Source organism: Martes martes (genome assembly GCF_963455335.1).
Source record: "Martes martes genome assembly, chromosome: 6".
Classification (NCBI taxonomy): domain Eukaryota; kingdom Metazoa; phylum Chordata; class Mammalia; order Carnivora; family Mustelidae; genus Martes; species Martes martes.
In genome coordinates, this window is record NC_137893.1 from 40324680 (window position 1) to 40468858 (window position 144179).

General features: G+C 41.0%; 1 long non-coding RNA gene across 1 annotated transcript; it reads left to right on the top strand.

Moving 5' to 3' along the window:
• Positions 1-52026: 52026 nt before the first annotated feature.
• LOC308344078 lies at positions 52027-108108 on the top strand. The gene is made up of 3 exons (XR_013966955.1): positions 52027-52700; positions 65189-65301; positions 107232-108108. It is a non-coding gene; the product is annotated as an uncharacterized lncRNA (long non-coding RNA).
• The last annotated feature ends 36071 nt before the right edge of the window (positions 108109-144179 follow it).

Genomic DNA, 144179 nt, shown 5'->3' on the forward strand with positions numbered 1-144179 from the left:
AGATTGCACACTTGTGCAGCTAGTTATCAGGGTTGCGTGGGTGTGACGAGAGGGGTCTCCCCTTAGCTTAGCTTCAGGTCTTAGCAACAGAATCGAAATAACGCAGGTTACTCATTACGAGTTGAAGATTTTTTCCCCCGTCACATTGATGCTTCTGATACAATTTTATACGTTGGCTGATTATGTGTGCGTACTTTGTGGCTGCCAAGATGCAGCTGGAAAGTGTGTGGGGGTTGTCTGCTTCCTCTGAGGCTCCTACAGGTGGTCAGGTGGGGGCGGCCGAGATAAAGGTACAGCACCCACTTCCGGCAGCTCGTCTTAGGACTGCTCTAACCCACTGCCTGAACCCCAGCCACACTTCAACCCCGTTCTCTCCTTGGGACTTCATCTCTCACCGCTTCTCATTTGCCTGCTGAAGGTTTATGACTAAGGTTGTGGTTAAAAATTCCCTTTTTAGGTATGAAAAATCTTTCAAATTACTTAGTGTTGCAATTTCTTTTCTCTTTTTTTTCTTTTCTTTCGCTGTGGACTTTCTGGATTTTGTAAATGAGTCCTAAAAAAAAAAAAAAAAACTCAATATCAAATAAGGGAGAGAGGGTCAGTGGATAATGTATTCCCTCATTAGAGCAAAAATAAAATCAGTTTATGGTCTTGGCAGATTGAGTAGGTTAAAATGCATTTCATGATGGAAGTACTGGCAGGTATTTATGGTCAATATGGAAAAGTCCATTTCGGAATACTGTCATAGAATCATTAGACTTGGAAGTGGTTCATTTACCTACATGCCTCTAATTTCTGCATGGCACTTTCCTTGGAGCTGGGAGAGATACGAGCTGCCCTTGAGGGGTGTATAGTCTCACTGGAAGGGAACAGACATTTATTAATATGCCCAATGAGGTGATAGGAGCTTTACATAACCTTATTCAATCTTTGAGAAAACCTTCTAAATGAAATTATACTATAGCTTTTTCAGAGATAGGAACTGACCATCAGAGACGTTCTTCACTGACTTAGGGGGACCCATAACAAAGGGTCAGGCCTCTGGCACCAAACTCCAGTGCTCTCTCCAGAGTAGGGTCTGTCTCTCACACTTGGTAATTTAGAGAACAACTTGATTTAGAGACATCCAGTAAGTATTGTAGAATCTAGAGGCAAGAGTGAGGGGGTATAGCTGGAGTGACTGGGGAAGATCCACTGGCTGGATGGGAGTTAGACCCGAGCCTTGACAGTAGGTAGAATTTTTTATAGGACAGCCAGGAGGAGAAGGGGTCACTCACACAGTGTAAGATGGATGAGGGTAGGTGTGATACCGAAGGGAGAACGGGCACATGCTATGGAGGACAGTCTAGCTGGGAGCTGTCAAAATTTGACAGTAAATGAGCACTTTCTGTGCTAGGCACTCTTCCATGTTCTTCACGTCTTTTAGCTAATTCTATCTTCACACCAAACCTCTGAGGGGGCTATTATTATCAGCTCTGTTTTTGGATGAGAGACTGAGGCACATAGCCATTAAGTGGTGGCACTGGAGTTCAAAACCCAGCCATCCGTCCCTAGATCCTGAGCTCTCGGCAACTCTGCTGTGTTTGCCCCTCATCACACAAGTGGCAGGTGGTTTTATGGAGTGATTTGCTGGGGACAGTGACGGGAAGATCAAAATGGTAGCAACAGGTTGGCCTATTTGGAAAGAGGAGACACTGGGAAAGAAGAGAGAAGCAGTTCCTCTGAGATGAACAGGGTCTTGTTAGAGCAAGTGGGTAGCAAGAGACAGAGGTGAGATTTAAAAACATCAACAGGCTTTGGATGACTGGAATTGAAGAAGAGGAAGACTCTAAGATTTGGAGCCTCTTTTGTCCAGGGAATAGCAAAAGGGGAAGAAATGAAGATTTGTGAATGGGCTGAATACACCCTAGGGGCCCCACATGCTAGAAAAATGATTCGATGGAGAGTTGAAAATAAGGGAGAGAAGTCCAAGGAAAAGGCTAGGGAGTTATCTACAGGGAGAGAGAACTAATGCGTGGGGGATAGGTGATTTCTCAAAGAGAGAGAGCCCCAGGGCCTTGAAAAATGCTCTCAGTTAAATGGAGAGGAGGAGGAGCAGGGAAAGAGGAAGGAAACAGAAGCCGCTACCCAGAGGACAGCGGATAATTAAAAGAGAAAATCAAAAGCTGCTGGAGAGTGTCAGATGCTGCAGAGAAGTGAAGAGGAACAAAGAATGAAAAGGGGGCCTCAAATCTGACAAAGGGGAAGACCTTTAGTACCCTGTACAGTAGACTTGGTGGGATGGGCAGGTGAAGTCCAGTTGGACTAACGACTTTGGTGTTGCTGAGTTCTTCCTCGGAGGAACCTTTCTTTCTTTCTTTCCTTCTTTCTTTTAAAAAAAGATTTTATTTATTTATTTGACAGAGGTCACAAGTAGGCAGAGAGGCAGGCAGAGAGACAGGGGAAGCAGGCTCCGTGCTGAGCAGAGAGCCTGATGTGGGGCTCGATCCCAGGACCCTGAGATCATGACCTGAGCTAAAGGCAGAGGCTTAACCCACTGAGCCCCTCAGGTGTCCCGGAGGACCCTTTCTAAGCACTGAATTTACAGGTAGTTCAGGGCCAAGCAGAGTGGGAGCTTCGTAAAAATACCACTTGGTTGCCCGATGCTGCATTTTATTAGACTAATCTGTGTGATCCAATACACTTTGTCTTTAGTGCATTCGCTCACGAGGCTCTGTTTCTGGCTGTGGAGGCATTCAATCAGCCACCACCTACTGAAGACACGTTTTTGGGGCCAAGTTGTTGAACCCTTGAAGCAGAGCAGGTGGAACAGACGACCATCAGCTTGGAATCATGCTTTAGAAGTTCACATGGCCCCCCCACCACATGCCACACCTGTCGGGGTGGTGGGCTTCACCATCGCTACGGCTCTTGTGAACACACGGAGGGTTACAAGGAATCCAAACACTATTCTAGCACTGTCATATACACACAGGCTTCTCTTCGCTTTAGAGCTCCTTTGTCATGTAAAGTCCAACTGATCCAAAATTAACCTAATTTTTTTTTCCCTGAATCCTCAGAAATCCTCAAAGTACCAAAATGTGTCATAGATCTTCCAATGTCTGCTCACCGTTCGGTGAGAATCCAGGATTTCCTTACGTCAGCCCCACGGCTGTGAATTGTCAAGCATTTTATCCGCCACTGTGGTCCTCGAGGTTATTTACATTTAAGCTGCCAGGTTTGGAAATGCACCTCGCTTGAACACTGGTTTGAAAACTTTAGAGAGGAGAGAAGAAATTTGCATTGACCAATCATCGTATGTTCTATTTTAGCTTTTGGCTAGAAGCCTATTTGGTTCTTTAGTCTTCTAGCCAGTTTTTCTCGGTAAGTCTAACTCAGTGCAGTCTGATTTTAAAAAATATGTCTCTGTCAGGAAAACTCAGAAGACATGGTTCCTAGCTGGTGGTGAGCTCTTTCCTCTCCCCCTAGTATAGAGTACTGGTAAGGGAAACTTAAAATAGTGTCAGCGCAGGAAAGTCAGACCCCCACTTCCCACCCCCTTGGGCCCCTGGCTTCTCTTTCTTACTACCTGTCTTTTCTCATCTTTAGATGCATCTTGACTCAGAAGTATGAGAGGGGAGAAAAATGAAAGTCAGTAACTTTGTTTTTTATCTATAGCTTTGGCAAACGATAAAGTGTCTTTGGCTGAGCTCTTGTCAGTTTCTAAAGTTGTCTGGGGTTTCATTTACTCACCACTTCTCTTTGTCTTCGCTTGTAAATACAATCTGGACTTCATTGTTCTTCACAAGAGAACCGGCTTGATCATTTATGTAACATAGTTAGAAATCTCTTCTGATTACCAGAGGGTTTTCTCGTAACCTACTTGGGATCATAGTATAAGAGTTTGAATGTATTAATATCATCCAAACACGTTTAACACAATTTAATCTTTTATTATTTGAGTTCCTAAAGTTTTATCCTTTTGAACATTGACTTTCAATGTTTAAAATTGTACTTCTCTGTTTTGTTAGAATCATGGACTGATGATTTTATAAAACACAATAAAAATGCATTATTAGAAAAATGAAATTAAAAAGACATAAAAACATTTATCTAATTAGTTTTGAAAATTATTACAGTCAGCGGATATAAAATCACTCTGGCAAAATGCAAGAAAAGTCTGTACATAGCTACTCCTAGTTTCTGTGCTGGGACTGGGGCTGGTATACAGATCCCACTGAGTTGCTCTGCCTGGAGAAAAGGTAAACCATTCAGGAGGCTGAAGATGAGTCTCTGCTAACTTCAGCTAACTTCTGCTAACTGTCACCTTGTATTCTTGCATATATGATTATTACTCATCAAAGCCAAATACAGAAAAAAATCTTGTTTATTTAAACTTTTTTGCTTTTATAAATATCACAGGGCAATACATGATTGTTATAATATTTCAAACAACATAAAGGTGAATATTGAAAAGTTCATTGTCTTTTTCCCCATTTCTCAGATAGTTTCTTTTCTCTAATATACAGAGGAATATGTGTGTGTGTGTGTGTGTGTGTATAGTGTTTTCCCTTCTATAAAAATGGAATCATAAGCAGTTCTCTGCAACTTATTTTTTTGCTTTATATTTTGTCATTTTTCCTTGTCAACAAATAAAAATCTAATACCTCCTTTTTAAAAGATTTATTTATTTTAGGAGGGCAGAGACAGAGGCAGAGAGAATCTCAAGCAGACTCCCCACTGAGGGCAGAGCCTGACATGGGGCTGGATCTCATGACCCTGAGATTATGACCTGAGCTGAAACCAAGAGTCAGACACTTAACTCACTTCGCCACCCAGTTTCCCCTAATACCCCTTTCTGATATCAATCTAGTGCCTCCTGCAGTTACAGTTGGACCATGGTTTATTCAGTTATTCCCCACCATTCTAGGCATTCAAGAGCATTCTGGGTTTTTATCCTTCCTTTCATCACTGCAGTTAAAACTCATGTACATGTATTCTAATGTATCTACTTTGATATTTGAAGGATAGATTCCTAAAAGCTGAGTCAAAGATAATGCCAGGTGACAGTCTTAAAAAGTTGCCTCACTGTGGATTCCCACCAGCAAAATATAAAGTGCCTGGTTCCCTCACTGCAGCTAGCTGGGTATTGGGAATCTTTGAAAATTTTCCCACTCTGATGGATGAAAAGTGATCCCCAGTTGTTTTAGTTTTAATATCCTTGATGACCAGAGAGATTGCACCTCTTTTCATATGTTTAAGGATTTACTGGATCTTTCTATTTGATTTTGAGGGAACAAACCTCAGTAGATTTAATTTGTTTAGGTCTTCTAAGTACCAGTTTTTCCACCTGTAGTGTACTCAGTGATCGGGGCTTCTGTTTGTCTTACTGGGATGGAGAAGAGAAGAAGGCGACAAGGTTGTAGTGTTGCGTTTTGTTTTTTTAAGACGGCTTAGTTCTCATTTTCTTTCTCTTACATTTTTTTTCTTCGAGATCAACTTACAGGAAATCCGTCTCTATTTGTGTGTAATGTAAAAAGAGCCCAGGGTGGGGCATCTTTATGGCTTGACATGCTGTATATCATTATTCAAGACTGCCCAAGAAATGTGTGTTCACATACGTACACTTTTCTTTTTGTTGAAGTAAATTCACATTACATGAAACTAATCCTCTTAAAGTATATAGTTTAGTGTGCAGTCATCACCTCTATCTAGTTGCAAAACATTTCCATCACTCTAAAGGAAACCCGATATCTATTAAACAGTGACTCTCCATTCCCCTCATTCCTTGCCCTGAAAACCACTAATCTGCTTTTTGCTCCTATGGATGTACCTTTTCTGAATAGTTCATATAAGTGGAATCATATATGGCTTTTTGTGTCTGGCTTCTCACTTAGCACCAGGTTTTTAGGCTCATCCACACTGGAGCATGGACTAGAACTTCAGTCCTTCATATGACTGGATAATATTCCGTTGTGCGCCACAAATAAACCACAATTTGTTTACCCATTCATCAGTTGATAGACATGTGGGTAGTTTCCACCTTTTGGCTATTGTGAATAATCACACATGTAAATTTAGACTTCAAGTTAGTCATACAGAGGGAGGTATGCAGGACAAGGAGCTCTTCTAGAGCATTCCTCTCTTTTGGTGACTCGTCATTTACAGGATCTTTAGAAGACTGGGTCAGTTCTGGGGTGAGATTGGGAATTTGTATTCATTTAGCTTTAAGAGCCGGATTAAATCAAAACACAAGGACCCCCTCCCCCACTCACATGCTCTGGATTTTAAAAGGAACTTACTTTCTATTCAAGGGCATGGTTGCTTATTTTTCCCCCTTGAGGCTCTGCATCCCTCTGTCCTTAGTGGGTGCAGTGACTAGGAAGCAATATTCATAGCTCTTCCTTCTATGGTGGTTACCTCTGTCTCCAGCATCTGGCTTAGAGCTGTGGAATGTGACCAGAGGGAGGAATATTGTGCCCATGTTTTACTTGGCATAAGTGGGTTCAGTTCCCAGATCAGCAATCTTGATTGAGTTATGTACCTCCCAGCTTGCTCCCCTGTAAAATCAGGTTTCACTGATACTTACATCCCAGGGTTGTAGAGAGTGAAGCAGGATAATACCTGAAGAGCATGTTACATTGCTACATGGTAGTGTTGGATAAGTGTTCATTTCCCCCTCGCAGGGATTCTTTGTCCTTTTCTGTCCAGTGCCTTCAACATTACCTACTCCACAGTGGTGTGGAAAGAACAACATGAGGTAATAGGTATAGCAAGATCCCTAGTACCCTGCCTGCCGTGTAAGTCAGTACTCAGTATACATAGACAGAAAGGGATCTTACCTTGCAATTAATATTTCTCATTTAGAAAATGCCAGCTAGTTGATTACTAGTTGATTACTATGCTCTAAGTGGTAAAGATTTCACCTGAACATATTGAGTTGTTCTGAAGCTTGGCGTTCATTACCATAAACATAGCAGGCTAATTAAAAGACAATCATGTTCAGGATAGATAGACTGTAGCTAAGATTCTGATGTGTGAGTTAGGAATTTGGCGTCATATTAGCACAAATATATTAAAGAAAGTTATGTTTATATCACAGTGTTGCATCCCAAAGAAAATATGTGGACCGTGTAAAAATCTCTCTTTTGGAATCTAACCCAAGATTTTAAGGCAAATGAGAAGTGACTTTAGAAAATAAAATCGCTGAAGAAGAAACTCCTTCACCATCCCACTCACAACTGTGTTAACAAGCACACTCAGTGAGGAGAAAGTAGATCACCCCAATATGCCTGATGCAAGGAAATGGTTCAAAAGCTTTCTTGACATGGGTGTCAGTGTAACTGCAGGAGGAAGAGTTCATGTTTTATCAGAAATGAAGCATACCTTTAGTTAGCCTTCTGTTTCTCTGACCAAATCTATCCTGACTGTAATAGCAAATCTCTTGTGTAAGATTTGCACATAAATATTTGAAAACACATGTTAGACTCAGCTACAATTTTGGAAACCTTTAAGAACAATTAAGACACTTATATATTTAAATTCACAGGTCTAACATGCAGAATCTGCTTGCAAAGCCACATTGGTCTCCCAGGCATTTCCAGGAGTCCTTGGTGGGTGTTTGGGAAGGGGTAAGCAAAGCAGGATCTCACTGGGAAGTAGATCAGGAGACCCTGGGGGGGCTAGCTTTTGGAGCCTTCTAGAGAGAGAGGCTTGGATTGTGGATGTATTCATTATGCCTCTCTACCTCCATCCCAGTTCAAATCACAGCCACTTCCAGGATATGCCAACTGAATCAATATCATGCCTGTAGAAAACAATCAAATGTGTCCTTTGTCAGTCCTTATTATAGTCTTTATTACAAGGTCCCTCAAGTTTTAGAGTTGGGATGCTAAAAAAATTGCATTTATAATTCAAAAAGCTGGAACTCATTAAGTAAGGTTATTCTTTTACAACTTCTTCTCTTTTTCTTTTGAAAAGTTCAAACCCAGAGGGAAAATGACAAAATAATATGAGGAACATTTCCGTACCCTATTTGCACTTGCCAGTGATTAACATTTGTTGTTTTATTCCTTATGTATAGTTTTATGTATGTGTGTTGGGGACAGGGGTTCACTTTTTCAGAACCATTTGAGAGTCAGTTGTGGACCTCATGACATTATGCCCTAAATACTTCAACATCATCTCTGAAATTAAGAACATTTTCCAAGAGGTGTCTGGGTGGCTCAGTCAGTTAAGCATCTGACTCTTGGTTTTGGCTCCAGTCGTGAGCCTTGGGTCATGGGATCGAGCCCTGTGTCAAGTCTCTGTGCTCAGAACACAGGCTGCTTGTCCCTCTCACCCCTCTTTTCTCTTCCCCCTGTCCGTGCTCAGTCTCTCTCTCAAATAAAGAAATAAAATCTTTAAAAACAAAGAACATTTTCCAATATAACCCCAATCCTATTACAAAGTAATTGTTAATTGAAAACTTCAGAAAGAGGGCAAAGGCAAAAAGGACAGAGATTGAACAGTGCTGGGATTAAACTTGAAGTGTAAGGAGGAGAAATATAGGGAGAGAATTAGAAATCCTATTTGTTTGTTAAAGGATAAATTTTGTATATACTAGTGAACCACCCAAATGCTGTGGATTTTCCCCAAATATTTATTTAATTCAAGTAGTTTCTCCTGGTGCTCAGAAGTCATTGAGTGCTTTGGCCAGGGTTATAAGCCTCTCAGCCTATAAATGCATTTTTTTTTTTATTGCCATCAGTCTAAAACCTGAGAGGTCACACCTACCTAGAGTTGTGATTATGAGCAAATTTTTAGAGAATTTACTGGTGTCATTGCACTGAGAACGTGGGACCTTCAGTGATTAAGTTCAGAAATGTTTACTAATGGGTAGTGTCAGGAGTGCTTTCCTGACATTTCATTTAGGTTTGAGTAAAAGTGAAATATTAGCACCCATTTTGAGGAATAATTTTACTGGCCCAGCCAAATGTTAAGCTTGATGTCATCACTGACTTTTTGTAGATTTAGGCCTCAGCAGTCAGCTCCAGGAAAAAATGCTGCTCTTACAAACCTGAACAGCAGGGACTGTGTCAAGGGGATAGTATACATAAGCATCAGTGATTTGTATATTTTGAAACAAAGATATATATTTTCTTGATACCATTAACTCATAGAACATTAAATAAATTAAAAGCTTTCTTTGGACTGTTTCCCTGAAAACATCCATCTTTGGCAGGATTTAATATTTTACAAGAATTATGTCTGGGAATTTATTTTCCAAATTTTAAAAAAGCTCTTTTCACTAAGTTTTGGGATGGGAACCATATTAAGCCGTCTCTCTGAGTAAGCAGATCATGCATCATCATGTCAAGAATGAGAAAAAGTGTGTTTCCTTTAACGGCAGTATATGTCACAGAGATTGTTTGACCCATGATCTTTTTTTATGAAAAGGTCCATTTTCAGTAAACTCTTGTGTTTACCAAGCACATTGAATGTGATATCGGGCCTCTGACTGATCAGGCTGGAAGGAAATGCATTCCGGAGAGTGTGAAACGGTGTATTTTATCTTTCATTTCCTTTTTCCTTTTACTCCTTTAGTATTCAGTGGCCATGGAGATTTCTAATTTTAAATTCTTATTTACATATCAAATTTACAAACTATGACTTTTAGAATAATTTTTGTGCTGTGTTCTGTGAGCAAATTACAACAGCATTTAATGTAAAATGCATGTGTAGTTTCTTGTGTATCAAAGCCATGCTTTTCCTTTGCCTAGCTAAACCATCTCCTGTTTCCAATTTGTTAGAAAGTTCTGTGTGAAACGTGAACTCTGGTTTACACGGTTACTGAGAATGAATGCATGTCCCTTGGGATAATAGCCCTTGAGCTATCTTTGCCGCAGTCTTATGTTGAGTATTTGAATCTTTCTCCTCTAATGCCAAGGACTCACTTTTCACATGTAAATTGAAGATGTCACTACTTGAACTTGGCCACCAGTGCGTGTCTGTAATGTTGATTGGCATCATAATGGTTTTTGGCCACTCTGTGAAATTTTTGTTTTCTTTTGTTTTGTTTTGTTTTGAAGATTTTATTTATTTATTTGACAGACAGAGAGCATAAGTAGGCAGAGAGGCAGGTAGAGAGAGAGGGAGGGAGAAGCAGGCTCCCCGCGGAGCAGAGAGCCTGATGCGGGGCTTGATCCCAGGACCCTGAGATCATGACCTGAGCCGAAGGCAGAGACTTTAACCCACTGAGCCACCCAGGCGCCCTGAAAATTTTGTTTTCAAGAGACAAATTTTATCAGGCCAAACTCAAGATGGAAGATTAGATTTGTTCATCATTCATTCGTTTAGTCAGTGAACGTTCATTAAGTGCCTGTTTTGTGTCAGTGCCGTTCCAAAAGGAACAGGATAAAATTGCTACCCTGGAAGCATGTGTCGGGTGCCGTGAACAGGTACTATGAACTTTGTGAGAGCCCTTGAATGGTCTGACATGGGGTTGAAGGGATGCTAAGAGGCCCCACTCAAAGGTGAGTTAGTAAAGACATCACCGAACCGATGAATCCAACATTGATTATTGAAAAATGTATAGAAAATTCCCCTAGTAGGACAAAGGTAATGGAAAGAGCATTCCAGGCTAAAGGTATGTGCAAAGCTACGGAAGCACAGAACATGGAACACGCTGTGTGAACGTAGACAGTTCAGTATGATGAGAGTTTGGAGACAGCATGGAGAAAGATCGGGGTAAAACATAGATGGGAGCCCGACTATGAAGGATCTTACATAGCTTTCTAGGGAGATTAGCCTTTATCCTGTAGGCAGTGGGGAACCAGTTCTCATCATCAAATTTGTGCTTTAAAAATGTTGCCTTACAGGGCACCTGGGTGGCTCAGTCATTAAGCATCTGCCTTCAGCTCAGGTCATGATCTGAGGGTCCCGGGATGGAGCCTCTCATCGGGCTCCCTGCTCAGTGGTGAGTCTGCTTCCCCCTCTCCCCCCTCCCCTGCTTGTGTTTCCTCTCTCACCGTCTCTGTCAAATAAATAAACAAAATCTCTTTTAAAAAAATGTCTTACTGCTATGCAGAGATGTGACTGAAGGGGAATGGACTTGGTCATAGGTCAGAGGATCGGTCACTATGTTCCTACAGAAGTTCATGAGATAAGTGATAGGTTAGTGGTTGTAGGGGTCAAGACCAAGAGATGATGGTGCTGAGAGCTAGTTAAGGAGTAGATTCCTCAGAATGTGGTGACTGATTAAATATAGATATTGAAATTGAGGAAATAATTCTGGGCAACACCCAGGTTTCAGGTTTGGGTGACTGCATGAGTGATGTCATCAGTGTGTGGGTGCTTAATTAAGTTACAAGGTTCATCAGATTAATGTGCAAGACAGAGAACAGAGAGGACCAATGGTAGAAGCCATAGGAAGTGGACATTTAAGGAGGAGGAAAATAAAAAGAGTGAAGCACCTTCAGGAAGGAAGAAAACCTAAGCATAGAGTATCCCAGGACCCCAATGCAGGTGTTTCCAGAGGGGAGGAGTGATGAGGAGCGTTAAGCACTTCAGAGAGGTCAAGAAAAGATTCAGGGTATGTCAATTGGTAGCTTCATGTAATCCTAAGTAAAAAACCATTGATGAGCAATGAAAAATAAAAAATGAGGCAGTCCACTTATACCTTTCTTGCAAGAAACTTAGATGTGAAGGGAAGAACAAGAGGGTCAAGGAACCTTTTTTTATCTTCGTTTTTAAGGTTGAAAATCTTGAGTATGTTTCCACAGGAAAGGATAGATAGAATCCAGAAGAGGCAAAGAAAAGAAGGATACATGTTAGCTGGAACACATGGAGAGATTAACTTTGGACCAGAGAAAGAACAACTCTTCTTAACAGACAGGAGCAAAGGAACTCTGGCAAGGTACGGATGTGGATTAAAAAGGAGGAGGGAAAGGAATGTAAGACTTGAAAGTTTGAGGAGTTGTGGTGTCTGTGAAGATGAAGTGCTCACATCTGCAGCTGGCAAAGCAGGGTTCAGCTGTTCTCCCTCTGGAGCCACGTCTCTGTGTTGGCACCGAGGCCACACATCACCCCCTGGCTCCTCGCCGTCCGTGACTGAGTACAGTGGGGGCTCCTACTGCAACTCCATTCCTGTGGGATGCAGGCTTTTTCTAGTGGGCCCCACTGGCTTGAGAAATCCCATTGTCTTGACCAGACCCTTCTCTGAACTGTGTCACAGTCTGAGACGTCCTCTCCGTTCCTCCTTCCTTCTCTGTCTCTCTACCCATAGCTGTGGTCTGAAGGACCTCGCAGATTCTCTTTCTCTCCCCTTAATAACCTTTTGTATTTCTAATCCTGTCTGGGGCCTACTTCTCAGTAGACCCAAACGAATGGCAAAAAAACATGGTCAGAATTTGTGTGTTATTAAGGTAATCCTCAACTGCTGTAACGATAATCCCTCAACTCTCACTGGTTTAAAAGGAGAGACGTTTCTTCCTCATTTGCATAATGTTCAGAATGGGTGTTAGGGAGCGATAGGAGACATTCCTCCTAGCAGTCCTTCTGGAAGCCACGTTGCTTCCATTTTGTAGTTTCTCCATTTTCAGTGCTCGGCTTCTGCAGTTACCGTGCTTGTCTGTGTCACATCAAAAGAGGAGGAAAGAACTTGGAGGATTACACACAGAAGGTTTTTATGCATCGGGCCTGGAAATTAGCATAATCACTTTTGCTCACACGTCAGTGGTAGAACTCAGTCATATTTCACCACGGCTGGGAAACGTGCCATGACCTACTTGTGTGCCAGCAAGAGGATAGAAGCTGGGTGAAATAGCCTCTGTAGGATATGGGAGGACCAGCTTAGTAGGGGGACCTGGATGTACTAAGCCCTGCAATTACGTGACTCCCCCCCTCCCCCCTCCCCGCCCAGCAACTTCAACACAGCTTCACAAGAATGGCCTGTGAAAGAGCGGAGAAAATTGGGGGTTGGGTTAATGGGTTAATTCAGAGTTTGGAGGTTCTACTTTTATTTCAAAACAGAACAGTTTTTAAAGGAAGAATAGGGTAGGTTTCCACTGGTAAATGTCTTTTCAGAATTTCCATACAGGTTGGATTGATACGAGAGAGTCCTAGTCACAACATATGTTACCCTGTGGGTTGCTGGCTTTCAGTCCTGTACCTGGACAACCGGCCAGGATTTCCTTCTCCCTTCCTTCATGCTGGACCCTTCCAAAGCGAAGCAGTCAGTCAGAGAGTATGACTTACAAAGAAAGAAAGATCACGTTTCAGACCCTGTGATCTACTGATCCTTCTGATGAACCGTTTATCTCCTCCCTTCCTCCAACCTGAATGAAGGAACCCTGCTTTCCGTGAGTAAGCTTACCTACCTGCTCTTCTGAGAGGATGCAGTGGTTATTGGAATTTTTGCCTTTGTGTATTATGCTCATTGTGTCTCTCCCCTTCAAGGTGACTTTCCTCTCCATCCCTCCTTTCTTCCCTTTCATGTTTGAAGGCCAAAATCTTGGCCCTCCTGTTCTCTCTGGCCCAGTTCAAATGACACCTCCTTTGCTGTTTCTTCATATTTACCACAGCTGAACACCTCTTTAAAAAAAAAAATTTTTTTTATTTATTTATTTGTCAGAGAGAGAAAGAGCACACACAAGTAGGGGGTACAGCAGGCAAAGGGAGAAGCAGGCTCCCTGCTGAGCAGGGAGCCTAATGTAGGACTCGATCTCAGAACCCTGGAATCATGACCCGAACTGAAGGCAGATGCTCAACTGACTGAGCCACCTAGGTGCCCCTGAACACCTCTTTACTTGGCCTCCTTGGATGTTGCTTTCACAGTTCAGAGTCACTTGGATGCCTCTGAAACTTGTCTGTGAATCTTCTACCTATTGGATTTAAAACTCTTTGATGATAGGACTATGAATTTCAGAATGATTTGATAATGATCTAGCTGTATTTGAGGGAATGAGACAAACTTCATGTCCCCCTAAACCTCCACCATCTTACCTCCTCAGGACTGTGGATTTTTAGTACCACATATTCCTAGCACAGCGTCTTGCATAGAGTAAAATTTTAGTAAGTAATTATTGAATGAAAATGAATACATTTTGCTGATTGTAGAGAGGCAATAGTAGAAGGATAGTGAGGTCCCGTTTGGAAAATCTGTGGCCACAGATCACATGAGGATTATAAAAGTTTAAAAAAAAACAAAAACCTCAGATAATGTATTAGAAGGCAGGGAATGATCAATAGTGATTTCTTGTAACTCTAAAGGGATCATAGGGATATAGTTTATATTATATTATATATGCATATTTATTATATATATTATATATGTATTATATATATATATTTATATTATGGCAGTTAAAAAGGTGGGTATATTAGGGCTCTGAAGTCTGTAAAGGCTATATCCAATCATCTGGTGTTGAAAAAGTCAATTGATTGGGAACCCACGATTTTTACAATCAAGTTATTTTGGAGTGTTGATGGAGGCAAATTGAAATTTTGGTTGACTATAGGGTGTATATGGTATATTAACACTTGGGAGACTCATTTTGAGTTTGCAACATTGCAACACCACCTCAAGCCTTTCGGAATATGTGTAAAATTACTTGTAAGGGGAAGAGAATGATTTGACAGGACACCTCTTTACGCACCTAGAATGTTTAATTGTTACTTTTCTATAAATCCCCTAACAGATTGGTTTTGTTGCTACTGGCTTTTTTTTTTTTAATTATTTTTGCTCTTTGTAGTTGTTTATTATAGGAAAAAAGTCCCAGAGGAAATATTTCTTTCTTTTTTTTTTTAAATTTATTTATTTGACAGATAGAGATCACAAGTAAGGAGAAAGGCAGGCAGAGAGAGAGGAAGGGAAGCAGGCTCCCTGCTGAGCAGAGAGCCCCATGTGGGGCTTGATCCCAGGACCCTGGGATCATGACCTGAGCCGAAGGCAGAGGCTTTAACTCACTGAGCCACCCAGGCGCCCCAGAGGAAATATTTCTTAAATACAAGGTACGTATTCTAAATATAGGATATAGATCATTCAGTGTAATACTCCTTTTCTGCCCTATGCCCTTTAATTTTCTTAAAACCAAACATATTGTCAGTACAAAGAGGTGGAGAACAATTAATTAAATCTCCCCTCCTCTACTCAGTTTGCAGGTGTTACACCATTAGGTGGCCAAGGGGCTTATAAAAATTGGATTATGTTATCACTGTTCCCTAGAGCAACAGGTCAGTCCACTTCATTTTATTAGTATGCTTTACTGTAACAGTTTTCTTTATATTTAGTGAATATTTTCAAGTAATTTTGAGAAGATCTAAGACTCACACTCAGTTATTTTTTCATGAATAAATTATGCTCTGTACTTAATTGAGTCTGTAGGGAGCATTTATTTCTATTCACCAACTATTTGCCACACTCTGAGCTACAAATTCAGATTATCATCTATTGATTTGCTTCTCTGTCTGTATTTTTCTAAGATGTCTTATCTTTTTAGTTTTATTTCTGGCCCCAGAGTGCTTTTACTTAAGCTCTTTTAGCTGGTTGTGATTTGTTGCCAAATCACCTACATTTGAATTTTTATAAACGATGTACATATTTTGGAAACTTTTTTTTTTAGGGTGATAGATAATAAGACAAAAAGAAAGATACACTGCATTACTGTATACAGAAGGTCTTTGGAATGAGAAACCTTTGTTTCTTATGCTGTGATAGCTGTTTTAAAAAGTTTGGCAGGGATGTTTTTATTTATTTCTATATACCCGTTGTGCTTGACCTGAGAAGTCCTGTATGATGACCAGGGCTTCTGGGTGGGTGATTTTAGGTTAAATATGAAATATATGGTATAACTCCTGCAGTTTTTCCTCTTTCCAATAGATGTGGCCTCATCCATGAGATGTACTAAAAATGCTTTGACAGCCTTACTTCAGCTTGGGTAGAAAAGAACTCTACAACACATGATAAAGAAAATGTGTCGGTGGAGCCCTGAGCCCCATCTCAGGGTTTGATTTCATGAAGAGGGTGGCACTTTCCCCCATGTGATGAGACTGTTAGACTGGGCAAGACCTCACACACCTTCAAGTTCAACACCATCAGTGCAGATGTTTTGTCCAAGGGATCCTAACTTCTGTGTGGTCAATGAGTCTATCAATTCACAGGACAAATCTTCAGTTATTTAGATAAAGACAGAAGAGTGACTTCTGTAAGTCTTCTTTTCCCGAGCTGGTTAAGCTCAGTTCCCTTCAGCATTCTCATAGGATAGTTCCTCCATCATCCTGGTCTCCCTTCTCTTCACACTCTCCAGTTTATGAGAAGGTGCCTTAAGATGTAGTAGGCAAAATTCAAAGCTATTCTACATGAATAGTTTGGAGCCAAGTATGGTGGGACTTGGACTTCTTTGGCCTTGAGAACAGTACCTTTATCAATGCAGACCAAGAGGGCATTTTGCCAGCCCTGTTCCATGGTCTTTCTTGAATCAGGAAGCTGCCAGGCCCTATGGATTGACTGTGTGGAAGCTTACAGTGAATCTTAGTAAACTTGGCCGCATTCATTCGGCCCACTTTTTTTTTTTTTTAATATTTTATTTATTTATTTGACAGACAGAGAGAGAGACCACAAGCAGGCAGAGTGGCAGACAGAGAGAGAGAGGGAAGCAGGCTCCCCGCTGAGCAGAGAGCCCGATGTGGGGCTTGATCCCAGGACCCTGAGATCATGACCCAAGCCGAAGGCAGAGGCCCAACCCACTGAGCCACCCAGGCGCCCCCATTCGGTCCACTTTTAACCTTGCAAGAATCTAGGAATCCTGTTTCTGTTTGTGTTACAGTGTTTTGTATCAATATGCCTTCTGGATCTTTGTTTCAGTCACTGATGAAAATGAGCTCAATACAGATGTCTCTCCAGGTAGAGTCTGATTGTTGTATTATCTGTGCCTGGGAAAGTTGAAGAGGAAAGCCAGAAGAAGGCATGCTATCTGTTGCCATTGTCTAATATATTTTAGGAGACCTAAAACTGTCAAAGGAAACAAAATGGTTTCCACTGGAACCTGGTTATAACCTTATAACCTTTCCTCGTGAGGCCCATAGCTTTGGATTACAGATGGGCTGTTGTAAGTCTTGGTTTGCTCAGGAGTGTCCCAATTTACTCCTCTGTCCTGGAATAATTGATAATATCCTCTTATGCTCATGAAATGTCCGACTTAGACAATACAGTATGTAGTCACCCTCAGCTCTGTCTTTTTATTAATGCCTAGTATCTTTTAACTGCCTCTCTTTGGTTTTAGGTCAGAGACCTTCTCATGTTCTGAGAAATTTTGATTGTATCAGGTAATGTCATAAAGTCTTCATCAAATGTGGCTGGAGGGAAAACCCTGCTTGACACCAAATTATGTTGATCTTTGTATTATTAAATAAGGATGCCTGACAGTCTGGAAACCCATGCCTCACCTTAATTTGGTCTTTAAAATACTGTGATGTTTATGTTTGTTTTGTTCAGTTTTGTTACAATGTAGTACTATTCAGACTATAGCAGAGAGTTTGATGGCCAAACACAAAGTACCTGAATGTAATAGATTCTGAAGAAATTATTTCCTTTCTTCTCTCATTCCCCTTTCTTCCTTCTTTCTGTACTTCCAGAATCTATGGATCATACTTTCTCATGTCTGGAAAAATAAGCCAGAGAGTACCTCCTACATCACCACTGTCACCTTCCTCTATCAGGACAGACTCACACCATGTGTCCTCATATCACTCTGAAAACTTTCTGTAAATCACAGAACAAAACTAAGTGTCCATTAAAATCCCAACAATTGTTCTAAAGGCCCCTGCCTGGGAAAGTTTTTCTCACATGCTGTGAGGTGTGTTGCCCTGAGGGGAAAGTTGCATCTTCATTAGTTACCCATGACTTCATCCAGGTGTCACCTCTGAAGTTAGGAAGAGAGAGGGCCACCTAGCACAAAATGCTCTGGTGACACATTTGGTTTTTAAGGGAGAAAAATTCTGAAACCGAAAGAGTTTTCTTTTTTTATATGACTAGCAAAATAGTGTTGATTAAGACAAGTCAAGCAGGTGCTGGGTATGTGCTAAACTATTTAATGGTTTTCGGAGTACTGAAGGGCTATTTTTAAATGTTTCTGTATTATTCTCAGCCAAGCTGCTGGATGAAAAGTACAAAGGGCTAAAAATATTTACAGTTTCAGTAATGTCTGTTTTAAAAGAAACCATTCTGTGTGATTTTTTTTTTCCATTTGTAGGAAAAGAATATTATGGCTTAGAGAGAAGTGGTCAAAAGCAGTTTGTTCTGTGCTTGGGTTTTTAGGAAAAAAACAACTATCCCAAGAGTAGTAAGTTGGGTTACAGATCATCAAGATTTTAAAAGCCAAATCAAGAATGAGAACACGTGATTGTGATCACTTCTACTATTACTGTACTGTTATTACTATTTTCATACTATGAATGGAAGTTCCAACTGAAACAGTATTACTTTTCAACATTTTTGTATGGAATTAGGAGACAAGTTGCTGGTGTCAGATTGCTCGGGTTTGTGTCTCAGCTCCATCCCATGGATATTTGATCTTGGACATGTTGCTTCACCTCTGGGCCTCAGTGAACTCTTCTATAAAATAGAGATAATAATATTGCCTGCCTCCTAAGGTTTTCGTGAAGGTTTAATGCAGTTCTATTCACAGTAGAACCTAGTACATGGTAAGTGCTCAGTAAATGTTGGCTGTGTTCATTTTTGTCCTTTTAAAATTTTAGTTTAGTTTTTTGTTGTGAAACCACATAAAATTTACCCTCTTAACCATTTTTAAGTGTATAGTTCTATGGTGGTCACTATGTTTATGTTGTTGTGTAACAGTTCTCTAGAACATTTTCATCTTGCGAAACTGAGATGTTTATTATTTTTTATTTTTTAAAAAGATTCATTTATTGGGACATCTGGGTGGCTCAGTCATTGGGAATCTGCCTTTGCCTTGGGTCATGATCCCAGGGTCCTGGGATCGAGCCCGCATCGGGCTTCCTGCTCAGTGGAAGCCTGCTTCTCCTTCTCCCACTCACCCTGCTTGTGTTCCCTCTCTCGCTGTGTCTCTCTCTGTCAGATAAATAAAAAAATATTGAAAAAAAATGTTATTTATCTGAGAGAGAGAGAACAAGAGTGGGGGGCAGGAGGGACAGGGGAGAGAAACAGACTCCCCACTGAGCGTGGAACCCTACACAGGACTCAGTTTCATGAACCTTGAGATTGTGATGTGAACCAAAACCAAGAATCAGCCAACTGAGCCATCCAGGTGTACCTGAAATGGTTATTATTTTTTAAAAAGCTGATTTTCTTTCATCATCAATTCTATTCCAAACTCCTATCATGATGGTGTAAGCATAACATGAGAATGCACATCATCAGGGTAGGAGTTGGTGTGTTTGTTTGTTTGTTTATTTATTTTTAAAGCCAGCCTGTCTGTCTGTCTGTCTTTCTTTCTTTACCTGTCAAAGAGAGAGAGAGAGTGAAAGCACAAGTAGGGGGAGTGGCAGGTAGAGGGAGAAGCATTCTCCTTGCTGAGCAAGGAGCCCAATGCGGGACTCAATCCCAGGACTCAGGGATCCTGACCTGAGCCAAAGGCAAATGCTTAACTGACAGAGACACCCAGGTGTCCCCTTCACTGCTGTATTATGAGTTCCGTGAGCCATGCCTGGCCTGTAGCAGGTTTGTTGGATGGATGGATGGATGGATGGATGGATGGGTGGATGGAGAACAGTGAGGCTTCATTTAACATAGTAGATGTGTTTTTGAAAAATTATTTTTCAAACAGTAAATCCATTTTTTAGTGATCTTAAATATGCATGGAAAACCAACTCTCTTCATAAGGTGAAGCAATTTTTTAAAACAATTAACTGTTATCTTATTATTTGTAAAAATTCTGATTTTGGCAGGTTCAACTTCTCTTAAACTAGGAAAAATAGTATACTTAGAGTAGACATAGTGAAATGAAAAAAGATATGTTAAATGATTTGTCTAAAATTTGAACAGGAATTACTCTACATTTTGTAGCATTTTTATTCTCTTTCAGATCTGGCCACCAGACCTACTTTTTCCTTAGGCATATGTGAGTCATCTTGTTCTTTCATTTAGAAGTCAAAGGTCTGGGTCTAGATCACTAGAATACTACCTTTCCACTGAGAGTAAGCATCACCTTTTTTTGGGTCTTTTAGAAGAAGGTCAGCTGAACATCATCTAGAAATGGCCCGTACTATGTGGGTGGGGAGAAAGGAAGGAAGAATACATCTCTCACTTAGAAACCTACCACCTATGAAATAAATTATAGTCTTGCGCTATGGAGTTTTCATTTAAATGATCTATTCTTTTGGAAAATATAAATTTTTGATAAGGTTTATTTTTTTCTGGATGAAATACTTAGTGTTACCTGCTATTGCTCAACCTTAGATTTTTTTGACATATTAAAATGTTCCACTGAACATTCTATTTCATATTTAAGTATTACCATGAGGTAGTAGGCACAAAATGCGGCTTACACAGAGGCTCACTTCCCAAGCAATGGGGACCCTGCATTGCCATGGACTTCACAGTCCTGGGGCAGGATGTGTAGGAAACCATGTCACCTGTCCAGATTTTTATTGGCTTTACTCCAACACAGAGTCTGGCTGGAACCAACAGCAAGATTGCCTCTTTCCTTTCAGCTGATGTTTGGCAAACCTTCACTCTGTTCCCATGACAGAGACAGTCGCCCCATCTTCCAAAACGTGGCATCTTGAGTCATTTCCATTACGATTCGGGCCTGTCACTTGAAAGTGACAAAGAAAAAATGATCTTAACTAGTCACTCTTCCCCAAGCCACAAGCAGAGTTTACCTCTGAATCAGAGACCATAAATCTTCTGAAAGTTCTCTGGTTCCTGAGTTATTAATATTTTTTATTCCTCTGATAGCAGGAAAGTGTGTCAAATCTTCCCAATGTTTTAAACTCCCTTTCGATTCCATCCCTAAAGAGGAACAAAAAACAAATAAAAGGCAGTCCCATTGCCCAGATGTGAGCACAATAGTGAAGGAGTCTGCTCCTGCTACTGCTCATCTGTCCCCTGTGGTTCCTGTCACACGGAGAATCCAGCCTTCTCCTTGGAGCACACAGGGTTCTGCTAACCTGGCCCCAGCCAGGCTCATCAGCTGGTCTGACCAGAGGGCAGGCTCTTCCTGGTGCTGCTGCTTCTGCCTGAAATGCTCTCCCTAAACCTTTTCTATTTTACTAACTCTAGCTCATCCTTCAGTCTTATCTTAATATCGCTTCCTCATGAGTCCTTCCTGGTCCCCACCCTTAATGAGCACCCCCTACTTGTTCATACTTTCCCATCTCCTTTCTTTCCTAGTCCTTATTAGAATCTTAATTACGTATTTATCTCTGGGTTTGTTTATTCAGTGGTTTCCTCTGCCATTGGATGATAAGCCCCATCAGCATAGTGGCTGTTTTGTCTGCCCTTTGTAACTGCCAGTTTGGCCCCTTTGACTGACAGTCGCTGACGGTGAATAGGAAGATGTCAGACCCAAACAGTAGGTAGAGGCTATACTTCAGAGAAACGAAACTTCTGGAAGTTCAGAAAAGACTGATTTTAATTACCTTCACGTAATGATACTAATATTGCTATCCTGTAGCCCTTAATAATTTAGTACTTGCCTAAATACTTTGCATGTCTAATGCACCATAACTGTCCTCTCCTAACAAGAATTAACAGTTGCATATTTTGAAACAATGTCCGTGTTCTTGTCAAATAGGAGGCAGGTCAATAATTTATTCATGGTCTTTAGTCTTTATCAAAAAGTAAAAAGAGTAGAAACATTTTTATAGTAACCTGATATTCAAAGCCTTTTCACGTTTGTAATATCAGAAACCTGACTTTTAATAGGTATCCTAAATTGACAAAGAGGCTTTTAACATGTATTTAAAAGAGACTTTCATAGAACATTAATGTTAGCAGGGCACCTGGGTGGCTCAGTCATTAAGCATCTGCCTTCAGCTCAGGTCCTGATCCCGGGGTCCTGGGATCGAGCCCCACTTTGGGCTCCCTGCTCAGCGGGAATCCTGCCTCTCCCTTTCCCACTCCCCCTTGAGTTCCCTCTCTTGCTGTGTCTCTTTGTCAAATAAAGAAATAAATTCTTAAAAAAAAAAAAGGAAGAACATTAATGTTAGCTTTCTTTTGACTACTTCCACATGCTATATCTAACAATTTCAGTGTAAATTTTCATTTTCCTGACCACATTCTGTTTAACTGCCCCATTGGTGTTCAAGCAGAAGTAGCTGGCTTTATGGAGTATCTGTGTTCCTAGAAAGTGTATTATGAAATATGATTTTATAAAGCAGATTATACTATGATATACTTGATCATCTTTTACTTAAGATAATCCTTCAATAATTCCATTTCATTCATCCATTCATTCTATCATCTATTTCAACTTTAACAATAAATAAGTACTACTTTTTCTTGAATTGCAGGGTAACCATGAAAACAATAAACTAAGTAAATGATTTTTATTCAATCTGTATTTTTTTAAGAGCACATGTCACAGGTGAACATGTTAGTTAATTTACCTCTTGCATCAGTCAATGGAGGGGATCGGTGGAGGCAGAGGGAACTTAACACTAACAGATCTGATTTTTTATTTTGTATGAAAACTTGCTGACATCTGTCCTCAAGAATTCTGAGCAGAAATTGAAGGATGAACCAGAGGTTTTCAGATGACTTGGAAGAAACTGTTTTCAGTGGATGACAGTAATAGTAAAAGTGGGACAGTTACATTTACAGTAGGTATTTCATTATAACTTTTAGAAATGGATCATCTCCATGGTACACATTACCCATATAAAAGTATAGCACTTTACTCTGCTTTATACCTATTCTATGACACTTGTTTAAAGGGTGAGAGGTGTATGGTGGAGACAGAGAAAAACAATAAAACAGAAACCCAGAGTTTATGTACATTTAAGATTAATTGTAACTTAGTGGTTCCTGGCAGGCACCATTCTACATTGAGTAAAGGATCTTCTGTTCATTCTGTTCCAACAATAATCACTCAGACTCAACCTACCAATTTATCATTCCAATTTAACTTCTGTCATTCCCTTCCCACTTCTCTTCCCTTGATGGCTTCTTTAGCTGTCATCCGTTCCACCTCTTTGTGCCTCGTTATTCTGTCACTGCCAGCCTCCTGTCATGGAATGAGAATCTGGGCCTGGAGGCCCTTGAAACAGATTCCTGGAGAGCAAGACTAGAGCTTTTTCTCAATTCTATTAACACTTCCTAAAAAAAAAAATTTTTTTTAAGCTCTACGCCCAATATGGGGCTTGAACTCAAGACCCCAGGATCAGGAGATGCATGCCCTACTGACTAAGCCAGCCAGGCACCCCTAAAAGAACCTTTCCTGGTCCAAATACTAAAGATTTTTTAAAGTTGGACTGTTTTTATTTCAGATTTACTTTATTTCTGGTCACCTCATAGCTCAGTCTGAAGTTCATCTGTGTAGGAATGGAGGTAACTAACCTAGCAAATGATGTAAATGGAGATCTGAAGGAGATACTTCCTTAACTTAGGAGGACAAATTACTTTCATCCAGTTCAGAAATGCCCATTTATCTTTAAAAATATATTCTATTTTAAGGAGAAGTTTGCCATATTTTTAGCAGTTTATTTTTAAAAAAATCACTGAAATCTTTTGTTAAAGCAAATCTTAGACAGTAGTCCCCCCGATCCATGGTTTTGCTTTCCACCCAGAAGCAGGTGACCCTCCTGACATATCCTATCATCAGAAGGTCAGGAGTGGCCTGACACTGCATCACAACGCTTGTGATTCGGCTCACTTCGTCTCCTCACGGAGGCACTTTATCATCTCCCATCCTCACAAGAGGAAGGGTCAACCCAATAGGATCTTTTGAAAGAAGGAGAGAGAGAGAAACCACATTCGTGTAATTTTTATTACAGTATTTTGTTGTCATCATTCTATTTTATTTTTAGTTATTGCCATTAATCTCTTCCTATGTCTAATTTATAAATTGGACTTTATCATAGGTATCCTATGTGTAGGAAAAGACGTAGTATTCAGTACTATCTGTGCTTTCAGGCATTCACTGGGGGCTTGGAATGTATCCCCAGAGGATACTGCGTTAGGCTTTGTTTATCTTTCGTGGTTGTTGCTTAATTTCAGCAGGTTAAGGAAGATTACCTGGAGCTAGAAAGACCTATGAGAGTAGATGAGGGCTCAGAGGAGATGGAAATAGCTTCTGTGGGGGAGTCAAATACAGCAGGAGAACATGGGATGTGCCAGGCAGTGGTCCCCATAACATTTGTGCCCAAAGCACATACAGGGGCATGTTTTTGTGTTTGCACATGCACCTGTATGTGTGTGTGGGGGACAACTGTATACAGACATGGAGACCCCAGAAGCCATTGATACTAGTCTGTCCAAGTAGGCAGCAGGGTCTGTCCACAAGAATTTTGGACCCAGCCATTATCCAGGGGTACTGGGTCAGGGCTGCAGTTCCCAAGAGGAAGATGGGAGGGATCACAGCAGAGCAACAGTTTGACATTTTTGATTTTCCATTTCTGATTCTGTGAAATGGAAGCAATAATATTAATTACCTTACAGGGTTATTTTGAAAGCTAACTGAAAAGATACATATGAAGACCTTAGGATAGCATCTGATGCGTAGTCAATAAGTACTTAGAAAATGTTAATTTTTACACAAAAGTCATGAAAGTGTATCTTATTCTATTTACACAAAAGTAATAAAATAGTATTTCTTTTTAAATGTCCTATAACTGATTTTCAGTTATTCAGTCATTTCAGTTATTTCAATTCAATGTCATTTTGCGACAGTTTAGGTAGATGATTTCTAGAGGTGGGTTTTTTATTTTGGTTTGTTTTGTTTGTGGGGGTTTGGGTACTGTAATAAATGTTTTATGACAAAGAACTATTTACATGCTGAGAAAAGGGGCACCTGGGTGGCTCAGTCACTTAAGCTTCTGCCTTTGGCCCAGATTATGATCTCGGGATCCAGGATCAAGCCCCACATCAGTCTTGCTGCTCAGTGGGGAGTCTTCTCCCTCTTATTCTCTCTCTGTGTTCTCTCTCTCTCTCAAATAAATAAAAAAATCTTTAAAAAAATAAATGCTGAGAAAAGAAATTTGCTTTTGGGGAACTAATCCTTTTTTTGCTAAATTCATGGAGTTCCCCAGTGGTGCCAAACTTTGAAGTTCATGGGAAGGGGATGCAGTAATTTCTTGGTAATAATAGGATAGGTGTAGAAATAAGAGATGAAGATTATGTAAAGACCATAATGCTAGTCAGAAAATGTCTCCAGTGAAAAGATAATGTTTCCTTCATTAACAGGAAAAAATTTGTATGATCTAAAACCAAAACAGAAATAAAAACGACAGCTCAACCATCCAAGTGGTTTATGCCATCTTGATCATTACACGTTTTCTTCAAAGTCTCCCCTACAGTTTATTAAGGTTTCAGTGAAAATTACACCAACACAAATTAGTTTAAAAGTCAAGCAGAATTATTGACCTCACAAAAATCACAACTGCCATCTTAAGAACTGCATAAGATTTAATAACTCTAAGGGATTTTAAAGACAGTCTTCATGTCTAGGTACATTTTTTGAGGCTGTAGAAGTCAAGTAATTGCCCAAAGTCACTAGCTGGGACTGCTGAATTTTTCAGTCAGATTATCTTGAATGTTTGGTCACACTCTTGACAGTTAGCTGTCCTTCACTTAGATAGGTCACAGGTAATGTTCTGGGACTGTTTCTTAGTCACATTGTATAGATAGAATAAGATGCACTTTGGTAAGAAGGATTTATAAGGGTTACTGGCAACAGATTGGTCCAGCCACTTTGGAAGACAGTTTGGTAGTTTCTTGCATAGGCTGACCATACAGTTCAACACTTGGATTTCTAGTGATTTACCCAAATCAGTAGAAAACTTTCATTCACACAAAAACCTACACATAAATGTTTAGAGCAACTTTATTCATAACTGCCAACAACTAGAAGGACACCAGGAGGTGTCCTTCCGTAGATGAATGGATAAGTTGTGTCACATCCATACAGTGGAATATTACTCAGCCCTAAAATGAAGACAGGAAGAGCTATCAAGACACGGAAGACACTTAAAAGCATATTGTTAATGAAAGAAGCCGGCCTGAAAAACACACTGTATGATTCCAACTACAGGAAAGCAAAACTATAAAGACAATAAAAAGAGCAGTGGTTGTCATAGGCAGGGTGATAGGCAGAGGAGCAGAGCAGATTTTTAGGACAGGGACACTTAGTGTATGATATTGTAATGGTGGATAGATGACATTATGCATTCATCAGCCTGTAGAGCTACGTCATACAAAGAGTGAACGCCGAGGTAAACTTTGCATTTTAGTTAGTGCTAATGTATCAATACTGATTCATTAATTATAACCAATGTACCATACTAATGCAAGATGTTAATGACAAGGGAATCTGACAAGAGGGAATATTTCTGCTCAATTTTTCTAAAGTCTCCTAATAAAAAGACCAAATAAATTTTTAAAAGTTTGTAATCAGATACAACAGAATAACATCCACAAACAAACAAACAAACAAAAACCCCTAAGTATAACTTCTCTGTTACATAATCTGCCCCCACCTTGTATCTCTAGCTGTTTTGAATTTTTTTTTTTCCATTTATCCTACATGTTTTCTCATCAACCTGTAGCAGAATAAAAAGTGAGTTTGGCAATTCTCTGTGGCACACAAAACTTTCAGGCTATGAGAGGCAGGTAGAGAACAAGAGAGCTGCCCAGCCTGTGAGTGACAGGTTCTCATCTTCCCACCCACATCCTACCCCCTTTTCCTTCCACCCTAGCTTTACCTGGGTCTCACCTGGCTTTTGGCAGCAGACAAGAACTGAGGGTGAAGATGAGGCCGGTCACTATTGTGCTTTTAGCATTGTGCTAAGTGCTTTATTTTCATATACCTTCTAAACCTCCCAGCAATTCCCATTTTGTAGATGAGACCACTGGAAGAAAGAAGATCCATACCCCACACAGTCTGGCTGCAGCTGACCCCTTCAAGGTGTAAGACTCCCTGTCCCAACCTGTCCCCAGCGCGCACCTGTGGGACAGGTGAGAAGGGGAGCCATTTGGAGGGGTTGGTCCCAGCCTAGGTGCCCTTGAAGTGACCAAACAGCGGGACTTGGTTGGTTTTAGCTGTGATAGGTAAAACCACCCCATGGACCAGCAGCTGCCATTAAGTGTCTTACAGAGAAGAGTGGTCTGAGTTTGAATGTAATGCCTATTTGGCTTTAGAAATAGCATTACATTATTGTAGTGGGAGGTAGCAGATTTAGCTTCTTAATTATGTTTGGCTGGAAGCACTACTAACATTTGGTTGTCTTCTGTATCCTGCAAAAGTTTGTGATGCAGAAGATAGGGCGTCTGTTCCCGGCAGGGTAAGGCCGATGTAGTAGTCAGTGCTCAGTCCAGCGAATCCACATGCTGAGGATTAATAGTTGATTTTTGTGTAGACTGTGGTTTTGAAAGTCAATTTGCTGTCTTATTTTGTGGTGAATATGTAAGACTTTTGTACTATATGACCTCTTAATTTGTGATTTTCATAAGGTTCTATTATAGTGGGCCTTGGGGAACAAGACTTACTCTTTCTTGTGTTCTTTTTCTTTTTTTGTGTGTTCTTTTTCTTAATATAAGAATTTGTAAGGCAGACAGTAGCAGAATATGTAAAAAATTCTAACTAAATATTGTGGATTTAATCCCAGACCAAAGGAAAATATTTTCCAAATGTTTGAAAAATTCATTGTTACATAAATTATATTTAAAATTCATATCATTTAAACTAAAATTTTTGGATGCAGTTAGTTTACCTCCTTGCAGCATAAAACATTCTTCATTGATCTTAGAATTACTTTAAAATCTACTTCAGAGTTTTTATGAAGGTAAAATAAACTTTTAAAAGGATTAGTGTGCTTTTTTCTTAAAAGATTTTATTTATTTATGTAAGAGAGAGAATGAGAGCAAGCAAGCATGAGAGGGGGAAGGTCAGAGGAAGAAGCAGACCCCCCACTGAGCAGGGAGCCGGACATGAGACTCAGTCCTACAACTCCAGGATCATGACCCTAGCCGAAGGCAGTCACACAACAGACTGAGCCAGCCAGGCACCCAGGATTAGTGTGTTTAAACTTTTTAATATTTAATAAAAATCAGAGTATTAAAGGGACACCTCGGTGGCTCAGTCGGTTAAGCACCTGACTACATTTTTTTATGTTGTGGTCTGGGGTCCTGAGATTAAGGTCCATGTTGAGCCCTGCATTGGGCTCCCTGCTCAGTGGGGAGTCTGCTTTTCCCTCTCCCTCTGCCCCTCCCCCCATTCGTGTTCTCTCTCTCTCTCTCTCCCTTATAAATAAATAAGATCTTTTAAAAAATTGTAGTATTAAAAAGCATAATATTTTTCATTTCCAAGATATTCTGAATTAAACATTTTTCTGGCCTAGCACATAACTAGTACAAATAGAAGTTTTTAAGGTTAGGACATAACTATGGCCTGTAAGATTAATTTCTTTTAAAAAATTGTAGTATTAAAAAGCATAATATTTTTCATTTCCAAGATATTCTGAATTAAACCTTTTTCTGGCCTAGCACATAACTAGTACAAATAGAAGTTTTTAAGGTTAGGACATAACTATGGCCTGTAAGATTAATTTTTCAGTCTTTATTTTACTTAGCAAGTTTGAAGTAGTAGTAGAGGTTTGCTCTGGGGTTGATTCATATATTTCTTTTTCTAGTCATCCTTTTATTTTATTTTTGAGTAGGCACTACACCCAGGGTGAAGTCCAGCACGGGGCTCGAACTCATGACCCTGAGATCAAGACCTGAGCTGAAATCAAGAGTCGGATGCTTAACCGACTGAGCCACCCAGGCACCCCAGTCCTCCCACTATCTGACTAATCTTTATATGGTGGGTTTTTAAAAAATTTTTAAAATTGTCAGAATATATCTATATCTATCTCTATCTCTGTGTTTTTTACATATATTTTAATAGAGAAACAAATATGTCATTTGATCCTACCAAGATAACCATCATCTCTCAGTCATATAGAGATAAGGTCCATTTCTTAGTCATATAGGTAAGATCTATGTCTTAGTCATATATAGTAATAGAAACGCGCTTTTTTCCAGAGATTATTGAAATATGTACATCTATACATATATGCAGTTTATAAAGCAAGAAGAGAATTATAAATCATTTTCTAGAGTGGCTATGTCCCTTTAATGTCTCATTGGGACCTTCCTGTAATTCTGGAGCCAGCACCTGGCTCAGGTTCACTCATGACATTTTCAGTCGATCTTTCTCTTGTTTCCTTTCCTAGTTGACCTTCAAAACAGAAAGTTCATAGCCTCTTCTCAGATGTTGATGTGATTTACTTCTTAGGTCTAAAAGTCAGGATTGTTGCTGAATTCATTGTTTTAAAGGGATTGAGGTTCCTGGTTTAATGCCAGGGCAGACCGTCCCTGCTAACAGAAAACTAAGTCCCCAGTCCTAATTTTTTTTTTTTTTTAAAGATTTTATTTATTTATTTGATAGACAGAGATCACAAGTAGGCAGAGAGGAGAGGCAGGTAGAGAGAAAGGAGGAAGCAGGCTCCCTACCGAGAGGCAGGTAGAGAGAGGAGGAAGCAGGCTCCCTGCCGAGCAGAGAGCCCGATGTGGGGCTCGATCCCCGGACCGTGAGATCATGACCTGAGTTGAAGGCAGAGGCTTAACCCACTGAGCCACCCAGGCGCCCCCCCAGTCCTAATTTTAAAGATTACTGGGTTTGTGACTCACGGACATCTCAGATCCCAAGTCAAGCTGTTGTTAGGCTTGCTCCCAGCATGCCCTGTGCATACTGGGTTGTCTATCGATGATAACCCAAGTATCAATAGTGCATTGATCAGCAAACAGCTCAGTAGCTTTTAGTCTGAAAAACTTAGTGCAGCAACTACCTTGCTGTTCCTTATGCTTTAAAGACAGTATTTGAAGGGAAAAAAGAATAAAATGAAATGAAAGTTGAGAAGCGGGCAAACCATAAGAGATGCTAAACTCTAGGAAAGAAACTGAGGGTTGCTGGAGGGGAGGTGGGGGGAAGGATAAGTGGGTGATGGGCATTAAGGAGGGCACTTGATATAATGAGCACTGGGTGTTATACGCAACTGATGAATCACTAAATTCTACCTCTGAAACTAATAAAAAAATAAATAAAAATTTTTAAATAGGCAGTATTTGAGTAAGTGGTTGTTACACTTTGCAATTCTGATCTTTACATTACAATGTGTATGTTTTCTTAATTTTTAAAGTAGAAAGTAAATGGTGTGTGCATTATAGGGTTCTAAGGCTCCCGTAAGTACATAATTAAATATAAATAAAAAGGAGACACCTGGTGAGTTCCACATATGGCAATATTGCAACTCTTACTTCCTCAAGGGGGAACATACTGTCGTTTCTCACATTATGGGAAAGAGCTATCTTACCGTAGAACAATGAGACACAAGTATTAGTTTAATGAAAAGCAATTTACCAGAGTCGTCCAGTTAGTTGGCCTGCAGCACATTAGCACCTACAGTTTGAAAGCCGTCATGAGCCTCTCTCAAGGAAGACTCACCTGGTTTTCTTAGATTCCTGTCTTTATGCCTTTTCCACTCTCACTTCAGCTTCTTCCCAGTATGAAACAGTGGAGAGGCAGAGAAAGGCTTTACAAAAAAAAAAATCAGCTTATTAAGAATGATTTTTTTTCTTTATAGATATTAGTAAGCTAAAAGTAGAACTAGTTTAGTTTTTTTAATATGCTTTTAGGTGGACAACAGCGGTTGTACTGTTGTATGTATATGCAAATACTCTACAAAATTTAATATTTTATCAAAAGGCACAACTCCAAAAAAGAAACCTACCAACTTGTTTCTATGGTAACCACTACTGAAATGTGTCTAGCCAGTGTGTGTCTTCCCATAATTTTTCTCTGAGAGTTTCAGGGAGTTCATTAAATATACTTTCCTAACAGATAGATAGATACAGAGATAGGTACAGAGATAGATACAGAGATACAGATACGAATATTTTTTCAATGGGGATTTCAGACTATTGTAAAATTCCCTTAGCTTCGTATAGAATATGGCTTCATTCTTAAGCATGAATATCTTTGGCTAAGTGACAAATCCATTGTTTTATAAATTTAGTTTAAGCTAATAATGGATCCAGGTAAATACTGATTTCTAAAAAGGGTATTGATCTTACTTCCTAAATGTTTTCTGGTATTTATATCTGGAACAGTGGGATTCAGCACATGTTGATTTCTAGAATGACCAGTGTCCCTTTAAAATTAAAATTCATTTGGCTCTCCCTACAAGACCCTGCCTGGAATGTTTGATGTTCTCCTTTGTCCCTTTCACACCATTGTCTTTGATATCCCCCAGGCCATGAGTCTCTGCCCTGGTGGAGATCTGACCTGGATTTAATAAACCCCCTCTGTGGCTCTACTTTCTTGTCAAAGGTTGTGTGTGGTTAAGGACAATGGAAATCATGACTTATTTATGTAGAGATCTCAGTATTGCACAACAGGTTCATTCAGAAAACTAACTACAGTGTAACCAGTGGTACAGAAGGGATTCCATTGCCTTTTATATTTAATATAAAATAAATGGTCTGTTTTGAGAATTTCCCCACCTCTCTTAAGGCCTGTGCCATCACAAAACAAATAGATACAGCCAGATGCTCTTCTCATGATATGAGTGCTCACTGAGAGTATTAATGTTATGGTAGGGCTCATGGCATTTATCTAGTTAAATTCAAAGGGAAGACATTTTGGAGGGTAAAATGGCAGGAAATAGGTACTAAGGAAATAAAACTCTACTGAGCTTGACAATGGGGGAATTTTAGTTAGACCACAAGGATGGCAGAGAAGCCAGGATATCTCGGAGCCTGTTAAGTCATGATTGGTCATAATAACTTCTAAATGTTTGGGGAAGAGGAATGAATATTTAAGGGCCCTTTTCTATATTTTCAAGTTCTCTTAGGCTTCTAAAATGAGGGTGTTGGCACCCCTGGGTCACGGAGGATGGCTTTGCACAGTTTCACAGATGCCGCTGACATAGTGCAGACAGGCGTAGTTCATGGATTTAACCTGTAATCTCTGTTCCTTCAAGAAGTAGCTGACCAGTGACAGGCCCCCCCATTCTGTCCAATGAAACTGAAATAGAATCACTTCATGAATTTCAGTTTCTCCCATTTTGTGGAATCCCAGAATCCCCCTTTTTTCCCCCTCCTTTGTTCCTTCTGTATTTAGGCTTTACCATTTCTCTTCCAGCTAAACACAATAACCTCTTCTTTACTGGCCTCCCAGTTTCCCCATATATCCCCTGGTTCATCTGGCCAACCAGAATGATCTTTCTAAAGGCAAAATGGAATCTTGCCGTGACTTTGCTTAAAGTCTTTCAAGACTCCTCCTCCTTAGCAGAACACATCCCTTTCTGAAGCACCTAATACCCCCGAGGGTCTAGGACCTGCCTCTCTTTCCCCGCCCCTACTCCCCCTGGGCTTCAGACAAACCTTTGGTTTCTCAAAAGCTTTGTGCTGAATGCATAAATTCTTTTTGGGTTTCCCCCTGCAGGCCTGAGCTCTCCTCACGCCTCACATACGCCTCTGTCCTTGCACAAGGTTTTCTGATGGTTACTTGACTCTCCTGCCTCCCTAGACTTTCAACAGCTTGAGGACTGTTTCTTGTTTGACTTTGTTTATCCAGCTTCTAGCCTAGCACCTGAGGCAGAGTTGGTGCTCCCTAATAGTCTATCATGTGAATGAATGAGTGAGTGAGTGATTACATCACACAGGAAGCAGTGGGGAAGGAGAAGCTGCATTTAATTAGTACATTAAGTAGGCTCCAGTTGAAGTTAATACAGATTTCAACAAGTGTGAGGCTGGCTCGTCGTTTAGGGTAGGTTTCGTAAGGACATAGCCATGGGAGATTGCATGGGACCAAAATCAGTTCTATTAGTTTTCCTAGAGAGACGTTACTCACAAGAATCGAGTCATCATTAAATTTATGGCAGGTTCATTCAGAACCGAGATGTTCTTGCCATCTGTGACTTAAGGAAGAGGGAGATCACGCAGCACGACGGACGTGGCTCATTTGTTCAGGCCATGTCCTCTTGGTCAGTAAGTCCACTCAGGGGGCCAAATATTGAGCTTGCTAAGTTCAAACATGAGTAATTGAATTCTTTCTAATTGTCCTTAAGGGATTTTCTATCAAGCTGGATTATTGAGAAGAATGATTCTTTTCTTAATGAAGGATATTTCTCGCTAGATCAGTGACTTTCACACAGTCCTCAGCAGCAATCAAAACAGCTCTATCTTTAATAATAATAAGAGTTCCCATGTACTGAATGTTTACGTGTGTCAGGACCTGTTCTAAATGATTTCTCTACATGGGCTCAATCCTCACGACCAGGTGATGTAGTTACTATTATTAGCTTGTTTTTACAGACAATGAAACCGAGAACAAAGGCGTTAAGCCGATCATCTGCAGGGACCATGGGAAGGGAGCTGTGTTTTGAACTCGTGCCGTCGGACTCCAGCACTTATACTTACCCACCTTTCTAGGCAGGCAACCAGCGTTTCTTGTGTTTGCTGAATTATATTACTTAAAACTGAATTCTCACTATGCGTGCTCTCTTTCTCTCTAAAATAAATAAATCTTCAAAAAAATGTAATTTTCATTGCAATTCTTGCCCATGGGGTGTATTAACCCAGACTTTTTGGATTCAAGCAACAGGCTAACTGAAGCAAAAAATTACTTAACCATGAACTGAGCTGTCTTGGGGTCGTGTGACTGGTTACAGTGCTGGGCGCTCCAGTGGTAGGGGAAAAGCAGCTTCTCACATAGGAAGGGAATCCAGTGTTGGACAAACAGAAGTCACACGAGAAATCAGAAGTTTAGAGAGGGTAAGTGACTTAGGCAAGGGCACTCAGCCAGTGAACGCCAAAGGCGGAATTTGGAACTCGGCTGCCTGCCTCCCTCCGGAACCATTCTGTGACCGCCTTGACTGGTATGAACCCGATGCTGACTGTCCATCCTTCTGCCACTTCTTCAGTGGCCTGCTGATGTCATTGACCAAGAAGTGTCTTTCTTTGCTTTATTTTGGTTCTAACAACCCATTGTGGTCACCTTCTGTGAATCTGGCTCTTTTCCAAATATAGTATGCATTGCTTTATTTGATCTTAAGTGGTTATTTCGGGATAGTTATGTAAACAGTTAAATTCACTAATAATTTCACTACTTTCCACTTCAGAGAGTGAACTTTTTCTGACCAGGCCCCAAATTCTAGAGAAATCTTTACTGAAGCCCTGTGACCAGACCAGAGCTTTTTCAGGCTAAGGTTTATGCAAAACATGGGCCTTCATGGAAAATCTGGTTCTTGCTCACTTGGGTCTCAGTTCATGGAAATGTTCGTCAACTCCAGGAGCAGGTAGGTCATAGATGTCCTACAGGCGTAGAAGGTTAGCTGTGTTCTCCCTGTCCCTTCACAATCCCACTATATAGATCCTTAGTAGGGAGAATGCTCTTTGGAAGACAGCCTGTACTTTGCTCTTCTGAATCTGCTTAGAAGGAAATAACAGTATTTTCAGCATTTGCAACACGACTGACTGAAGCTCTGATCCTTGATGTGCTTATTTTCTAAGTGTGTTCATCTCTACATCAAAAACAGAGGAAGCCACAGGAAATTGCTGCCTGTATTTCCAGGAAATGTGCCTACCTCACCAGCTCCCCAGTCCACCCAGCCCAGAAGACCCTGGTGCAGACATTGGCATCGTTGATGAAAGTAGTGATAAGGAGTCAGGGAACGTTCTCGTCCTTCTGCTCTGCTAGCAAAAGCCCAAAGACAGACCCTTCAGACAAAGGGGAAGACTCTAAATCAGGCCCTTTAAACACTCAGTTTCTGAATACGTAAATGCTGTGCATGAAGTAAGGTAGAATTCCAAGCCAGACGATTGGTCAGTCCTCGCTCCTTCCGCTCAGCTGTGGCACCTCTTGGCTGGCCCACAAGGCTGTGGCCGGCACCCTCTCTGATCATGCAGAACTGAAATCGTCCTGGGGAATTTCTCACATTAGCCTAATGATGATGATAATAATAGCTGATATGTATTGAGTGTTGACTGTGGGGTGCCAGACATTTTATTTAGGACCCTATGCGTGTTATTAAATTCAATCCCCACATTGAATTTAAAGCTCAAGAGGTACTTTCTTTATTACCCCAATTTTCAGATGAGGCACCTGAGACTCAGCTTAATATCTTGTCTAGGATCACTCTGCCAGTTAAAGATACAAAATTCAAATTAAGGCCTATGTAATTCCAGCTAGCACTATAAACAGTCACGTGGGTTTCATTGGGGGTGGAGCAGGGCTAGCAGGCTGAGTAGATAGGCAGATAGAAGCAAACAGGATGCATTGAACTAGGCTGGATGAAGATTTGCACCCAGAACAGGCTTTGGTGTGTATCTCTTGTGGTGACCCTCTCACATGGAAAAAAGGATTGGATGGTGATCCAATAAATACTCCAGCACAGGGAATTCATGTGTCTTCTGGGCGCTGGCCAGTACCATGAGTCTCCCCCCACTCACATCTCCCCCTCTCCCAAAAAAAGTTGGCTTCTCACCGCTCATGGTCCAGCTTCCTAGACTAGCTCTCTTCTCTATTTTAGCTTATCATACTGTGATTAAAACAAGTATGAGAAATTGATGTCGTTTAAACTTCTCCGTGAACTGAAACAAATTTTCTTTTAAGCGTGAAATCTCCCATCTCACAGATCAAAGAGATGCTCTGGAAGAAAAGCACCCACAAATATTTGAAGCTTAATAAAACTATCTATTTAATAATACCCCACATTATGGCAAAAAAAAAAATACAATTTGACTCCAAAGATACATGCTATTAAAAGCTGATCACAAAAAGTAGGAAAATGAGGCTGGAAATTAAAAGATACCAAGAAAACCATTTCTAGACTTGCTAGAAATGGGCCATAAATTTGGCTTTGAACTTTCAGACAGCTACTGTGACGATGGAAAAAGGAATGTAGTGGAAATTCATTTTTAAAACCCAAAAGGAGAAAAGTTCTGGAATTTTAGCAGAAAAATTATTTGCAACTCTACACAGGTGGAGGTTGATGTTGCTTTATAGCTCTTGACATGCAGCCTTCTGTATACTTCTCTACATTCTGCCTATTTTTAGGATTAAAAAACCCCACATGGTGTGATTTATCCTGTGTCTACTTCTGGATTATTTCAGGACTGAGAATCTGGTGGATGGATTATCTGTGTCTTCCTTTCTCTTTCCTTTTCACCCTACTGTTCATCTCCTGGATATTTCTTGTTAGCATTCTGATAAATGGTAAGCAGGGGAATATAAAGATAAACACAACACTGGTGATCAGTTTTTCCTTTTACAGAGGTGACGTTAATGCTTTTTTAGCTAATGGGAATTTCAAGAGAGAACTCCATGAGTCAGCCTACTAATAGAGCTCCTGACATCTTGGAGTTCAGCCTGCCCGGTGTGTGCTTAGGGAGACCCGCCTGGGCCACAGGGTGAGGGCCAAAAGGCCAAGACACCTGCAGAGGAAAGTTGGACTTCCATTGTACCCAAGATGGAGGGCACTTCTGGGAAATTGATATGGAATGTGAAACCGGTGGAACTTGAATTTGTTTGTCTGGGCTGCTATGACAAAGTACCACAGACAGTGTGGCTTAAACAACAAAAATTTATTTTTTCAACAGTTCTTGGTGGCTGGAAACCCTTGCTTGATCAAGATGTCAGTAAGGTTTCTTCCAAGAGCCTCACTCTTTGATTTGTTGATGGCTGAAAATCACCTGATCTTCCCTCTGTGTCTGTAGGCTAATCTCCTCTTCTTTAAAAAAATTTTTGTAAAGACTTATTTATTTATTTGAGAAAGAGAGGGAGTGTGTGGGGGAAGGGAGGAGCAGAGGGAAAGGAGAGGGAGAATGTCTAGCAGACTCCCTACTGAGCACAGTGCCCGACCTGGGACTCAATCCCATGACCCTGAGATTATGAACTGAGCTGAAGCCAAGAGTGGGACACTCAACTGACGAAGCCACCCAGGTGTCCCTAATCTCCTTTTATAAGAATACTCATCATATTGGGGCGCCTGGGTGGCTCAGTCATTAAGCATCTGCCTTTGGCTTAGGTCATGATCCCAGGGTTCTGGGATCAAGCCCTGCATCAGGCTCCCTGCTCAGCGGGAGTCTGCTTCCCCCTCTCCTACTCCCCCTGCTTGTGTTCCCTCTCTCACTATGTCTCTCTCTGTCAAATAAATAAATAAAAAGATTTTTAAAAAGAAAAGAAAAGAAAAGCGTACTCATCCTATTGGATAAGGGCCCACCCTAGTGACCTCATTTAACTTGAAATACCTCTTTAAAGTCTCTGTTTCCAAACACAGAAATATTCTGAAGTACCGAGGGCTAGGATTTCAATGTACAAATTTGGGGAGAACACAATCCAGCCCATAACAAAACTGTTGATTAAAACAAGATGTTTGAATTACCTGGATTTCTTTTTTCTCCAGTTATAAGGAATTGAAAGTCTTGCAAGTCACCCCTGTAGTATATTGACGTCCTTGAAAGGCTTAGATCGCAGGATGTGTGTATGTGTGTCTTTGGGGTCAAATATACAGTGTCTATTGAAAGTTTGGAAATCAGTGTGTTTCCTCCTGTTCAGAAAATAATAATGCACAGCTTTCACTAGAGTTCTTTTCATTCCCAAGGCTCTCTTAAATATTGAGTAATTAAGTAAAAGTAGAGGAAGCCTGGCTAAATAGCCTCTCTTTGAGGACCAGTCCAATGGACTTAGAATACCCAGTGATTTGCTGTACCTTTGAAAACAGAAGCAACTAGAAATCTTTTATTATTGGCTATAATAGCAAATGACATCCCTTATTATGCTTGGCAGCTGACATACCAAATTGCATTTTAGTTGGTTGTTATACATGAAAAAGTAGGATATGAATCGACTAAAAATGAGAATTTACAGCCCTGGGACATGGGATATCTGACATCTAGGGGTTGCCATGACAACTCATCAGGATGTTGCTTTGTAATCTTTTGGATTAGGTTCCAGCCCAGGGTCACTGGATTGGAATTGGAGGGGGAATTGGTGACAGGATGTGAATGTTGTACCTTTACTAAATGGTATTGAATTTGCAGTTTGGTCATGTTGCTAAGGTCAAGTAAAAATGACATTGAGGGAATGCTTAAATTCTTCCAGGACCTAGACAAGGTCACATTTGTCAGCGAGAATATTCAGATGGAGTGGTCTGAGACTCAGCTGAAAGACAGGATTTCCTGTCCTAGGTTGGTGGATAAAAAAATAGGCAAGTATCCCTTAATAAATGCACACCCCTGAACAGTTATATGCAAATTAAAATTTGGGAAATTAAACCCTTTTTACAATTGTCTCATGCTTTTAAAACTGGAGCTGAACATCCCCAAGAAAACAGTTTGGCCACAAAGCAAACCACGGCTGCTTTCTAGTGTTCCATATCCTCCATCTCGGCCGGAAATGGCCTGCAGGGTGTGGAATTTGGACCAGGGAAGGGAATTGGGCAGAGTAAGGAAGGAAGCAGTTGGAAAACAGGGCAACACATTCTTCATCTCATGTTGGCTCTGATTGCACAGACCGTGTCTCCTCTATGATGATGTACCTCCCAGACAGGTTCCTCACCAGAGATGATCAGTGGGAGGAACCTAGAAATTAAAGTCTGATCCCAGTTCTGCCACTAACAGTGTGATCTGGGATGGAACACATGTCAGCTCTGGGTTCCCCTAGGAAGTGAAGGTGTTGATTGTCCCCAGGCTGTCATGTTCTGCTGTTTATCATCATGCGGGGCAAGGCCATCTCTCTTCTCTGCCATTAACCCCACATTTCCACCATTACTTTGCAGTAGAACAACCCCTCATGACTAGTGGGACCTCCTAATGATTAAGACAGAGCAAAAGGTTTCCTCCCCATCCCCATAATTTTTAAGGTCTTATAATTGTGGCTTTCTGCCATACAATGGGGAGAGGATGAAATCTTCCTCTTTGCCAGTTCCAGGGTTGTCCCATGACCACCACCATCAGCATCAGCTTAGCTAGTACCTATTAAGTGTTTCTGCATGGAGACAGTGCTGTTCGATTTATATACGTCGTACATTTAATGCTTACGACAAACATACACATGTACATGTATGTATGTGATACATATAAAACCGAGCATTTGTTATGTACCAACTGTTATGCCAGATACTCCCAATGATCCAGGGAGATGGATTATTGGATCATCGGTAAGCCCCACGACAGATGTCTTACCCATCAGCTCCGTTTTTGCAAATAAGGAAACTGAGCCTTAGCTAGTAACTGGTAGAGCAGGGATTTGAGTCCAGTTGTATGGTCTCAGAATCCTTTCTCATAAACTCTGCTGGTGGTTCTCCACATTCCTATGACATAACAGTCACCTGGGGGGAGGGGACTAAAATATACGGATCCTGTGGTCCCTCTGCAAACCAGTCAGAATGTCTGGGGTTGCAGCTGCATTCGGCTAATAAGCAGCCAGGGTAGATAACTTAACCTCAGATACAACACTAGGGTTATTTGGTTGGGGAGTGGCCTATAGCCCCATAGCCAGCAGGTGGCTGGCCTAGGCCTTGCATCGAGGCTACTTACTGTAAAGCCAAATACCTTGACAGCACAATGGTCTACATTCCAGTTATTAGTGTTATTGACGGCTCTTACCCACCATCAGGCCCAGTGTCCCTTTCCTAGTCTAAAACCCAAGGCCACCAGTTCATCGAGGGTCTTCTAAAGACTGTCTTCTTATTTGAACCAGAGTCATGGTTTCCCACTTAACAGTCTCAAAGTTTTCTTTGACTCATTGCCATTACTACCTTTCACGTAAGTTAGAGTGCTCTTTCCCTCGTTGAGGAAAGCCTTCACCAGCAGAGACTCGGACAGTGGTTCTAAAACCTTGACGCATATTGGAATCATGTGGGAATTCCATATGGCTGCCTGGCTCCCACCCCAGACATTCTGATTTTATTGATATGGGATGTGACCTGGGCAGTGGGAGTTTCAAAAGCTCTGCAGGTGATTCTGATATGCAGCCGAGTTTGGACCACTGGTTTCAGAGTTGGTCTGACTTACGTTCACAGGCGTGTCAACTGTGGCATCTCCTCTGTGGGCTGAACTCAACTTTTTCATCTCTTCGACAGTGCCTCACCACCATCTCCTTCTGCATTTTAGCTAGCATGATCAGTCTGCAGTAAATTCCACTCAGCCCGCTACCTGACCCGGAATTCTACTGCAGTGTCAAATAATGGTTTCTCCCCATAGGGTGGTATTCTGCTTAGGAGCTTGGAGTGACACCGGTGACCTGTCTGTGAGATTATCTTTGTAAGGTTCTCAGCCTCACTGGACTCTTCTCTTCACTGTGTGGCATGTCTCTTTGTCTCTTTATAAGTTTAATTTAAAATTTAAAAATTTAAATTGTTTTACCTTTTAAAACAATTTATGATTTCAATACATGTTGCCTTTTTCTTCCAGGAGCAAAATAAACACATCTTCCACGTAATGCTTTATAACAATAAGTCCCTTATGGGTCTTTTCCCCAAGCAGTTAAGGGTCAGAATATCTACAGACGGACTACAGCAGACACGCCCCGTGTTGCTTCACAGTTGATAGAACCATACATATAGCAAAAAGTTGGGAGATCACACAGGGCAGGGACTGACTCAGACCGTGTCCTCAGAGAGCTTAGAAAAGTTTGATTAGTTTAACCAGTTGGAAAATACAGTGGGGTTATAAAAGCATGTTAAAATAGAAGGGTAAATTTGTTGACGAGTTTGCAAATGTACTTACTCTTGAATTCATTGTGCAGTATGTACGAAGTCTTACACTGAGATTTTTAAGGTGAGAGATGTTGTTCGGCGGGCCAGAGAGACGGGCAGTTCGCAAGCCGGATATCTTGCAGCAGTAGCTGGGAGCTAGAGGAAGGGGCCCTGGTCACCCCCGGGCTGGCTAGCGAGGGAGGTGTGAAGGTGTAAACTAGGTAGGGCAGGTCATAAGGAAGGATTACTGTGGGGAAACTAGTTGTTGTGTGAGATTTAATAGCCAGAAGACTTAGGAAGACCTAAAATCTATGTATATTAGAAGGCGTTCTGTTTTTCTTTGTGCAGTTGTGGAAGTCCAATTGGTCTGTCATTATGCTGGTATTATGGATCGCCAAACAAGACTGGTCGTTTGGGTTGGTTTTTACACTTTTCTTGAGGGTAAAGCTTTTAAAATTAACTTTGCTCCTTTGGGTTTAAAATTTTCTCATTCCGATGTCTGTGACTTGCCCTGTAATCCCCACGAGAAGAAAAGGAGGTTAGGACGCCTCTCTTTTGAAATGGAAGGGTCAGAGCAGGCAGGGGGCTGTCACGGTTGTTTCCCTTTGTTCAGGAATTAGAACATGTGAGCAAGTGGTTCCACCCCTCATTTTGTGAGCTGTTTTCCTCCGAGATTTCCTAATTTTTCCCATGACGTTTCAGCCTGTTTCTTCACAAGATGGTAAGGCCTGAAAGACCTCATTGTTTTATGGGAGTGCTAGCTCATGCACATTTGCTGATCTGGCCGGCTGGGGTCTGAGTGTGGGTGGGACACGGCTGAGGGCTGATGCGGACTGGAGGGCGCGAGGAGCTTATATTCTGAATATTAGCAAACATACTTGTTTATCAAGAGTATATCGTAGAGTGACTTTTTCTTCATAGACGGTGCCATACTTTTAAAATATGCAGTCTGCCCCGATCGACAGAAATAAGGCCATTCTTTTAGGCTAAGGGAAGTTTCTTCATGGCAAATCAGCTTGAAATTTCACTTCATCTTCAGATAAATGCAAACTTTTGTTCTTGTAATGCATACTCCTTGATGCCCTGCCCCGGATTTATGTGAGCTCTTGGAATCGCAGCCCTGCATATTCTCCACGGCAAATCCCAGTCAGTGCATGCTTTGGGGGGGTCCAAAATATTAATTATAGTAGGAGGAAAAAAGCAATAGTAGAGGAGCCCTCGCTAAAAAGTAAATAGATTCATTGAGCAAAGGAAGTTGGGGCTTAATGCTAATGAGGTTCTTTTTTAAATGAAGTTTATATATTGTCTTAATACTAACTTCTGAGGAATTGGAATCTGCATTTGATTAACAGTAATTCACTGGCAGAACACACTACATTTACATCTGAAGTAACATTAACATTTTCAGTCAGGTTTACACAATTCCCCATCATTTTTAAACGTTCTCCATGGTAGCGGAGCCAGTGGGACCTACAGTCAGTGCTGGGCGTAGATTGCACACATCCCTTCACAGCTCCTGTTTCCGTGAGTCATGTTGGCAGCTTGAAATCAGCTGTGGTGGGAGTATTTACACCACGGACATCAGCAAACACAGCAAATAGGAGCACTCCACTGTCAGGGACCATATTTCAACATATAGCCGCGCACCACATCCCTAAGAGAAATGTAGAAGTTAGGGAGTCTTGGGGTGCCTGGGTGGCTCAGTTGGTTAAGTGCCTGAGTCTTTTTTTTTTTTTCTATAAAGTTTTTTATTTATTTAATTGACAGAGAGAGAGAGAGACAGCAAGAGAGGGAACACAAGCAGGGGGAGCGGGAGAGGGAGAAGCAGGCTTCCCGCCGAGCAGGAAGCCCAATGCATGGCTCCATCCCAGGACCCTGGGATCATGACCCGAGCCAAAGGCAGACACCTAATGACTGAGCCACCCAGGCGCCCCTAAGTGTCTGACTCTTAATCTCCCCTGGGGTCTTGATCTCAGGGTCATGATACTTAAAAAAGAAGAAGAAGAAGAAAAAGAAGAGAAGAAGGTAAGGAGTTTTCTCCCGAGGCAAAGAATGTAGTGTTTGTACTCAACACAACAACCAATGTGAACCTTTTAAAATATAAATCAAGCCATGTGGCTCCTCAGCCCAAAACCCTCCCAAAGCTCCCCATTTCACTTGGAGTGAAAGTCTCACTGTGGCCTGAAAGTTGTCCATGATCTGGCTGCCTTCCTCACCTCCTGACCCTCGTGACCAGACCCTGATCTCACCCCTCTTTCTGTAGAATGTCCCAGACCTGCTTCTGTTCTAGGGCCATGGTCCTCAGACTTAGTGTGCATCAGAATCCCCTGCAGAGCTGGTTAAGATGGACTGTCGCCTGCCCCTCCCTATGGTTCTGAGCCAGTGACAGGTTTTCAGGAGATGCTGATAGTTCTGGAACCCTACTCTGAGACCCACTGCTCCAGCCCATCTCTTGGGTTTACCTGTCACCTCCTTCAAGTCACTGATCTGCTTTCATCTCCTCATCTCTCCTGACCCATCCTATTTAAAATTGCAGCCTTTCTCCTCATTCCATTTCATTCCATTTTTTTTTCATTGTACCTGTCACTTTATAACAAAAATAACTTATTTGTTATGTTTTTCATTTGTCTTTAAGGTCTATGTCCTGGGGCGCCTGGTGGCTTAGTCGGTTAAGCGGTTAACCATGTGCCTTAGTCTCAGGTCGTGATCCCAGGGTCCTGGGATCAATCCCCACATTGGGCTCCCTGCTCAATGGACAGCCTGCTTTTCCTTCTCCCACTCCCCTTGCTTATGTTCCCTCTCTTGCTGTCTCTGTCAAGTAAATAAAATCTTAAAAAAATAAATAAATAAAGTCTGTCTCCCCACCCTGCTCCCCCCACCCCCCCGACTAAACTCTAAATTCCATAAAGGTAGGGGTTTTGTCTATTTTCTCCATTGCTGTATCTCAAAGTTTAGAATAACACCTGGCACATAGTAGGTGCTCAGTGAATATCATTTAGAGAATCAGTGAATGCAACATTGAGAAGTGAATGATGTTTCTTAGATTTGGGTCCCAGTTGCTTTAATTCAAACTCACTAGAGAAACTTAAAACAGTTTCTTTAGGATTACTCCTCAGCTTTACTACTTTTAGGATCGTGAGGAATAGTATCTGCTCTTGGCTAAGGTTTAGGAATGTCCCAATGATCCTTAAATAGTAGGTGCTCCAAGTTGTTGCTCTTAGATTTACCTCCTAACCTCAAGGGCCGTAAGATAGTAGTCTTCAAAAACTCTGGTCTGCAGAAATTTCCTTACTTCTTATTTGAGGAGCTCTGCAAATATTTAATTTGCATTTCCCTTTTAATATGTTTTAAACAATTGTGTATATTCATAATAAAAACACATGCATACTTTAACATGTTGCATATGAAGTTTTAACACATTGGGACCACCAAGGCGTTGAACTAGACTATCAGGTTAACCTTAAATTAAGTGTTTTCTGCTGTTTGGGCTTATATATCGGAACTTCTTATAAGTTAATCATTGATAAGGAAGTTCAATACCAGTGTTTTTCAGGTTCCAACCTGATTGTGAATTGAACAAGCAAATTCCTCTTGTTAAACATATTTAGCAGACTCAGTTCCTCACTGGGTAGAGCTTGGGGTCTCTGTTGGGTGTAGGTTTCTGCATGGATTAACAGCCAGTTGTATAATAAGTAAACCAAACACACATCACTTAATGATATATATTCTGTTTTAGGGTTCTGCATACCCACTCTACATTTTCCATGCTCCTTGACTGATTGTTAAATCAAGTAGTTGTCAGATTATCTTTAGTGTTAAAATATGAAAGAAAAAAATCTTAACTACTACATTTTTTTCAAGCTTTTGGGTTAGTTTGGGGCATATTGTGAGATAACAAAATGAATTGCTAAAAACTTACCATTTTCAGTATAACTGTCCCTTGCTGTTTCAATTCATTCATTTCCAGAATATGGATACAGAAATTCCCCACTGCAAGTTCCCATAGAAAAGGATACAGTGTTATTTGTGTTAATTTTGTTTCTAAGTTTCATGTACAAGTAATAAAAGTAGCAGATAGCAAAACATTTATCTGAAAATTTGTCTGCATCTGTTTGGTCCCTGAGTTTATCGAGCAGAGATTCAGACAGTGGGTGATTCCTGCAGTTCCCTGTGACCATCAGGGTCTATATTAATTCTTCCTTGAATGTTTGGTAGAATTCACCAGTGAAACTTTCTGGTCCCAGACTCTTGTTTTTTGGGAGGTTTTTGATTACTGGTTTTCTGTATCATCACGATTCAGTCTTAGTAGGTGGTATGTTTCTAGGAATTTATCCATTTCTTCTAGGTTGTCCAACTTGGTTAAAATTGTTCAATGCAGCCTCTTGTGATTCTTTGTATTTCTGTGTTATCAGCTATAACATTTCTTCTTTCATTTCTGTTTTTTTTTGAGCGTGTGTGTGTGTGTGTGTGTGTGTGTGCGTGTGCTCTCTCTCTCTCTCTCTCTCTTTTTCTCTTTGGTGAGTCTGGTTAAAGGTTTGCCAATTTTGTCTATCTTTTGAGAAAACCAGCTCTTAGTGACATTTATCTTTTCTGTTGTCTTTTTCGTGTTTATTTCACCTATTTATTTCTGCTCTAATCTTCGTTATTTCCTTTCTTCTACCTAACTTTGGGCTTTGTTTGTTCTTCTTGTTGTATTTTCTTGAGGTGTAATGTTGGGTTGTTTATTTGAAATGTTTGTTATTTCTTGAGGTAGGCATTTATCACTGTGAATGTCCCTCTTGGAACTGCTTTTGCTGCATTCCATAAATTTTGGTATGGCACATTTCCATTTTTATTTGTCTCAAGGTATTTTTACATTTTCTTTTGATTTTGAAGAGACCCATTGGTTTTCACTAGCATGTTGTTTCATCTCCACATATCTGTGAACTTTCCAATTTTATTCATGTAGTTAATTTCTAGTTTCATACCTTTGTGGTTGGAAAAGATGCTTGATATGATTTCAGTTCTCTTAAGTTTATTTGTGGCCTGACATATGATCTGTCTCAGAAAATGTTCCATATGAACTTGAGAAGAATGTGTATTCTTTTGCTTTGGGATGGAATGTTCTGTAAATAACTGCTAAGTCCATCTGATCTAACATGTCATTTAAGGTCAGTGTTTCGTTACTGATTTTCTGTCTGGATGATCTACTGATATAAGTGAGACATTGAAGTCTCCCTACTATCATTATATGTCTCCCCTTAGGCCTGTTAATATTTGCTCCACGTATTTAGTTGTTCCTATGTTGGATGCATCAATATTTACAAATGTTATATTTTCTTGTTGGATTGAGCCCTTAAGTAACACTTTTTTTGGGTCTTATTACAGTCTTTGATTTAAAGGCTGTTTTAGGGGCGCCTGGGTGGCTCAGCTGGTTGGACGACTGCCTTCAGCTCAGGTCATGATCCTGGAGTCCTGGGATCGAGTCCCACATCGGGCTCCCTGTTCAGCAGGGAGTCTGCTTCTCCCACTGACCTCTCTCCTCTCATGCTCTCTCTCTCTCTCTCTCTCTCTCAAATAAATAAAATAAAATCTTTAAAAAAAATAAATAAAGGCTGTTTTATCTGCTATAACTACAGCCACTTTTGTAGCTGTTTTCTTTTGGTTTCCGTTTCTGTGAAATGTCTTTTCCCAGCCCTTCATTTTCAGTCTATGTGTATCCTTACATCTAAAGAGTGTCTCTTGTAGACAACATATAGCCACATCTTGTTCTATTATTCATTCAGCCACTCTTTGTCTTTTGACTGGATAATTCAGTTCATTTACATTTAAGAACATAGTATTAGAAGTCCTAGCCAGAGTAGTCAAGCAAGAAAAAGAAAAGAGGCATCCAATCCAAATTAGAAAGGAAGAAGTAAAACTGTCATTACTTGCAGATGACATGGTATTATATATTTAAAAAACCTTAAACGATCCATCAAAAAACAATATACAGATTCAGTGTAACCCCTATCAAAGTTCAGTGGTATTTTTCACAAAAATAGAACAGATAATCCTAAAATTTGTTTGGAACCACAAAAGACCCTGAATAACCAAAGCAATCTTGAGAAAAAACAGAGCTTGGAGGCATCCTGCTTCCTGATTTCAAACTCTGTTACAAAGCTATAGTAATTAAAACAGTATGATCTTGGAATAAATACAGACAGATCAGTGAAACAGACTAGAAAGCCCAGAAATTGACCATGTATATTTGGTCCATTGATTTACAATAAAGGAGCCAAGGATATACAATGGAGAGAGGATAGTCTATTCAATAAATGATGTTGGGAAAATTGGAAAGCTGCATGCAAAAGAATAAAACTAGACCCCACCTTACACCACACACAAAAATTAACTTGAAAAGGATTAAAGGTATAAATGAAAGACCTGAAACCATAAAACTCCTAGAAGAAACATAGACAAGTAAGCTCCTTGACATTGATCTTGATGATGATTTTTTTGAATCTCACAGCAAAAGCAAAGGCAACAAAAGCAAAAATAAATAAGTGGGGCTATATCAAACGAAAAAGCTTTGGTACAGGGGCACCTGGGTGGCTCGGTGGGTTGAGCCTCTGCCTTCGGCTCAGGTCATGGTCTCAGGGTCCTGGGATCGAGCCCCACATCGGGCTCTCTGCTCAGCGGGGAGCCTGCTTCTCCCTCTCTCTCTGCCTGCTGCTCTGCCTACTTGTGATTCTCTCTCTCTCTCTGTCAAATAAATAAAACAAAATCTTTAAAAAATAAAATAAATAAAATAAAATAAAAAGCTTTGGTACAGCAAAAGAAGTCACCAACAAAATGTAAAGGCAACCTACTGAAAGAGAGAAAATAATTTGCAAATCTTATATCTTATAAGGAGCTAATATTCAAGATATATAAAGAACTCACGCAATTTAATAGCAAAACACACACAGGCACACACGAACACAAACAAAAGACAATCTGATTTGAAAATGGGCAGAAATAGGGGCACCTGGGTGTCTCAGTGGGTTAAAGCCTCTGCCTTCGGCTCAGGTCACGATCCCAGGGTCCTGGGATCGAGCCCTGGATTGGGCTCTCTGCTTGGTGGGAAGCCTGCTTCCTCCTCTGTCTCTCTGCCTGCCTCTCTGCCTACTTGGGATCTCTCTCTGTCAAATAGATAAATAAATAATCTGTTTTTTAAAAATGGGCAGAAAATATGAAGAGACATTTTTCCAAAGAAGACATACAGATAGCCAATAGGTACATGAAAAGATATTCAGCATCATTAATTATCAGGGAAATGGAAATCAAAACTACAATGAGATGTGACCTCATACCTCTTAGAATGGTTGTTATCAAAAAGATAAGAAATAACAAGTGTTGAAAGGATGTGGAGAAAAGGGAACACTTGGATACTGTGGATAGGGATATAAATTGGTACAACCACTGTGGAAAACCATATGGAGATTCCTCAGAAAATTAAAAATAGAACTACTTGATCAACCAGCAATTCCACTTCTGGGTATTTATCTGAAGAAAACAAAAACATGAATTTGGAAAGATATATGTACAACCATGTTCATTGCAGCATTATTTATGATAGCCAAGATATGAAAACAACCTAAGTGGCTGCTGATGGATGAATGGATAAAGAAATCATTACTTATACATATGCATATGAAATATATTTTCAGTAGAATATTATTCAGCCATATTTTGCAACAACATGGATGGACCTTAAGGTCATTATGCTAGGTGAACTAAGTCAGGCAAAGAAAAATGCCAAGTGGTCTCTCTCATATGAGGAATCTTAAAAAACATACAAATAAGCTTCTGAGATGTACAGAGAACAGACTGGTGGTTGTAAGAGCTGGGACTGGTAAAATGGTGAACTGTTTTTTTGAATAAAAAAAATTTTTAGGTTAGTTAAACAATCCATAATGTACCGTAAGAAACAGTTACAAGATATACTTTATGGAACGTTTTGTAGACCTCCTTTCACATCTTTCTAATAATACACTTAGCACTTCTTTGTAGGTTGTTGTCTATCTCCCATACTATATCTGAGCCCCTTGAAAGGAAGAATTGTGTCTCATTCATGTCAGTTGCTGGAGTTTCCTAAGACATGGTGGGTGCTTGGCACACGTTTATTAAACAACACTGCATTCCACCGCAGAAGGAAGCACGCTTGAAAGGAACAACACAATCTCATCTTAAATACACAATTGGTAACTTTGCACTACGCCCAAATTTAACAGTAAAAAATCTATTTGACAGGTCCATGATTTTCCCCCTTTATCTCTCGTGTACAATCATTTGTAGTTTTATGACTTCTTTTTTTTTAAAAGATTTTATGTATTTACTTGTCAGAGAGAGAGAGAGAGGCAGGCAGAGGGAGAAGCAGGCTCCCCACTGAGCAAAGAGCCTGATACGGTACTCGATCCCAGGACTCCAGAATCATGACCCTAGTCGACGCCAGACCAACTGAGCCACCCAAGTGTCCCTTATGAATTCTAGAAATATTTTTTGACTCTGACCCTTCCATGCTATCCTACTGCCATGCCATGATGACTGATCTCAAGTGTCATCCTTCTCTCCCCTTGCTTAGACTATGGAAGCATAGTCCTCTCCCAGACCTAGTCTTCTATCTACTTCTCCACACTATTGCTATCCTCAGCAAGTCCTTCGGCCTACACTGCCTGTAGGAAGAGGGGTAAACCTGTGCTCTCCAATAGAGTACCCAATAGCCACACATGGTTTTGAGCTCTTAAAGTGCAGCTAGTCCAAACTGACAAGTTATAGATTTAAAAAACCCACACCCTATTTTTTTTTTTAAGATTTATTTATTTATTTTATTTGACAGACAGAGATCACAAGGAGGCAGAGAAGCAGGCAGAGAGACAGAGGGAGAAGCAGGCTTCCCACTGAGCAGAGAGCCCGATGTGGGGCTCAATCCCAGGGCCCTGAGATCATGATCTGAGCCGAAAGGAGAGGCTTTAACCCACTGAGCTTTAACCCACTAACCCAGGTGCCCTCCACACCCTATTTTAAAGTGAGAAAACAATGTAAAATATCTCACGAATCATTTTTATATTGACTACATGTTGAAATGATTATATTTTAGATCGGTTGGTCTAAACATGTATCATCAAAATTAATTTCTCCGATTTCTTTTTATTTTTTTAATGTGGATATTGGAAAATTTGAAATGATCTGTATGGTTCACCTTATATGTCTGTTGGTCAGTGCTAGTCTTAACTGTATCCTGACATTTCAAGTTTCTTTCTTTTTTTTTTTTTTAAAGATTTTTATTTATTTATTTGACACAGAGAGAGAGATCACAAGTAGGCGGAGAGAAAAGCAGAGAGAGAGGGGGAAGCAGGCTCCCCGCTGAGCAGAGAGCCCGATGCGGGGCTCGATCCCAGGACCCTGAGATCATGACCTGAGCAGAAGGCAGAGGCTTTAACCCACTGAGCCACCCAGGCACCCCTAGTTTCTTACAACCTGGCCTCAGATACCTCTTTAGCCTTGTGCCCCAGCCCTTCCTGACCTCCTCAGAATTTCTCATAACTCTCAGATCTCACTAAGCCTATTTATACTTGTGGGTTTTGTTTTGTTTTGTTTTCTTTTCTTTTCTTTTCATATTCTGTTCCTACTTCCTGAATGAAATGTCCTTCCCTTTCTTTGTTAGTTCTAAAAATCTTACTCATATTTTTAGGGCTGATTTAATTGTCCCATGCTGGTGAAGTTATGCCCTGTTTCCTCAGAAATAATTAGCCAGTTCTCCCCATCTCTGGCTCTTGGTGCCTCTAGGATTATGCTTATATTGCTGTGCTGCCAGGATGTGTCTTAACTAGGCTTCTCAAGGGAAAAGGCTGCAGCTCATTCCTGTGATGACCTGCGAGGGCAGTGTCTGGTGTGTACTAGACATTTAATTGACATTTATTAAATTAATGTGTGAATTAATTTAATCCTACTGCTGCACACACTGCTCTTTTTACATATATCCAGCCTTGATCATCTGAACCACAGGCCGTGGAAAAAAATTGGATGTTGAGGTGGGCAGCCCTGGACCTCTCTGCCATGACCCCAATTTCAGATTTTTATGTTCAATAAAATGGCCTCTTCATCCTCACTGGTCGACTTACAGTAATCAAAAAATTACATATTTGAATTTATGAAATCTATGGATGAGAGTACAGACTGAGAGTACAAAATGACAGTATAAATGACACTTTTACTGTTTTGTGTACAGGGATTTCATAGAAGATTTTTTTCAGTTGAAGAGTCCACTTCTAAACAAGATTCCAAGTCACTGTTCTAATCCTAAATTTCATTTCCATTTCTACCCCAGATGTTTCCTTGTTTCTAGTATCATGTGGGTTCATATAGTGTAAGACTTCCCCACTCTGGCTGCGTGATAGATACAATTGGGAAGCTTTCAAAAGTACTGATGCCCAGGCCCACCCCCAGGGATCCTGCTGTAATTGGGCTGGGGGAGGAACACCTAGGCGCTGGTATTTATGAAAAGCATAAATATCTTATAATAAGTTGAATTCCATAAGTGCTTAAAGAGCCAGGTACACTATAGAAATGTTGAAGCTTTTAGGTGTTCATTTTTCTTTCCTTTTATTAACGATATTGTGAGTAAAGGTAATGCGATGTTATTCTTACTGTATGATTCCAGGGTCCAAAACAAATTAATTGAACCTAACATCTGTGGACAATTTCCTAAGTTGTCTGAAATTAGAATTTCTGCTTTCTGTCTTCTCTAAAACCTACAGGCAGCATTTTAATGTCCCTTATTGGTAGAAATAGCTAGGTCACAAAAGCTCTATTTTAGATCATGGAAAGAGAACTGACAAGGGCAGTGGGTATAAACATTTGCATGGGTAGTGGCCTCCCTGGCATCCTTTTTAGCCTCAATAAACACTTCTCCCATGACAGAACTTCCATAGCCTTGCCATGTTGATAAAATCTGACATTCTGCTTAATCACTTTTTAATGATATTGTTCCTTTTGTGCTTGTGTGAGAAACCAGTGCTTTTTTTTAAGGTGTGGGAAAGAATTTGTTTGAATTTCCTAATTCCATAAAAATGGGCTGGTGATACACATATAATTCTTGTGGGGACAGGAGAAAAAATTACCTAATTTCTGTTTATCAAAGGTCTTTTCATACATTTTTAAAAAGTTACAAAGTTCCTGAAATCTTGCAAAGAAGAAAATCTGGAATCAGTACTCTGGCAACATGGTAAGAAAATCTCGTGAACTCTTGATAGCATGTTCTGTGTCCTTGGTGTATACTATTAAAACAGAGATGTAAACAAGCATAAGTTTTCACAAATTATCGATTGGTTGCAATGGCTGGCGCTTTAGGAAAGACAAAAAGAAAGAAAAACACACACACAGTTGGGATGGAATCCTTCAGGGCATAAAAAGGAATAGAAAATCCTTTAGTTAGCTTGGTTATTTGCAGCCAGTATGTCATCTGTGAGAGACTGATGTCATGCAGATTGAATGCAGAGGCAAAATGTGTGTGTGTGTGTGTGTGTGTGTGTGTGTGTGTGTGTGTGTGATGGTGTGTGTGTGCGGTGCTTTAAAGCCCCACTCCCCGAATATGAAGTGAGTGTGAAGGGCACCACAACAACCCCTGGATCTGTCAAGAATGTACCTATTTTTAACAATCGGGATCCAGTGTCAGCACTCAACAGGAGATGAAGAAGGGGGTAGCGCTCGGTCTCCAGCCCCAGCGGATGGGAACCGGCCCTCTGGCGTGTTTACAGTACAGCTGTGCATTCTTAATGGCCCTGCCCCCGCCCTGTCAGGTAAAGTTTTCTTTGCACGTGATGAACGGCAGAGACGTCTTCAGCAGAGGGAACCAGAGGGGCTGGGAGGAGGAAAAGGGAAGGGAAGAACGGAAAAGAGAGAGAAAAAGAAACACGCCGCCCCAGAGGGAGATAGTCTGTGCTTTGCAGTTGCTTGTGTGGATAGAAACCAGATGGTAAGCTGGAACACCCGCTTGGCTATCCGAGGAGCCAAACATATGGTTAATGGTCGGGAGAAATAGCTTTCAGAGCCAGGGCTTCGCTGACTGCTTCATATTACAGATTGTTACAGTGTGTCATTACATTGCCAACCTAAGTGCTTAATACCCACGGCGGGCGCTGGGCATATACTTACAAGAAGGACTTTTAGCTCTTTGCTGGCTCGGAATGCACAAGTGACATCATAGGGCGGCTTAAAATGTCTGGTGTTGGGAGGTAGGGAGAAGAGTCATTTTGTAGTGGAAACATTTTTTTTTTTTTTGCAAGACAAGCCTTCGCTCCGCTAAACTCTACTGTTTTTCTGAGGACCTTTTCATACAGGAATCTCTCTCTCTCTCTCTCTCTCTCTCTCTCTCAGACATACACATACACACACACAAGTTCTGAAACAGAAATCTAAAACACGGGCTATGCCCCCCACCCCTCCAGTGGATCTGACAGCCCCCTTTCACCTGGAAGCCACATCACTGCACTCCCAGGGCCTGCATTTGAAGTGTCTGTTTGGGGAGCTTTGGGCAACAGCAGGCCTGTGTTATCTAAGGAACTGCTGAGCCCATTCATCTGCTTTTCACGGCCCGCTTCCTTTTATTTTTAGCCAAATCCGTCAGGCCTGACAGGCGGGTAATTCGAGCCAGAGAAAGGGCAGAGCTCCAGGTCCTTTCCACAAAGCAATTCTTCTCCTCCCTCCTGGGAGGGCTCCAGACTTGGCCTGCTTCAGGCAGATGGATTTGTTGAGTCATGTGAGATCATTTACACAAAAACACAGTGAGGCAGTGGAAATTAAAAAAAAAAAGAGAGAGAGAGAGAGAGAGAGGGTGGGGGAAGAGGAAAGAGGAGGGAAGCCAGGGGGAGTGTGTGCTGCCGTGGCTGCTGGGGAGCACAGGAATTTTGCAGCGAGGCAGCTAGACTGAGGAATGTTGTAGATTCATTTGTGTATAAGGTAATGTCTAGTTTACACAGCAGGGGGGGTGGGGGTGGAGGGGGTGGGGAGCCAGGCTGGGGAGGTTCCTCCAACTTCTCGCCTGTATTTTAAAAACCGAAGGGAGTGGGGGGGGGATTTTTTTTTTTTTTTTAAATTTTTAAAGCAACACCCACCAAACAAAGACCACACTGTTGACAGCACTGGGTTCCAGTAGCAGTAAACTACCAGCAGGATGGTTTAGAGAAAATGAGTTTGCTCTGTGATGTAATACAAGTTTGCTTTGTCCTGACTCCAGCATGACTGAGGCAGCAGGGGAGGGAGGAGAGGAAAATTGGAACAGGACTCTCGGTTAATGGTTTCCAGAGATTATTTAGCAGGACTTGAGTGGAAGGAGGAAAGTGGGATAATGTGGAGAATTACTTCGAGGTGTACCATAATTGCGGTAGGTAGAATAAAGTCATTACTATGGCTTCCTTGCTCAAGAGGAATTGAGCAATGATTTTGAAAGGCCGCGGAAGGTATCATTTTTCCCTGCCACAGTATCCCTTTTCCTCTGGCTTCTGGAACATTAAAAAAAGCCCAACTCTTGCATCATGGTAAACAGTATTAACAGTTAGTGAATCAGTTTTGTTTACTTTTTATGCCGCAAGCCTCTAAAACATTCCATTAAAAAACTGTCTTCTGCTCATTCATGAAATTCTTTTTCTTCTGCAAATGTGCTTACATGCATTAGCTGTGCTTGGAAGCAGATTTTTCTTTTCTTTTGCTGGACTGAAAGGGTTCGGGAGAGAATAACGACTGGGTTATCCAACCGTATGTTCTTTACTTGATGTAATGAGAGTATGCTATGTAGAGGAAAGGAAATATTTTGAAATAGGTTCAGAAAATTTTAAATGGGAGATATTCAAAATATACACTATGATTACTTTCATTGAGACCCCTTTCTGCAATTCTACATGGATTTAGAGCCCTACTAAGTACCCGTTGTCCTCAGCCTCCCTGGAATGTAGGTCACCATCACTGTGGTGCCTCATACTGGTTGATACTGTAGAAGTTGAAAGTTTGCCATTTTTTCCAGACTTAGATATATTCAGATTATATATATGGTTTTAGTAATCATAGAAATTAGCTCATACATTTCTTCTGTGAGTATTCACCGCTGAGTTTGGATAGGAAGCATTCAGATCACACCTTTACCTAGAATAACGGCACTCACAATGGTGCTGAAAATAGCCTAGTCTAATATCAAAGCCACTCCTGTTTTCCAGGCAGCTCTAATGCTCTAACTCTGCATACCTAGAAGGTAGATTTCATTTATTTTACTCAAAGAGAGAGTCGGTAAATTTTTGTGGTTGTTAGTTGTACACGTTTTGACTATAGGATATCAACATTACTGTTCTGTGATGGAGAGTTGTCTTTATTTTGGATGACCCTGCCTGCTTACCTGTGCTAGAAATAACAGCATCTACGGTGAAGACTTGGGTAGCGATGCCTAGATTTTCCTTGGGACTCTGCATGAGCTCTGTGATATTCTTGATATTTAAAAAAAGGCATATTTGTCACAGAAATTTAGTTAACATCTTCTAACTAAACATGTATGTATGTTGCTTAGATAAATGTGGTCACTGTAAACAGCTATATGATTTGGGATTTTGTTTTTATTTTGAAATGGAGGCTTTTTTGTTTGCAAATTCATTAAAAAGTGAAAACTGTTTCTGTAACAACAACAAAAAGATTTGTCATTATTTTAAACCTATCTACATCCTTGAGTGTTCCCTCTACATCGGGGTTTCTCAATCATTTTGGACTAGGTAATTCTTTAGTATGGGGGGTTGTTTTGTGCATGATAGGATATTCGGCAGCATCCTGACCTCTACCCACTAGATGCCAGTAGCAGTCTCCCCCAGTCATGACAAAAAGAAAAAGAAAAAAAAAAGGCTCCATGCATCACAAATGTCCCCTGGGGCAAAGTCAACCGGGCTCAGAACCACTGCTGTATTCTTTTTATTATTTTTTTTTAAGATTTTATTTATTTATTTGACAGACAGAGATCACAAGTAGGCAGAGAGGCAGGCAGAGAGAGGAAGGGAAGCAGGCTCCCTGCTGAGCACAGAGTCTGATGCGGGGCTCGATCCCAGGACCTGGGATCATGACCCAAGCCAAAGGCAGAGACCTTAACCCACTGAGCCACCCAGGCGCCCACCACTGCTGTATTCTTATTTTGGTTTGGAAGTTCACTCTTTATCTCCTGAGCTGGGCACTCAGTTACTTCTGAGATTGACTTTAAGGCTGTAAAGTGACATTTTCCCTCTTGCCCTTCATCCTAAAAGCAGGAACCCCAAGTTAGGTGAAGTTTTGCAAGGCTCAAGCAGGGGTGTTGTGGGAGAAGAATTTTCCTCCCCGAAGACCTGCAGTTTTGCCACACAGAGCAGTCTCTCTGTCAGGATGCCGGCCTTAGCAGGTGGAACCCTTCAAGGCCACGCAGCGACTTTCCCAGAGCCGTTCAAGAGGAAGTGGCCCCACCGACTGAGCTTGGGGATGTTGACACAAGAAGAAAGGGGACCTCTCTGCAGGGACCAGAGCAGAGAGCCTAGGCCACAAGTTCAGTGGTTCTCTGCAGGCTCTCTGCCTTCATATCCAGCCCCAGAAAGAGGGAAAGGAGGCGACAACAGTTCTTTCTTTGGAGCAAAGCAGACATCCTCCCCATCCCGATGGCTGTGGTCTCAGAAGCTGGAACTCTCGTTAAACAAGGAATGTGGAGCTCTCCACAGGCTAAGGCAGGCATAAATTTCCTCTGTTTGTTTTGTGAGGACTAGTGTCGACTGCTGTAATGAGATCAGAGGATACCCCAGGGACGAGGCCTCCAGGTCGGCTGCTGGAGCCGTTTTCTGTGGCTGTTCTCTTGGCTGCTGTTGAAGAACGCCTTGACTCCACAGACCTCGGTTATGATGTGGGGAGGTGGTGGTGCCTTTCCTTCATTCTTGCCTCTCCGAGGCTACCAGAAGGTCCGTGTGCAGTCATCCAGTTCTAAATCATGGAAAAGCTCATGGAAGGCAAATTGCTTTCCTCAGAACCGAGGACAGCCCAGGTCGTGTGTGGAAAGTGCGATCTTGTACAGGGAGGTGACTGCTTCCTTGGGAAAATGCCTGGACTGCTGATGCTGGCTCGGCCACCCCTATGCTCTTCCTCCCCCAACATTGCTCCGCTTTAGGAAGAGTTAAGGTGTGCGTAACAACAACGTAGCATATGCTACAAAGAACAGATTTCTGGCTTTAGCCTGAATTGTAGCCAAATAGCCCTCTCTGGGACCCGAAATATGGCAGAATTGAGTTCAGAGAACCTCAAACTGGACATTTCTGGCAGAATAGTAAAGACTGCACTGGTACAGCCTGACCCACTTCTAGCCCCATATGCCCGCCCCACCCAACCAGAATAATCCTTAGGTATGTTCGATGAAATAGAAAATAGTGAGAACTTACAAGGGGAGTTCCCATGTGCCAGAAGACATTCATGACGCAGGCTGTGATGGTTCTACTCCAGTGGGAACTGTTTGTCAAAGGGGCAAGTAGAATTCCCCCTAGAGTCTGCTTCGGGCTTTGAGTGTGTGTTTAGGGTGCGGTGGTTGGAGATGGCAATCCAAGGTTACATTGTTTAAAGAGCCGTAGGGTCTGCAACTCCCTTACCTCCGTAGTACAGGAACTTCGTTGTTTTTTGTTTTTTGTTTTTTAATATAGACACTCAGCTGGTTTGAGAGCACTGAAAGCTGTAGGGCTCTGGTAGAAACAAACACTAGATCCCTCTGGAAAGGTTAATCACCCAGGACGTGGTCGACCCTCAGTGAGAACAAGCCACACGAAGGAAAAGCTGGTATTGGGAAGTACAGAATTAGAGCCTCAGGAAAGCAGAGATTAACAAACAGTGAATCCCTGAGACTGCTTTTGACAAGGTCCCACCCTGCCAAATTGAGCTTTCTTCTGAGGATTAATGAAAGTCTCCTCCCAGAGGAACAAGGCATTACACCCAATCTGGCTTACTAAGCAGAGGAGTTTCACTTGTAAGCACCAGCCCCCAGTAAGGCAATCGCCCCTCATTACACTTGTCCTCAAGGTGTTCTTGAGAATATTTAAATTCCTTCCTTGGAAACATTTTATTGGAGAGATAGCTGGTTCCCTTGAGCTTCTGTAAAGAAATACCTTTCTAGCGATTTCCTTTGCCATTGGTTCCTTTTCAGTAGGTCATTCTGAAGTAACCTGCTAACTAGACTTTCTGTGAAATTATTTTAGCTTCTCGGCAAATCACAGGAAATGTGTTTGCCTGAATTGTTAAGCAAACCCCTCAAGGGAGAAGGAAGCTGGAATTGTTTGAAGGTCTCCAGGATTTCTCTTTGAAATCAAAGAAACCCAGGGGTAGCCAGGCATGGTTAGTAAACCGTGTTAGATGCCCAGGGGTAGTCAAGCATGGTTAGTAAACCGTCTTAGATGAATACAGGTTGGCCTTCCCAATCCGTAGCGGACAAATGGATAGGGGATTGCCTGGGTCTCTGGGCAGCCACCAAGTGCAACCTGACCAGCGACATGTTCTGTTGGCAGACACGAACTCAGGATGTTGAAGGGAAAGCAGGCTCCTTTACTTATTAATAGGGTGATGAAATCTCTTACATTTAATTTTTTCTACTGACGCACACACAGGGTATCCAAATGTACCCTCTTGACCTAAAAGCAATGCCATACATTTCAAGAGATAGTCCTTCAGTATTTTATTCTTAATTTGTGTTTTCTTCTTTTAGTCTCAAAATTTTCTGGTCAAATAAGGAGTAGATACACATATTGACATTAAAGCATCAGAAGAGGGTAAGTGGAAATAGGCCCAATTGGTGCCAGATTCAAGGAAGGTCTTCCTGAATGTTTGTCTTAGTGAGGGCTGCTGTAACAGAACACCACAGACCGAGTGGCTTAAACAACGGTTTGTTTCTCACGGCTGGAAGCTGCGAAGTCCAAGATCAAGGTGCTAGCCCATGTGGTCCTAGTGAGAGATCTCTTGTAGAGGGTTGACTTCCCTGTATGTCGCATACAGCAGGAAGAAGGGGAAAGAGAAAGAATGACCATGCATGCAAGTTCTCTAGTATCTCTTCTCACAATGGCACTAATCCCATCCTGAGGGCTTCACTCTTATGACCTCATCTAAACCTCATTACCTCCCCAAAGCCCTGCCTCTTAATACCAACACATCGGAAATTAGGCAACGTATGAACTTTAAGGGGGTATAAACTTTCAGTCCATAACAACAATATATAACAACATTATAATTAAATTTTGCATGTTTTGAAAGCACACTGTAGGTAGGACAGTGGGACAAGTGCTGGTAGTTTGGGCATAAAACAGATATCTTCCCTTGGAATACTTAGCATCCTGTAGGGTGGTTGAGAGGTAAACCCCAACTATGTGATTGCAAGCAGCATGAGATGGTGCTGAATAGTGATAGGAAACAGGGGAGGGAAAGGGCCTCATCTCTCCTTAACACCATGCATTAAACACTTCCTTCATATTATTCCATTTAATCTTCAGAGCAATCTTAGAACATACAAAGAATTTACCCCAGTTTTATGGAGGGAGGAGTAAAGACTCACAGGGGATTAGTAAGTTGCTGAAATCACATGCAAAGAGGCAGAGTTGATACTCAGATGGAGTGAGCTGGCTCCTGGGTCTTGCTTTGCCCGCTCTCCTGGAGGGCATGCTGAGCCCCATGTAGCCGCAGCAGTATAGCCCTGGAGGGGTCGGGAGACAGACTGGGAGCCCCCAGCCCTGGAGAGTTAAAGAAACAAAATTTCCGAAATGCTCACATAAATTGCCAACATTAAACAAGCCCAAGATTTTACATAATCTCTCCATTTTCTGGCTTTCTGGAATATCCGAAGCTCTGGGAACCTGTGCCTTGTTCCTACTTTTCTAGAGTTGAGTAGCAGACTCTCCAGGCCTCCTTCCTCCTCATTATCTTCTCTGACCAGACCATCCCTTCAGCTTATTCTTCCTTGACTCCTGTAGGTCTCTGAAGCTATGTCCCCTGGTTTACATGGTCACCCAGACAGGACAAGTAGGCTGAGCCAGGTAGCCCCTTGGGAGTTCTATATCCTGCCTTCAATTAAGATATTCCTAAATCAGGGAGGAACTGAAAATGACCTTTTATAGAGTGATAGCCCTGAATCTGAACACTAGCTATCTTTATGTATGATTTCTGAAGTGGAGGAAACCCTCAACATGTGTGCGAAGTAGTCTTCTGGAAAGTGACGGACACGCCATCACTTGGCGCTCTTACTCCATCTCGGGTTCTCGGGGCAATGTTTTCCTGCTACCAGCAATGTCTCTCTTCTTTATAATTTATAATCCTCTCATTTCCTCTTCCTTATCACCATTTCTTGGGATCCATTGGTCTCATGCTAGTCAAAGTTTCAGAAAGTTAATTATCAAATTATGTGACCTGTCCTTGGGGATGAAGGGCCCTCATGATGCCTGATGGGAAGATGTTGTCACCCTTCTGACTTGGGTTGTTTGTTTTCTTTTTTTTTTTTTTAATTTATTTATTTATTTTTTAATTTTGACAGAGAGATCACAAGTAGGCAGAGAGGAAGGCAGAGGAGGGGTGGGAAGCAGGCTCCCCGAAGAGCAGAGAGCCCGATGCGGGGCTCGATCCCAGGACCCTGGGATCATGACCTGAGCCGAAGGCAGAGGCTTTAACCCACTGAGCCACCCAGGTGCCCCGAGTTGTTTGTTTTCCATGGCATACTACGAAGGCAGGGTGTGGGGGCAAGGTAGAATGGCAAACGTTCTGTTTCTTGGGGCAAAATCATGTTATGGCATGTTTGCTGCCTAAATGTGAGGGTGGCAGGGACATCAAGGTCCTGAAGAACCAGAGACATATGTCTGGGGATGGAGGAGGGGCCTGCGGGAAGCTCCTCAGGGAGCTCTGCTCTGATTTCCTCTGCTTCTTCTGCAGAAAGAAAGGAAGGAGCCAGCCATGTGGGAGGTATGCGTGCATTTGGAGAAGGGGACAGGGGACCGCTTGTTGCTTTACCTTTGGATCCTTTAATCCCAGCACCATGCTCCTTATTGTGGAAGAGAGGGATTGAACGGTCTGTAATAGAGTGGTCTTAAATTTATCCAGTCTTGTACAAGGATTCCATTCAATTGAAGGTTGTTAAGATTTTACTCCAGAGACATGTAAATTATTCCAACTCATAAAAACAGGGGTGGGTGAGTATGAGGGATATATCTTTCATCTCTTTGTCTGATTTCCCAAGCCCTGAAGTCCTAGATTTAGAGAATTTCCTGTAGACTTTTATCATCTTGCCTTTTCCCTCCAAACCCTGTTTCTGTCTTTATGACTTTGTTTAATCGTTCCTCACAAGTTCTTGGGTTCTTATGCTTGACCCTCCCGCCTACCTAGGCTGCTGGATTTGGTGGTAGGAGGGAAGGAGCTGGAGGCCATTCTCCAGACTGACATCAGGGTACATTATATCTAAAAGCCAGCCAGACCATTAACCTTACGAGTGTCCTGTTGGCTCCTGTGGGCCTGTTTCCCGTAGGAATGCTTGAGCAGCCCAGCTTTTGCATTATATGACAAAAGCCTTCTAAAATGGACATCTTGGAAGGGGGTAGGGAGAGTTGGATCAGGGAGAAAAGCCCAACTCATCATACTCCATTCTATATAGGCGGTATTAGTCGCATTTTCAAGGGCCAAGAAACAGCACTGTGCGTGCGTGCACGATAGCTCCTTGACACATACAAGTGTGTCAAGAGTAAGAATAACTATTCTAAAGAGTACTCTCGTGAGAGTAAGGAGACTAGAGTAAAGTTGGCTTATGCTGTTCTCACCATACCTCTATAGCACATTATCAGTGATCCAGAAAAATCCAGATTTTTCTCTGTAGGTAGAAGCTGATGGTAAACAAATAGTGGAGAAACAGGTAAGTCCAGTCTTAACTTTGCTTCAGCTCTGCTTGCTGACACCCAGAGAAGCCGTAGGATGTGGTGGTGTCACCAGGAGCCCAAGTCTCTCCTTGTCTTTTCTGTTAGTACGGACCTGGCTGGTGAGGGACACCTGTCTGCATCGCTGAGCCTGCTTCTAGGTGTCTTTGTTTGCTTACCTGCCCTCTCGTCGTCTTCTCTCTTTGTAGCCTTCACCTTTTCTGCTCATTCTCTCTTTGATCCCTTCTTGCTCTGTCTCTACTTTTCTGCTTATTCACCCTTCTACCCACCTGGAAAGATGAATTACATTTCATTAACCTTTCCAAAGCCTAAAGGTGACCACAGGCTTTGTTGCCCATTGAGCTAACTCTGTTAGGATCCACTGAGTGGAAGTCACAGATCGCTTCTGGGATTGGCTTTCTCCAGGCACCCTTTGAAGGTATCTGTACTTGCCTTTTGTTTAGTATCAGAGGAGTCCAACTTCGCGAACGATTAAAAAGAAACATTCAAAAATAGAATAAAGAGGAAAACTCCCTTAATTCCACCATGGTAATGCCTGTATCTTTTCCCCTAATGCTTTATTTAAGATGCAATCTCCTTTTTTAAGCTGTAGATTTCTCTAAGCTTCTAAATGGAATTGGCTGCAAACCCACCAGGTTCTCTCTGTTTCAAAGGAGATTTAAAATACTTGGTAGAACAAGGCCAGTCTTTTTGGTTGCTGGCCAGAAGTGAACTGACCCAATTTCTAAAGCTGTCATCTGTTTGCTGAGGTGTTTTCAGTTAATGATGGTGTGTGTGTGTGTGTGTGTGTGTGTGTGTGAGAGAGAGAGAGAGAGAGATTAGGAGAGGTATTTTATTTGTAGGCTTTGTACATATTTTAATTCTGTAGTATCTTGAAATGGAGCCACTTGAAGCCCAGGGTCTACTGCCTATGACAGTATGACTAAGAAGAATTCTTTTACTTCTCTGAATCTGGTTTCCTGATTTAAAAAACTACCACTCAGATCAGTATCAGTACTCAGAGTATTCATAGAAAAGTGCATTGTGCAGTTTTGAGCACTATACAGCTGTAAGATACTCTTAACAATATTTTTCCAAAAGATTTACAGTCCTGGACATTAAAAGGTTTTATTTTTTTTAAAGGCAGTCTGCAATGATTATGAACACCGTGTTTAAGACTGTATGTTAAGAGTCTACATCATCCTAGGCTCTGTGAGAACAAAGAAAAAAATCAATTCATAGTATTGAAGAACTTTCTATGTGACTAATATTTCCCTCGAAGAGTTTGTACGTTGACTCTGTTGTAGAACCAACATACATGAAAATAATGTAAGAACACTCGGGGTGGTGGGGAACACAGGGGAGGATCTGTAATGACTTCTGTGCCGACTGTATCCCCAAGTTCTGAGGGAATGGGGACTGTGGCATGATTGGAACTGGGTGGAATTTCCTTGGGGAAATTATGTTCAAGAATCTTTGTCTGTTTATTATTATCTTCTTGTGCCCACCTTTCCTGTGTTGATACCAGTGTGTACAATTTAATGGAATTGTGACATCAGGCATCTGTGCAAGGCATTTGGATAAGTTTCCCAGTAAAGTGCTGGGCTGTAAGCTTTAAGTGGATTGAATTACATACATTAAAAAGGAAACAGCATGTATAGAGTTCTACTTCGAAACAGAAATGTATTAGCATCTGCTTCTGAAATTCAAAGAGTAAAAGTTCCATGCGTAATTTTCTTTCAGTCATTATAAGATTGGTTCGAATTAGATACTGAATTTTCTTGACTTTGAAGCAGCAATCGATTACTCAGGCATACAAGACATCGAGAGGTATTTGGATGTATTTGGGCTACAAAGTCAGAATTCCAAAGAGAGAATTCCAGGGTCTCTCTATGCTGTATGTCATTCTTAAAATATGTTATTGCTGTGACTCAATGTGGTATTTTCTTTGGAATCTATGTGTGTCAAATAGCCAGGGAGTGATCTGCAATTTCCTCTCCCTATCTTCTGATTTGTGCAAGGAATTTAATAATCTTATGTTCACAGAATAGTAATGTGTATGGGGTAGGAGTTTATCTTTTGAAAATATATATTACAAGTCATTTTCTCAATGGTGAAAGATGTTAACATAGGAAATATAGTCTTGGACTTCTCTGCGTCCTCGATTCAGCAGACACACCAGGACCTCTGGTCACTCCCCACTAGACAAAGGCTGAGTGCGAAGAACTAAAAGTGATTATGTTGAGCACAACTATGGCAACTTTTTTCTTTTCTTTGTGAACAGTTCCTGTATCATTATTATATATTATTATTAAAAAGAATATTTATTTTAAGGCACTGCAGTTCCATTTAAACCTGTAATTCCAGTTTTTAGGGAAAGCTTCGGATATATAAATCCTTCCTAGATGCAACCAGAAAAAGCACAGAAATAAGATGATTACAAGGAACCTTACAATGTTCGGCTCTCCTTTCCAATTCACCCACAAACATTGTTCAGAGAAAAGACTACAAACCTAATTAAATGGTTGCAGATATTTTCTTTCTTTATTTTTCCTTAATGGTTGACACATTAAGAGCTCTGGAGCTGTACAAATAACCATTTTACTCTAAAATGTCACTTAGGTGAATCAAAAAAGCTCCCTAAATAACCCATCAGAGGGGATGTTGAGTCGTCTGGTTCATTTGGCTCATGGAAAACTGACCTCCTGAATTCCCTTCTGGTAGGAGCTCTACTACCCGGAGAAGGTCCTATCTGGAAGGTCCTATCTGTTGAGCCTGGCATTTTGTAGTCAGTCTTCGGCAAATGCCTGTCTCTTCCTCATAGGCCACAGGGGAGGCATTGAGATCTGGCACAAAGTAAGTACTACTCACATGCTAGATCCTTTCCCCTCCCAAGGAGGCCGAAGCCTGAGTGGAAAACTTTTACATAAGCGACCCCTCTGAGTTATTGATCCCTATGTCCTCAGTACCCTGCACTTCGTAAGGGCTGAAAAAATAGTTATTGAAGGAAGGTTCTTGTTCTGGTATGTTGATACCGCTCTGAGTATATGATATCCAGCTTTTCCTTGGCTACTGGCATGTCTAGTGTCTGTGACCTCAAGACTTCTGATTTGAATCTCTAGACCTGTACTGTCCAGTAGCATCGCCACTAACCCCATGTGGATCTTTACATTTAAATTTAATTAAAATCACATACAATTTAAAATTCACCTCTTAGTTGCAGTAGCCACATCTCAAGGGATCAGTAGCCAAACGTGGCTAGTAGTTACCATACTGGACCGTACAGGCAGGGAGCATTGCCATCATGGCAGAAAGTTCCACTGGATGCAGGACTGCTCTGGTCTTCCTGAAGCACCCGCTGATGGATTTCCTCTTTGTGTTTGCAGTGCAGCTGTCTGCTTCAGGAAGTGAAATCTACAGTAACGAGGAGAATCTTTAAGAGCTGCCTCGCACTGTGACATGTCTGAGCCCTTGCTCCAGTCCCTGCAGCATGAACAAGGTAAGAGATACTTTTGGGAATCAGTTTTTGTGTCTTCTTTACAGTACCAGGATTCTTCTGGGTACATAATGCCTTCCCACGATGTGAGGAGGTTGCTTCTCCTGCCACAAGCATTCCAGAGGTTGGAGAGTGGGGGGACCCCAGCGAGCAGTGTTCGTAGGCGGGGTCGCAGAAGGTGGTGGCCGCACTGTGGTTGTAATAGCCTTCCAGATGTGTCATTGTATTTGTCAGAAGCTTCTGAGTGGCTGAAATATCGGTTGTTAGTATAATTGACTTGGCATAAATATTGGAAGATTGAGTTCTGAAGCCAGACTACCTGGGTTTAAATAACAGCTCTTCCAGATCACTTTGGACAAGTGGCTTAACCTCTCTGGGCCTCAGTTTCCTCTCCTGAAAAATGCTGATAAGAGTACCTACCTCACAGGGTTGTTAAAAGGATGAATGTGAGTTCATGTATACACCAGTGCTTAATATAGTGCCTATCTACATTACAGGCATTTGATAAATATTTGCTGTTGTTGTTTCTGATGTTGAGGACAATGTTGTCCCTTAGATGTCCTTGTAGGAGAGTCTTAAGTGCATCTGCAACTTTCCCATTTATTCCTTGAGTGACTGAGCAAGTAACAATTGATTACAGATGGGCACTCAGGGATGAACAATGAATGAGTCTTAGGTTTTGCCTGCAGCAGGTGACAGGCTTGGGGGTAGTGTGGCTAGTGTTTTAATGAGATGTGTACCACGAACTCTGCAAGTACAGAAGGAACAGCTGGCTTTGGGAGATATGGAAAGGACTGTAGAGGAGGTGACATTTTGAGTCAGATCTTGAATGATAAATGGCCATTTCTTAGACATAGAGTAGGGCAGGGCATTCCAGGTAAAGGAAACAGGCTATGTTTAGGCACAAAGCATATGAGAAAGTCTGGTGTATTTGGAGAACAAAGAACTTGGTACAGCAGGATATCTCAACACTGTTAACATTTGAGCTGAGTAATTCTTTGTAGTGAGAGGCTGTCTTCCACTTTGAAGAATGCTCAGTAGCATCCCCTTTCCCCCACTTCAGTCCGGCCAACCAAAAACTTTCCCCAACATTGGCCAGTGTCCATTAGGGGAACAAAAATACCCGTGGCTGAGAACCACTGCACTGGGGGAAGATGGTAGATATGAGCCCAGAAAACGAGGTAAGGGTCCAATTCTAAGAGCCACTGAAGGATCTAATACAAGGGAAAGACAATGCCAGAGGCCTACAAGAAGAGGTAAATTATCCCATTAGCGATGGATTGTGGTAGAATTAGACAGTGCTTTGAGACAGTGTGTCTTCAAAAGGTATTATGGAATCCCTAGGCTTTAAGAAAACCCATTTAGTTTGTTGAAAGTCCTTTACTAAAAACCCCTTTCCAGTGGTGATTTTTTCTCTTGGCCTATTGTCTGGCCTTCTGGTGCTCTCTGCTTTACCCCACTGGAAGAGACCAGAAAATAATAAGAAATTGTTTTTGAGAGATTTTCATTTGGCCAAGAGAAGAAAACCTGTTCTGATGCCCACCATCACCTCCACCACTGGCTTAAATACATACCTTTTTTTTTTTTTTTTAAGATTTTATTTATTTATTTGACAGACAGAGATCACAAGTAGGCAGAGAGGCAGGCAGAGAGAGAGAGCTGGCGTGGGGGGGCGGGAAGCAGGCTCCCTGCTGAGCAGAGAGCCCGATGTGGGGCTCGATCCCAGGACCCTGGGATCATGACCTGAGCTGAAGGCAGAGGTTTTAACCCACTGAGCCACCCAGGTGCCCCTTAAATACTTACCTTCAAGCAGTCTTTGAGAAGGGAGCTTTTGGAATACTGGGAAGTAGGCAGGTATTCCATCCCAAAGTCATGAATGGAGGGTGGGGAAGAGGAGGAGACTCATCACTGTGGTCATTGCAAACCTTGGCGTCTATTAGTCAGGGTTTGGTGTACTGAAACGTAAAGACAACTCTTGGGAAGTCTGATTGGTGGACACAGTTTGCTCTGACAGCCCTGCCCTAAGTTTCTCCAGGGCAACTCAAGACCTGATGTCATGGTTTGGCTCTTGATACGCAGCTGGGAACCAGACTCCTCAGACATTTCAAGTGTCTCAGTAGGTGTGTCTGTTGCTTGGGAAGGTATGTTCTGCCTAAGTGTCCCAATGAATGCTTTATTTTATGTTATTTTAATTTAAAGTAGTGATTAAGCATGATGTGTAACCTTCATAGCTCAGCATTTTTCTTATGGTTTTCTTGGCACAAGCCAAAGAATACACCACCCTTTGGGGAGGAAATAGATCTCAGCTTAAATAAAACCAGACAATCATCTCATCAATTAGGATATGTGAGTTAGAATGTTGGAAATATTTCTGTGGGTACGGTTGATTTTCTAAGTAGATCTGTTTCTAGAAAGTCAGAGAGATTTGAATTGTGCACTTTCCACTTGCTTGGACATACAGTCTCATAAATCTCCTTCCTTCCCAAACCCCAGCTAGCGTGTAGGACACTTGAACTGGGGAGGTGTCAAGTTGGAGGGCGGCACAGTGTTCTAAGGTCCACTGTGATTCCTGTGAAGTGATGGGGCAATTGTGATTACAGTGAGCCATTGACATCTCTCTTTGGGGTTATTTAGTGATGATATCGCTAGGAAACAACTGAAATGAGCCCCATGGCACAAGACACTGACTGTTTGACAAGTTTAACCAGGCTAACCTGATGGTGAACTGCTGTCCACCAAGTAGTGGCTCCTCTCCCCACATTCATGAACTTCTGTCTGTGGCAGAGTTTGGGGTCACACGAGAAAGGGATGCAGTTCTGGGCCTCAGACAGCTTGCCCACCAGTGCATTCGTTTATACATAAGATTTCTACATAAATGTGAGTTACCCTCACATTTATTCACCTTTTTAATATTATAAACAGACTTGATTGGTTGTTCATTTGGGGCTTATGTTCTAGCCTCACATGTTGAGGACACTGTGGGTGCAAAGGTTTCCCCAGTGTTCTCCTTCCCCCTTGGCTCTCGTGCACACTTAGAGACCCATCTTTCCAGTTTCCATAGTCTTCTCAGATCTTTTTGCAAGCGCTGACTTTCTAATCTTTATATTGATCCCAAACTTTATCATCAGGATTTCACTATAAATGTTGTCAAAAGTTTTGTCAAAAGAATTGTCAGGCATTCTCTTGTTAATAAAGATAGATGATATAATACACATTGTTGCTAGTAAGAAGGGTTAATGTTTTACATTTGTGTTATTTACCTATCATCATGCTGTAAAGAAAGGATTTTAGTGTGTTACTTAAAAATCAGGGCCAAATGGGAGGCAAGTTGGACAGGATGGGATTTTGTAGAGACCACTGGGCAGGCTGATGAACATTGGGTACCCGCCAGCTCGTAAGTTCACAGAGCCACGCTCACGGGACCCGTGTTCTGCTCTTGAAAGCTCTCTCTTCCTAGCAGCAACCTCAGAATTACAATTTTAAACTCTTTCCTTCGTGGTCATATATCACTTGCTGTGGTCTGCCTTGAATTTGTGAGGACGCCCCATCTGATTGAAAAATAATTGATTTTTCCGTGGTTATACAGAGTGCTCCCCTCCCCCCACAGTGAAAAGGAACCTTCTTGAGAATTGTTTCTTCCTTCTTATGTTCAAATACAGTCAGATCTGATTGCTGTTGCTTTGGACAAATGCCATCGCATCCAATGAAGTACAGCCCTGTGTCTTATCTCTCTTGGTGGGTGGATGCTACTGTTTTGCTTAATATCCACCCAGCAGAATTTTTTCTCTGAATATTTTACTGTGCCAGGTTTGAGGCAGTTTCACCTTGACACTCAGATCAATATCTCTATAGTCAACTAAAGAGTAAAACTGAAATTCAGTTTTTGCCTTCATTTAGAGTTTTTCTTACCTGGCTCCTCCTTACTATGAAGCAGTGAAGCTCGGAACTCGTTACCCCTGGCTCTTCCCCTAGCACAGACATGACTCTACTTGATTAAACGTCAGCTCCTCTAACTTACCAAGGGTGTACTGGGTCCCACTCACTGTGCCTATAGGACACCCATGAACAAAATAAAGGTCTTTGCCATCCAGAGCTTCTATTCTGGCCAGGGTAAGGAGAGTCAGCTTATTTGGAGGTTTAATACTTAAACATTCACCGAGGGGTGCCTGGGTGGCTCAGTGGGTTAAAGCCTCTGCCTTCAGCTCAGGTTATGATCCCACGGTCCTGGGATCAAGCCCCACGTAGGGTGCCCTGCTCAGTGAGGAGGCTGCTTCTCCCTCTGCCTGTCCCGTGGACCCCAACCCCACTTCATGCTTGTGCGCGTGTGCGCTCTCTCACTCAAAAAAATAAAATCTTAAAAAAAAAGAGTGGTCCCGTCCTCATACCTGACCCTAGTCAGCCCGGCATGGGCCTCTCTGCTCAGCAGGGAGACTGCTTCCTCCTCTCTCTGTCTGCCTCTCTGCCTACTTGTGAACTCTGTCTGTCAAATAAATAAAATTAAATTAAAAAAAAGAAAAGGAAAAAAAAATCTTTAAACATACACCTAACATGAAAATGTACTCAGACAAGGTAGTAAAGAGATTATCAGGCTCTCTCAGATGCAGTGAAAGAACACATTTCTCAAGGGAATTTAAACAATGTGTATCAAAGCCTCAAAAATACACATACCTTTTGACTTAGAAATTCCATTTCTACAACAGTTACTCAAAGGGAGTTGCCATGGATGTGTACAAAAATTGAGCCTATGTGTTCATCGCATATTACAATAATAGTAATTTTTGGAAGGTAATAATTGTGGTATACAGCCATACAATAAAAATACCAGGGAGGGATGAAGGGATATTTAGTGACATAAAAAGATGTTTTAAATGAGTAGTGGAGAAGGCAAGTTACAGAACAGTATGTACAGCTGGATCATTATTTCCCTTTTCAAAAGGGAAATAATGATTACACATACATGACTACACATACACATCAAAATGTTAAAAGCATTATCTTCTTTTTGCTTGTATGTTCTAAATTTCTTTGGCAATGTACATTCTTTCATACTAAAAATAATATATAAAAAAGACATTAGGTTATTTTTAAGATACTACCTTCACTACAGTTTTGGATATACATGATAGGATGTAGCAGTGGTTTTCTCAGAAGGTGGGTACATGGTATGTATTTGTTTCTTTCTTTCTTTTTTTTTTTTTTTTAGGATTTTATTTATTTATTTGACAGAGATCACAAGTAGGCAGAGAGGTGGGCAGAGAGAGGGAGGAAGCAGGCTCCTTGCCGAGCAGAGAGCCGGATGCAGGGCTCAATCCCAGGACCCTGGGATTGTGACCTGAGCCGAAGGCAGAGGCTTTAACCCACTGAGCTATCCAGGCATCCCTATATTTGTTTCTTATTTGAAAAAATACTTTTCTATATTTTTAACTTTCTTACAATGAGTGTTTGTATATGTGATTAACAATCAGAAAAAAAGCAAGTGGGGTGCCTCGGTGGCTCAGTGGGTTAAGCCTCTGCCTTCGGCTCAGGTCATTATCCCGGGGTCCTGGGATCGAGTCCCGCATTGGCCCTCTACTCAGCAGCGAGCCTGCTTCCTCCTCTTTCTGCCTACTTGTGATTTCTGTCTGTCAAATAAATAAATAAAATCTTTTTTTAAAAAAAGGCAAGGGTTTTAAAATAAGTACCCCCTTAGCTGTGGTACAACTGGCTAAGATATTTAGCAGACAGATAGAAAACCAGAGCCCTTGGTCAAAACAGAGATTAAAAGTCGGGAGCGATTCTATGTGACATATGACCAGGAAAGAGCTTTTTGATGTGCTCATGGTTTGGAGGCAGTAGTAAGTAGAGCAACACTCTAGAAAAAGATACTGTCCTTTGACTCAGTGACTCAAAACTTTTAAATGGAATTACATCCTCTTACTCAGTATGTGTCATTTCTTCATCCAGCTGTTCAAAAGACTTGGCTGATGTATACAAGTTTAGGCCAGTGCTTCTCAGACTAGGGTTTGGGAACGCCTGGGGAGCCCATTCACAGGCCACCTGCAAGGTCAAAACTACTTTCAGAATAATGTCAAGTCTTTTTTTTTTTCTTTTCCTCTCTCTTGAGTGTACAGTACAGTTTTTCAAGAGGCTGCATGGCATCCGATGACATTCATCCAAAATGTCTGTTTTAATTTTTAAGATGGCAACAACCATGGGTAGAAAGAATTGATGTAGACAAAAACCCTTTAGGGTCTGCAGTAATTTTTGAGCACATCCTGAGATAGGAGTTTTGAGAAGCCGTGGGCTAGCCCATGCCTATGTCCTGTGTTTGGCAGTCCTTACTCTAGGAAGAAGCTGGACCCGGGACCCGGGGCTCGGAGCAGTGAGCGCCCTGGACATTGTGTCACATCTGGTCTCACCTTCTACATCTTTAAGGATGTAGAATGAGCTTAGTCCTTATTTAAAAACAAAACAAAACAAAACCATTTTATGGAGTTCATGAGACTAAAGGGAACATTGTTGGCACAAGGCCAGTGTAGCGCCCATGTTACTTACGTGTAAGCCAGATTCTGCTAAATGGGGGATGTACAGACATGGCAAACCTGGACCTCCATTCTCTTCCATGTTCATCACACTGGGAAATTCAGTGCATTTTTAGGAAGAAAACAGGAATCTAATTCCCTTCTAAGAGGTATGGGAGTACAGACTTAAATGTAATGTAGTAGATGGTCAATTTGCTACGAGGTAGGAAGAAGACAAATTTAAAAGAATTAACTGAATATGTTAATGCTTAGTTGTCTTTAAAATGTATGCACAAGGGGGCCACCTGGGTGGCTCAGTCGGTTAAGCCTCTGCCTTCCGCTCAAGTCACGATCCCAGAGTCCTGGGATCAAGCCCCGTGTCAGGCTCCCTGTTCGGCATGAAGCCTGCTTCTCCCTCTGCCCCTCACCCTACTTGTGCTCTCTCTCTCACTCTCTCTCAAATAAATAAATCTTTAAAAGTAAATAAAATGTATGCGTGTATACAACTCGTTTGTGCTAGTAAATATAGATAAAACATACACGCTATTTGAGAAGTGCTTCCTACTTTATGTGGAATTATTTCTTGATAATTTCTAGTCATTTCTACCATGGAAGAAATATCCATGCTTTTATTTCAGTACTGAGACCTCTCCTCCTTTCTGCTTCATGGAAACCCAGTTCAGTTGGTCTCAGCTCACCTCTGAATCTCAGAGGGGCTCATAGCGGAGCAGTGGTCAGTGCCCACTTCTCTGAGAAGCAGTCTTCGTGGTCCGGGTGTGAGTGGAAAGTCTGAAGCTTTCTGTCCATAGAAGAGGAGCATCAGATGAATCACACACTGTACTCAAGTCCGCACCAGTCCTCAGACCACGTGCACGCAGGGCAGGGTTCACGTGGTTGTGCCGGGGCCTTGACTTGAGTGCGGAGCTTGTCAGGGGCCTGACTTAACAGCTCCCAATCATGTCAGAAAAGATGAAGGAGAAGCTGAACAGGTGGGAGGCACATTAAGGCTTTGGAATAGAAAGGCTGGACTTCGGGTTTAAGACCATAATGACCCCAGCAGGAGAAGAGAGATGTTTTGACACGACGGTAATATAATTTCAAGTCTGAGAGGCCTCGTTTTGAATCACGATAAGCCCTTTGAAATGTGGCCACCGCTACTGACCATAAAATAGGTTTCACTTGAATGAAAGAAGACATTCAGTTTCACCTTGGTTTTTTTCAGTGGCCCCTCACAAACATTGTGATCGTTGGTTTGGGAATCTCATTCGTCCTTATTTCTGGCAGATTTAAAGAATAGTGCCTAGGATTTTCTTGACTGAAGCAAGTTTTGCCTTTTTTTTTTTTTTTTAAATTGATGAACTGCCCCATGCCAGCCTCCATGTGGAGCTTTAATTAAATGTTGACCGAACTGGTGAGTCCTCGTTCTGCATCACCATATCTGCATCACTAAGCCCACACAAGCCCACGGCATAATTAGACAGGTCCTTTGGGCCTGGGATGTGTGCTGCGACCTCTTTCTTTGATGTTGGTGGTGGCCGGGTCCCTGTAACAAAGAGGCCAGTTGATTCTGGTCTTTGTGAATCATGCAGAGGAATGCGTCTGTCTTCCAAGTCCTCAACCCTGCCCTTCTCCTCTCAATTAGTAGTCCTTAATGGGTACAATTAAGTTACATCTTATTTAGTTAATTGGTGATTGGGTGATTGGAAACATGACTATTTAGGTACTTAATCTGTGGTTTGTCCATCTTTAGAATATTAACCACTCAATTTGTCTGATTTTGCAAACATATCAGCTCAAACGATGGTATTGCTATGTATCCGGGGAAATGCATAAATGAGAGATTACTTCCACCCCAGCTTATTAATTTGAGTACCTAGTACTTTAAATTGCCCCTTTCCCCCCTCCTTTTCTTGTGGTCCAGCTGTCTTATTATAGCATTTAGCCCTTTGTTAGTATTCTTTCCAGCTTCCTTTTTTGGTCTTTTGTCTCTGTAAAATAATCTTAATATTGTTTTCTATGTTTTCAGAGAACATTGTACTTTTGAATATATGTGCATTTTTTGCTTCATTCTTTAAAAAAAAAAAGAAGATTTTATTTATTTATTTGAGAGAGAGTGTGCATGCAGGGGGTGGGGCAGAGGGGAAGGAGAGGGAAAGAATCCCAAGCAGACTCAATACTGAGCCCAGAGCCCCTAAGCAGGGCTCGATCCCCCAACCCCGAGATCACAACCTGAACCAAAACCAAGAGTCGGACACTCAGTCAACTAAGCCACCCAAGTGCCCCATTTGCTTCATTCTTAAAAACCTCATATTTTGTGAAAAATTAATAAATGTCCTAGAAGAGAAGAGATACCTATTTCGAGTATATAAAACTACATATTTTTGCAGACAGTTCTCAGTTAATGTTCAGAAGACATATTTCTAGTCTTTCATAAATGACTGTGTTTAAATGGTTTAAATGAAAACATTTAGATTTTATTAATCACAGCTTATATCTTCTTCTAGTTTATTTGATTTTCTTTTCTTCGTGGAATAGTTTTATAACTTCCTACCACCCTCAGATTTTAATAAAGTGGCATTATCCTGAGAGGCCGGTCTCAGTTAGATATAAGTATAAGCAATTAATTAAGATAACCAACCTTAGCTAGAGAGTTAGAGTGTCATCACATGTCACAGTGATCAAGAAGCACCTGTTAATTAGAACACTGAAGTAGCAATGAGTTTTAGAAGAAAACAAAGATTGGTTGAAATAAGCAATATCTGTGTGTCTTGTTTTTTCATAAATCCAACCCATAAACAATTTGTTGTGACAGCTCTAGGCTGGCGTTATGGCATTTTGGATGGGGTCTGATTATGGCTAAAAATAGACATGTGTATTAAAGATCAGAAGAGGAATATTAAACAATTGAAATTTTGTGAAAGACTGATGCTGTTTCATTGTAATAATTTCCCCAAAGGCACATTAGTAATGCTGCTAAATACAGACTTTAATAGACTTTAATAGTGTGTACTTTAGAGGCCTGATACACAAAGGAATAATGTATAAAACATTCATTATGGAAAATTGCTACCTTTTTTATTGAATAAGAAATCTGTTGAAACAAAACTATTGCACTGCCTATGGCATTATGTTCCTGGTATTAGCAGGCTGAAGAATAATTGTTACCATCTTTTACATGTTTCTCCTTACCTATTCTAATCAAGTTGCAGTCATATTTACTTATTTGTTCCATGAATGAAAACGGGGGCTAAAGAAAAGCATTTGCATTGGTTGGACGCTTGTCCCATTACCTGTGTAATCTCGGGCAAGCACCTTAACATCTAACTCCATTTCTTCATTTGCACATTGGAGATCGTTCTGCTTACCTGGGAAGGTCAAGGTGGGCAAAGGTAAATGTCGACGTGGTGGAGGCTCCACATAATAGGCACTCAGGGAATGCTTCCTATTATGATTACTTTCTACATCTGTTTCTCTTTATTCTGGTGTTTCTATGGATGACAGTTGTTGGGGGAGCAGGAAGGGGGCGAGAATAAGAAAAAGCAATTAAAAAGAAGCCTCGGTAAGCAGCTCTGTCGCCAAGCCTTGCATTGGATTTCAATTTGATTTTAATGTGCTGCTGCTGAGAGCCATGCTGTTGAAAAAGAGAGAAGAGTAAGAAGCAGATGCTCTGGGAAGAACAGTGGGGCATTTATCTCTTTTAATGAGATAACATCATTAGAGTGACAAAGTGCAGTGAATCGATACTCAAAATGGACTGGTGCTATCTTCCCAAAGTGCGGATTGTTATACTTCACAGCCTTAGAATCTGCTGAATCACGAATTCTGTCTTATCTGTTATTGGAGCCACCGACTTTGATCTCACGGAACAGACCCACACCTTAGTGATCTCCACAGGAGCAGGAAAACGGACTAATTGGATAAATGAAGAAAATCCAGGGTGATTTATAAGTTGCCCTGTAATCAAGGAACCTCAGAGAAAGGAGGTTGGGTCTCCTTTTTTTTCCCTTTGGCTTTAAATGGCTGCACATCCTAACCCTCATCCCCCTCCACCTGCTTTCCTTGCTCCCTGTCTGCTTCTTAGTGTAATGTCAGAAACGCTAATCATGTCAGACCGTGACACTGACAGCCCTGACATTCACAACAAAGAGACAAGAAGGAGAGAGAGGGAGAGAGATCTCAGAGGGGGAAGGTGAGGAGAAGCAGCAGGGGAAGTATTTTTTCTCGCACATAAAATCTATAGCTGCAAAACCACCAGTGTTCTGGATGTATCACATCCAAGGAGAATTAAGGAAGGAGCGAGGTGAATTCTGATGGAGATAAAATTGGGCTGGGAAGATTTTGTGCTACTATTTTTCCCCCTCTTAGATTTCAGTGTGTAGCCTACATTATAGTTACTGTGGCTATGATTTCTTCTCACCAAGAGGAAAAAAAAAACAAAAAAACATGCTGTTAAAATATTTTTTTCCCTTTCCCTACCCCAGTTTTTCTCTTTGAAACAAAGCAAAGTTAAGGGCTGATCTTAGCAGGAAGCGTGTGCTCTCTAAGGTTTTCCATTGACCAGATTCCCATAGTTTAATCTGAACAATAGCTGCTTCAGGAAAGAAGTCATCTGTGAGAGATGTTTTCTGACCGTGACAAAGCTGACTTGAGGACTGTTCAGTGTCATTCCCCTGGCTGCCTTGCCTTGGCCTCCCCAGCACCTGCCAGCTGCAGGAAAAGCTTACGTTCCTGCAATTTGGAGGGCTGTCTATGGCCAGATCTTCCAAACACCTTTGAGGTTTCTCTCTCCCTCAGGCACTTTCTCCATTTGGAATTGTTCTGGTCAGTGGTCGCCGGTCTCGGTCTTGGATCTTGGATCCCTCATGACCTGGAAACCTGCCGCCACATCTTCCGTGTGTTTGGAATCCAGACGCTGGGATCTAAATTGAGCTCTGAGCACAGGCTGAATCATCCTAGCTTTTCAAAAGTAAACACGAGAACCCAGCTGCCAGCTCAGCTTTTGAGGTATTTTGAATTAAAATTCTGTGTCTTAGCTAGGATAGCCTTTTATTTTTTCATCACATGAGGTAAAAATTAATTAATTAATTAATTAAATGATCAAAAACTGAAAAACGATGTATTGATTCCATGTTATTCACCTTATCGTAAAGGAAGTACATTTTTTTAATTTGTATTTGAGAGCAGAAGATGATGGTTACATACTGGCTTCTCTTCAGATTGATTGCAAATAATATTGAGAACTCTGGGAAAACCTGAGACCTCATTTTACAATATTCTTGTCCTTAGCACCCAAGTAATATACTGGGGCCACTTGGGAGAAGTGTCCCTCTGAATTTACAAAATTGAAATAAATTTAAGTGAATTATAGCATAATTTAAACTATGTATAGCAACCTTGACATGGTGGCTTATTTAAAATTCTTGAGGAAATTCTACTTCTACTGGCAGAGGAGAGTAAATTGGTACCTTGGGGAGGATTTAGGGGAATTACCCCAAAATATCTTCTTGTAAACTCACAATGTTTTTTGAACTTCTTTTTTATTCTAAAAATTTACGTGGATTTTATACTGTTCTCTATGATGTGTTCATGTTTTTTAATTCATATAAAGTAACTTTGAAAATTACTTGCCAGTTTAATTCGTTAAGTATTTTCTCAGGTAATTTCATTGTTACAATGAATAGGTCCTCAAAATTCAGCAATTTGACACAATGAAAGTTTCCTTTCTTGCCAAAGTACCAATCCAGTGTCGGTCTTTCTGGTCAGTGAACTGCTTTTATTCAGCAGTTGTTCAGAAATCCTGAACTCGGGCTCCTTCCATCTTCTGGCTTTACCATCTGTATTAGGTTTCCAGGATGCTATAACAGAGTACTACAAACTGGGCACTTCAGATAACAGAAATTTATTGTCTCTCAGCTCTGGAGGCTAGGAGTCCCCAGCTCAAAGTTGAGCAGGACTAGTTCTTTCTGAAGATCAGTTGTCCAGGTCTCTTTCCTTGGTTTGCAGATGGCTGTCGTCTCCCTGTGTTCCTCCTTACTGTCTTTCCTCTGTCCAAATTTCCCCTTTTTATAAGGACACCAGTAATATTGAATTAGGGCTCACCCTATTCCAGTGAGCCTCATCTTAACTAATGACATCTATAATAATCCTATTTCTGAATTAAGATCACTTTCTGAGGTATTGATGGTTAGGACTTCCACCATCTGAATGTGGGGTGGGGGACACAGTTCAACCCATATGTCGTCTTTTGAGGCTTTTGATTGTCTGCATCTGGCTGGTGGAAGAGATAGAGCGTAAAAAAGGAACATTATACTTCTTAATCACCATAGCCCTGAAGGGACTGGGCATCATCTCTTCATAGTCCATTGATGAGAGCTAGCTGTGTGGCTCCACCTGAAGGTAAGGAGCTTGGGAAAAGTCCCTGGATGAGTAGTGACTGTGCTCAGCGTCTTCGGGCACATGTGTGTGCACACGAGCCAGCCCAGCTTTCTAGCAAAAGATGTCATGTGTCCCATTTCTTCCGATTCCCCTGAGTATGCCCCTCATAGGGCACTGAAAGAGGTTTTAAGAGTATCCAAGTTTGAAAATTCCATCCTGCCCTGGCTAGGAATGCTTTTCAAGAAATGGTCCAAGTATTAATATGTAAATGAGTGCCTAAGGCTTACTGTTTTGTTTCCTTAAGAATCTAATAGATTCTCCAGGGAATTTTACTTACATTATTAATGGACACCTTTTTTTTTTTCCCCCTTATGAAACTGTGAAATCCTAATTAATGAGGCTTTACTCTTGGCCAAAAATTTAGCTTGTGGTTAGAAGGATTTCCTACAGTACAGTGACTTTTTTATATTGTTACATGTTCTATTATTACTGAAAAATGATATGCATCCAAGAAGAGAAAAAAGGATATTGTGAGTGCAGGGGACAATTATATAACCTGCTGTGCTTATCTCAAATGGCTAGACTTTAGTATTTAATTATAAAAGTCTTGTCTCTCCTATCAGGTTAGTCATTACTTCGAAAGTTGAACGTGGGTTTTATAAGTGACTAAGTAATTGCTTTATATGTTCCTTTTCAATTACAGTAAGAAGTCATGAATTCTCTACATTTAGAACTGCTAAAAATTATTTAGATTTGCCTGTTGAATAGGTTTTTTTTCTAAAAAAGGACTAGGGAAAAAATTTCCACTGTAAATTTTTGGCTTCTCAAAGTAATTTGTAAGAAATTTCCCATGAAAAAAGATACCGATAGTAATTTAAAAAGGATAAGTAGAGTGCAGTCTGAAAACTTGGTAGGTAGTGTGAAAACACATTAATACTACTGAACCATAATATTTAATTTAGGCTTTTAGTCATGAAGTTCCATGTCCAGAAACCATTCTCTTGCTGTTTTATTATTCTGGTACCTTAAAACACTGATGTTATCTCAAGACTTAAAACCTATCTACCAGTGGTAACAATAGATTTCCTTTTGGTCAAAAAAACCTGACAGTGATACTTTAGTAAAGATAATTATTTCAATGATGGCCTTTTAATCTTTAGTGGCTATACTTTTTAATATGTCAAAATAGACTAAAACAAGTATTGGAGTCATTTTAAGAATGAATTAAATCCTCATTCATTTAGATGTTATAAATTCAGATTTTTGGAGAAGGGTCTAGGATGAAGTGTATCCTTTGTCAATTTTTGATAATTAATCATTATTTTATGTTGTTACCATTTTATTGAGTGCCTACTGTTTGCACTAGCTCCTTTTAAAAGACTATATATATATATTTTTTTTTAATATTTTATTTATTTATTTGACAGACAGAGATCACAAGTAGGCAGAGGCAGGGAGAAAGTGAGGGGGAAGCAGGCTTCCCGCAGAGCAGAGAGCCTGATGTGGGGCTTGATTCCAGGACCCTGAGATCATAACCTGAGCCAAAGGCAGAGGCTTAACCCACTGAGCCACCTGGGCAACCCTAAAATAGACTACATTATTGCTGATTTTCACAGCCAGTTTGCAAGAGTTGTTATTATTCCCACTTTACAGATGGGGGAACTCAGGGATGTTTAAGTAATGAGACTAGTATCCCATGTCCAGATATAGAAGATCCAGTATCTGAATTCAAATCTTACTCTAAAACACATGCACATTTCCATTCTGTCACATTGACTTGTAGGAGAATATTTGTTGAAGTGAATTTGAAATAGATTAGATGCAATTGCTAAAAGCTAAAAGTAAAATGCAGCATCCCAGAATGAATGCTTTAGTTTTGGGTAGGGGAAAAAAGCCATTTGCAATGAACAGACTAATGTAGTAGTCAGAAATTATTTCCTTCTATTCATTAAAGCAGGTCTCTAGAACTTGCTAACACTTTAGTAGACTACCACTTCCTAAATAAATGAGCAGTCTACGTATGATTCAGAATACTTCTTAAACATCCATTATCTGACTAACGGAGTTCTTTAGAACTCAAGTTAGGTTCCTGAAAACTAGTTTCTAATTCATGCTCTCACACTTGCCCCCTTTCTGAATGTGCCAGGTTGTACAGGTTTTATTGATTTGCCAAGGCAAACACAGAAAAAGGCAGCCTTGAACCATGGGTGGGCCTGGCCTGAGGGCAAGATAAAGAAAACCTGCCTATTTTCCAGTGAGAAGCTCAGCTAGAACCCTAAGATAAAAGAAAGGTATATTCCTCTGAAAACATTTCACCTTTTCACCTTTCCTAGCAACATGATAAGCCTGACTTCTGATGAAAAGGATGATTTAGAGTTTTGAGGGGTATCTATATCATTTTCAGTTTCATGCCATTTATTCTGTTCATGATTTCTGCCGTGTGACTGTGGCCAAGTCACATCACCTATTTGAAACTTGGTGTCTCCATACATATGAGGAAGCAGTGGGAGTAGACCAGGAGTCATTAGCCTCATGTCTCAGCCTAGGGTGGCTTCAGAGGGTATCTGTAAAATGCTAGGAACTGAGTCCCATGTTTTGTATGCATCTGCATTTTTCTGGCGAGAGTGGTTCGTGACTTACTGCATCAGATTCTCCAGAGCCTCAACACACAAAGAAATCTATAGGACAGATTCTGTCTGAAGTCTATAGGGACTGTAGCATTCTAGTTTTCTATAAATCTTATTGTGTACAGGCTGTTGTAGACTGCATAGATGAGAAAATGAATGCATTCTATCTTCCTCCTACAGCATGACACGTTAGGGGAAACTTGGAGTGTTTTTATTGTAGACTATGGCTTCTCTGTCCTCTAAGATCAACCTGCTGTGTGTAGCAGATGTGCAATAAATATTTGTGGATGGTGACAAAATTCTCTTATTAGCGGATGGATAGTCAATTCGTTAGAAGTGAGTTACGTTTGGGTGTTGAATGAACATGTTTTTCAGGTCTGAACACTTTTTTGTAGTTCCCTGCAATGGTAGTTTAAAGAATCACTTAAAATAGCACTTTCTTATTTGGAATCTCAGAGAGGTGGAATGTTAGTGCCTCAAGGACGTGCCGCATGAATAGATCGATTCCCACGGTGAGGAAGCAGAGGCCCAGAGGGGCGATGCTTTGGTTCTTTTGCTGTCGTACCTTCAGTGTGTAAGCGTGCTGTCCTCCAGACAGCCTTCTCATACGTGTCATGGCTCAGCAAATTAACCTGCCTGAAGCAGGAGCCCTCTTGCTCAGCAAATAAACAGACGGGAGAATAAGAAAAGCAATCTAGCACCTCCCCCTCTGGTAGGGAAGAGAAAGACTTAAATAGCATCCCTTTGCAGTGGTTCAGGTAGAATCCAATGGAAGTCCACTGTTGAATGTGACTCATGCATTCACTGTATTGAAACAATAGACCCCTCCCTCCAGAACATCCCAGTTCCGTTAAAGCAAACGAAACCGTTGCTTCTTGGATGCTTAGATACGCCTTCCAAAACATCAGGGATGTTTACCTACATTACTTCTCTCCAAAAATTGCATTTCTTTTTTTTCTGATGGTGGATTTTAAAAACATACATTTGACTCCTTAATATGAATATCTATGTGTGTGTGCATTGCTACCATTTACTGTTTCAACCTCTGTTTGAAATTAGGCTCTGTATTCTTTGGCAACTTTGTTAAATGAGAATAATCATGGTAGGCCACAATACTATTAATTTGTCTTCAAAGTTGCTGTGAACAATCACATTAGGATTTATTTTCCAGGCCACGTTTGCAATTCAAAGTCAAAAGCAGGCAAAATGTTCACAGCTAGGCTGATTTTATTTTGGAAGCTGGCTTTATTTTATTTATTGGTTAATTAAAAATGTACTCAGAGAGCTTCCTTTTGTTGTTATTTTTTTCGTTTTTGCACCACGACTTCCTATTATAGCTATTTAACGTGAAATTTTCATGATGATAAATCACTTTTTAGAATTGTCTGAACTGGATTGGTAGAAAGAAGTAACTCTTCAAATTTTTCAATAGGAACAGAAAAGGAACAGTACAAAATATTATTAACTGTATTCTTTGACTTAGTTTCCTAAGATAGATTTACAAATTATCAGTGCCTCTTTTGGTCATAATGAGTACACAGTATGGCACATGGTTTTGTACCATGTATATTTATGTATGTATTTTTAATAGATATAAATAAATTAGTGCCCAGGTACCAAATAATGAACACCCTCAAAATTTGAATTTCAAGGAACAGTGGCAGAAAATATCATCGCTAGAAACCGAAACTCTCAAACATCAACATAAAAATGGCTGAGATTAGCTATGTGTAAAATTCCCAGAAGGTAATCCACACTTAGACAAACCAACAAAAATCCAAATAAGTGTTGATAATGTTAGCTAACCTTAACGCTTTTGAGATTATAACATGTTAATATGAGTAGCAAACAGTTGGCAGCTGGTCTTTTTGGGAGCCACAGAAAGAAGTTGTGGCACCTGAAAATTGTAGAGATGTCCCTGATCATTGCAGACCAGTTGTGAGCTATTGGCAAAACGTATTGCCAATCCATTTTAAGTCCATGAGGTTTAATGACACCAACCTACAATTATTTGGTTCTTTGCCTATGCTTCTGAACTTAACGTTTTCCCAGCAGTGAGGGCTCTGGCCTCAGCATTGAGCTCAGCTGCTCCTCTGGCTGTGTGACCTTGACCAAGGCACTCAGCCTCTCTGGGCTACAGCCTCCTCAGCTCGAACAAGTACACAAAAGATAATTCAAAGGCTTGTCATGAAAGTTAAATGAAATCACTAATGTGAAAGTGCCTAGGACAGTTCATGCCCCATGGTAAGCTCTCAGTAGATGTTTTCATCAAATAATAATAATAAGCTTGCCCCAGTATTATGTTCTTCTGGGAAGTTCTGTTTTTCAGTGTAGATTGATAAGTAAGCATTCCAGGTAATCGTCAGTCTGGCTTTTATGACTATGGGTAGAACGAACAGTCTTGATGTGAACAAACACAAACCATTTCTCTTTCGTGCAAACCTGAGACCTCTGTGGGCCTGGCCTCCCTGTGACTTGTGAGTTGCAGGAGGAAACCCCCCAGAAGAGACCGTGTGAAGCACTTGACTGGCCTCCTCCACTTAACTCCCACAAAATGGAAGCCAGTCCCTGTCAGAGTTTGGTAGATTGGGTTGAAAAGTTAAGAGTGTGTTTGTGTGTGTTTTAAATAGGACCAAAAAACTAAATATATGCATGTACTGTAGCAAACGAAAGAAATATGAATCCCACTCACAATATATTTTTCAGATGCTGTTAACCGGGTTTATTTTTACTTTGACAGATACTTCCGTTTAGGGGGTGCTTTCCACAGACAGATTGTATTGTGCAATAGAAAATTCGGTAAATTTTGCCTCTAGATTTCCTCCAGATCTCACAGGTGACCACACCCAAGCCTCAGTATTGCCATGTTCTCAATAAGAGACATGAGTTATTACTTCGGTAAATAATCTTGGTTTCTCTTGGGAGATTTTGTTGTCAGAATTTGTCATCTTTTTTAATAGGACATCATGGTTAATATAGGGGAAGACCAACTATGTTTATGCAACAGACTCAAATTAAAAGTGGTGCAATTATATTTTTATCTCACTTTTGATTTCCAACTTCATTAGGTCCCTACAATGACCGTGTCCTTAATGATTAAGAGTTTGCACTCTGAGCATCCTGAGACCTGGGTTCAAATCCCAGCTCTAGAACAAAGGTGCTGAGATCTTGACGAGCTCCCTAGTGTGTTCCTAAACCTATCATCTCTGAAATACCCACCTCCTAGGGCTTCTTTGAGGATTATGTCAGATCATGCCCATATAAATGTAACATTCAGCCTCTGGTGAAAAGTTGATAAATGTTAGCCATTGTGAGAGGGATGAGGGAGGAGCCCTGGCAGAGTTATCAAAAGTGACTTTTCTGTTTCAATTTAATAAGCACCTGGGATTTCACATTTGCCTGCTTGTCTATTTCATGATAACCTTGAAAGGATCTGACTCATTTGGGCCAAATTTGATACACTGTATTTTAGGCTTCTAGTAAGAATATCAACTCCAAATCCTGACAGTCACTTACATCTTCTTGCACCTACTACGCTGAAAAAAATAAAAAGCTACTGTTTATAGAGAGCAAGGTATATCTCCAGAGTGACTTCATATGTTACAGTAATCTTGGTTATGTTTTGCAGGAATCATTAGGAAGGGTTTTGAGGGTGGGGGTCTAGAAAACACTGGAAATGGAAGCTGCTTCTTTGTCTTCTGCTCCAGTGTTTTTCTACAAGTGGTTTGACTTAGTTCTGTTGGGACTTGGTTTTGTTTCTTAAGTGGAAAAACTCTTTTGTGTCTCTATTTTATATTAATTCCAGGAGTTTGAGTCAGTGCTGAGTCCAGTAGTTGAATTAATATTGAAATCAAACTCTAAACTAATCCTTAGGATTACATCCATTATGTAACTCTGAAGTGGGCTCGAACAGAGAAAATTCCAGTACTGTTTCTCTCTCCACGTTAAATATAGTAGAGGCCAGTCTTCTCTATGAATGTACATGCTGCATCAGAAGTAGTTTTTTTAAGAGGTTTTAAATTTGGGGAAAGGATGTATGTTCTTGTTCGGCATCCCTGTCCAGGCATTAGTAACACTAAGGAATTTTCCAAGCTGGCTACCAGAGTGAATAAAAACCAGGTGCATTTATATAATCGGCATAAAAATTATGTTCTATCTGCATTTTTAATTGAGCCAAACACTGCACAGAATTAGACACAGCCTTTGCTCTCTAGGAGTTTAAATGTAAGACAGAAGATGCTAATGTGTGTGTACATGAAGACAAATTCATTTAACATTTTATAAGCACTGTGGAGGGTTCCGTTTCGTGCCTCTACAGCCTTCCTCAACCTAGGTGACTCATTCACAAATTATCCATGCCTGTTCATTCATGAGATAAATTTTTAAAATTAAAGAATTTGTGTTTTTTCTATTAGTTTTTGTAATTAATACAGTTCATTTCAGAAAAAGTAAAAAGGGAAGTATAAAGAAAAAACAAAAATCACATATAATCCCATCACCTAGAGAAGACTATCCGGTGTTATATTTTAGCAGCATTTTTAATGTTATCTTTTAAAATGTATCTGTGTATTTTACATAACTGAGATCTATGTATGCACGTTTGCTTTGTGCTATTTTGACTCACCATATCTTTTCATGTTTCCTATTAAATATTTTTTTAAAACATAATCTTAGGAGTGTTATGATTAAGTATAATTTGAAAGTTGAGAATCCAGCTTCTGGTCCCCTAGAACGGTCATTTAATATATAACAAGTTAAAGGATCAATCTAACTGTTCACCAGCGCATCCAGACCTATTTCCGAAATAGAGCTATTGTTCACCTAAAGTGGAAACTCACCCGGCTCTGCATATTTCCTCGGGCTGGGTTGCTGTTCCGTGTCTATCTTTCCTCATTGACTTATCAGGCTCCATGCACACATGCACGCTTGTTTATAGCAGTCTTCCTGATATGCAGCCACGGCGTGGGTTTTGGAAAACTGCCCAGCTACATACCATTCATACCGGCTGACATTCAGCTTCTGGTAGCTAATTGGGTACTCTTAACTCCTTCAGTCTCTGAAGAGCTCACCCTGTAGGGCCACCAACCACAGGACTAACACACCCACTAATTCTCTGGGTGTTCATATTCACGCACACAGCTCCATTATGTATGAAAAGCGGCATATTGGCCCAAACACTGTGAAAGAATTGGGGTCAACTTGTAAAAATCACTGACTCTCTGTTTGCCACTCCCTTAGCCATACCATAAACAACTGCTTGAGTTCATACGCCTTTAAGCTTAAGATGATGCTTCTTGAAGCACCTTGGAAGCCGATGGAGTCTGAAGGGGTTTCTAAGGAATGACAGAGACCAGATCCCGTCTCCCTGAGGGTGGGTGTGCCCCCTGGGCTGGGGTTCACCCCTTGGGTTAGGAAGTGTTGCTTCAGGATCCCTAAAGTCATCCCTTTCCCAAAACTTCATCTGGTCCTTCCACTTTCCTCCAGAAACCTGCTGTTCTTCATAGCTCTTCTGTTTCTTGTGGAGAATGAGCATCACAAGAGAAAGCCCAGTCTGGCTAAGTAGTAGGAAGGGAATAAGAAGAGGCAGATGGAGGAGGGAGATTATGCAAAGTAGTAAGATTACATATGAATACTGGATGAATTTCAAAATCTTCCCATTATCTCTGTGAACACTCACCTTTTTTATTTTTTTTCCCTTCAGCAAAGACTTTTACTCCCTTACATCAAACAGCCGTCCTTATATGCAGGAATCGAAAGAGGAAATATTCACAATAACAGCACACCAGGAAGGGGGAGCCCAGATAAAGAGGAGATGTTAAAGTGACATTCATTCTATTTACAAATATCTCCACTGAACATGTTTCAGTGGTTAATCAGAGCTTTCTTGCCTGGCACTTTCTAAAATTATATCATTATCTGGCTTGCTGTTTCAGCCGTTCTAGGAATACCTTGCCTGTGGGTCAGGGTACTTGGTTTCATATAAACAACTCATAAGAGCCCTTTACAATTTCAGAAAGACAGGTAAAAAGAGAAGAAATGGCTACACAAGTTATGTGGGGGTGAGGGGAGGAATTGGCAACATTCCTCTTCCTACACTGACACTGCGAGAAGGCATCTTCTGCCATCTCTCGTGATTAAAATAGTTTGTTTTCCCTCAAACCACACTGAATTTAGTTTCTCAGGAGATGAAGGCACCTTTGCAACTCCTGTGGGAGACCATGACATACAGGCTTAATTGCTTCGCGGGTGATACGAAGTCGTGGAATGAAAACTAGCCATCACTCTTTAACTAGTTTGGCTTAGTAAACCTTGACAGCTAGCAAAATCAGCCAGACATCCTTGATTACAGGCAGCGCACAGAGCCCCAGGAGCTGGTCAGGATGAGTTGCCGAGTAGAAGGAGTTAATGTCCCTACATCGGTTTCCTCTGTTTACTTATCCTCCTCCAATCTAAGAATGACTGAAAATGGATTAACCAAATGTTTTTCCTGCTTCCAGCCATGGCATTTTCTTCACAGGGATGGCCATTTTCTTCACTGGGATACTATTCACTTTTATTGGCAAGAATTATTTGTTTTTATTAAAACTCTCTGGCCTGCTTAAGTCTATTTATGCTATGTAATAAGAGAGAGAGGCATCAGTAGGTATGTTCGAATTTCACAGACCTTGCTTCTCGCAGCAGGGACCTACAGTCAGCATTGTCGGGCAGGGACATGTGATCAAGTCACAAACTCAACAGGACAGTCTGCTGCAAAATCAGTATCAACATAAACATACATCCGGTTAACTGATTTGCTGTTTGCTCCATACCACAGGTCAGGTGATGTCTCTGAAAGCAAATACATTCAGTGTTATACAGATGTCAGCCATTATCATTTCTGTACATAACCTCACACTTAGGGGGCACCAACCTGGCTACTCTTGATCCTGGGGTTGTGAGTTCGAGGCCCATGCTGGGTATAGAGATGATTTTAAAAAAATAAAATAATAATCTCCTACTTGGGAGGTAAAGGTAGTTCAGAGAGTAATCATCCTACTAGCTGTTGGGGTTAGAATGGTTCAAAGGCCAGGCTCATGGTCAAAGAGATTTAGGTACAAGTTCTGGCTCTCCTCCTGTTTACTTAGTGTGGGACTCGGGGCAAGTTGCTTTCCTTTCTTAAAAAAAAAAAAAATGTAAATATATATGTGTGTGTATGTGTGTCTGTCTATGTATGTATATATAAATATATATAATAGAAGTGATTTTCTTTAAGTGCATAAGTGTGATGATAGCATGTACACTTTTGGTCCCCCCCCCCCTTTTTTTAAACTTTTCCCTTTTTGCCTGGATCACTTCCCTTTTTTTCTCTTTTCCCACTTTAACTGCTCAGGTAGCGCCTTCCATATTTTTTTCCCATTTTTACATAATCAGTTATATAAGTGGAGAATCATATAAACACACATGCACACACCCCAGCACACAAGTGAGAGGAGGACAGAGATTGTTATTTTGTTTGATAAATATGAAAACATGTTCTATGGGGTATTCTCAAAGCATCAGTGCAGTTTTAAGTTAATAATTTCAGAGTCATAATTGCTATACACTTACAAAAGATATACTGCAATATTTCATTATTTACATTTATTTTACAGCATATTTACACTTATTTAATATTTCTTATAAATTTTGAATAGCACATTTTATTCTTAAATTTTTGTGTACAACAGCTTCTGTTATATTGAATTTTAATAAGAAACATCAACATTTTTAAATGCTCAATGATTAACCTCTCAAGTGTTGTTTTTGTAAGTATGTAACATTCATACTTCTGAAATTACTGAAGTTTAAAAATGCACTAAGATATTTGGGACTCTCTATTACATTTCTTTTCCTATCTTGTATTCCTTTAAAAACCTTGTTGAAATCTTTTCATTCAACTGACAGAGCTCTGGTTCATTCTTTTTAGTGGCTTCATAATTTTCTATAGAATAATCCTTATAACTTATTTCATAGCTTATTGATGAATGTTTACCTTGGTCTTTTTTTGGGGGGGGGGATTGTCAACATTGTAGTCAAAATCTTTGTACATGTCCTTGCAAACAAGTAGTGGTTATTCTTAGCATTGGTTCCAAGGAAGGGAACTGCAGGATTAAAAAGTAGATGTAATTTTAATTTTTTTTTTTTTTAAGAGGAGTGGGGAGAGGGAGAAAGAAAGAATCTTAAGCAGTCTCCATGCCCAGTGCAGAGCCTAATATGAGGCTTGATCGCACAACCCTGAGATCCATGACCTGAGCCAAAATCAAGAATTGGATGCTTAACTGACTGAGCCACCCGGGCACCCCGATGTAATTTTAATTTTAATGTGGCCGTAAATGGCTTTAGTTGATTAATTTTAAAAATGCCTTATGTTATACAGTAAGAGTACAGTTAACCTTTGAACAGCATAGGGATTAGCGCCAACCTCTCCCCCAAGCAGTCAAAAACCCATGTGTAACTTTTGACTTGACAAAAACTTCACTTACAGTCTACTGTTAATTGGAGACCTTACCAATAACATAAACAGTTGATGAAACACATGTTTTGTATGTTACATATATTATGTACTATATTCTTATAGTAAAGTAAGCCAGAGAAGAGAAAATCTTACTAAGAAAATCATAAGAGAAAATACACTTACAGTAATGTATTTACAAAAGAAAAAAAAATCTTGAACACAGTTCAAACCTGTGTTGTTCAAGGGCCAACTGTATTTGAAAATTCACATGAATTATGTTATTTGATGCTCATGATGACCTTTGAGGTGGGCAGAGTAGGTATTATTGTTCCCACTTTACTGATAAGAAAATGGAGGCACAGAGAAGGAGTTTCTCACAGTTACCCAGGTGGAAAGTTCTTGACTACAGTCTAGAACCGAGTCCCATCCTGAAGAAGCACCTTACAGTCTTTCTTTACCTATATTTATGGTCTTGATAAATCCGTCAGATGAAAATCTTCTAAGCTGATTGAATTAAGAAAAGGATATATACCTTTGGTTAGTTATGCTACCAGGAGAGGGCAGTAGTTGAAATACATTGATTTTCCTAAATATTTGCACCCTCAGGCTCTTCTGAGGGACATACTTTTGTTATTTTTTGGACATTTGTAATGTCTTGATTTTAGTTTAGGGTTAATGTGTTTGGTCATTGAAATCTTTATTAAGATTTGATGGCTCCATTTCATCAATGATCAATTTCTTCTGATACTTAAAAATAAAATTAGCAGCACACAAGAGAGGGTATTGCAAGGGTTGTGAACGAATGGACATTGTTTCCTTGGTGCTCTTAAAGAATTTCTGTGTTATAGATTCTGAGTCTGGCTGTTCAAATTCCAGTTCTGCAAAATGAACTGACTGATTTGGGGCACTTCACATAGCACTCAGTTTCCTTATCTGTAAAATAGGGGAGAATATACCTACCTCCTAAGGCTATTAGGGAGCTGTCAATGTACACCGCTTACCGCAGTGTGCAGCTCCATCCGAACAGGGCTTGATACAGGCACGGGTGTGTGTGGTCCAGCCCTGCCACGAAGCCAGGCTGACCCTGCCCATAGAAACATGTTAGAGTTTAACAGTGTCTCCCAGGAACACAAAGGGTGGGATTTTTTTTTTTTTTTAATATCTATACCATTGCCAGCATGCCAGTCAGCAGCTCTGCATTTTGTGCTCAAATCAAGTATTGATACAGTATAACTCCTTAAGTAGAAGTGAAATTATAGGAAGGCTCATGGCCTTTCTAGGTACCATTTTTGAGTGACAACTGTATAAACCACAGTGAATGCTTCTGTTCCTGCAAGAGTTTGATGGAGAGGAACAGCAAAAAGAATTTTAGTTTCTCTTCCTCCAAGCGAACATTGTTTTCTTAGCTGTCTTTTTTGGGAGATGGGAAGGAGTGGTTACTTAAAACCAACAGTGTGTGCAAATAGGAGTGATGGGTGTAGTTAGCTTTTACTATCTAGCTAATAGACAAGCCTCCCAAAATATGGCTTGGGAGACACCTGGGAACCAACAGATTTTTTTTTCCCTTCAAAACTGTTACGAAGAATCTTTTTGTTTCTAGCAGAAACAACTGTAGAATTGAGCTGTTTATTTGTAACGCGATGTCCGATTGAAGGACGATATTTAATATCCAACCTGTCATTTTAGATAATAGTAAGGTGGTGAGGTAAGTGGAATGAAGCCAGGAAATTCAGAGTTGCAGCTGACATTTCATTCTCTTCGAGGTTTGTGAAAAGGCCACAGCTAACTTTGCATTTCCCCAGGAAGAAGGGTGGAGGTTCTTTTGCTCTCACACCCTGTACATTATTCAAACACAAGGTTGTTCATTTGCTCTTCTGTGCAGAGTCGTTACCGAAAGTGAGTCTTTGGCCGGCTTCGTGCTGGTGAGCTGTTATTCTGGTCCACGGCGCTTGGGGAAAGGGAGAGTACAGGTGCCTGCTGCAGGCTGAGAACAAAAATGGACATTTTCCTGACCCTATCCCAAACGGCTTCTCACGTTCTGTCTACAGAAACAGTTTTTCAGTAAAGGAGGAGGTGTTTCAAGGCCAGGAACTAAAGAGAATACTTAGATTTATGATCCAGAGGCTTTCTTATCAGCTTTAGTGCCGCGAGAATGTGATGCGAAATCTGTTAAGAATGGAATCCTCCCCGGTGAGGGAAGTGAAGTCCGCAGAAAGCCCAGGACAGCTCTGAGTTACAGTTAATCAGTGGTAGAAGCAGAGAATCCTGGGGTTCTGATGGCTCCCCCAGTCCCTCCTGTGCATAAGCTTTACAGATTCTAACCCAGAGCCCAAGTTAGGTGAGAGTTCACATGACCTGTTTCACATTTTATGCATTACATTCCACCGGAGGTACAAGATGTTGATGTAGGCAACGGAGTCCAAGAGATCCAAGTTCTCACTGGAATTCCACCACTTACTAACTGAAAGATTTAGGGATGTTAACCTCTAAATCTCAGTTGTCTTGTTTGCTAACAAGGATAATGATAGCTCATTGAACTGTTGTGGGAATTCAGGTGGTAACGTGGAAAGTTTGGTACAAAGCTTAGCATACAGTGGGTGCTCAATTGATGATAGCTCTTCATGGGCCAGGTACTGTGCTATGCACGCTGGAGACACGAAGAAAAATAAGATACCATCCCTGCACTCAAGTAGCTTGCTGTGTAGTTAACAAGACAGACATACAGATAAATACAGAAGAATAAAACCATGTGCTTTCAGGGAAATGATAGCAGTGAGGTATGTAAGGAGGGCAGAAAAGGGGGCTTTGGGAAGTCTTCAGAATGGAGGTGTTTCACAGGTTTTTGAAGATGAGTAATAGTTTTGAGACAGGCAGGAATTTTTTAAGAAGAGCAAAGAGCATGGAGTATGCCCATGTATGGACCCGTGAAATAATCATTTAACTTTAACATGTTAATATCGACATAGAGGGCAATTGGTTTGCATTGCTGTGGTATAAAGTGTATACACAGAAAAGCTAGAAAGGGGGCCATATTCTAAATGGCTTGGAGGCTATTCTCTGTGAGTATGGGTCAATACTGAAAGATTCTTGAGCTGGAAAATAATGGGGTAATCTTTACGTTCTGTAAATATTCATCTGTGGGCAACTTATGTATTGGAGGAGAGGAAGCATGAGAGCTGGTGTAAGATAATGAGAGCATTGGGTCTGGCTTGGGTGACTGGACCCTGCCACCCATGACTGATTTGGAAGGGTCGGTACTAAGTACCATTTGAGATATTTTGTGTAGGGTACCCAGATGGTCAGATCATCAATATCATTTTAATTATATTGGCAACTTTAAAACATTTTATGAGATGGGATCGGGAGGAAGACAAACCATAGAGACTCTTAATCTCATAAAACAAATTAAGGATTGCTGGGGGTGGGGGGTTAGGGATAGGGTGGTTGGGTTATGGACATTGGGGAGGGTATGTGCTATGGTGAGTGCCATGAAATGTGTAAGCCTGATGATTCACAGACCTGTACCCCTGGGGCAAATAATACATTATATGTCAATAAAAATAATTTTAAAAAGAAATAAAAAAATAGTTCTGAAGTTCATGAGTTATAACATGTAAAGTGCATAGCACATTTAAATACGTGCCAGTAAATGTTAGATCTTAAAAAAAAAAGTTATGAGAAAAGAAAATATTTGCAAATTTTTCTGACATTGATCAGCCCCTCATTTTTGCCCAAGCAAAATTGCTCTTTCCAAGAATTACTTTTGAAACAAAAGGATTAGGGGGCACCTGGGTGGCTTAGTTGGTTAAGCATCTGCCTTCGGCTTGGGTCATGATCTCAGGGTTCTGGGATGGAGCCCCGCATCCTCAGTGAGGATTCTGCTTCTCCCTCTCCCTCTGCCTTTGCCCCCAACTTGTGCTCACTCTCTTTAGCTCTCTCAAATAAATAAATAAATGAAATCTTTTTTAAAAATAAAGTAAAAAATAAACAAAGGGATCAGGTCTTTTCCACTAAGAAGTTGTTTTTAATGTAAGAATTCAAGCTTTCAGGCATTTCTTAGTGACTGTTCTTTCCTTATCATTTGTTCTTCCATTGTTTTTCTCTTGTCTAGTGCAGGCAGCTATGAAAACACAGTGATTTTGGTATGTACATTTAAAGCCTATCGAGAGAATGGTGATCTTTTCACAATATATACAAATATCAAAACATTATTTTATATACCCAAAACTAATATAATGTATGTCAGTTATACCTCAATTAAAAATTTTTAAAGATAGCCAATCCAGAAAATAAAAACCCTACCAAGAGAGTTTCTTAGGATTTCGGTGTATTAGGAAAATCAGTGTATGAATGAAGACTGTAAGCTTTTCGATAATGAGTTAAAAAAAAATCAATAAATAAATATGAATCTTAAAATTTAGATATAGAAAAATTATCTCCTAAATGCCTGTGTTTTCCAACTTGAAACAGTATTATGATACTTTTTTTTACTATTTTATTTATTTATTTGAGAGAAAGAGATAGTGGAAGAGAGAGAACAAGTGGGAAGGTGAGGGAGAAGCAGTCTCCCCAGTGAGCTGGGACCCCGATGTGGGGCTTGATCCTAGGACCCTGGAGCCATGACCTGAGCTGAAAGCAGACGCCAAACCAGCTGAGCCACCCAGGTGCCCTATTATTACAAAACTTTAAAGTACACATTTTGACAAAGTTTGACAAGGTTCATTTACTTCTTTAAGAAGTATACCATTCATACAGAAGGGAACATGCAGCTTATTGGTACATTTTAAACAATAAAGTAAGGAGACATCCACATTTCTTCTACTCATCTCAAGAACTTGAGACTCAGATATATCTCTCTCCTACATCACATTCTTCTCTCCTCAGCTCTTTCCTGGATTCTGAGATAATCACTCTCTTGCCTTTTGCTTCATTTTACTACATGTGTGTATATCCCTAAACAATATACAATATTATTTTAACCTTTATATAAATAGAATTATACTCACTATTTTGTGACCTGCTCCTGCCAAAACATTATGTTCTGAGATCCATCTCTATTGATGTGTATCACTTAGTTCATTCATTTCTCATTCAATATATTTTGTTGTATTTATTATACTACAATTTATATAGTCATTTCACTGTTGAAGAGCCCTGAATTTTATCACATATATGTTAAACATACTGGCTTCCTTATTAATAAAAATAATTTGCAGGAGTACCTGGGTGGTGCAGTCTGTTGAACATCCGACTTCTCAGGTTTGATCTCCGGGGTTGTGAGATGGAGGCCCACGTTGGGCTCCACGCTCAGCTCAGAGTCTGCTTGAGTTTCTCTCTCCCTCTTCCTCTGCTCCCTCCGCCTACCTCAAATAAATAAATAAGTCTCCTTTTAAAAAAAGAAATTATCTATTCATTTGAGTGAGAGAGAGAGAGCACAAGCAGCAGGGAGAGGGAGAAGGAGAAGCAGACTCCCTGCTGAACTGGGCACCCAACCTAGAGCTCAAATCCATGATCTGGAGATCATGATCTGAGCCGAAGGCAGATGCTTAACCATCTGAGCCACCCAGGCTCCCATAAATAAATCTTTTAAAAAATAAAATAAAAATAAAAATAGTTTGTAGATTCTTTAGTGTTTTCTGTTTAGATTTATATCATCAATAAGAAATGGTAGGCACCTGGGTGGCTCAGTTGGTTAGGCAACTGCCTTCGGCTCAGGTCATGATCCTGGAGCCCCTGGATCGAGTCCCATATAAGGGCTCCCTGCTTGACAGGGAGTCTATTTCTCCCACTGACCTTTCTCCATTATGTTCTCTCTCTCTCATTCTCTCTCTCTCTCTCAAATAAATAAAAAAATCTTCAAAAAAAAATAAGAAATGGTAGTTTGGGTTTCTTTTTTTCCTTTTGAATTTGTAGGATGTTAATTCCTTTTTCTCATTTTATTGAGCTGGCTGGAATCTTCATTGTTAAGTAGAAGTGGTAATGGCAAATTTTACCTTTTCATTGACTTACAGACAATAATTTTAAAGTTTTACCCTTGACTATCATATTTGCTATAGCATTATTTTGTGGTACCCCTTACCCAGTTGAAGAAGATTCTTTCTATTCCTTGTTTACTAGGAGTTTTAATCATGAATAATTGCTATATTTTCTTGAATGCTTTTTCTGCATCCTTTGAGATAGTGATTTGTTTTCTACTTCTTTAATCTGCCAGTGTGATGAATAATTGATATTGAAACAACCTTGCATTATGGGAATAATTCAAACTTAGGAGACATGTTATTTTTCCTTATAAATTACTAGATTTCAATTACTAATATTTTGTTCAAGATTTTTGCATTTATATTTACAGATAAAATTGTCCTCTGTTTAATTTTTCCTTGGGGCTCTGTGAATTTTAGTTTTTTTGTATTTTGAAGATATTGTGAGGCATATAATATTATTGTATCTTCCTGGTGAATTAAATGTATTTATTAATGTGTCATGGCCCATTCAAAGTTGACAAAACTGACTAAAGTTAATTTTGTATGGGTTTAACTTAGCTAAACTGAATTTCTGGGTTAGTATTTGCCTACTAATATTTTTCTCCACTTTGCTTTTTACAAGGACACAAAAGTTTTAAGATTTGTCTTTTGTAAATCATGTAACTGGATTTTGTCCTGTTAGCTTTATTAAGGTATAATTTATATACAGTAACAACTCACACATTTTAAGTGTGCATACAGCTTGATGAATTTTGACAAGTGTATACAGTCATGTAACCACCACCACAAAAAAGATACAGATCATTTCCATCACACCAGAAAGCTCCTCATGCCCTTTTGCAGTCAGGCTCTTTCCCCCAAGAAACCACTGAGCTGCTTTTATCACTAGAGTATTATCTTCTCTAGAATGTCATGTAAATAGGACCACACAGCAGCTAGTCTTTGGTATTTGACTTCTTTCATTTATCATCAAGCGTTTGAGATTCATCCATGTTGTGACATGTATCAATCTTTGATTCCTTTTTATTTTAAAGTATCATTCCATTACATGGATATACCACTATTTGTTTCACCATTTGCCATTTGGACATTTCAGTTTTTCCAGTCTGGGGCTATTGCAAATAAAGCTGCTGTGAACATTCACATTCAAGTGCTTATGTGAATATGTTTTCTGTTTGTTAATTCAATCAGACAGTCTTTGTCTTTTAACCAGAAAATATATTACATTTCTATTGTTTAGTAGATTGTATCAGTTCCATTTGCATTTTCAAACAAAAAGTAATCATTCATTTGTATTCATTTTGACCATCTTCTCTTTTGCTTTCTATTTGTCCTACTTTTCTTGTGCTTTATTATTTTTTCTTATTGCCTTCATTTGGGTTAGACAAGATTTGCTTTGTTTTGGTTTTTATAATTTCATGTTATTTCTTCTATTAGTTTGGCAATTCTACACACTATATTCTCTTTCAGTGCTTACCCTCAAGGTGTTAGCATCCTTAATGAAGGATGAATGAAGGCTTAATGAAGCCTTACACTACACACTATCTTCTTCCCTCTTCTCCCAAACCATTCCAGAATCTTGGAATTCTGTAATTCTAATCATTCTTTTCTAGCCTAATGTGCCAGGGTCGTCCAGTTTTCAATTTTATCCTCTTTTTTTAAAGACTATTTATTTGAGAGAGAAAGAAAGGGAGAGAGAGAGAGAGCTTGAGCAAGGGGAACAGCAGAGGGAGAGCGAGAAGCAGACTCCCTGCTGAGCAGGAAGCCCAAGTGAGTCTCAATCCCAAGACCCCAGGATCATGACCTGAGCCGAAGGCAGACACTGAACTGACTGAGCCACCCAGGTGCCCCTTTACCGTCATTTTATATTAGACATTATTACAGTTTGCATACAGTCTGCATTTGTTTTATACAGTCCATATTTATTTCAATTTAGTCATATGTTTACTATTTTATTTGCTCACCATTCCCTCTTTCCCTTGGATCTCTTGCTTTTCTCTGAAGTGTGTCATTTAGAAGTTCTTACAATGAATGTTCTTTGAAAATAAACCTTATTTTTGTTAGACTGAAAATGCCTTTATTTGCCTTTTTTTGTGAAAGGCAGTTTTGCTGAATATGTAGTCCCATGTTTAGTATTATTTTCTCTGTTATAAATACATCTTCCCCAGATTTCTCTTCTTCTATTGAGAGATCAACTTTCAGTCTAATTGTCACTCACTTGTAGGTAATCTGCTATTTTCTCTGGCTGTTCTGAAGATCTTTTTTGATGATGGTGTTCTGGAGCTTTTACCAGGATTTATTTGGGTGAGGACTTTTTTTTTAAATCATCCTTGGATTCCTTTGGCTTCCCGAATTTGATGCTTCATAGTTCTAAAAAGTGTTAATTATAATCATTTTTTTTCTTTTTCAGGCAGAGTTTCTTTTATTATTATTAATCATTGAGGTATAGTTGACATACAATGTTAGTCTCAGGTAAACAAGTATAATCACTTATAATGCTACCTTTCCCTCATTCTCTGTATTTTCTTCATACTCTTATGTTCTATAACTTTTAATCTTTCTTTCATATTTTCATCTCTTTTCTCTGTACAAGATTATGTATTTCTTTTTATCTATCTACCAAATTATGCATTCCTTTTCAGCTGTATCTAATTCAGCATTGGACTCACCCCCTGAATGTCTAATTACAAGACTGGTTTTTTTGGTTTTTTGTTTGTTTGTTTGTTTGTTTTTTCATTTCTGAAAGTTATTTTTGGTTCTTTCTCAAATCTGCCTAGTCATGTTTGGTATCTCATTCCTTTTTTCATATTTTAAGATCCTTTCTCTTTTTCTTTATAGACATTAAACTTGTCTGTTTTATATTCTGTATCTGATACAACCAATGTCTTGTAGTGTTTGACTCTGCGATTTGTTTTTCCTTACTTTTGTTCATGACAGCTTTTGTATTTGTGTGTTTTGTGATTTTTTTTTTTAAAGATTTTATTTATTTATTTGACAGATAGAGATCGCAAGTAGGCAGAGAGGCAGGCAGAGAGAGAGGGGGAAGCAGGCTCCCTGCTGAGCAGAGAGCCCGACGCGGGGCTCGATCCCAGGACTCTGGGATCATGACCTGAGCCGAAGGCAGAGGCTTTAACCCACTGAGCCACCCAGGCCCCCCCGTGTTTTGTGATTTTTGATGGTGAACTCAATTACTAGGAACTCTGAAAATCCTTTGACACTTGGATTTAAAGTTCTTTTTTCTAGAGAGCTTTGCATTTGCTCCTGTCATGTGTTTGAGGGCATTGCCACCCTAGGACAATTTTTACCCTAAATATTCCTGTTTAGGAAGGGACATACAAGTTCTGATCCCAAGCAGTGCAGGAGTGGGCTTAGAATATTCTGAGGAAACTTTTTCTTTGTTCTTTCTCTTCCTATTACTAAGGCTTATCCCTTCTTTCTTCTGTTCCTGGGAGTTTTTTGTGTTTTTTTTTTTAACTTACCCCACTGAGGATTTTTTATCTTTCAGGTGTGTGAGCTTTAGGTTTGTCTCCTGTCCCATAGACTTTTTTGTCTCTTAAAACCCCCACCAGGGATTGGCTCATGTCTCCAGGATACATATCTAACTTGCTTCTAATCTTCTCATCATTTTTTTTTTCTTCTCATCATTTTAGACCTTTAACAATTACTATTACTTTCCCAAAGTTTAACCATAATTTTTTTAAAAGATTTATTTATTTATTTTGAGGGTGTGGGCATAGGGAGAGAGAGTCTTAAATAGACTCAGTGCTGAGTGCAGAGCCTGGTGCAGGGCTGGATCTCACGACCCTGAGATCACGACCTGAGCTGAAACCAAGATTCAGACACTTAACCAACTGTGCCACCCAAGTGCCCCTAGCCATGATTTTTTAAAAATTGTTTTTAGGGGCACCTGGGTGGCTCAGTGGGTTAAGCCGCTGCCTTCGGCTCAGGTCGTGATCTCAGGGTCCTGGGATCAAGTCCCGCATCAGGCTCTCTGCTCAACAGGGAGCCTGCTTCCCTCTCTCTCTCTCTCTCTCTGCCTGCCTCTCTGCCTACTTGTGATCTCCTTCTGTCAAATAAATAAATAAAATCTTTTTTAAAAAACTTGTTTTTAATGCTCTTCTCAGCATTTGTAAGTGTTTTAACATGGATTTGCCATACTTTGACAATCTGAAGTTTTCTTTACTTGAAAGTTAAAATGTTTCCCACAGGGAAGCAACAAAAAATTGATTAGATCTTGGGGCACGTGGGTGGATCACTCAGTTGAGCATCTAACTTTTGGTTTCTGCTCGGGTCATGCATGGTCTCAGGGTCATGAGATTGAGCCCCGTGTCAGGCTTTGCACTCAGCGCAGATTCTGTCTCTCTTTCACTGCTCCTACCCCTCCCCACTTTCTCTCTCATAAATAAATAAATAAATAAATAAATAAATCCTTTTATAAGAAATTTGGTTAGGTCCTTGTAATTTGTGGGTTTTACTGTAATCAAACGTTGACTTTTGACTTTTTCACCTACCCAAAAAAAGTGGTTGGTTTGTATAAACATTAATGTTCATTTTAAAATAATTTTTCTCATCTGTGGCCCTCTAAAATGGAATTATGAAAGGTCTTTAAGAATTAGTCACTCATGGGGTGCCTGGGTGGTGCAGGCAGTTGAGTGCCCGATCCTTGGTTTGGGGTCAGCTCCTGATCTCGGGGTTGTGAGATTCCACCCTGCACTGGGCTCAGTACTGAGCACCAAGTCTGCTTGAGGTTCTCTCTCTCTCTCCCTCTCCCTCTGCCCCCTGCTTGTGTGCACTTTCTCTCTTTCTCTAAAATAAATAAATAAATCTTAAAAAGATAAAAAGTAGTAGTCACTCATTCACTCACTTTTCAGCTAGTACTTGTTGAGCCCCTCTCTTTGGCATGCTGTTTTAGGTGGTGGGGATATGTCAGTGATTAAAGTAGACAAAAATTCCTACCCTTGTTGAGCTTACATTCTAGTTGGAGGAGAGAGAGACAGTTAACAAGATAAATAGGCAAAATATGTGGTATGTTAAAAGGTGGTAAATGCTGTAGGGAGTCATTAGGCAGGTAAAGGAAGATTGGAAGATTTATTCTTCATTTTTGAAAGACTATATTTAACACTCTTAGGACCATTCCAATTAAAGTTCATGCAAAAAGTTACTTTAAACATTCTACTCCTACAGCATTGTTAATTATAACTTAAATTTGTAAAGGTTAAGTTGAAATTGACATACACATTTATAGACACTCCTAGATTAGAAAAACAAGTTGTTTTTTAAAATAATTCCTCAGGCGCTTTAGTAAGAAAATAAATGATTAGAAAATATCGACTACAATAAAACTGCAACACCCAAACTTTAAAAATCCTTGCGTTTTAAAAATAGCTTTAAACTGGAAAACTTTCCTTTGTCCCCACCAACCCCCATAAGGGATCAAACAAATAAAACACTCACCAACAACTAATTACAAGGGAAGCTAAATATCTGTTATACTACTCAGCTGGTTCTGAAAGTACCAATTGGTGAAGTTATAAAAGGCCATTCATTTCTTTACTGCAAAAACTGACAAACAGGGCAGAAGTAACCAGAGGGGAACAAAGAGCGTAGTAGAGCCCTTTAAAGACAGTGGCAGTGGATACCGGGGTGAATAGCAGCAGGCGCTATTTTAAAAGGAGCACCATTAATCTGGAGACTGAAGCTCTGCAGACCAAGAGCAAAGGGCAGACAGAGCCATTGCAGCTCCGTTCCCACCAGGGCATGACCATGCTCTCTTGCAGGCACATCAGCTGAGGGACAGAGAGTCTATTGTTAAACAATTGTAGTGACTACCTGCAGGAAGGAGGGTGAATGTCTAGGTCAGTGTCCTCACACCAGTGACTTCATCGACCCTATCCGTATAAGTATCAGCAAAGGATTCAGAATAGTAAGAGTTATGGCAGAAGGTTCTTCAGGAGTGAGTTTCTATCATTAAGGTGTCATCCAGGATTTTCCTTTTTTTTTAAGGTCTTGTCTTCCTATACATATTGCATAGTTGTTTGTTTTTTAATTGAGGTAAAATTGATATATAGCATATTATTTTCAAACGTACAACATAATAACTCAATTTTTGTAACACTACAAAGTGGTCACCGCAGTGTCTATTCACCATTTGTCACCATGTAACGGATCCCCTTCACCTGTTTAACCTACCCCCCCCCCAGTCCCTTCCCTCTGATAACCACCAGTCTGTTCTCTGTATTAGTTTGTTTTATTTTGGGCGCCTGCGTGGCTCAGTCAGTTAAGCGACTGCCATCAGCTCAGGTCATGATCCTGGAGTCCTGGGATCGAGTCCTGCATCAGGCTCCCAACTCCACAGGGAGTCTGCTTCTCCCTCTCACCTTCTCCTCGCTCGAGCTCTCTCTCACTGTCTATCTCTCGAATAAATAAATAAAATCTTTTTTAAAAAAGATATTGTAGTTTGTTTTATTTATTCATTTGTTTTGTTTCTTAGATTCTACATGTAAGGGAAATCATATGATTTGTCTTTCTCTGTCTGACTTATTTCACTTAGCATAAAGCCTTCAAGGTCTATCCATGTTGTCTCAAATGGCAAGATTTCCTTCTTTTTATGGCTAATATTCCATTATATATATATATATATATATGGATGAAGAAGATATATATATATATATATATATCTTCTTCATCCATTAATGGACACGTAGGTTATTTCCAATCAAGAATTTGAATTTCCAATGTTGTTTATGCCTAGACTTTTCTAAAAGTAAAAAAATGAGAAGAACAGAATATCCATCTTTCTTTAGGACAAAAAAATTTTCACAGCAAGGAGAGACAGCCATGTATGAACGAGGACGGTCTCCTCACCAGATACCTAATCAGCTGGGCCATTGATCTTGGAATTCTCAGCCTCCAGAGTAGTAAGAGATAAATGTTTGGTGTTTAAACCAAAGGGGAGAAAAAACTTCTAAAAATATGTAAATCATTTTAATGGTTTTTCTCACTGTAAAAAGCAACATATGTTTATTGGGAAAAGGTTCAGAAAATCTTTTTTTTTTTTTTAAATCACCCATAACCTGAAAGAAAGCAGCTGTTAATATTGTTATATATCTGCAGTTCCCAAGCTGTGTGCCAAGGTGCTCTGGGGCACCACAGCAAACTCATGAGGTTGCCGCAGGTTATTTTCCATCAAGGGAAATACATCTGTCCAACACCATTGGAGGTAATTCACAGTTTCAACAGTAAGATCATACGACATTCCTTTTGATGACATCACATCTTTGCAAAAGTGGGTTTTCAATGGCTGCTAAGTTTTTAATGATCAAAAGTTGAGTATGATGTGAAAACCAACAGGAAATGGGAAACAAGGGACATGGTGTTCAGTCTGATTCCAAGATCTGAAGTTGTGCATTGCCCAACAGGTGCACACATTCTAGTAATAAGTTATTAGGAGGTTATTTAAGAAGGAAAAAATAGTACTTCTAATTTATGTGTGTGTGTGTGTGTGTGTATGTGTGTGTGTGTTTCAAATCACTACTAAGTCATTTAGACATAAATACTTAAGTTGTTTGGACTGAACTACTTAACAGACAGCACTGTTAGATATTTGTTTTGGCCTAGAGGCACTGTCAAAAAAATTTACTGAGACTGTAATAGCTTCCAGAATTGTTTGGGAACCTCTAATATATATCCTTCTAGAATTTTTCCTATGTATACCATATGTATTTTTAAAAACCTTTTCTTTTTCACTTAACAATATATAGTGGAAATCTTTGTGTTCTATTTATTTATTCATTCATTCATTCATTCATTTAAGTTTTATTTATTAATTTGACAGAAAGAGAACACAAGTAGGGAGAGCAGCAGAGGGAGAGGGAGAAAGCAGGCTTCTTGCTGAGTGGTGAGCCCAACGTGGGGCTCGATCCCACAACTCTGGGGTCATGACTTGAGCTGAAGGCAGATGTTTAATGACTGAGCCACCCAGGCACCCCAGTCTTTGTGTTGTAATTAATGTAGGTCTACATCATTATTTTACACTTTTAATGACAGAATAGATTCTTGTTGTTTGACTCTATTATTCTATTAACCAATCCCCTAGATTGCTGGAAGTTTAGCAAACTTTATTTTCATTAACAATGGTACTGTCAACCTCTTTCATACCTCCTTTGTTTACATAGCCAATGATGTCCTTAGACTAGATTCCTAGAAAGCAATTTGCTGGGTCAAAGAATATACTTTCTTCTGCTTTGATATCCAGAGAGAGAGAGTGCACCAAATTCTCCTTTCAAAGAGATTGAGCTAACTTCATTCTATGAACAGTTTGTAAGAATACCTCAGCAAAAAGAAGTGAACCATTGGAGAACTCTCACCCCTGTGAACCGCTGGAAGGTGTTCCTCTCCCCCAACCACTGAATAAAATTAGTGCCAGGGAGAAAGCTAGGGAAGTCCATACTGACCCAGAGCTCTGGGGAGCCTCTACAGGCTGAAGCTCCTGCTGAAGTCATGGACAGCTGATGGCAACATTGAAGCAGATACCCACTTAGAGAACAGAAAAAGCATTTTTCAGGAAACTTCTTTAGCCTTTGGTTCACTAACTAATTTTTCAAAACCACACCGAACTCCCCCAGAAAGTCATTCTACATGGTGTAGCTTTAACTCTACCTCTGAAAAGGCAAATGATCAAAATAGACATTGACATTGGACTATTTTTGAGAGGGGATGCCTGGGTGGCTCAGTTGGTTAAACGCCTGCCTTTGGCTCAGGTCATGATCCCAGGGTCCTGGGATTGAATTCCTCACTGGGCTCCTTGCTCAGTGAGGAACCTGCTTTTCCCTCCACCTACCACTCCCTCTGCTTGTGCTCTTTCTTGCTTTCAAGTAAATAGATAAAATCTTTAAAAAAAAATATTTTGAGAGACAGATTTGGGGGTCAAATGAGATCCTTCCTGTTACATGGTCCTCGACTCATGTATTTTCATCTGTGACCACATATGTATTACATTTTGAACTACATTCAACTTACACATATGAGCTGGTATTTTTCAAGTGTAAGCTGTCAAGAAAAAAAGGTATATTATGTGCTTAGGTTCCAGTCATGAAGACTCAAAGATACATGGTACATTTTGGAAATACTTTTATTTTAAGAAAACTCTGGAGCCCATCAGCTTTCTGGGAAACAAAGCTGTATGGAAAAGCTTATTCCTGAGTTATCATGAATGGCTAAGATTTTTTGTAATTTCACATGTAATTATGTAATGTGTATTACATTAGGTGATATGTAGTACTTTTCTTGCATGAAGGTGTTACTTTTTAAAAAGTGTAGATACCTTTGATCTTGATTTATAAAATTTTTAAATAACTCAGTTTTGTAATTTTTTAAAGATCATCTATTTATTTATTTGAGAGAAAGTGAGACAGAGAGAGTGAGAGAGTGCACAGAAGGAGAGAGAGAAGCAGAGTCCTTGCCGAGCAGAGAGCCTGCTTAATCCCAGGACCGCAAGATCATGACCTGAGCTGAAAGGAGACACTTAACCAACTGAGCCACACAGGCGCCCCCTCAATTTTATAATTTTATAAGCAGTCTTATTAAAACAGCACTCCAGATTAAAGCTATTTGAAAAATTGGTGCTTAGCTGATTCTGAAAATGTGAATGGATTCTTCTAGGCATTCACACTTAACTCTTTTCAAAATTGAAGTAAAAATTAGTGAGACAAGATGTTAAGCAGGATAATTCTGCTTGAGGCAGAAAATCTCAGAAATTTTGGTATAGAAATATTGTCTGTATTGTGAATATTCATTGTTCCATTGCCTTTACCTGTTGCTTTCAATATATAGCACTAAAATGCCATTTTGACTTATATCACAAGTGAAAAGGCCACTGAGGTATGTTTACCAAACAATTGCAGCATGGAGGTCCTTGCCTTCTTTTGTAGATGGAGAATATCTGTTGGAAGTCTCCATGTGACCCTCTGCTGCAACCAGATGCTTCCTTTTAAATCCCCACTAGAGACGGGGCACCTGGGTGGCTCAGTGGGTTGAGCCTCTGCCTTCGACTCAGGTCATGAGCTCAGGGTCCTAGGACTGAGCCCTGCATCAGGCTCTCTGCTCAGCAGGAGCCTGCTCCCCCCCACCCCGCCCCGCCTACATCTCTGCCTACTTGTGATCTCTCCCTCTCTGTCAAATAAATAAATAAAATCTTAAAAAAAAAAAAATCCCCACTAGAGGATTCTTCCAAAGCCTGTTGTGTATGTATGCCATCTTTAGAGAAGTTGATTGCATTAAGAGAGAGACGACTTTCTGCCTCCATTTGTGACTGGCATACTTAAGAAAAATAAGCTTTTCAGGAACTTAGGAGGATTTGGAAGCCATATCAGTATTCTCATGTAACTAACATGGTGATCTTTCATTATTTTTTGTTATTTTTTAAAGATTTTGTTTATTTGAGAGAGAGAGGGAGAGGGAGCAGGAGCAGGGGGAGGGGCAGAGGGAGAGGGAGAAGCAGATTCCCTGCTGAGCAGGGAGCCCAACACTGGGCTCCATCCCAGGACTCTCCAATCAAGACCTGAGCCAAAGGCAGACACTTAACTGACAGAGCCACCCAGGCATCGCTTTTAGTATTTTTTTTAAAAAAACAGCTACAGATCTTCTTTCAGAGCACTGGACGTGTGGTTATGTAACCCTCATCTGTCATGCCCAGAGCATTTTTTATTCAAAATTAAATAATGGGCAGCTTCAGTGATGTGTGGATATCTCCTTAACCCTCCAGGTTCTAAGTACACCATACCATGATCATCCTTTGCTTTCTTGCCCTAAGGAAATGAAAATCCATATTAACAGACAGATCTCTGGTCTCTGAATTTTTTGAGATAACGAGGAACATTACTTCTTTTAACCCACACCGTTTTTATCAGGTTCTTCGCCGGATTAATACATCTTCTGATCGATAAGAACATCAGTAACTTAAATAAATCCACGCTACACTCATTCATTCACTCAGCAAACATTTATTGAGTTTCACCAGTTCTGGGGTCCCGAGGTGAGCAAGACCAATATGGTCACTACCCTTAAGCAGTTTGTGATTGAATCAGGAAGATTTTGACAAAGCCTGTCTGAAAATTAATGAGACAGTGCTGTAGTAGGGATTCAGGAAATCTTGTGGAGCAGCCTCCCTGAACTGACCCCCAGGCTCAGAGAAGCTTCCCTAAGGAGCTCCTGGTTGGTCTGAATCTTAAAGGCTGAGTAGAAGTCAGAGTACTCATACTATGAAATCCAAGTAGAGCAAATTTAATCTGGCCAGATGCTTCATTTCTTCCAGTCACATTTTCAGACTTGTAACAACCACCCAGATACTAATTGTTACCATTGCCTAGTTGCACGATGCCTTCAAATGGTTCCAGAGTGATCCACAATGCCTGTGGTTGTCACTCTGGTCCACTAACTATCACTGGATTTTCATCTCTTACTTCTAGCAATTGAAGGGTGAGGTTTTAATCTTTCTGATCCTTTCTTTTTCATCATAATGTCAATGTTACCTAGATTTAACTTGATTAATTTTTGAGTCGGCCCTCAGATGACTTTTTAATCAATTAAATAACTGTACTAATCATGATACTTTGTAAATAAGCACGTGTGTACTTTATTGTTTGTATTTATTGAAAATAAATTCTGAAGTTGGTCATCTGTGATTTGGGCAAATCATGAGTGATGGTATCAGTCTTTCCATTTATAAGATTTGATGAACATAGCTATAATTTACCTACCAATGATGAAGTATTTAACGTTTATGAAATCCTTGTGTTTCCTTAGAAAAATACCATTATTGGGGGTATTGATATGATTTGCAAATCATTAGTACTGATCACAGATAAACACAACTTCAGAAAAGATCACATTTTCATGCAAATCGTGTCCTGAACTTTCATTGCAGGTTTTTGGGAGGGGGGTACAGACCCTCAAAGATATTTCTTTTGTTTCCCCCCAGTTAGGACCATCCCATTGTTGAAGGGCTGTGGTGGTAACTTGGCCTCTTCTGGTGAAAGCCTGAGAGTGGAAATCCTTCTCTAAGGACCAATAAGTGGTTTGATTCAAGACTCCAACCTAGATGTTACCTCCATGAGGTTCCTTTGTCTCAAGAGAAACCAAGTCTGAAGAACTGTAATCTGGCTGGAAGTCGGGTGGCCTTTCTGGAATGCTGCACAGAAGCTCGAATAAAGACGTGGTGTTTGTCTAGGGATACTGACACTACGTTTTTAAAAAGTCTGCAGTATGAAATTCCCATCTCATTTATTTTTAGCTTGAGTCTACTCTGCTAGTAAAAATAAGGCTATTTTTGTAAGTGCTGCTTCTAGTTCTTACATCCACATTTTTAAAAGAATTCACAGAAAACAGTCCATAATGATAACTGGGTGCAATGCCCAGATTGTTGCAGAATTGTTTTAAATAAATCTTTTTATGATGGCTGCTTTTCAGCTCTACCACAGGGTTCAGCTCACATGATACCCACCCCCCCCCCCGCCACCACACACACAAATGGGCTCATCATCCCTCACTTAAAGTACTTGACTTACTTAATTTGTGTATTTGTCCAGTGTGCATTCGGACTGTCCTTTATGCATTGTCTGCAGTGCTGGATAAATATCTGGGACGACAGGCTCCCTTAAGAGGCAACGGACTGCTCTTTTAGGGAGTTGTGTGTTTCTATGGCAACTCCCTTTCTAAAACTTTGAATTTTATCCACATATATTTTACAGATACCAAAAACAAGCTTATGTTTAATTTAGAGAAGCTCTGAGTTTTGAAGAAGAGGAAACCGTAGCTCATCTGCCGATGTCAAGAGCACGTACACTTTGTTTGAAGACTGGTTGAAAAAAAAAAAATGGTGATTTCTTCTTTGTGCCAGACACTTAACCAAAGACCAACATTCCATTCGGATAACCTTTTATTGTCAATTTTTCATGCTTCTTAGGGTAAAAGTCACACTATATGAAGCAATTTGATAAAACTAAAAAGGAACAAAGTAGCCAGTGTGTGTGTGTCTTGGGTTGGTCTCTACCTCTGTCCCCTTCGCAGCAATGCACTTGACAATGTTGCTAGCTCACTGAATTCAGTTTGTTTTCACCATCCATTTCCTTTCCTCTGTGTTACTACAGTATGTATAGTCTCAGTTACAGCTACATCTGATCTAGAGAAAATAGGTTATGTCCCTATTTTGAAAGGAAGACCGTCTCCAGGGTTCACTGCTTTGTATTTGTTAGCAGTGGGATTTTTGAAAGAGACGTGGGCTGTATTCCTGAATGATAAAATACATGTATACGGGCCATTTCCTAAGTTGGTAGATAATTCAAAGTCATTTGTGGAGTCTGTGAGGTCTATATGTTTGAGTTTTACTTGGTTTTTAGTTGTCTGTACTTTTAGGGTGTTTTGTTTTTTTTTCTTACACTTTTGTGTATTTTCACTCTTTTTTTTTCTTTCCCTTTCTGAAACACAGATTCAGTTTTCTTAAAATCAAATCGACTGTGTGGCTGGTGCCGTTTTGCTTTTTCCACATGTGTTAATTGTTCTGTGGCTTGTTTTGTTTACTGTTTTTGCAGACCTGATTTGCCATGGTCCGTGCCTCTCATTTTGCTAGACCACGTAGCTGATTTCCCAGTGGGAAAAGACTGCCTTTTCACCGGGTGATTAGTTATCTCATTTCAAAAGGGCCAAGTTTCTCTGAGTTGACTTTGTCACACTTTGAACGTCTGCTTTGGAGGACGAGAATCCTTTAGTTAGATGTTCATCCATGGGTAGAAGAAATGCCTGGTTAGTCACCATGGAAATTCTTAAGTACGTGAAGGGCAAAGGATGGTTAATTAGACCATTTGTACGCAGCTATTGAAAGACTCTGAGTTTGTTTATAATGATAAGAAACCAGAGAAAGAGGTAATATTTTTTGGCCCCCTAAGGAAGTGGTAGTGTTGTTTATTCCTCAAGCATATTTTCATTTGCTGAGAGAGGACTCTGTGGCACTTTACCTTGAGTAATTTCTGTGTAATCTCTGGGCAAGTAAGCAAGCCACACCCCAAAAAGCACAGAAATAGACTGAATTTTGCAGTCTCACTTCTTGTTACCTCCCCGAAGCTGTGAGGTCGGGGTCAGGGTAAGGTTGCCCCTCAGTGGAGTCCCTCCATTCACTGTGCTTCTGGATCTTCCTGCAGCCCCTAATTCAAGCATCCTATCTTGTCACCAGGAACACCAGGAACCCCTGTCAAGGTCCCTGATCCCATTCAACCCTATCTCAGAGTCACAGCCTCCCTCTACATCCTTTTCCTAGCCCCGCCTCTTTCATGAATTCCTTCTTTTCCCAATCAGTTACAACTAGATGGTTTCATCTTTCAACCCAGGTTCCAGGTCCCTGTGCCTTGCCTCCCCCAGCCTCATGCCCAGCCTTTCTTCCGGTGGTGTACTCTCACCTGAAGTGACCAGAAGTGTTTGTTTTGAAGACAGGGAATGTCGATTTGACATTCTCAGGGCACCTGTGCATTGGGACATTTTAGAGCCCAGTTTTGTGTCAAACTTGATCTGAGCAAAAAGGTCTAAGATTTTAAAAGTTTAAAAACATGTTACAATTTTCTTCCATTGTCTATAACTCATAGAGTCTGGCTCCTGCGAACTGCCTCACCTTCCTTTTGCTCCCCACTTACCTTCCCTCTGTGTTCTCCCTCTGGGGATGGTTTTTGGAGGTGCCCATAGTCCCTCCTTCCACTTGGCCACTCCCTTTGCTCCCCAGGTCTGAGATGTTTCTCCATCCTCCCACCCCCACAGCTCCAGGGTCCCTGCTGTAGGGCCTCCTCCTCTCTCCCCTCATTAACTCAGGTCCCCTGTTCTGCTCTCAAGGTACACCATGTACCTTTTCAGCATAGCACTTAACGGCAGTTGCTGTTTTTTCATTATTTTTGTTACTATTTCATTAATGCCTGTCTCGCCCATTAGCTCTAAACTCCTATGGGCAGGTAGTTCTTTTTTTTCCATGTTTCCAGGGACCACTACAGGACTGGACACGTACGAGGTGTTCGGTGAATCTTGGTGAGTGACCATCTACAATTATCTCTGGGGCCCACAGGTAGCCATTAACCCCTTTCTTGCCAGCACAGCCCTGATTTAGCTGAAGTGTCTACTTGTTTTCAGCTTCTTTAGGGCAGCTGGCCCAAGCCTCCACCCCTGTTCTTGATCCAGGGGGTGAATTTTTGGGTAGTCTAAGCAAATCAAAATAGATAGAAAGATGGCAAGAACCTGGGTCCCTAATGATGCTGCAGAGGTGTTTTAATAAACCAGTCCTGGGACAGTCCTACCTCCAGGCACACTCTTATTTGTTTAGGTCAATTCAGTTTTCTGTTCCTGAAAATATCCTGAAACAGAATGCCATGAAGGAATGAACACATGAATCAATGAATGACTTAATCTCTCACGTCCCTTTGTAATTCGGTTTTCTCTCTCTTCATCTCTATAAAGCGTTGGGCCGCTAGTGAAGATGTTGACCAGTACTGAACCCAATGCTGGAATCCCAAATAACTCCTCTGTGTTTTGAAAGTTGTTTCCTTCTACTAAACGCCCCATCCTCTGAACTTGAACTCACATTCTTCTTCACCTCTCACCTTTTGGCTCCGCACTTTGTTCATAACTTTTTGGGGCAACTCTTCTCTGAGGAGGTTGAGAGTCAGATTAAGTCATACCCAGCAATTTCCTGTTTGTGATCCGTGAAGCTCTTGAAGACTGCGGGCAGGTTTGACAGAACCTGTAGGTGTTTTCAGACGCTGAGCTGATTCATCCCCTTTGCTTGCTAAGGCCCCCACAGCTACCATACATGTCTTCTCTCTGGATACTGCACAGTTTCTCTTTGTGTGTGGATAAAATTCTCAAGACCTGCCCACTCCATGCAGTCTATGTCTTTTCTGCGTTTTGGGGAGTCGTGTTTTAGATCCCTCCTCCATGGCTATGAAATAGTTTCTCTTACTGTAAGAGGGGAGTTTTATTTGTTTCTTAGCTTTTTTTTTTTTTTTTTTGCTCGGGCAGAACTTCAAATGATTCCTACACATCTAGGCTCTGTGTCTGCTGCCTTCATTTTTCATAGACCTCCACCAGAACTAAGACACACAGGATCTTAAATAAATACCATCGGATGTGCCTACTTGACTTGTTTGGTACAGAGATGCCAGAGTTCTCTAATTATTTACTTGAGCTCCCAGCACTTTGGCCGTGAAGACCAGACAATCACGCCTTTCTCTAATTCTCTCCTGGTAATAAACCACAGGAGGTAGGCAGCTAGTTAAGCAATCTTTGAGAGTAATACGTTTAGCCATACCATGTGAAAAAAAAGTACTGAATTTGAACTTGCTTTCTTAAACCAAGCTAAGTTTAAACCAAGCTTTGACCCACCACCCTGGACAAGGAACACACTCTCCAAGGTTCAGAAAATAATCTTACGTGCCTCAGAGTACAGTGAGATACCATGAAAGCGTTTCTTATGCTCAGGGAGGTGCCGCATGAAAGTATTAATATTATAAAGCTACCAGAGACAAACCCTCTGTGCTCTTTTCCCACTGCTCTGTATTTAGCTCAGTTTCCCTCCTTCTACCCAAAGATACACAAGAGCAGGTCATCAGTTTGGACCCACATATGCTGGGATCCATCCCCTAGAACTTTTAGAATGAATCACCTCCTTCTTCTGATAGCAGAACTGTCTCCACTGAATTTGAATTTTTTTTAACTTTGGTGATTTCTATTGAAAAATATATACTCTTTGTACTTACCAATGAGGTGCTTCATTGTTATCTGAGAAAGGGGCTTTATTCAGTATTGACAGCTCATCCATGTCTTGTTCTGATTCATCAGCCAACATTCTTGCACACTCAGTGTGTGCCACACATTGTTCTAGTGCAGGGGATACATCTGGGAACAAAACATACAGAAATTCCTGCCCTTGTGGACTTTATAGCCTAGTGGGGGAGGACAGAAAATAAGCACTAAACAAATAAGTGAATTACAGTGTGTTAGAAGATGAAAATGGCTTTCAAGAGAAGAAAAAAATAGAGCAAGATAAGAGGAATGTCAGTTTGGGGATGGGGAGAGGTTGCCGTTTTCAATTAGGTGGTCAGAGCAGGCCTCCTGTATTTCTAGTCTGTTGCAGTGTTGTAATGATTTCATATTGCATGTGAATCATCTGCATAAATTAAAGATTGCTGAAGTGAGTGCGGTTCAGCTGAAGGCTGAACCCAGGTACCAAATGCGTGGGAAAGCAGGGCAAGGTGCACTAGTCCCTGCCTGGCATTCTCAGGTTATCTATTCTTAGTTTAGTTTCCTTTCCCAAAAATAGTATTTATTTTATATAGTCTTCAAATGGAGCATGTCTCTGACACCTACTGCCATGTGTTTATAGTTAAATATAACTAACTGTCTTTCTTCTAAGACCAAGAGGTTCATCCAAAATGTTTCCCTTTAAAAGTCCTGAGAGGGCTCCCCTCGTTGGCTTTCCAGCCCATAACAATGATGGATTTTGCAACCCTCCTGGTCCAGCCATGTGGAAAAACCTAATGTTGTGGGTAATTTTCCCCTTTAAACACGTGTTTTGTGTTTTGGTAGTGGTTGTTTGGGGCTTTTGTGTCTTAGGCATGGAGTTTATTATATCCATATAAATTACAGATCATAGACAACCCTTCCCAGAACAGCCCTGTATGTATGATCTCCTCGTGCAGTGCCCCTTTTCCATATGTCTGCTGTGTGCCTGAGGCATAGATGGGCTTCCTGCAAGTTCTGGGGTTTTGTATGCATGTACCCTTTTCCTCGCCTGCTCATCTGTCCTCCCCTTTTCTGCATGTTGCCTTTGTTTTCTCCCTGAAGTAGCTGAGCCTGTGGGAGGAGCTGGCATGGCTTTCCCATTGTCTGAGCCTATACAGTAAAGGCTCTCAGTGGGTGTCTCTCCATGGGCAGAACCATGTCGGAATAACACTTGTTTTGCCTCCTGTCCAGAACAGATTAGGACGGTGCTATTCGAATAGGGCCAGGAGAATGAACACATTCCAAGCATTGGCGGATGTCTTTTCTTTCTTCACGTATCATTCTCTGTCACTCAGTAGATTCAAAGTGTGGTGATCCATAGGAACCAGGCTAGAGCACTTGGAGAGAAGGTCCTCCAGAGGAGATGGGCAGCTACTCTGGCTCCCAGCAAGGTCTTCAGGCTCCAAAACTTCACTCATTATTCTCAACTATGTAGCACACTTATCACTTCCTAGGGTAGGGTGACCTTGAGAAATTCCCATACTCTCATTAAGCCCACTAGGGAAATTAATCTCCAAATGACCTTCAACATTGCTTCCACTTCTAATGGTCTAATGTTCTTAAAGACAAGATTTACTGCCTTTCTCCTAAAAGATGATTTTTTTTGACGTGGTTGGGCTCTTCCACTTCTATACCCTTTATCCTCATCTAATTGTCCCCCATGAGTTCATTTTATTCCTTTCATTGTTACCCCTCCTCTGTATGCCTTCTAACTCACATTCTCCCAACTTGTAGCACATTTCTTCCACTGGAACCTATGATTGTACTCTGCGAATAGCTCTGGTTATTTCCTCCTGCACTCCCACCTGAACTACGGCTTTTGCACTGGAATCTCTGAGCGAGGAGGTGGGCCGTTGGGAAAAACATGCTGTAGCCCAGAGTCTCTATTTTAACCCACTGAGCCACCCAGGCGCCCCCAGAGTCTCTATTTTAAAAGAGACAGAGAATGGAATTGTATATTCTTTCTAGGCCATACAGCATCCAATGACCACAATCAAAATAGATCCATATCCAAGCAGTAAAAAAGGCAGGCTATGTGAATTTTCTCATACTATGAATCCTAACACAAAAGCAGTTACAACACTTCAAACATAAATTGCGTGGTTTGTACCATGATTTTTTTCAGAAGTTGTCAAACTTGAGGTGGAAAATATATGCCAGTGGTTAAGAAAGCATTATTTTCTCTATATTCTCTAACTTGAAGGGAATGTTAGTTTTCATTTACTCAGTGCCTTGTGCCTAGGAATTTTGAAATAATAGATTCAGGAGCACTTGGGGGGCTCAGTTGGTTGAGTGTCCAACTCTTGGTTTCATCTCAGGTCATGATCTCGGGGTCATGAGATTGAGCCCCTCCTGGGGCTCTGCACTCTGTGGGGAGTCTGCTTCTCTTCCTCTCCCCTCTGTCCCTCCCCCAGCTCATGCAGGCTCTCTCTCTCTCTCTCAAATAAATAAATACATCTTTAAAAAAATTTTTTATAAGAAATGATAGATTTGGGGCGCCTGGGTGGCTCAGTGGATTAAAGCCTCTGCCTTCGGCTCAGGTCATGGTCTCAGGGTCCTGGGATCGAGCCCCGCATCGGGCTCTCTGCTCAGCGGGGAGCCTGCTTCCTCCCTTCTCTCCCTGCCTGCCTCTCTGACTAGTTGCAATATCTATCAAATAAATAAATAAAATCTTTAAAAAAAAAATGAAATGATAGATTTTTCTGTGGTATAATGATAAAGTTCCACAATAAGAATATCAACATGGAAAGAGATTGGTATTAGTTTTGATGAATGATAATGGTGGCCATCTAGTTTAGAACAATTCATGCATTTTAAAGATAAATCTTGTGTCAGGTTGCTATTCACTTAATTGCCACAATCTAAAATTTCTCTGTTAGTATTTCTTTTCTAATTGTTACCAGTAGGATAAACATTGTTCTTTGGATACATTGTATAATTTACTTCAGAACAATAAAATGAAGATCTAGTATCGAAATAATCTCAAATTGTAGGAATTGTATCCCTACTGCTTATTTATTTGGATATAACTTACCCAACAAGATTTTACATAATTTATTTCAAAGAGTAGATACCTAGGATTAAGATTATTCCTATTTAATTAGAAAAGAATCTTTATCTTAGAGGCAAAATGGCTTGCCCCAAAGTCACATGAGGAATGAGAGACTAGAACCAGAAGTCACTTCTTTGGCAAATGATTCACATCTTTGATTATGAATTGATACCAGTATTTTATGTGAAAGTGCATGCTTCAGAAAATTATATTATCTTATATATACCTGTAATAAATATGCCTGTCATTCAGAGAATATTGAAACCAATTCCTCCATCTTTATATGGGACATACTTAATGATGTATGTGTTGGTGAGGTTCCATCTTATTTTTAAAGACTTCCAAGAAGGAAGATTTCATGACTTCCCTCATTAATCCACTCTAGTTTAATTAGATTTGATGCCAGAACACTCTTATCTAACTTAAATCTCTCTTGCTGTAGCTTAAGTCTATTTTTTCTCATACTGCCTAGGATATTAAAAGCAACTAATCACCATTATTCATAATAATATTCATAAAGTCCTCCATATATTTGAAATGTGAGTACTGCAACTGACAGTAAGCATAACTCTAAAATATCAGTATAATTTAAAATAGAGAAGAGGGACCAGATTATAATAACTGTAGATGACATAGTAATATTTAGTTTTGATGAATGAATAATACTGTTAACTAATATGACTTCAGTAGACTAAATGAAAAGCATTCATCTATTAACTCATTCACTTAAATATTTATTAGGTGCCAAGTTTGATATTGTGCTGTGTTCAGAAGTACAAAAATGGATACATCATGAAGCTGAGAAAATTTCAGTGCAAGGGCTTATTAAAAAGTAGAACTTACTGGGGTATATTTCTCAGAAATGTGAAGATAGGAGAGCTTAATCTTAAAGAGATAACTCTGCGTCCCATCTAACGTCTGTATGGTATTTATAACCACCTCTGGAGGTGGGGCTGAAAAAAATAATCTAATTGTTAGAACATTGTTGTTTATTTTTACAGTTGCCCTATTACTCAAACCTGTAATAGGCATCAAAATTCTACTATGTGTGGTCTCTAAGCCCTTCACCTGGAAGCCCCTTCATTTGGGTGTTAATGTAGAAGAATGTGTGTATTTGGACATGTGCAAGCATCATCCAGCATAGGACTAAAAGAGGTTTATCACTAGAAATAAATTACAGAGTCTTACAGCATGAAAATGATATGCCTGGGAATGCAGAACACAGGGTTACCTTCTGCCTCCTTTCTTTATCATAGACAGCAGAGGTGGAAAGGAGAAAGATTTATTCTGAAGCCATTGGATGCTGACCAAGCAATTTGTAATAGATGAAATGCTGATGTATTGCTGCAAAGAAAATAATGGGTGTTCTTGCTTAAATGCCATTAGTAACTTTATTGTTTAAAGTGCAAATTACATTCAGCATTTTTTTGTCCCCTTTTGAGGTGAAGTTGAAGTAATTCAATGTAGGCTTTGAGCAGAAAAAGGACAAAGTAATTAGCAAGTCATAAAGGAACTCATTCACCAAGGTTGGCTGATATTTGAATTCTCTGAACTATAAAGACTGAAAAAATGGCACTCACGAAGTACAAGATGACACAAGTATTTGTTTAAAACAGAAGAGTTCTAAGAAAGCTGATATTGGAGCACTCTGCAGAGTTAAGGATACACCTTCTGTTGGTGCCCACTATATGTGCAAAACATTGTGTTAGTCACCAAAGGGAGAAAAAAAAAACCCTGAAAAACACAGTCCCTACCCTTAGGGACCTTGCTGTTTGATGACAGAGGTGAGATAATTCCAAACTAATTAAAATACATAACCAGAATAGATCAGAATTTTAAGAAAGGTACACACGACATGGTTCCAAAGGGAAAAGATGACATCTGGAAGATACCATTTGCATTCAGTTTTAAAAGATGCCTACGAGGGGTGCCTGGGTGGCTTAGTCAGTTAAGCATCTGCCTTCGGCTCAGGTCACAATCCCAGGGTCCTGGGATCAAATCCCGAATCGGGCTTCCTGCTCAGTGGAGAGCCTGCTTCTCCCTCTGCCTGCCACTCTGCCTACTTGTGCTCTCTATCTGTCTGTCAAATAAAGAAATGAAATCTTAACAAAAAAAAAATGCCTAAGATTTCGGTAGCCATGGTTTGGGTTATAAAGCAGTTCCAGACTGAAAGAATGCCCACTTTGTGCTGATGAACATTGAGTAGGCTCTTCGATGCATAAGTTGTCACAGGGTGACCATAATGCCAGTGCACCTAGGATCATCCCTGGTTTCACCTGTTGTCCAGTCTAATTTTTAATAGCACTTGCTGCCACTCTTAAAAGTATCCCAGTTAGGGGTACCTGGGAGCTCAGTCAGTTAACCATCTATCCCCCTTCCTCCGTCCTCCCTTGAATAGGGTTAGACCTACAACTTACTCTACACATTTTCCCGGCCCACTCCTGCTCCCTTCTCCAGGAAACCTCTTGCATGTCTAATCCCAGGGTAGTGTCTGCTTCCCAGCAGACCTGAACTAACACAGTGGCCCTAGTTATTAAGTGTTAGATATTATATAAGGATAAGATGAGAAAGAAAAAATTGGAACCATATTGTAGGCAACTTTGAAAGCTGCTTTGAAGAATTTGAGTGTAATTTAGTGGACTCCATTGAGGGTTTATCTGCTACAAAACAAAATTTTTAAGTATTTGATCCTGCTGATGTTGGATAAGGATGGTTGAAATAGACCAGGTAAAAGGGTAGAGCAGTTATCCGGTAAGAACCTAAATGACTATATAACATCTATGATGACAGACTCTGCACAACCCATGGGAGGCAATGGGTATGGGAGGAAAAGTCCATGGGTTTAATATGGTTTGGGAGAGAGGAATCAGAGATCATTTAATCACTCTGTGCCTCAGTTCCCTCATCTATGTTATGGGAACAGTAACAAGCCCAACATCACTCATGGAATCATAGTGAGTAGTAAATGAGCTAATAAATTTAAAATGTTTGGAACAGTGCCTGGTACCTAAGAACTCAGGAAGTGTTTCTGAGTTGGCCCATTGCTCTGTGGCAGGGTTGCTTGGTGGCACTTTCTGCAGCTGTGGAAATATTTTATATCTGTGCTGTCCAGTACCATAGCTACTAACCAAATGAGGCTACTGAACACCTGTAATGTGGCTAGTGTGACCAAGAAACTCAATGTTTAACTTCATTTAATTTAAATTTGAATAGTCACATGTGGCTAGTAGCTACCATTTACAAGTTCACCAAAGCTGAGAGTACTGACGAACTAACATGCAGGGGGTTGCAACATGATATTCTTTTATTCCAAAAAAGCCGCTTTTATTAATATGATTTACCTTTTTTAAAAAGATTTTATTTATTTATTTGTCAGAGAGAGAGAGAGAGAGCACACAAGCAGGCAGAGGCGGAGAGAGAAGCAGGCTCCCTGTTCGGCAGGGAGCCTTATGCGGGACTCCATCCCAGGACCCTGGGATCACAACCTGAGCCAAAGGCAGCAGCTTAACCGACTGAGCCACCCAGGTGTCCCGATATGATTCACTTTTAACTAAATCTGGAGGCTTGGTTGCTGATCACTGTACCAGGAATAACTGTGGAGAAGGCTGTGGTCCTAATTAGACCCTTCTGAGATGATCAGAGCAATAAGAAAAGGATGAGAAGACCTGTTGTTTCCACTAACCATGCGATGAGAAAAGTACATTAGGACTTGAAGGAGAGTGATCATGTCTTGGTTCCTGCAAATAGCTAATCAGTGTTTAAGATCTCCCATTTAATAGAACCTGTACTGTCTGCTGTCCATTTCCCAGGCCAAAAGAGAGAAGGTGTTGCAGTGCCTGCTGTTATGTTCTCCTCCACATAATAGCCAGGCTAGCACTGCTGTTATATAAGGTCACCACTAAGGCTGCGACTGCGGGCCCCTGGTAGTTCAAGGACAGCACGAATGGGAACTCTGAGGGATATATTGGAAGGAAAGGAGCACGAGTTTCTTGATATCTGTAAGGGCAGGCTTAAAAGACATTCAGGTGACTATGTATCCAGAAATAGGATTTTTGAAAACCACTCTTTCTTTCTATCCCATTGCCATGGTCAGGGGGAGCTGGCCTTTTTGAGTTTCATGAATATATCACTTTGAATGGTAGTTTGTGAGGGCCTTGCTGTGACCGTCCCCCATATAGCTGACTTACCAACTGAGACTATGATGCAATTTCACCTGCCGTTGCCTCAGTTAATAAGTAGAGTGTATAGGGGCACCTGGGTGGCTCAGTCGGTTAAGTTTCTGACTCCTGATTTTGGCTCAGGTCGTGATCTCAGGGTCGTGAGATGGAGCCCTGCATCAGACTGCCCACTGGGCGTGCAGCCTCCTTAACATTCTTTCTCTCCCTCTCTCTCCCCACCCCTACTTATATGCACAGGCACTCCAAAGGGGAAGGACTTGGGAGTTCATCCTGAGAGCAAACTATAGCTCTGTTACTTGCTACATCTGTGACCAGTGCAAGTTGTTTGTACTTCAGTGTCCTGATCTGTAAAATGGGAGTACTAGGATTTTCTGAGTTATTTAGAGGATTACATGAATTAACATGAGCATTTACATGGAGGTGCTGAAAAATGTTAGTTCCCTGCTCCCTACAGTATCTCCTAATTTCCTTAATTTTCCATTCATTATTGTTCCAAAACCGAGCATCTCTTGGGACTCTCAACTCTCTTGAATACCCCCCACTCCCGAATCATAGATACTTCTGTTGTATTTACCTGCTCAGCCCTAAGGAGCAACCTTCAGCAACCCGTTTTCCCTCTCTTGCTGTGACTGCCTTAATTCCTTTTCTGGGCATTTCTGAGGTCAGAACCTTCCTGTTCTGTATGTATGTTTGATTTCTCATCTGTCGAATTAAGGTGGAGACTCAGGGAGCTCATGGTGCGGATAGCCCTGGCATTTGATAGATTTCTGTACACAAGACCATTCCCTGATTTTATTCCTTTTAAAAAGCTTTTTACTGGTTTTTCTCTTGACCCAAAAATACTGTATTTTTATTAAAGATATTTTCAAAAAGAAGCATATAATAAAAAAATTAAAGCACTCATAATATTTTCACCCCTACTGTGTATATCCTGAATATATCTTACAAGCCTACGTGAGAATGGGGGGAGGTGTAAAACAAAAACTCAGTCATTACACTCCCACTTAAATGTTGTAATTTCTTGAATGGTTTCTTGTCACTAAACATCCCTCTACAGCATCATTTCAAATGTCTGTCTGGAATGCCACCTATGGATGCATTCTGATTTATCACTGGGCATCGAGATTTTTTCTGCTTTTTTCCACTATTATAAACAAGGCAGAAGATTATAAAGAGAACAGCAAATAGCATCCTCACACATATAACTTTTCACACATCCTTGAAATGGAATTACCAGACCAAAGGGATGAACATTTTAAAAGTTTTTGGTACCATATTGTCAAATTACTCTCCTGGAAGGATGAATCTATTTATCTCTTCCCCTCAGGGCACATGAAGCTTTGAACACCTGGTTCCAGATGGGATTAGTAGTCCTACTTGGGGGGATAAAAATGAAAGGAAAAGAGAGAGGGGGGGGAAAATGGTACTTTTCTCTACTCATGTGGGGATCCAGTTCCAATTTTCCTGTGTTTTTAAACTCTCCTTGAATAGGGTGTCTCCCTGGCTCATGTCGGATTCTTCTTATTTATTGGCTATGCTGGCTTCCTCTGCCTCTTCTAAATTAGCACCTTTAAATCAATGCACTGTTTCTCGGGAGTATTGACCCTCTGGGAAGAACCTTTTCTGCACCTCTGCCTCATCAAACTGGAGAATCTCATCTGTGTGTCTTTCTTTAATCTCATCCCATTTTGCAACAATATTTTCTCTTTTCTCGGTTATTGGCCTTTTGATTTAATGCTTTAATTTGGCACGTAGGTTCTTTGTATCGCCATTCTGGATAATTCATGCCATTCTAGATGGAATATTCCATTAAAAAAATTTTGAAATACTGTTTTGTGAAGGATGTCTTACAGACTCAAAGGATTAACCATTCCACTTATTTTACAGCAATGAAAAGATAAAAAAGCTGAGCCCTTGTAGTAACTACGTGGCTCGATTCTTATAATCCCAAGTGCTCAGGAGAAAATGGCCATGTCTGTCCTTCCCAAAAGGATGCGGACGAGCGCCAGTTGTCCCTTTTTCGAACTGACCGGCTGGGACACAGGTTGTTGCTTCAGTAGGTTGCTCAGGCCCCGTTTTGTGATTTTTTTTTAGGGCTGTGAATACATCTGCTCCTTACCGGAAGAGTCTGTGGGTCTGTGGGAAGAGGCATGCGGAGACACGCATGCTCCCTCTGGACAATGAAGGGGGAAGCGAACGGCTCTCTCCGTGTCCTGTTTCAGCAGCTTGTGGGGAGGCTTAGGGTACAGTGATGTGACAAGCTGTGAACAGCAGATCAGAGAAAAAAACGTGAGGTAATTTAATTGAGGAGCTTGGTGAGAGGACAGCTGAAGAGCAAAGAGCAGGGACGTGGCAGAGAAAGGGCATGTGAGAGATGGGATAAATTATGAAATAGCATTCTGAGGACAGGGTGAAAAGGGTGCTTCCTCATTTCTCTGGCAGTTTGGGTCAATTTCCTACCCTCACATGCTTTGCAAAAAGGGAAATAATTTATTTTTATTACTGCCCCATTCTTGTTACGGCAATTTTTAATATCACAGAAAGCATGCCACCCATTTCTATGTAAGGGACTAACTTCCTCTTTTTTCTGGGTTTGGTATTTACTATTTCAGCCATACTCTACCCTTTCGGGAAAAATTCTTTTTTTGTTGTTGTTTTTTTCTTTTCCTTTTAAAGGCATAGTAGAGGCGTGAGACTGGGAACAGGCTGTGGTGTGTTTGCTTTGACTTCTCTCTTTTGATAGAAGCCCTTTTTGTTTCTTCCACTGTCATTGACTTTGAGTCTTGGAATTTTTAAATCTTCATTCCCAAAACACTTTTTTGAACACATTTTGTACATCGTTCCTTATTGTTCACTCTCAGATTATAAGACAAGTGGTGAACTGAACAGGATCCAGTCTTCTGGTAGATCTCAACGTAGTATCCATCCCAGGTGCTTAAAAAACAACAAAGAGAACACGAAACCAGTTCACCTGGAAATAGTCAAGTATTTAATTTCTCAAGTTGGAATAATTTATCTACTAATTTTTCAGTTTTCTATTTCTTTCTGTGTTGAGACCACTTGCCTCTTTAAATATCAGTAGCCGTCTAGTTTAGAGCAAGGTCTTGGAAGTGTTGACCATCAGCTTTGGAACATGGGGTAGTCCGAGCCATTTTAGACACTTTTGTCTTTATGTCTCATTCTAGAAATCTTTCACACCATGTCAGTGACAGCATCAGTGCCTCAGTGTAAAACATCAACTTGTGTGCTTGAGGGCAGATACCAATGGAAGACAAGGATCACCCATTCCCCCACCCTGCCAACACACAGAGTCCTCACCTGAGTCAGTAAATATGGTTTAGAGGTGAACACAGCATTATGGCCTCACTTCTGTGTTTCATAGGTCCTTGGTCATTTATACATACTGTTTCCAGCATAGTAAAATTTAACCCCAAAATCACTGTCCCTAAATTTATTCTTTAAAAAAAATCCTTTGCATTTAAATTCTTTGGCATTCTCTTTCTGTGTGCCTAAGTCTAGAATATAAAGTAAAACTTCATATTTAAAGCAAAGTTTTAACTTCAAACTCTTAACTCAAGTATTATTTGTTCCTGGTTCCACAGGTGAAAATTTGTTGGAAGTCAAAGAGAAAAGGTCACAAAATGGCTTAGCCAGTTACTCGAGGATATTGTCATTTTCTACCTATTTCTCTTCAGCTGCCTTTTACACCCTATCTTTTTTTTTTTCCTTGTTTAAACCCATCTGTTTTCCCTCTCTATGCAACTCCATTGTGTCCTTTGGGAAGATGATACCCTCTTTCTTGGGGTTACCATTCCTTGCAGCTGCATGGATCAAAAGGTCCAGATTAGTCAGAGGGAGACTTAATGATGAAGTCATGTATTTTAATATGAATGATTTTACTTAAAGTCCGGGCACATCAGTCATATTTAAGAGAATGTCACTCTCTGCTGTTTTTAAAGGCTATATCTGAAGAAAGAGATCTTCTAGGGCCCTTCAGCCTTGTCAAGCATATTTCTACCATTCTGAGGGAGTTCTGATTGTGTTTTAAGTGTCTTGCCCTTAAGTTTTTTGTGTGAGCTAGTTTTGTAAAAAGCTGACTGCGTGCTAGTTTTTAAACACCTTTTCTCTCCACTCCCCAGCCACCACATCTTCTAAGTTTATCTCCTAATGCTTTCTATCACCCAAGCACTTAAACAAGATTGCAGACATTTTCATCTAAGCTAGTAGCTGTTAATTACCTATCTTTGTCTGTGTTTTAGCACTTAATACTATTTTGACAGGGGTTGCATACTCTGTCTTTCTGGAATTTTTTAAGTGCTCTTATGAGTAATTTGAGAAATTCCAAGTATAGATTAGATGAGCTGTTCTTTCCCTTGCTGTCTTTTTTATTTTATTTTAGAAACATTTAAAGAGGACCCACTGTGTGTCAGGCAGCATGCTCTTGTCACTCCCACATACATTGTCTGATTTAATCTCTTCTTCCCCTGAATCTGCAGCTTGAATCACCACCATAACCTCAGTGTGTGCTGGGTTTGGGATGGGAGTTGGGGGGAGCCCTTGAGGGAGCAGCAGAGAGAGGTTGTGAGCTCTGGGTGGAATGCCCATTTTTATGGGTGATTCTGTCTACAAGAGTGTGCTACTCTCGTCTTTCTTTGTAGGTTGGTAAAAATTCTGGCTGGTTACTGGCAGTAGCGCTTTAAATGATAGCTCTCTGGGAAGTTTCAACATGGGTTTGTTTCTGTTTCTTTTCAAAAGCCTGTGTTTGCTCACCTGCATTGTAGGTGAATAGAAGACTCAACTCCCCAAATGGAGCGTGTCAGGAAGAATTACTGATTTATTTGTCGGGCTTCTTGAGTATTTGTAGGAAATTGATTTTATTACTTTCCTCAGTGGAGCTTATTCACCTAGTCAGCATTTAAATCTCTCAGGCCTGTCATTCCAGAACAGCGGCATCCCCCTAACCTGAGGAGTGAAACCTGTCTCAGTGCGGCAGGCTCAGCCCGGATCTCCCTTTCCTGACCAGCACTGCTTTCCTCCTTTGGGGCTAGACCCACATTTGCTGTGCCTTACTTACCTTAGGGATAACGGTCGTTCCCTTCCAGCTCTTCTCTTGGCACCCAAATTTTCATTTTTTTCTCCTTCCTTCCTCCCGTCGCTCCTTCCTACCTACCTACTTTCCCCCAGTCCTTCCACAAACATTTATTGAGTGCCTAGTGAATACCTAGCATTGTACAAAGTCTAGGAATCCAGAACGAAAAGCATAGACCTTTCTTTGTGTTGTACACAAGTGAAAAATGTTTTTTTTTCCCCAAAAGGCAAGCCACAGTCATATTTTTTTAATGAAGGGGAAAATATCTTTAGATGAATCATTTCCATATTTCCAAATAGAATTGCTCACAAAGTCATTATAAGGGAATATTTTCTAGCATGAAGATTTTTGGAGACATCATTCATCAAGCCAATATTTAGTAAGTGTTTCGTGTGCCAAGCTCTTCGCCAAACACAAAAAATATATAGGTGGAGGAGACATGGTCCCTTTTTCTCCAAAGACTCACTTTGTGCAGAGGAGAGAGTTGTTATGAAGTCTGTATTAAAGTCATAGCATATCATTGTGGGCATGCTGGCAAGTGAGAGATCATGAGCATCGAGAAAGGTGGGGACAGAGGTTTTTGTCCACTGCTGTATCCAAAGTGCCTGAGGCAGTGCCGGACACACAGTAGGCTCTTTATAAGTATTTGTTGATCAACCAGTGGTGTTAGCCTTCAGTCAGGGCCTATTAAAGGGAGTGACATTTCAGCTGTTCAATAAAAGATGGAAAAAACACTGTTAGGAGGAGAAGCACCTTCTAGACAGTGTGAGCAAAGGCAGAGGACGTGACGGTCCCTGGGGACTCGCAGGAGCAGCATCAGAATGCTGCAGAGGGAAGTGTTGGCGAGGTGATTCCAAGAGGCATAGGGAGACCAGATGGTGAAAGGATTGAAGGCTTCAGGCTTTTTCCTACTGGTCAACAGGGCAGGGAGATGTCAATTGTTCTTTGAGCTGTGACATTATATCAGATATATGTTGAGAAGGACCCTCTAGCTGCCCTGTCCTACGTAGAATGTCCTCTCAAGTAGGGAGAAACTGGGGAGGGCTGGGGAGGGGTCCAACCACAGTAGGCTGTGTGGGAAGAAACTGGAAGGAATGGTTGGTACATTCCATGTCAAAGATGAGGCCTGCAGGAAGCAGGGATGACCGCCGCTTGCAGAGGACTCACATTCCCCCATGTAGTAGCTGTACAAACCTATGCAAATCACTTCATTTCCCAGGCCTCGGTTTCTGCATCTGTAAAATAGACGCAGTTGGGCGTACCTGGCAGGATTGTTGTGACAACTGACTGAGCACTGGGTTTGGTCCCTGGCGTGTTACAATGACCAGCATTTGTCGAACTCATACCAAGTGCTTTACACGTATGGACTTACCACTTAGGCCTCACAACAGCCTAGTGAAATAGAAACCGTTACCATCCTTATCCCACAGATGAGGAGACGGAGGCACAGAGAGAGTAGGTCTCCTGGCCAGGGTAGCACAGCTGAGAACGGGCAGAGGTGGGATGTGAACCAGGCGGGCCGGCCGCAGAGGCTGTCTGCTTCCCTGCAGCTCCACCACTCCGGGGCTACTCGCTGGCAATACCCTTCCTTGCCCCATCGCAGTCTTACTCCCGGGCTCTCCGGCTGTCAGAACTTTGTGGGGAGTAGGAGAGAAGGGGTGACCTTTCTGATTATCTCTCCTCACATAAAACTGACCTGTCCCTGTCACTGACTCATTCCCTCTGGACTGTCTCCAGGCATGGAAACGAATCTGATAAATGAGTCTGCTGTGAAGAGGGGTGGGGTGGGGGTCGTAGATGAATGAGTTACCTTCCAGAAAGCACATCTACATTTTAACTAACTTGCAGCTCACTGTCACCCCAAAGAGTGACAAATTTCGCGCCAGTAGAGAGTTGTTTTTGAGCTGAAATCACCCCCCATGGCTGGCTTAGCCTATCTCTGCTCATGCCCTGTGTGTTATTTATATAATGCTTCTTCCTTTACTTCTGTTTTATTGTTAATACTATTCTCCAATTTTGACATTCTCATTCATTGAGGAAACTTTAAAAAATAAAGAGAGGCAAACAGAAGAAAGTTTAAGTCTCCCAGAGTAATCTCCTTACCAGCAGTAACCACTGCAGACATTATTATAGAGATCGTCCTCTTACTCTTTTTTCTCTCTGTATATACATGAAATACATCTGAATATAAGGTAAGAAAGGGATTTTGTTTGGGCCCACACTACCCATTATAAAAATGAGTGTCATCTTATGATCAAATCCATAGAAATTCTCTCCGATTAGGGGCATTCTCTCTGTAATTTTATTTTGAACAACAAAGTACTATTTGGGCAAAGACTCATTATTCTGAAATCACCTCAGTCAGTGAAAGTTTTAGGTCCTTGTAGAAAGAAGTCACCTCTTGGAATTGCTCCAAAAATAGACGGAAAAAGCCAACAGAAGTTTAGCCATTCTATTTGAAAGCATGACCTCACACCCCAGGTTGGACACCATCAAGAACAAGTCTTTTTAAAGAGCACTTCTTCGTGTCTGTTGGCCATTTGGTTGTCTTCTTTGGAGAAATGTCTGTTCACCTCTTCTGCCCATTTCTTGACTAGACTAGATTATTTGGTTTCAGAAGTTCTTTAGAGATCTTGGATACCAACCCTTTATCTGTAATGTCATTTGCAAATATCTTCTCCCATAAAAACAACATCGTTAGTAGTAGCCTGGTGAAGATCATCTACAGATCAAATCATAACACCAGCTTTCTTAATACGATGCAAATGGTCATTTCTCACTTGGGATCAACTTTCCAATGACAACATCACATACAACTGAGATTCTGTCTCAGGCACAGGTGTTAAGTGACTCAAAACGGATTCTAACAATGATGAAGACATTGGAGATGAATGTGAAACATCTGGATAAAATTCTTTTGTAAGATATGATTCCAAAACATTTACAAATCAGTCTGTTATTTTGTATGAATGTAATGTGAAATAGGAATATGAAGTAAATATCATAAGATAATTATTTCTTCACATTGCTGAAGGTTTATAAACTCAAGTTAGCAAAACTGTTTGATTCTTTGTTTTTGTACTCTCGTTAGTAAAATAGGAGATCTTTTATTTGAGACCACCTTAATTCAGGTGTGCGTGGTAATATAGGTATTTTGGGACACCTGGGTGGCTCAGTCGTTAAACGTCTGCCTTCGGTTCAGGTCATGATCCCAGGGTCTTGGGATTGAGCCCCGCATCGGGCTCCCTGCTCAGCGAAAAGCCTCTCCCTTTCCCACTCCCCCTGCTTGAGTTCCCTCTCTCACTGTGTTCCTTCTCTTGCTATGTCTCTCTCTGTCAAATAAGCAAATAAAACCTTTAAAAATAATAATAATGATAATGTAGGTACTTTGCTTTTTAAATAAAAAAACAGGATCACACTGTATGTTTTGTTTTGTAATCTGTTTTTTATACTTGATGGAATTATGACATTTCCATGACTTAATTTTCTTAACCACATCATTTGCAATTGCTACCTTAGAACGAATGCACCAGCACTTACTTAACCAGTCCTCTTTTACTAGGTATTGAAGAGGTTTGTTTCCCACTTACTGCTTTAAATAACTTTGATGAATGTCTGCATGGATACGTCTCGGGGTGTATCCATGGCTATTTTTCTTAAGTTAAATTTCTAGAAATAGATTTGCTGGGTTGGAGCCTTGCAGAATTTTAAGGTATTTAATATAAATTTCCAGATTGGACCAATCAGTAATACTTTCCTCACATCTTAGGGAATTATTCAATTACTGTCCCCTTGCGGCAGTGTCTTAATTAATTCTGGGTAACTCTTTAGCAAGATCATTTTATTGCTGTCCAGGATGTTTGTTCTGTCTCCCTCCTTCCTCATGCTTCATGCCATTGGATTAGTATTAAATACAGGTTAGAGGGTTTTATGGCTGTTGCGTTGTCCAAACCTATTGATTGAAAATGTTTGCTACCCCTGGGCTCAGTGAGGTGTCTCTGTAGCACTGTGTGATAAATTACCCCTTCCCTGTGAATGACATTAAATCATTTGAAGACATTTCTGAGTCTATGACATAGAGAATCTATAAGATTTTTCTTAAATTCCATAGAATACTATTACAATACTTCACTATGATAGTGCTTTTTATGTTTCTATCTGCTGTGTGTGTTGCTAATCTCCACGTTATACAGCCTCGGCAAATAAGGAAGCTTGCAAAGCCTTCATTATGTCAGAGAGAGTGCCTGTCAGTCACAAAAAGCCTGCTTTTCCTTGCTCACCAATTAACAGACTTCCTTGTATAGTAGATTTGCTGGCAGGAAAGCCACTTGCTGCTAGCTAAAAAGCATGTTCCCTAGGCTCCCTGCCCATGTGGTTATATCACAGCCAATGAGATGTACAGAGAAGTGTGTGTGTGTGTGTGTGTGTGTGTGTGTGTTTTTTTTTTTTCCAGGAAGTCTTAAAAGGGAAGGGCCATACCATTCTTCACCCCTCCCTCCATCTTATCCCCTGGAACATAAGTGTGATGGCTAGAACACCAGCACCATTTTGGACTTAGAGGAAGAAGACCACATAATAGGACTGATAGAAAATGGAAAAAACCGTTGGTCCTGATGAATGAGAAACATTCATACAATCCTAGACTGCTTGCCTCTAACTTCTTTTATACGAAGGAGAAATAAATTTTGTTATTTAAGTCTCTGTTTTGGTAATCTCTATTACTTGAAGTCTGGCTTGATCCTGTCCGAAACAACAATCTTACCAATTTTATGGCCTCCTGTCTTCCTGTGTTCTTTCCTACATTCATTTTCTTTTTCCTCTATCATTAACTAAAAGCGATTTCTTCACAGATTCAGAGGATCCTCACGAATGTGAAAGTACAGCCGGTGATGTTCATGGAGAAAATAAGGATATCATCAGAACACTGTCGCACAATCCCATTTCCCATGTTCATATACAAATACTATTTGAGACCTGTTGGTTTCTTGAGCATCCCTTCCCTTCTCCCCCACTTTCTTACAGAAAAGAAAAAAAAAAAAAAAGGACAGGGAGGTTCATACATAGAACTAAGAGCAAACTCTGCTCTGTGAGAAAGTGAGCCGGGCAGTGCATCCTGGAGCATGAGGCAGCCGTTTGTAAGTGCCCGCGCCACAGGGCAAGCCTGAGCATCTTCACGGGACCTGTGACCGTGGACGGGAACAAGCTGCAGGCTGCATTTCTCTACCTTCACCCTTTTTTTCTTCCTCACGGTAGTTGTATTTGTTAGGTTTATTCAGCTCTCTCACCAAATGGTTCAAGGCACACAGCATTTGATGTGAAACATTAAATGTTACAAAACTGAATCGCGAGCAGCTTGGCAAGGAATAAATTAGAGGACAGAGAGAATGGGGGGAGAAAGGATATTAACAGCAGACAGTGCCAGCTTTCAGCCATGGACATATACAATTGCTGCCTTTAGACTTTTTTTAATCTGGTGATTAGCAATAAAGGCTTTTGGTGCCTCTTTTTCAATGAGGTCACCTTAAGAGCAGACAGGGAATTAGAGTGGACGTATCCTGTCTGTTCACCTTGTTCAAGTGTGTGTAGGGGAAGCTTGTGGAGCAGAAAGGATATTTCCTTCAAAATGCAAACCTGCCCCCTCTTCTGGCTCATCCTACTTGAAGTTGGCAGGATTCACTTTACCCCACCATTCATTTTTCCCACCCTGGCTTTCTGGTTTCTAAAACGTGGTGTATCAGTTAATACAGACACTGAAGTGGGTTACGGACATTACGGACATTGTGTTTATATGTCTTACTTCAGCTTGTATGTTTCATTTGTTGATAGTGTTATTGAGGGTTATTATTTAGTGGCAAGGAGTTGGAGCTGGAGGGGTGAACCTAAAAATGCTTCCTTCTAATATGTTCTAGCTCCTAGGAAGTGTCCTCTAGTATATTTAATGAATTCACCTCAATTATTCATATTGGCATGTAGTCTCCAAGCTATGGTAGTGACTTTTCAAGGATTTTTCAAGGGAAAGACTTACATAGATCTTTTTTTCTTCCCCCCTGCCCATTATTATACTTGTTTGTATGTCCCTGGTGATTTAGACTGACTCTCACCACCCCGTTCATGTCTGTGTTTCTCCCATTTGTCTCTTTGATTAAATCTGGAATGAGCCTTTGGTTATAAGAAAGCATATCCTGGGCTTCATTGCATATGTATATATGCTGTATGAATAGACATTGTAACACCATAGAGTATTACGGCTGGAGAATCAAAGAAGGCATCACCACCTCTTACATTTTATAGTCACCTCTCAGGGAGATGAAATCATGTGCCCCGGCCACATAGAATAGATTTAAGCCTAGACCCATTCACCCTTCCCGCTGCCCTCACTTCCTGGCTTTGCAAGACAGCAGCCAAGCTTATTAGAAATCTGGGCATCAAGTCCTTCCTGGTTTAGAATTGTCTTGGAATAAATCATCCTGATTGGGAAGAGCACCAGAGAATTATAGAATCCCACAGGCTTCTCAAAGATAATTCTCTTTAAACTGTTCTCAGTAAAAGCCACATTAAAATGTCCAACAAATCATAGAAAAATGAGCTCATGGAGCAGTGTTTAACCACAAACTTGAATAAGAATCTGTTTTTCCAGAGACGGGACTATGTAGAAGATATTTTCGGAAGTGTGGCAGGTAGTAAAAATTGGGAGAAGAGACTGGAGCCTACTTGGGTTTGCACTGTTTTTCTGGAAAAGAACAGAGAAATAAATGGTTTAGATCCAGTTCAGCTTGCCCCACCCTGATTTTCTATTTTCTCAGAGTTTGTTCTTTGAAGTTCAAGCTAATAGATTTGTGACATCTTTCAACAGTTGAAAGCCATCCCATTTCACTCAAACACACATGCTTTTCCTCACTCCAGCAGAAACATCTGAACGTCCTGCTGGGGTGTGTGCACAGAGCTGGGTTTACCTCTCAGAGAGCATAGAGTTCCGAGACAGCTGCCCTGTGTCATTTACTTCACTCGCCTTGCAGTGGAAGAAGAGTTGAATAAGATGTTAATGGGAGTATTCCTTAGGTGATACTGTGCCTTGGGTTTAAAAATGGCAGGTGGAGGCCAGACGTGGTAGACCCCTTTCTGACTGTGACCTGTTGTTCTCTTCATGGCTTCATTCACACCGGCATTTTGTGGACTGCACAGCACCAGGCTCCCAGGATGACTCGGCATACATACCAGAAGAGCCTCACTTTCAGAATGGGCTTAGTCACTCTGCAAGTTCCTTTTTAAAATGGGAATCTGGTCTAGGTTTTTGCATATTTGTCAGCTCCGCACATAAGGCCAAGTCTTTCTCACACACTAGTTTCCCTATATCCTGTTTCTTTATAGGATACTTGAACAATAGAGTAACATAGCTTCACATGCATTTTGTTATAGCGCCTAGCCGTGGAGTTGACATCCAGCAACCTCTTTCTCTTTTGTTACTTTGCTTAAAAAAATGAATCTTAATCCCCAGAATTTTGTAACAGACTAGTGCTGATTATATTGTCAGTTAATCTCTTAATTATTATAATCTTTGCTTAATTTTACCACAGGTGTCCCCTCTCCTTTCTAACTATTTACGTAGCCATCTTCTGTATCATCTTGTGTAGGGGGATGGGGAGGAGTGGATCAGAGAAGGAACATTTCTAGAGTAACATCTATGTGGAAGGCATTTTATACATTGAATCCTTAGCAGGACAAACCAATGGGGTAAAAATTGTCATCCCCATTTTGCAGATGTGGCAAATGAGGCCAAGAAGATTTAAATGATTTGCCAGAGTTATTATGGCTGTTATCGTGACTGTGACCAGGATTTGAAACAAGATCTGTCTGACTCCGAAGCGAGGCTCTTTCCACATGGCCACCTACTTTAACGGTCTTATTTATCTGTAATAGAACTAATCCTGAAAGTTTAAAAAAAAAAAAAAAAAAAGAGAGAGAGAGAGAGGAGGAAGGGAGGGAAGGAGAAAAACAGAAATGGAAAAGGAGGAAGGCAGGTACCTCTGGAAGCAAAGAAACATGGCCTTAGCCATAGCAGAGCCTAGTGCGGAGTTACAGCCGGGGGTTGGGGACGTACATGCGGGGCTGACTGGTCACAGGAAGGGTGATGTCTGCAGATGAGTACCTACTCATAGAGAAGTTCAGGGAGCTTGGGCAAAGTCATGAGAGAGAAGAGAAGTGACAGAGTGGTGGAAAGTAAGGGGCAGCCAGGCTGGAAAGTGGGGAGGATCTGCCGGCAGTAGTAAAAACGAGAAGCGCTAGTTCAGGGGTGCAGACCCCATGCCAGGGCAAGAGGTGGGAGCCTGTCCTGGGGGTGCGCATCATCAGGGCTCCACCGGCCCTGAGACCTACGTGGGCACCCAAAGGTTTAGTGAGTGAGGGAGCAAGCGGGAGGAGGGTTGATGTGAGAGAATGCAAAGCTTCTAGTAATCTTGATCATAGCACTTAATCCTCTGTTTTAAAGGTGGTGACCAGAATTCTGATCAACATCGAACACTCAGTAAAACTTGGGGGGAACTGGTAGCCTGGGGTCATTGGTGCAGAAGCATCATCATTTTCTGGACTCCTCTTGCAGATTTTTAAGTGTGAGAGATAGCTCTGGGGTAGAGAGGTGATGGGAGGGAACAGAGCTTCACCGTGTTTATGACAAAGACGACAGAGATTCTGTTTTAGTCGTGGTGTTGGGTCGAGGGACAATGACAGCATCTGTAAAGAAAAAGTTTTGTAGGATGAGAAAACCACTTGGAAGGAAGGCAAGGCTGCTTTGGTAGACTTCATTCCTTACTTTAATTCTCATTTTTGCACAAAGGTAGCCGCAGCATGCTACCTGAGGGTCAGTGGTGTGCAAGGGCATTCTCTCCATTGGGGGAGAAGCAGATGAACGGTTAAAAATAAAAGTGCTGGGACACCTGGGTGGCTCAGTCGGTTGCGCCGCTGCCTTCAGCTCAGGTCATGATCCTGGGCTCCTGGGATCGAGTCCCACATCGGGCTCCTTGTCCAGCGGATAGCCTGCTTCTCTCTCTGCCTCTGCCTGCCACTCTGCCTGCTTGTGCTCTCTCTCTGACAAATAAATAAAAATCTTAAAAAAATAATAAATAAAGGTACTGTTGAAATTATTCTAAAAGTAAACCTCAGGACCTAACAAAGTCTGAATCTGTTTATTGCACGCTTCATACCTTCTGTTCTGTGTCCACACCCTACCATATATTCCAGTAGCTGACTGTTAGAAATCCAAGGCCCTAAGTCTCCATGGGACTCTTGCAGCTAGGTCGATGGGAAGGAATCAACCCACCCTTTTCCTCTCCCTCCAGAGCCTGGACCAAAGCAAATACCAGTTGTTTGCACAAGGCTTTAGTTCCACCAGAGCACACAACTCTCAGTTTTGACACAAAAACCAACTCATCTGGCAGCCCAGTTCCATTCTTTTTAGTTCAGAAGATCTGGGCTCCGTCATGTAAAAAGCTTCACTCTGGAGGCCAACATTCTGGAGAAAGTTGTCATTCCAGTTACTCTCCTGTGCACTGCCTATCCTGCTGCAAAATTATTGCTGTCCCGGAGAAATGGGACCTCAGAGCCCCGAGCACTTGAACTGATCCCAGCTCTACCAGTTTCAGGCTACCCCTGTCTCACTGAACCGCGTCCACCAGGAAAGACTCCTACCTAGCCATCCTTTTGTCGAAGAACTGCTCTCCTCTCTCCATGCCCACATTGATAGTAACCCCAAACAGGACAGTGATGTGCACCATACGAAAGAAAAAAAAAAAAAGAGAACTTTTTACAATATGAAATATTTCTAAATAAAAATGGGTAAAAAGTGAAGGCATGTATTGAAAACATTTAGGGGAAAAACAAATTTCTGTACAGGACACATTGTATCTCCTCCTTTCTCTCCCTTACATACTGAGTTGTATCTCAGTCTCAGAGTTATTACCACATTTAACATAGGGGAGGGAGGTTGGCAGTGTTGCAGGTTTGCTGACAGCCGATGTACCTAACTCAGGATTCGTTCAGTTCTGCAGTGTCATTCACCCGGAGCGGGCCAGTTACGTCTCAGCTGAGTTAGTTTCTTTCTTTCTTTCTTTCTTTCTTTCTTTCTTTCTTTCTTTCTTTCTTTCTTTCTTTTTTATTTTTTTAAGATTTTTTATTTATTTATTTGACAGACAGAGATCACAAGTAGGCAGAGAGGCAGGCAGAGAGAGAGTGGAAGCAGACTCCCCACCTAGCAGAGAGCCCAATGCTGGACTTGATCCCAGGACCCTAAGATCATAACCTGAGCCGAAGGCAGAGGCTTTAACCCACTGAGCCACCCGGGCACCCCTCTGCTGAGTTTCTTGACTCTTGCTTGTCATTTAGATTCCCTTCCTGATTTCTCCTCAGGACATAAGTAAAAAGAAGGCCTTACTTATTGCAGTTGCTACATGGGTTGTGAAGGAGGAGAAGGAGGACAAAGGACGGGGTGGGCAGAGATGACACAAAGAAGTAGAAAACGTGATCTTCTGGGAGCCATGATAAGTCTAATCGAAGAGACAGATTAACCAATTTATATTTGAATAGCAATAAAAACAATAAATACAATAAAAGTGATCACGGGGAGGTCCACTGCTTATCACTAAATGAGTAGTCCGGGTCAGGGCTCCACGTTCTCCCGGAGTGGCCAGAGCTATCTTCCTGGAGGAAATGTGCCTTAGTTGGATCTTGGTGGGTAGCCAGGCAGGTGAGGAAGCGGAAAAGGTTATGTGCAAGGGCATGGATGTGGGTGCAGGGCAGAAGTGGGGAATAGGGTTGGTGAGGCAGGTTGGTTAGCAAGTTGTTGAGGGCTGTGAATACAAGCTGCCCCCTGTAAGTGCTACAAGGTCACTATGGTGACCCGGTGATGGTGTCCTTGCCAGATTGGTGGGGGCAGAAACCAGAGGCACAACACCATCAGGAAGTTCTTGTGATGGTGTAACCATGGTGCAGGGGACTTGAAGAGGACCATGAACAAAATAGTGACAGTAGGAGTAGAGAATAAAGTCTAGACACATATCAAAGGAGTCATCAGTGAGACTTTAGTGAGTACTGAGTGTGAATATTGATAGAGTCAGGACTGAACAAAAGAATAGAAATCAGAGAAGACCCAAGGGCTCTAAGCCTGAATACCCAAGTGAGTGGTTGTTGGACATTAGAAGGTAGAAAGTGTGGCTAGAATATAAGCCACGTTTGTTCTAATGTTTCCATTAGATTTGCTAGGAAAAAAAATGATGCAGGCTCTAGTCAGCTCTATTGCATGCTGGAGGAATAACGTTCTGCCTTAGGCAAAAATAGACAACGACAAAATCAAGTTGACCTACATAGCAATACATGTACCTGTCCACCCATTGCTTACAACCAGAAGACACAGCCACTTGGCAGAAGAATATGGTTTACCCTCTTTGATTGGGTGAGGTGTCTAGGATTTAGATAACTTCCTCTCTTACCACCTACTTCTGTTGTCTCCATTCTTGCTGCTAAGTTGTGGTAGCATTTTTCGTTTACTTTTTATTAGCTAGAAATGTGCCTAGATATTATCAGGCACAAGATAATGAAACAAGCTTGGATGTGGTCATGTCATCAGCAGCAAGGGTAACAGCCCTCTTGACCTCCAGGCAAGAATGTGTAATGCAGGGAGAAGTAGTCTCTGAAGCTCTATTTCTATTTAATTTAGGAAAGCAATCACTTTTGTTGGCCAATGTTAGAATAATGAGCTTAATTTTTTAGTTGTGAGTGAAAGCAGCTTGCTCTGTGTACGTGGACTTGGCATTCTCTTGTATGTGGCAGCCGGCCCACTGACCTCATCATTTGGGTTCCCTGTTCTTGTAGTGGAACCAACACCACAAAAGTGAAATGCTGTATTTTCCACAGACTCACGCTACATGTGATTATTTGTTTACAATGACATAATGCTTTAAACTTTAGTTCAACCCTCCCAAAAATGGTCACAAATGTGGTGGTTTGAAGGGTGAGCTCATGTGTAGAAAAAGGATTGAGACTCTCCATAACAAAGCACGAGATTAATCACCACAGACAGTCCTTCTGGAGCTCACCTATCTATTCAAAAGTATTCACTGAGATTGAGGCCATTAGAAGAAGAAAGTTTAGTACCCCGATGGATGCCCCTGGGTCTCAGCAGGTTGGTGTCTTTGAAATACTTTGGGAGAAGCTACTGCATTTTGGAATTGTTACAAAATGAGGAGTCAACTGCACAAAGGTGACCCTTTCTTTTGAACCCAGTCTGCAGTGTACAAAGGCATACGTGAAATCCCCAGTAAGAAAATGGCACCCCATACTCCAGTTCAGCAGGTCTTGAAGCAGGCTGTGAATGCAGAAAGGGTCACCTACTCTGAATTCACTGAACCTTACCATTTGTCATCCACATTACAGAAGTCATCATCATGTGTTGTTTTTTAGGGTCAAACTTCATTAGTACCAGTAAATGCCAGCCTACTAACCTGCTTCCACTCCCTTTGCCCCAGTCATCATCCTGAGAACCTTCTCCTGGCTTTGTCAGGTCGGGCTAGCTCGAACCTACATGAAGGGCAGTCTTCTGTTCTCAGGAATCACTCTTCCCATCGAAAGACCATATTAACAGGAATAACTAACACGTAGCAGTGTATGCTTCCGAACCATTTGTTTCATGTGTGTTACCTTATTCATTCACAAACAAGTCTGTGAGCCAGGTAGTATCAGATTAATTTGATAGGTGGGAAAACTTAAGTCACAGATTTACCGCAGGTCACAGGTGGGGCCAGGACTCTAACCAGATCTGCCCGCATTCTGATTTCATGTTCTTCTTACCCCACCACATTCACATGAGAAAAGCCCTTTGCATCTGCAGTGTGGCCTTTAGTTCTCTTCGTGTTCCACTGTGGTAAACCAGGGAGTGCTGGGCTGTGCTGGCTGTTCACAGTAGATGGTTTACACTCGGATGAAACCGTGGGACGCAACAGAAGGGCACTTGGTCCAGACTCAGTTGGCTTTCAGTCCCAGTTCTGCCACTTTTATTAGCGGGTACAGCTTTAAGCAAAGCCCCTCACATCTTTAAACCTCAGTTACCATCTTGGTAAACAAGGGAGAGCAAAAGCCCTCATTCTCGGGGTTTTTGAGTATCGGGTGAGACCACATATGTGAAAGTACGCAACGCGATGCCCGGCACAAGGGAAAGTCTCCATCAATGTCAATGCTGCGTCACTGTCATCATCACTGGCAGGAACAGTGCTGGCTAGCACATGGCCCTCTTGGTTAGGCTGGCTCTCTTGCTGGTTGCTGATGAACACCTGAATACAGGGGGTCAGGACTATCTGGGTAAAGCAGAGCTCCCTGATCCCAGATTTTAAGGGCACTCTGTTATCCCTTCTTACCTCGGTGTTTGAAGCCTGCTCCGTGCCTCCCATCACACTGGCAGGAATTCCACCAGCTCAGGGTACACTCTCGCAACTCAGCAGCTTGTGAGGATGGCTACCCTACAGCGCCAGTCATTTGCATCTCGATACGAATTCTGTCCTCTAACACCAAAAGAAAGGGGGAATTTGGTGATGAAGAAGGAGAGAGAATTGTGAGGCCTGGGAGGGCGTGAGGGCAAAGCCGGAAAGCTCTCACAGCACCCACGGATCATGGCCAGTCTGAGTAGAGATGGCAGGACTGGTGTGAAAAAGGCCATGGGAAGTCAGAGAATTTGCCTGATTCAGAGATTTCCCTCCAAGTCAGTGCTATGTTATTTTCAATAGTTGCTTAAATATAGGCTTCCTGAAGAAAGCTCAGTTTTGACATAAATGGCAACTTCTGATCCTGGGAACTTCTGATCCATAGCTACAATGTTAAATAGTAATCTTCATTTTTCCAAGGCACGTGGCTTCTCATGGAGAGGGCGCTCTGCTCAACAGGAAATCTCCAAACACAGCACCTTCTCTACACAGCACAGCACAGAGCCGAGCTGAGCCCCAGGGAGTTTGTAGAACATCTTTGAGAGAAGGCCAAATATTTGCTATCCCACCTGGCTTCTTCTTTCTTTCTTTTTTTTTTTTTTTTTAAACTGTAATTATCTCAGGTGGCTTGAGATCATTAAATAAGACTACATTCTTTCTGATTTTTTAGTATAAATCAGTTCGGAGCAAGCAAGTCCTCTCTCTCCAGCTTCCTTGAAGCCATAGTATGTAAAGGACTGTTGTTTAAAAAGGAATAGGGGAATGAATGATTTGTGTCTTGTGAAAGCTGGTGTACTAGCAACCCTTTTTGCTGCTCAGGAGGTATATAAACAGCTCTACTCCGCTTCCCACCCTGGTGCCCGAGGCTTGCCCTAGAGGGAAGTATCCTTGAAGGAAAAACAACCACTGTGACCAGTCGTAGCTGAGGCTGGGTGAGAGGCTCACCACCTCACTTCCCCTCAAAACCAGGGTCCACCTTCTTCTCACACCCAAAGCCACGAACCCTAGAACCGGAAATCTCACCTGCAGGATGGCATTCAGGATCTCAGACACGTTTCACGTTCTTTCTTAGGAGCAACTTTGATGTGTATAGGCTGGAAAAGAGGGAAAGTGTGTTACTTTTTTTATCTAACAACTTACAACTGTGTCAACACATAAGACAGTCTGTCAAAGCTTTCTGCTGGTGTTGCTGCTGTGAATTAATTTTGAGCATCACTTGTGAGCAGTAAACACTTTTGCAGTGTGAACAACTCTCTTTGTACAGTAGGAGTTGTCAACAGCTTGCCGTTGCCGCTCACGGGGGGAATGAAACAAAAGATGCCTCCTCCTTCTGACAAGTCAGGTTGGCTGGGATATGAGGAGCAGAAATTTGCTGCCACGCCCATTTTGTGATTTTGCCTTTTCTTTTGACCACTGCACTATTAACTTTTCAGTCTGACTGCATTGTGACCTTAATGGGTTTGAGTATCCATCTAAACCACTGGGCATTTGGCTACTTCTTTCTATTTTAGAATTGGTTCTAGAATGTATAGTCCACATCACTTTTTTTTAAAAATTAACATGTAATGTATTATTTGCCCCAGGGGTACATGTCTGTGAATCATCAGGCTTACACAATTCACAGCACTCACCATAGCACATACCCTCCCCAATGTTCACCACCCAGCCACCCCATCCCTCTCCCCCAACCCCCCAGCAACCCTCAGTTTGTTTCCTGAGATTAATGGTTTGTCTCCCTCCCCGCTCCCATCTTGTCTCATTTTTCCCCTCCCTACCCCCCACGACGCCCCGCCCTGCCTCTCAAATTCCTCATATCAGAGAGATCATATGATAATCGTCTTTCTCTGATTGACTTATTTCGCTCAGCATAATACCCTCTAGTTCCATCCACATTATTGCAAATGGCAGAATTTCAATTTTTTGATGGCTGCGTAGTATTCCATTGTATGTATATATCACATCTTCTTTATCCATCCATCTGTTGAATTCCACATCACTCTTAAAGAAGATATCACCATTGGGGCACCTGGGTGGCGCAGTCAGTTAAACATCAGCTCTTGGTTGTGGCTCAGGTCGTGATCTCAGGGTCCTGAGACCTAGCCCCAAGTCGGGCTCTGCGCTGGGTGCAGAGTCTGCTTAAGATTTTAAGCTTTTATCTCCCTCTGCCCCTCCCATCCATGTGCTCTCTCTCTCTCAAATAAATAAATAAACCTTAAAAGGGGGCGGGTGCCTGGGTGGCTCAGTGGGTTAAGCCTCTGATTTCGACTCCAGTCATAATCTCAAGGTCCTGGGATCAAGCCCCGCATTGGGCTCTCTGCTCAGTGGGGAGCCTGCCTCCCCCCTCTCTCTGCTTGCCTCTCTGCCTCCTTGTGATCTCTTTCTCTCTCTCTGTCAAGTAAATAAATAAAATCTTTGAAAAAAAAAAAAAAAGATGTTACCATTAATAGCCAGACCAAAGACACACCATACATATGCCAAACTTAGTGACACGAGATAGATACTTCTTTTATTTCTTTTACTACTTTTATTACTGTGAGGTTGAATATGCATTTGAACTTTATTCACACAGTTAAAACAGTCCACAGGTTGAGAGACACACACGTGTACAATTGATCCTTGAACAACATGGGTTTGAACTACTAGGGTCCATGTATACATGTTCTTTATACATATATAAATACAGCACAGTACTGTAAATGTATTTTCCTTATGATTGTCTTAATAACATTTTCTTTTCTCTGGTTTAACCATAAAAATATAGCATATAATATATAAAGTATGTGTTAATTGACTATTTGTATTATCGGCAAGACTTTTCTACTCAATGGCAGGCTATCAGTTAAGTTTTTGGGGGGGCAAAAGTTACACCTGGATTTTCAACTGTGCAGGGGGCATCATCCCAAACCCCCCACACTGTTCAAGGGTCAAATGTGCATGTATCTCTAGAGATAGATTGATAGATTCATTTTCACTTTTCTGTCTCTTTTTGCTTGAAGGTCTCCATTCTTTCTCCTCACTGCATCCAAATATTAAAGTCTACAACTCCCCACACCTGCGGTGGCCCCAAGACCTCCCCCCGTGCTGCTTCATATCTGACGGTAGCACTGAGGAGTGACTTGGAACATTGCAAAACTGCGCTTCCTTAACGCTGACCCACATTTTGAAGATGTGTTCCAGAGTTTACAGTCCCTTTAAAACCTGTAAGAATCTATTGTGCATAACATTCCTATTCTCGCAGCTACTGAAATCTGTTTCAACCTGCATGTTCCCCAAGGTTTGTGTTCTTTGTATGTTTGCATAGGATCTGCTCTAAAAGGTCATGCTTATCTTTTTATTCTGAAATTCTTTTCTTCAGGCTTTATAATGAGGCCTCCTTGTAACATCCTGGAATGTGTTGAATAAGACTTTGTTCAGCCTGTTCACATCCTGCGCACTGCAAAGCAGTGGCCGGAGACTTTCTCTCTCCCGTGTCTTCACCATTTCTCTGCAGCACTCCCTCCTCAGCACCCAGTACACTGCTCTTGCCATAGAGGGAAAAATGCTCGGTAAATGAAGGTGACAGATTTTTCTCCATTCACAAATGAGGTTGCAACAACAGAGGATGGCAGCGGGGAGCATGGGATGAGGTGGGTTGTCACCCCTTAAGTGTCACCTTCAGTCTGAAAGAGATTTCCAAGGGTCCTATGAGAAAACCCTGCCACTAGTTAGGTAGAGAGGGTCTGCATGCAAGGTATTGAGCCTTGAAGAATGTCTGTGTGTCAGAGCAGGCCTGAGGTCGCTCAGGGATCATAAGGACTGCACCCACCCTGCAGAATGAGGCATAGGAAGCATGTGCTACTAGAGACCCCAAAGTCCAGCCAGCATCCTACATCTACTCCCTTTTGTTCAGTTGGTTCTGAACAGCAAGCCAGTTTTATACCGCTGAACTGAATTCAACTGTTCTTTCCTAAAAAGTGAGCGTTAGGAGAGGGTTGCTCTTTTTCAGAGGTAAACGCACCGTTTCGCCTGCCTGCCCAGTGGGGAGGTGAGCTCTCCCCTTCCCAACTGTAAAAGACATACTAGAAAAGAATCTATATCACGCCAGACTCCAAAGAGTTAACTAACGATGTTTTTAAAATGGGAATCATCATGAAATGTATGTAACATAAAAGGCAAATGCAAAATACTTAAATGACAGGTGGCATCAGTTGAAAAGGATGTGGGGGCTGATCCCAGAGCTGCGATCATACACAGCTGCATTAATTTGCCTAATCACTGGATTGCTGTAACCAGTGTCTATAAATAAACACACAAACTAATCTTTTGATTATCCTTTTTTATGGCACATTTTCTTCTCCCTTCCTTCTTTTTTTCTTCCTCGTGTCTCTTCATTGTGATTAAACTGTATTTCTAAACTATGTAATTCTGCAGATTCTTCTGTAACCATCATTTTAAACAACCAAAATTACTCTGGACAGTTCACAAAAGGAGAAAGACAGATGGCCAATACATGTATGAAGAGAGACTCAGCTTTTTGATAGGTTTTAGAAAAAAAAGTACAGGAAAAAAATATCAATGAACTGCCATGTTTAAGTCTCAGGTCAAGGTTAAAATGATGAGGAAAACTCCTGTGTTGAGAAGGGTGGTGAGGCAGCCAGCACTGATGGGCATAGTCTATAGGGACACACACCGGTGCGGTATTTGGGGAAGGCATCCTGGAATTATAAACATGCACATCATCTGACTTGTCAAAAGCACTTCAAGGGATTTACCCTCAAATCATAACAAAACAGAAAGGTGTATTCTTAGGATTCTTATGTCAGTGTTGTTTGCAAAAGTGAAAAAAAAAAAGGCAAATAGAAATGATTGTCAAAAGGGACTGATTAAATAAATTCTGGTACATAAACGAGTACATGCATCTGTTAAGAAAGATGAGAACAGAGGTGTCTGGGTAGCTCAGTCTGTTGAGTGTCTGGCTCTTGGTTTTGGCTCAGGTCATGACCTCAGGGTCATGAGATGGAGCCCAGTGTTGGGCGCTTGGGCTCTGTGCTCAGTGTGGAGTTTGCTTGGGATTCTGTCTCCCTCTGCCTCCCCCTCTGCTCCTCTCCCTGCCCCCCACATGCACGTGCTCTCTCGCTCTCTCTCCCTTTCTCTCTCTCTCTCAAATAAATAAAATCTGAAAAAAAAAAAAGATCATATTGCCAACAACAGATGTTTACAGTATCTTCATGTGTAAAAAATGCAGGTTATAGAACAAGGAATGTAGTACGTTTGAGTTGTATTAAACCAATGCTTCTGCAGTGTCTCTATGCAAATGTAGAATCCTACTCAAGAGGACCTGGGTAAGCCCTGAGATTCGGAACTGTTAGCTGTTTCCCCAGTATTGCCAGTGCTGCGGGTCTGCGGACAAGAGTTTGAGATGGGAGGTTCAGCTGTACACATACATGTGCGTGCAAATAAATATGGTCAGAATAGGTACATGGAAGATTCCACAACATGATGAATCTGGATGGTGTTGCTTTCATCTTTGTGCTTTTCGGTACATCATGCATCTCTGTCAGCTTTACATAAGCAGGAGAAATGCTTTTTAAATAATAACTAGCCTGTTAAAAACATGTTTTTGCAAAAGAAGTTGCCTTCCGATTTACTTCTTAAGCATTTAAGGAAGACACAGACCACTCAGGATAGTCATTTTGAAGGAGGATGGATCATCGGAATCACATGAGAACTTTTGAAAAACACAGGTTCTTGAACCTGATCCCCAGAGTCTCTAGTTCAACCATCCATAAATGGAGATAGCCGCCTTTAAAAAAAAAAAAAAAACAATTCTCCTGGTGATTCTTTTTTTTTTTTTTTTAAGATTTTATTTATTTATTTGACAGAGAGAGATCACAAGTAGGCAGAGAGTCAGGCAGGGGCAGGGGGGGAAGCAGGCTCCCCACCGAGCAAAGAGCCCAATACGGGGCTGGATCCCAGGACCCTGAGATCATGACCTGAGCCAAAGGCAGTGGCTTAACCTACTGAGCCACCCAGGCGCCCCTCTCCTGGTGATTCTGATGGCCAATACGTGTATGAAGAGAGACTCAGCTTTTTGACAAGTTTTAGAAAAAAAAGTACAGGAAAAAAATATCAATGAACTGCCATGTTTAAGTCTCAGGTCAAGGTTAAAATGATGAGGAAAACTCCTGTGTTGAGAAGGGTGGTGAGGCAGCTAGCACTGATGGGCATAGACTAGCTTTGACCCCGGATCCCGCCTTCAGATTCTTATACAGCAGATTTGGGGCCCATGTGTCCATCTAGAGGAGGTTTCTACCCTCTGTCCTGCTCCATTCTCTCCTCAGGATTATCATGCTTTGGG